Here is a 135608-nt window from a genome sequence, read left to right on the forward strand (position 1 = left end):
GTTTTTAGGACTGTTTTTTTTTTGTTTTTTTTTTTTTGGGGGGGGGGTCCAGTCGTGGGGCCTGAACTCTGGGCCTGGGCGCTGTCCCTCAGCTCTTCAGCTCAAGGCTAGCACTCTACCACTTTTCTTTTTGCTTATGTGGTGCTGAGGAATTGAGCCCAGGGCCACATGCATGCAAGGCAAGCGCTCTACCACTGAACCACCTTTCCAGCCCTAAGACTTATCACTAAATAATTACCCAAAAAAGCCAGAAATGGAGCTGTGGTTCAGGTGACACAGACTAAACTTGACTGAAAAAAAGCTCATAGATAGTCCCCAGGCCCTGAGTTCAAGCCTCAAGACCAGCACAAAGCAAAACAAAAAATAATCATCATAGCTCTGAGAAAACTGCCCATGCTTGGTGAATATGAAGAAAGTGGAAATTTAATCTCCCATTCTGCCAAGTACATTACACTTCCTTGCTTCCCTCTCTCTCTCTTTCCCTTCCTTCCTTCCTTCCTTCCTTCTTACATCGTGGGGCTTGAACACAGGGCCTGGGCGCTGACTCTGAGCTCTTTCAAGGCTGGAGCTCTACCATTTGAGCTGCACTCCACTTCCTGTTTTCTGGTGATTAATTGCATATAAGAGTCTTTGAACCGCGATCGTCAGGCGAGAGACACCCTCAGTCTGCCAGATGTTGTTATTGACAGATATCGGCTCAGTCAGAAGTTCCTGTCTCAGCCCAGAACAGCTAGGGAACTGGACCTGTCCTCTCTAGAAGTGGTAGGTGATGATGGAAAGGTTAGCAGGGAAGTTAAGTCAGAGAGCAAAGTCTTAGAGCTTTCCTGCAATCGCGGAAATGTGAGTGTTCGGAAACTGAGGAGCAGGCAAGATCAAACGAACGAAGCCAATTTCCCTGAAGAATATGCTTCCTAAATGTATGCCAAATCACGCAACACCTGCTCGCAAAACTAGCAAGAGCTGTCGCTTTAAGAAGTGCCAATCATCCCCTCACGTGATCACCTGCGCCCTGGGGTCGTTCACAGCACGTTCACAACGACCAATCACGTGGCGTGAAGCCTCCTGTTGGGCGGGAAGTTTGTAAGGCGACCGCCTATTGGCTGTGCTCCAGGAGGGCGGGGCCTAGACCCTGAGAGAGGGAATTAGTGTGAGCGGGGTGAGTGAATCCGCCGCCGCCGCCGCCGCCTCCGCCGCCTTCGCCTGAGTAGCTTCCCTCGCCGCGCCGGAGCCCTCAGGTGAGCAGACCGTACCCGGCTCCAAGGACTCCCAGTCCCGCAATAGACTGCTCACTTACCGGCCTCGAAGCCTGCTCCGCCGGGGCCCGCCCCCTTCGCCGACCACGTGACCCAAGTTCTGTGACCCCTGACCTCTCGTACCCTACCCCACGCCCTCAGGATCGGGGATGGGCCACGCCGGGTCAGGGAGGCGGTGCCTGTCCCCGTGGCCCGCGGAGGTGGGTTCCCACGCCTCCTTCCCGGAGCGACTCGAGGCTGAGGGTGCTCGGGGAGAAGGCAGAGGAACCGGGACCTGACACAGCGCAGACTTTCTGAGGTCCTCGGCGGGGCGCATCCCAGGGACTCCCGCCCCGCGCCCCCGCGCGACGGCCAGACTCAGTGCTCCCACTTTACAGATGGGAAACTGAAGCTTCCTGATGAGCCACTAGAGAGCCTAGGGTCACCTGGGGGTGAGTTTGCAACTCCCGATCTTTGGGCTGGGAATCCAGGCCTTGTTCTGCACACCAGCCTCTGATATGTGTGTGTGTGTGTATACATATGTGTATATGTACATATTATATAGAGAAATGTGTGTATTCACGTACATATATAGATACACATTTGTATACACCTGTGAGCTTTGATATCCTTGGCTATAAAGTAGAGAAAAATAAATATCTTCTTGGTAATCAGGATGCAGTGAGGTCATAGAAAGCAGTTCAATGCCTCAGGCTTTTTTGTGTCAGTTGTGGGGCTTGAACTCTGGGCTTGGGCGCTGTCCTTGCACTCTTCCGCTCAAGGCGAGCGCTCTATTGCTTGAGCCACAGCGCCACTTCCAGTTTTCTAGTGGTTTATTGGAGATAAGAGTCTTACAGGGACTGGGAAAGTGGCTCAGTGGTAGAGCGCTTGCCTTGCATGCCTGAGGCCCTGGGTTCAATTCCTCAGCACCCCATAAGCAAAAAGAAAAAAGCCGGAAGTGGTGCTATGGCTCAAATGGTAGAGTGCTAGCCTTGAGCTGAGGAGCTGAGGGACAGTGCCCAGGCCCAGAGTTCAGGCCCACGACCGGACCCAAAAAAAAAAAAAAAAAGAGTCTTACAGACTTTTCTGCCTGGGCTGGCTTTGAACCATGATCCTCAGATCTCAGCCTCCTGAGTAGCTAACTCTGGGCCTGGGCTCTGTCCCTCAGCTCTTCAGGGCCACTTCTGGCTTTTTCTGTTTATATAGTGCTGAGGAATCAAACCCAGGTCCTCATGCATGCGAGACAAGCACTCTACCACTGAGCCACCTTCCCAGCCTGAGGATCATATTTCAAAGCCAGCTTGAGCAGAAAAGTCTATGAGACTCTTTTTTTTTTTTTTTGGTCCGGTCGTGGGGCCTGAACTCTGGGCCTGGGCGCTGTCCCTCAGCTCTTCAGCTCAAGGCTAGCACTCTACCACTTGAGCCACAGCGCCACTTCCGGCTTTTTTTTTCTTTTTGCTTATGTGGTGCTGAGGAGTCGAACCCAGGGCCTCAGTCATGCAAGGCAAGCGCTCTACCACTGAGCCACCTTCCCAGCCCCAGTCTATGAGACTCTTTATCTTCAACTAACTACCAAAAAGCCAGTGGAGTTATGATTCAAGTGGTAGAGCACCAGCCTTGAGCAGAAAGGCCAAAGCAAAAGTGTGAGGCCCTGGTATCAGGTCATAGTACTGTCGCACGCGCACGCACACACACACACACACACACACACACACAGAGTTAACAGAAATGTATAATTACAAACGTTTATAACAGAATACAGGACAGAGAGGGGAAAGTTCTAAGCAGAAGAAGCAACAAAGGTCCTGAAATAATGATGAGAATGAATGTAGAATACATGGGAGAAAGCACTAACAGGTTTTGCAGACAAAGGTGGCACCTGCACAGCTTTTGGGATTCAGTTTTGTTCTTTATTTCAGAGACAACAGGGAGCTAATGCTGTGGACATCAGGTAGGATGTCCATTGGGTAAAGAGCAGTGAACTCTGCTAGCCTGGGTGGGTCACCTTGGAACTGGGCCTGACTGCCTGCAATGTGTAGCCTCAAGCTTAAGTGGACCTACCTTCCATTTAGGTGCTGTGTGCATTGCTGGAGTCAGATATTAGCTGCTGTTTTTGTTGGGTTCATATTTTATCATATCTTGTGAACAGAAGAATAGCTTCCTGCATGTAGGCCTTGTAGCCAAATTGGAGAAGACCGGACATGTGGGCAAAAAGCCCAATCTCTAAAAGCCTGACAGGTCTAGATGGCATAGGGGCCAGAAGATCTTAGAGACTGGATTTAGAAGGGGAAGGAATGTAGAATAGGACAGGAAACCAGGCTGAACAAAGACTTGATGGACATTAAGATGATGAGACAGGTAGGTAGGAAGGTCTTCCTGGGAAGAGGGTCATGTTGAACAGCTATGACAATTTGATAAACTGAGGAGTTTGAATATCGATTTTACAAGGTGTGGATCGGTATTGATTTTTTTTTTTTTTTGGTGATGCTGGCATTGGGGCTTGAACTCAGGGCCTAACTGCTGTCCCTTAGTTTTTTTTTTGTTCCAGGTTGCTGCTTTACACTTCTGTCATAGCTCCATTTCTTGCTTTTTTTGGTGGGTAATTGGAGTTAAGAGTCTTTCCTTCCCCGGCTGGCTTTGAAATGTGATCTTCAGTAGCTAGGATTATAGGCGTGAGCCACAGGCGCGCCCAGCTCAATGCTGATTTTTGAACAAAGCAGTATCTGGATAAAAGTAGTCTTTTGTTAGAATTTAGTTGATGGCTTAGCATTGTTGGCTGAAGCCTGTAATTGTAGTTACTCAAGAGGCTGAGGTCTGAGGATCATGGTTCAAAGCCAAGCTGGGTAGGAAAGTCTGTGAGACTCATATCCAATAAATTAGCCCTCCCTCCCCAAAGAAAAAGCCAGAAGTGGTGCTGTGGCTCAAATGATAGAGCACTAGCCTTGAGCAAATGAAACTCAGGGAAAGAATCCAGGCCCTGAGTTCAAGCCCTTGGACCAGCAAAAACAACCCCTCCCCCCCAAAAAAAACAAAAAACAAAAATCAGTTTGTGGTGGGTGTAGTAAGACTAGGAAGAGGACATGAATTTATTTGCCATTTAAGATTGGTAATCAGCGGGGCGAGGTGGCTTGTGCCTGTAAGCCTAGCTATTAGGAGGCTGAGATCTGAGGATTGCGGTTCAAAGCCAGCCTGGGCAAGAAAGTCCCTGAGACTCTTTTCTCCAATAAACCACTAGAAAACTGGAAGTGGCGCTGTGGCTCAAGTGGTAGAGTGCTCGCCTTGAGCTGAAGAGCTGAGGGACAGCGCCCAGGCCCAGAGTTCAAGCCCCATGACCGACAAAAAAAAAAAAAAAAAAAGATAATCATTAATGAATTCCTGGACTTTTTCTTCATGAACTGAGGATGGGTGGCCTAATGCATGCTAGGCAAATACTCCCCTGCTGGCCTGTGCCAGCAGTGCTGGAATAGCGTTCCAGTCTCTGATGTCCTGTTGTGTTATCCTTATAGCCACCCTGGAAGGTAGAGTAGGGTAAATCATTGTCCCCATTTTGCCTTTTGGAGCACCAGGTTTCAGGTTGAGCCTGGTCAAGTTCACACGCAGTGAGGGGGCATAGCTAGCCACAAGTCGTGTGAGCCCCAAGCTTTTCTACTCTCTTCCCATTGGTTAGTTTGCTTTTCTTCTCTGAGCCCCAGTTTCCTTGTCTGGGTCCTCTGAGCACCCTATTTGATGATAGTGGAGTGAGAGCAGCAAGTCTAGTTGAGAGGATCTTCATCTGCGCTGCGCTCTCTACCCCTAGCTCCACTGGGGCCATGGCGGAGCGAGAAGAGCGGCGGTTTGTGGAGATCCCACGGGAGTCGGTGCGGCTCATGGCCGAGAGCACAGGCCTGGAGCTGAGCGATGAAGTGGCAGCTTTGCTTGCGGAGGATGTGTGCTACCGTCTCCGAGAGGCTACCCAGGTGAGCCCCCCTCTTTTTTTTTTTTTTGTCAGTTGTGAGGCTTGAACTCTGGGCCTAGGCGCTGTCCCTGCGCTCTTTAGCTCAAGGCCAGCGCTCTACCACTTGAGCCACAGCGCCACTTCTACTTTTCTGGTGGTTTATTGGAGATAAGAGTCTCATGGACTTTTTCTGCCTGGACTGACTTTGAACTGTGATCCTCAGCTCTCTGCCTCCTGAGTAGTTAGGATTACAGGCATGAGCCACCGGCACTCCACACATCTCCCCTTCCCACCCCCCCACCCCCTTTACTCACTTCCTTCCACATTTCCTTGGTAAGTCTATGTTGGTCCCTGCCTGTGCTTCAAGGGTATGGAAGTAGTCCATGCCCTTTTCCAAGATCCCTTCAAACCTGCCAGGCTTGCCGTAAGTCCAGGTCTTGCCAGGCACTTTCTCACATGCTCTTCTCAATAGTGCTGGCTTCCCTGGCCAGGTGGGTGGGATAGTCACATGCTCCACTTAGGAAACTGAGGCACAGTGGGGACATGACCCAGGAGAGGTTGTGTTAAGAAATGAGTGGGAGGGCTGGGAAGGTGGCTCAGTGGTAGAGCGCTTGCCTTGCATGCATGAAGCCCTGGGTTCCATTCCTCAGCATCACATAGCAGAAAAAAAAAAAGCTGGAAATGGCGCTGTGGCTCAAGTGGTAGAGCGCTAGCCTTGAGCTGAAGAGCTGAGGGACAGCGCCCAGGCCCAGAGTTCAGGCCCCATGACCGGACCCCCCCCCCCAAAAAAAAAGGAAAAAAAGAAGTGAGTGGGAATCCAAGCTTTCTGATTCTCTGTCGGACCCACTTTATTTTGGGGGTCACCACACCTGCTGTTCCTTGACCCCTGACTGTGGCTTCTGTCCTCTCAGAATAGCTCTCAGTTCATGAAGCACACCAAACGGCGCAAGCTGACAGTAGAGGACTTCAACAGGGCCCTCAGGTGGAGCAGTGTGGAGGTGAGTGGTCAGCTTGGGGCTGGCATTGTGGTGAAGAGCAAACATCCAGCAATGGCAGGCAAGGGGTTGGGTTGGGCCCAGGCTACGGGAACATGAGTTCCCAGAGTGGAGGCTCGTGGAACTCCTGAGGTTCAGGGGGCTTAGAGGTAGACTATAAACAGGTTCCTAAAGAGTACTGAAGTATTTGAGCTTGTCCTTAAAGTAATCCAGGAGGACAAGAGGGTATGCTGGGTAAAAGGAGGAGCCTGAGTTAAATCAATGGGTATTAGCATAGCCTAGTATAATTGTTCCAGAGCAGTAAGTTGAGGAAGGAAGGTTATGAACAGGAGAGAATGGTAAGTTTCCAGAGTTTGGTGAGTGTGCGTGGGGAGAACTAAAACCTCAGGGGAAAATTCATTGAAGATGAGTCTCAAACTTCCCTGCCTGGGCTGGCTTTGAACCATGACCCTCAGATCTCAGCTTCTTGAGTAGCGAGGATTACAGGTGTGAGCTGCCGGTGCCAGGCTTCACACTGCTTTGTAATTCTCCCTTTCCCCAGGCTGTGTGTGGATATGGGTCCCAGGAGGTGCTTCCCATGCGCCCTGCCAGGGAGGGTGAGCTCTATTTTCCTGAAGACCGAGAGGTGAACCTGGTGGAGCTGGCACTGGCCACCAACATTCCCAAAGGCTGTGCTGAGACGGCTGTCAGAGGTGGCTGCTAGGGTCCTTCCTGGGGTGGTGACGGGCTGGGTGGTTAGAGTGCATGGGGACAGGTGCACATGGGGTAGAATTTGGAGGGGTGTGTGGTGCTGTGAGGTGATATCAACCCAGGCTGACATCTGTCCACCCTGGTTTTAGTTCATGTCTCCTACCTGGATGGCAAAGGAAACCTAGCGCCTCAAGGATCAGGTAAGCCTGAGGGGGCATCGCACTCTGGGAGGATTTTGCTCCATTAGGTGTGAGCATCGGTCCTCTGTGCCTCTTCGTGTGCATTTTACCGAGGCCTGACTTATTTAGGGGCTCTGAGCAGGAATTAGTCGCTGCTCTGGGATCTTAAGATAAAGCCCCTGCCTATAATCACCATCATGATGCAATGTGTTGAAGGCCAAAAGTCTAGGCTTTGAGCTAGGAGGTGTCTCACTTCCAGAGTAGTTTGTTTGCTTGTTTGTTTTTTGGGTCCGGTTGTAGGGCCTGAACTCTGGGCCTGGGCGCTGTCCCTCAGCTCCTCAGCTCAAGGCTAGCACTCTACCACTTGAGCCACAGCGCCACTTCCGGCTTTTTTCTTTTTGCTTATGTGTTGCTGAGGAATCGAACCCAGGCCCTCATGCATGCAAGGCAAGCACTCTACCACTGAGCCACCTTCCCAGCCCTTCCAGGGTATTTTGTTGTTGGTGGTGGTGGTGGACATGGGGCTGGAACACAGGGCCTGGGTGTCTCTGAGCTCTTTGACTCAAGGCTAGCACTCTACCATTTTGAGCCACAGCTCCACTCCTGGTTTTCTGGTAGTTAATTGGAGATAAGAGTCTCATGGACTTTTTTTCCTGCCTAGGCTGGCTTTGATCCTCAGAGCTCAGCCTCCTGAGTAAGCTCCTAGCTACTTTCAGAGTATTCTGAACAGAGCTTCCCAGAGTCTGAGGCTTGGGTATAATTTTTTTTTTCTTGGTGCCTATCCTGGGGCTTGAACTCAGGGTGTGGGTATTGTGCATGAACTTTTTTTTTTTTTTTTTTTTGGTCCGGTCGTGGGGCCTGAACTCTGGGCCTGGGCGCTGTCCCTCAGCTCTTCAGCTCAAGACTAGCGCTCTACCACTTGAGCCACAGCACTACTTCCGGCTTTTTCTACTTATGTGGTGCTGAGGAATCGAACCCAGGGCCTCATGCATGCAAGGCAAGCACTCTACCACTGAGCCACCTTCCCAGCCCCTGTGCATGAACTTTTTTACTCAAGGCTAGCTCTATCACTTGAACCACAGCTCCACTTCCATCTTTTTGGTGGTTAATTGGAGATACAAGACTCACGGGCTTCCTCCTTCAGCTGGCTTTGAACTGTGAGCCTTCTGAGTAGTTAGGATTTTTAGGTGTGAGCCACGGGTGACTGGTGAGGTTTGGAAACTTGGGGTTTGAGGACTGAGCAGGAATCTGCTGGCAGACAGAAGAGAGTAATGAGGCATGTACTACTTGCCTGGTCAGGGCATAGCAGCCCCTGATTGCAACTGGAGCCTCTATGCTCTGGTTTCCCTGTCTAAATAAACTTCTTGTGGGGTTGTGCAGAGTTGGGTATTGGGGAGTGGGCTGGGGAGACCTTTCCCACCTCTGACCACTTCGTGCCCAACCTCCCACAGTACCCAATGCAGTGTCTTCACTGACAGATGACCTGCTCAAGTACTATCAGCAAGTAACACGGGCTGTGCTAGGGGATGACCCACAGCTGATGAAGGTGAGTGAGTGGCCTGAGCTGAGGCACATTTGACTTTTGTTGGGCGGAGTTTTGCTTTGTATCCTGGGCTAGCTTTGATCACACAAGCATCCTGCGACATGTACCGTGTTGGGGTAAAGGCAAACTTTTATTGTTGTGTGTGTGTGTGTGTGTGTGTGTGTGTGTGTGTGTGTGTGTGTGTGTGTGTGTGTGTGTGTGTGTGTGTGTGCGCGCGTGCGTGCACTGAGGCTTGAATTTGGGGCCTTGTGCTTTCCATTGGCTTTTTCAGTCACAGCTGGTGCTCTACCACTTGACCCCATGCTTCCACTTCTGTTCCTTTGTTCCTTAATTGGAGAAGGAGGACTTATCTGTCTGGATTGACTTCTCACACGTCAGCTTCCTGTGTAGCTAGGATTGTAAGTGGGAACCACTGACACCCAGGCTTTTGTTATTAAAAAATGATCATAAATCAATTGTATAGATGGGGTTTCATTGTGATACTTACAACATGCATATAATGCACTTTGAACAAATTCACCCCAAAGTCAAACTTAAACCACATGAAATTCTGTTTTTGGCTGGTTGTAGGCCTTGAGCTCTGGACCTGAGTGCTGTCCTTGAACTCTTCAGCTCAAGGCTAGTACTCTACCACTTGAGCCACAGTGCCACTTTCACCACTTTTCTGGTGGTTAATTGGAGATAAGAGTCTCATGGACTTTCCTGTCTGGGCTGGCTTTGAACTGTGATGCTCAGCTCTCAGCTTCCTGAGTAGCTAGGATTACAGGCGTGAGCTCCTAGCACCTGGCTTAAGAATTATTTTTTAACTTTGACTGGTATTGTAGCTTGGTAGCAGGGTTTTGTGCTCTTTTTTTTTGTTTTGTTTTTTGAGTCCGCTCGTGGGGCCAGAACTCTGGGCCTGGGCGCTGTCCCTCAGCTCTTCAGCTCAAGGCTAACGCTCTACCACTTGAGCCACAGAGCCACTTCCGGCTTTTTTCTTTTTGCTTATATGGTGCTGAGGAATCGAACCCAGGCCCTCATGCATGCAAGGCAAGCGCTCTACCACTGAGCCACCTTCCCAGCCCTCTTGCTTAGTTTTCTTGCTCATATTATGCACTTCCATTGAGCCAAGTCTCCTGTCCGGTATTTTGCTCGTTAATTCCTAGACTTTTCTGCTCCAGCTGGCTTCGAACTGAGATCCTGCAAGTCTCTCATTCTCTTTAGTAGCTAGGTAGGATTACAGGCATGAGCCACTGGCCCTGAGCTACATTTACTTTACTAACAGACGTGCTGTGTGTATATGGGTTTGTATAGGTTAAACTGATAGAACTGTGGAGACAGTGTGAACACTCAAGATATTTCATGCTTGTAGATGCTTGTAGTGCTAAACTGTCCTCCAGAACAGTCAGTTTCCTCTGGGGTAGGTGGTTCCAAGCCTTCTGACCTTTCTTTTCAGGTGGCTCTGCAGGACCTTCAGACAAACTCCAAGATCGCCGCGCTCCTGCCTTACTTTGTTTATGTGGTCAGTGGGGTGAGTGATCATTCTGAGATGGGGAGTTTTGTGGGGAGATGACCCAGCAACAGTGGGTCACGCTCATGGCAGGTGCTAGCAGAATGGCAGCTCCTTCCTGTTCCCCATGTTTCCCTAAACCATCTCGTTCTACCCACAGGTGAAGTCTGTAAGCCATGACCTAGAGCAGCTGCACAGGCTGCTGCAGGTGGCACGTAGCCTGGTTCGGAACCCACACCTCTGCCTGGGGCCCTACGTCCGCTCCCTAGTGGGCAGTGTCCTCTACTGTGTCCTTGAGCCATTAGCTGCCTCCATCAATCCCCTGAATGACCACTGGACTCTGAGGGATGGAGCTGCCCTCCTACTCAGCCATATCTTCTGGTAGCTACTTAAGAGTCTTGGGTGGATTGGGGTGGGATGTGGGTATTGAGAACAGGGAAACACTTTCCTTTTTTTTTTGTGGAGGGGGTCAGTTGTGGGGTTTGAACTCAGGGCCTGGGCACTGTCTCTGAGCTCTTTTGCTCAAGGCTAGCATTCTACCACTTTGAGCCACAACACCACTTCTGGTTTTTGAGTGGTTAATTGGAGAAAAGTCTCACAGGGACTTTTCTGCCTGGGCTGGCTTTGAACCACAATCCTTAGCTCTCAGCCTCCTGAGTAGCTAGGAGTACAGGTATGAGCCACTGGCGCCTGGCTTGGATTTCAAACATACCAAGATTGCTGTGCATGTTGGAACACACCAGTAATTCCAATACTTGGGCGTGTGAGGCAGGAGTGTCACAAGTTCACATTCAATCTGGGCAATAAACACAGCAAGGTGAGCTCCATAAGGATCTTGTCTCACAACAAAAACAAGTCCAAAATACTAAGGCCTGGATCCTTCAGTTCTGTCTCCTGGGTCAACCAACCTGGTAGCTTTGTCCACCTAGCCCATACTGCCATACAAGTGCTAGTCTCTGTGTGTGGGCAGCATTATGCCTCATCTTTTCCCCTGACTCTTACTTCCACAGGACTCATGGGGACTTGGTGAGTGGCCTCTATCAGCAGATCCTGCTTTCCCTGCAGAAGGTCCTGGCAGACCCTGTGCGGCCTCTCTGCTCTCACTATGGTGCTGTGGTTGGGTTGCATGCTCTTGGCTGGAAGGTAAGCACCTTAACTTTATTTCTGTGTTGGTACTGAGGCTTGAACTCGTCATGCTCTTGCTTACCTTTTGTGCTCAAGGCTGGATCCTTAGAGCCACAACTGCACTTCTGGCTTTTTGCTAGTTAATTGGAGATAAAAGTCTCTTGAGGGCTGGGCGTTGGTGGCTCACACCTATAATCATAGCTACTTAGGAGGCTGAGATCTGAGGATCATGGTTCAAAGCCAGTTTGGGCAGGAAAAGCCATGAGACTCAGAAAACCAAAAGTGGTGCTGTGGCTCAAATGGTAGAGTGCTAGCCTTAAGCCGAAGAGCTGAGGAATAGTGCCCAGGCCCAGAGTTCAAGGAAGTTTCTTGAATTTATCTGCCATGGCAGGCTTCAAACCTTGAGCCTTAGATGTATGTCCTGAGTAGCTAGGATTACAGTGTAAGCCACTGGTGCTGAGCTCCAGTCTGACTTTTCTTGAGAATCATGAGTTGACATGTGTTGGAAATACAATATTGTCTTTTACTGTACAAGTGGCATAAGCCTGTGCTGCAGTGTCATGTACTGAGTTGCTGTTTTAGGCTAGGCTTAGTAATGTCTTCTGTTTGTAAAGTGTTAATTCAAAAGTCCTGCTTGGTAGATGTTGATCTAAACCCATTTTATAAATTCTTGGGCTGGGAAGGTGGCTTAGTGGTAGAGCGCTTGCCTTGCATACATGAGGCCCTGGGTTCGATTCCTCAGCACCACATAAGCAAAAAGAAAAAAAAGCCGGAAGTGGCGCTGTGGCTCAAGTGGTAGAGCGCTAGCCTTGAGCTGAAGAGCTGAGGAACAGCACCCAGGCCCAGAGTTCAGGCCCCACGACCGGATCCAAAAATAAGTAATAAATAAATAAATTCTTGCTCATTTCATGTTAGGAAATAACTTTATCCCTCTTACATGCATTATTTAATGCTGGTTTTGTGGTTTGAACTCAGGGTCTTGCTCTCGAGGCCAGCTTGGGCTGGCCTCTGATCTCCATCCTCCAGATTTTTTTTTTTTTTGTCAGTTATGGGTCTTGAACTCTGGGCCTGGGCACTGTCCCTTAGCAATTCAGCTCAAGGGGAGTGCTCTTCCACTGAAGCCACAGTGCCACTTCCGATTTTCTGGTGTTTATTGGAGATAAGTCTCATGGGGCCAGGCACCGGTGGCTTACACCTGTAATCCTAGCTATTCAGGAGGCTGAAATCTGAGGATCACGGTTCAAAGCCAGCCCAGGCAGGAAAGTTTGTGAGACTCTTATCTCCAATAAACCACTAGAAAACAGGAAGTGAGTGGCGCTGTGGCTCAAGTGGTAGAGTGCTCGTCTTGAGCTGAAGAGCTAGGGGTAGCGCCCAAGCCCAGAGTTCAAGCCCCAGGACCGACAAAATCATGGGGGTTTCCTTGCCCGGGCTGGCTTTGAAACCGAGATTCTCAGATCTCTGCCTCCTGAGTCACTAGGATTACAGGTGCACCAATGCCTGGCATCCTCCAGATCTTTTTGTCCTGAATTATTCCCAGGTACCCATGCACTACTATACCTGGCTTTCTATTAGATTTTCTAATAATAAACTGCCTTTGTTAATTCCAATAAGCAGTATTTTTGTTTAGTCTTAAGTATACTAAACTTTAAATCATTAGTCTAGATCCATAAATGAAATCATGTTTCCTATTCATGTATTGTTCTTGTCCAAGCTATTAGGATTATACTGGCCTCACTGAATGAGGAATTTTTATTTATTTATTTATTTCTGGTGTGGGGCCTGAAAGCTGGTCCTGGGCGCTGTCCCTCAGCTCTTCAGCTCAAGGCTAGCACTCTATCACTTGAGCCACAGCATCACTTCTGGCTTTTTCTGCTTATGTTGTGCTGAGGAATCGAACCCAGGGCTTCATGCATGCCAGGCAAGCACTGTAAGCCACATTCCCAGCCCCGTAATATAACAATTCAAGAATGCTTTTATGTTTCCTTTTTTTTGGGGGGGGGGGGACAGCTGTGGGGCCTGACCATTGTCCCTGAGCTCTTCAGCTCAAGGCTAGCTCTACCACTTAAGATACAGAACCACTTCTGGCTTTTTCTGCTTATGTGGTGCTGAGGAATCAAACCCAGGCCTTGTGCATGCAAGGCAAGCACTCTACCACTGAGCCACCTTCCCAGCCCACTTTTATATCTCTTTTGAGAGCCAATCACATACTTTTCTAGGAGTTGAACAATTTTGTCAACATTTTCTATTACTCATTCTAGTCTATTATTTGTCAGAACCTATCCCAGCGAGGCACCAGTGGCTCACGCCTGTAATCCTAGCTGCTCAGGAGGCTGAGATCTGAGGATTGTGGTTCACAAGCCAGTCCAGGCAGGAAGGGTTGGTGAGACTCTTACCTCCAATTAACCACCAGAAAACTGGAAGTTGCATTGTGGCTGAAGTGGTAGAGTGCTTGCCTTGAGCTGAAGAGCACAGAATTTAAGCCCCATGACCAACTAAAAAAACAAAACCTATCACAAAATGTCATCTCCTGTGAAATCTAAGTTGTTTTTTTTTAAACATGAATTACAGGATTTTAATTAGTCAAGAGTGCTAGGCTCTGATTGTGTATTTAGTTTGAAATGAGTTCCAGGTCACATCTAAGTAAAAACAGTAGTTCCTTACTAATTGTATTCAGTAGCAGTTTGCATACTGTAACTATGTTGTTAGCCATGACTATTACTTATGCCCTATACCCCGTGGGAAATATGGCAGGGATTTAGTAGGTCTGATCTTTGTACTTATCCCCAGTGCTTAGCACAAGCTTGGACATTTGGTGGTTCCCAAAGATACGGTGGTTGAATATCCTAATGAAGGAATTTACGATTGAGCTCTATGATCAGAAGTGAAAGCCTTTCACGGGAAAGGGTACTTGACCTGGCAGTAAGCAATACAGGTGCTTATTGAACCTTCTCTCTCTCCTTCCAGGCAGTAGAACGAGTACTGTACCCACATCTGTCCACTTACTGGACAAACTTGCAGGCAGTGCTGGATGATTATTCGGTGTCTAATGCCCAGGTCAAGGCAGATGGCCACAAAGTGTATGGGGCCATTCTGGTGAGTGCTTGTTGCTTCCAGCTTCTCTGGCCTGCGTGAATTTAGGCTTATGTAGGGCGCTTGCTGGGCCAGGTTCCTCCCGGTTTTTGTCCAAACGAGTCCCTTGCTCTTCCAGGTGGCCGTAGAGCGACTGCTTAAGATGAAGGCCCAGGCAGCTGAGCCCAGCCGCGGCGGCCCTGGGGTCAGGGGCTGCCGGCGACCGGACGAGCTGCCGTGGGACAGCCTTCTCCTGCAGGAGTCGCCGTCGGGGGGCGGCGCAGAACCAGGCTTTGGGCCCGGCCTTCCGCTGCCGCCGGGAGGCGCGGGCCCGGAAGACCCGACTCCCTCCGTGACCCTGGCGGACACCTACCGGGAGCTCTACGCCTTCTTCGGCGACAGCTTGGCCACCCGCTTCGGCACCGGCCAACCCGCGCCCGCGGCCCCGCGGCCGCCCGGGGACAAGAAGGAGCCGGCTGCCGCCCCAGACTCGGTGCGCAAAATGCCGCAGCTGACGGCCAGCGCCATGGTCAGCCCGCAGGGTGACGAGAGTCCCCGGGGCGGCGGCCCGTCGGCCTCGGCGCTGGCGTCCGAGGGCAGGCCGCTGCCTCGCGTGCACCGGGCTCGGGGAGCGCCGCGCCAGCAGGGCCCCGGCGCCGGCACCCGCGACGTCTTTCAGAAGAGCCGTTTCGCCCCGCGCGGCGCCCCCCACTTCCGCTTCATCATCGCGGGGCGGCAGGCCGGGCGGCGCTGCCGCGGGCGCCTCTTCCAGACTGCGTTCCCCGCCCCGTACGGGCCCAGCCCGGCGTCCCGCTACGTGCAGAAGCTGCCCATGATCGGCCGCACGGGCCGCCCGGCCCGCCGCTGGGCGCTCTCGGACTACTCGCTGTACCTGCCGCTGTGAGGCCGGGCCCCGCCGCGGCGGCCTCGAAACCGACTTCGCGCCCGGATGCGGCGTCTCGCCTCGGGCCGCCTACATCTCTGTAAATAGGCCCCACCCTCGGAAGTGACGTCGGGCGCGCCAATCGCCGGACGCGCCGGCGCCGCTCGCTGCAGCTACGCTGGTTTCTGGTGCCTCGGGCCCCATGGCGTGCCTGTTTGCGTTTTGTCGAGTTCGTGCTCTTCGCTGCCTGCTCCGTCTGCGGGGCCGTGGCGGCCGTGTCGATGGCCTGGACCCAGGTGTGGCTACGGGGCGTGGGTCAGCCTTCGGGTCACGGGAGGTGAGGGTTTCTGGCTGAGTTCTGGTCCCGGTAAGCACTGTTCCGAAATACGGCTAACCGGGCTGTGGACCCCGGCCAGGCCGTGTCAGATCTTGGTTCACTCGCCCAACGGATCAGACCTCTGGTAGCGTTACATCGAGCCATTTTCCCACCGCACAACCTTAGGCCCGATCTGAACCGTCAGCTTAGGCCCTGCGACCGTAAGGTAGAAGCCATTTGTGGTGACATACCAAGAAATAAAGCTGTGTGGTATATATATGATCAGGATACCATTTATTTTTTTAGTGACAAAAACTAATAAACTTGTGTTTATTACTGCCATGGCTGCATCTAATCATTGAAGTTATCACTAGTGATGTTGGCTCACGTCCTAGCTGTTGGGAAACCTTAAAGGAGATCATAAGTTCAAGGACAGTTTGAGCTACATAGATGAGACTTTCAAAAGATGAATACACTTTAAAAGTAAGTACTGGGCTGGGAATGTGGCTCAGTGGTAGAGTGCTCGCCTAGCATGCATGAAACCCTGTGTTCTATTCCTCAGTACCATATAAACAGAAAAAGCTGGAAGTGGTGCTGTAGCTCAAGTGGTAGAGCACTAGCTTTGAGCAAAAGAAGCTCGGGGGACCGGGAAGGTGGCTTAGTGGTAGAGTGCTTGCCTAGCATGCATGAGGTCGTGGGTTCAATTCCTGTCTCCCCTCCCCCCCCCCACCAAAAAAAAAAAAGTGCCTGTAATTAGTGCCTAGTTGCTGAGCATGGCAGGTTTCACTTTCCAATAGGCCATCCAAATTCATCCCTCTGTCCCAGCAATAGAAACTGAAACTGGGGCTGGGAAGGTGGCTTAGTGGTAGAGCACTTGCCTTGCATGCTCGAGGCCCTGGGTTCGATTCCTCAGCACCACATAAGCAAAAAGAAAAAAAAGCCGGAAGTGGCGCTGTGGCTCAAGTGGTAGAGCGCTAGCCTTGAGCTGAAGAGCTGAGGGACAGCGCCCAGGCCCAGAGTACAGGCCCCACGACCGGACCCAAAAAAAAAAAAAAAAGTCTCACAGATTTGCCGGGCGCTGGTGGCTCCCGCCTGTAATCCTAGCTACTCAGGAGGCTGAGATCTGAGGATCGCGGTTCAAAGCCAGCCAGGGCAAGAGAAACCGTGAGACTCCTATCTCCAATAAACCACCAGAAAACTGGAAGTGGCACTGTAGCTCAAGTGGTAGAGCACTCGCCTTGAGCTGAAGATCTGAGGGACAGCACCCAGGCCCAGAGTTCAAGCCCCACGGCCGACCAAAAAAAAAAAAACAAACTGAAACTGACAGTACACACTTAGGAGTGTCTCTGGCTCAAGTTATCCCTGACATTTCAGAAGTCTACATTCTGAGGTAATGGTTTAAGGTGTTGGATTCAACTTCTTTCCACAGGACTTCTTCAGTGGTAGCTGTCCCTTGTATGGGGGGGTGGCTTTTGTGAATGGCACCTCCCTGGCTTTATCCTGCCCCTCAGCTCCATCCCTCTGCTACTTTGTGAGTGGGACTTCCGGCTTCCTGGCTCTCTATTGCCTCCTGCTTCTGATCTGGATCTCCTGCAGCTGCATCAAGAATTTCAACAGGTGATTGCCCCACTCTTTGAGGATCAGGGGCTGAGGTAGGATGAATCACATCTTGAACAAGGCTTGTCTCCTCTTCCTCAGCTGTCCAATAGGGGTCTACATTGGATTGCCCATCTCGGCTATTGCAGCCTTCCTGGTTTTAGTGACTGCCTGTGTCCTTCGATATGGTACCAGCTCTCTCTGTGATTCCATCATCTCCCAGAAGCATACAGTTAGGTAAAGGGAGAGGCAGTTGACTGCATTCCTTCTGCAGGGGGAAATGATGTAACTTCCCATTTACCAATCTAAGCACAAGAGTGCTTAGGGTTTGCTCCCTTTTGCTCACAACTGTCTTTTTTGACCTCACAGCTGTTCTGAAGCCCAGAAAATCCCGTGGACACCCCCTGGAACGGCTCTGCCGTTTTATTCCAACCTACATAATGCTGAAGTGAGACTCAGATTTGTTTAAGTACCTGTAGCTGCATGAGTACTGCTGAGAGGAGTTGAAGTGTCATTTTGACACAACAGACAAAAGCTGGTGTGTGGGGGAAGAAAGACTAGATCTGAGTTCCACGCCTCACACTTCGCTTCTCTCTTACAGACCTCTTCTTGGGTGAATCTGGTATTGTGGTGTGTGGTCCTAGTGCTCCAGATCATACAGTGCAATCTCAAATCCAGCCAATATGAGCCTTTAGAGAATAATGGCCCTCAAGGAACTGCGAGAGAGATTTTCATTGAGCCACACACATCGACCTGGATGACTGAAGACTGGCCTGAATGGACCTTGAATTTCTGATCACCTATGTGCCTTTTGCAGCCAGACTACCGCCCAAGTGCCAACAATCCTTGTCTATGCTGGGAGCCCGTTTTTCCCTCATCAGAGAAATGTGACAGACACCCCCTACTTCCAATAGCTGTTTTGTACCGAAATATGACATTACCTTTTTGTTGTTGTTGTTGTCAGTCTGACAACAGACTGGGGCCTGAACTCTGGACCTGGGCACTGTCTCTCAGCTCTTCAGCTCAAGATGAGTGCTCTACCACTTGAGCCACAGCACTACTTCTGGCTTTTTTGCTTATGTGGTGCTGAGGAATCAAACCCAGGGCCTCAGGCATGCAGGGCAAGCACTCTACCACTGAGCCATGTTCCCAGCCACACATTGCCTTCTTCATCCTGATATTCATTGGTATTAAATAAGTTGGAAGAAGGAATAAATGCTAAACCAAGCATGGATGCATCAAGCAGTTACCCTTTGGAAGACTCCTTTATTTGTTGTTAATGAATCCTGGGCCCTCTTTTGTGACCCTTGTAAAATCCTTAAGTTTTCATCCCCCGCAAGGTGGTTTTTTCACAAGTTCCGATAGGCACCCACAGTGCCGTCAAAGAGCTGAGCATTGGGAAAGTGTCCAGCTTTGTCCAAGAGGAAGTAGAAGCACCGGCCTTTGACTTTCAGAGGTAACATAGCAGGGACTTCCCCTCGGTGAGCCATGCAAGATACCTGGTTCAGCGGAACAGTGAGGTGAGTCCTCAAGCCAAAAAGACCATGAGTGGTCAAAGTCACCTGCTGCCCTCCAGCTCGAAGCATCACTGAACGCACAGATCGGAGGGAGAAGAGAAAGCCACCACCAAGTATCAAGGTTCCTGTAACAACAACAAAAAAAAGAGTTGAGTTTTCACTGTAGGGTTGAGTTACTTCCAGTCTTTCTGTGATGACAGTAGTTTTGAGCTCTTACAACCCCAGTCTTGTGTAGTTCATCATCAACTATTTACGTGTCCGACCCCATTTTATAAAAATAACCTTACAACCACAAAAGGAACAGCCCTACCGTAGCTATTCCGCATTCCTACCGAGGCAGGTCCCTATTACCCTGCTCATCAGGGAGGGCACAAGTCCCTCTCTCCCTTTACTTGAATGAAGTTTTTATACCCACCATCCCACGAGCGGTGGGGAAGCGAGTTCATGCCTTACCAATGGTACCGCAGCCCACAGCCAGTGCGTACCGCCAGAGCGCGGAGCGCGGGTCGAAGCGGCCTTGTCTGGGGGCCCCAGCGTCTTGAGGTGGTGCAGAGACTGGAGGTGGGGATAAGGCTGCCACGGTCAGGGAGGCCCAAAAGACACCCTGGCCCGCGCAGAACAGCCCAAGGATGGTGAAAAATCGGCCCCGCTCGTGCTCAAAGAGCAGCAGGTCTCGTGATGGGGCCTTGTCGTGCAGAGGTCGGCGCGCGGGCAGCAGCCGCAGAGGGACTCTCAGCCTGGGCAGCCGCCATATCCAGGACGCAGCCATGGCCTGTGCAGGGTCGCTTCCGGGGCGGAACTTCCTCTCGCGAGGGCCCACCTCCCCCCCAGCCCAGTGAGGGCCTCCTCGCCCCTCCTCCCGCCCCGCCGCGGCCCTCCTCCCGCCCCGCCCCTCCTCCCGCCCCGCCGCGGCCCTCCTCCCGCCGCGGCCCTCCTCCCGCCCGCCGCCCCGCCCCTCCTCCCGCCCGCCGCCCCGCCCCTCCTCCCGCCCCGCCGCGGCCCTCCTCCCGCCCCGCCCCTTCCCCCCCCCCGCCTCCCGCCCCGCCCCTCCTCGCGCCCGCCGCCCCGCCCCTCCTCCCGCCCCGCCCCGCCCCTTCTCCCGCCCGCCGCCCCGCCCCTCCTCCCGCCCCGCCGCGGCCGTCCCAGGAACTGACACAGACAGTGTCAGGAGACAAAATACAATATCACTCTTTATCTTAAAAAGGAAGGGGAATCCTGGGGCTAAGTACACAAAGCACCTAAGTCCTTCGGGTAGTTTAGTGTCAGTTCTACAAAGTAAGCTTTGGCTTCCTGGCACCATGAGGCTCAATCTTCCGGAAGTCTCCACGCAGTCTTCCAGAAGGCAGGTGAGGAGAGGTGCTCTGCGGAGCTCCACCCTCGGTCACAGTCACAGGTGGCCTCGGGCCAGACAGGAGACAACAGATGGCAACCATATGATCATATCCACGGGCTATTTACACGGGGGCTTCTTGTGGGCTGATGTGGATCACTTCATGAATGCCACTTCTGGGATCTTACCCTTGGCCTGGAGGAAAAGGAAAGGTCACTGGAGCCAGGTGTGCCCTTTCCTGAATGCTCATGATAGCTCTCTGCACCAGACCCTCCAGAAGGGCCAGAGATTCCTGTCTGGTATTCGCAGCCCTACCTTGAGATGAGTGAAGGCCTGGGCAGATCTAGTATAGTCCCAGTTGTTGTCCTGAAGGCACCTGGAGGGTGGCGCGGGGAGGGGGGGGGCAGTGAACAGGGGAAAGGAGAAGATAGCACAGCATGAGAACCCTTACTCTCCACTAAATGTCCCTTCAGAATCTAGCCTACATTCTACTACACGTGCACACACACACGCACACACACACACACACACACACAGTACTGTTATTTACAGGAAGAAAACAACAGAAAATAGCTGGGTGCCAGTGGCACACACCTATAATCTTAGTTACTTCACAAGGCTGAGATGTGAGGATTGAGGTTCAAAGCCAGCCCAGGCAGGAAAGTCCATGAGACTTCAGTAAATTAACAAAAAAGCTGGAGGTGGAGCTGTGGCTCAAGTGGTAGAGGACCAGCTCTGAGCAAAAGCAGCAGCTCAGGGACAGAGCCCAGGCCCTGAGTTCAACCCCAGGACTGTCCCCTCCCCTCACCCAAAAAAATAGTAAAAATCAAAATGTCTACCTATTGGTAGGCATCAAATATTAAGAAATATTGAGGGGCTGGGAAGGTGGCTCAGTGGTAGAGCGCTTGCCTTGCATGCCTGAGGCCCTGGGTTCGATTCCTCAGCACACATAAGCAAAAAGAAAAAAAGCCGGAAGTGGCGCTGCGGCTCAAGTGGTAGAGCGCTAGCCTTGAGCTGAAGAGCTGAGGGACAGTGCCCAGGCCCAGAGTTCAGGCCCCACGACCGGACCCAAAAAAAAAAAAATATTGATTTTCAAGCGTTTTTCATTGATAAAGAGTTAACATGGTTTAGAAACTAGGTCTCAGCAGTACAAAGAAAAAGACTAGAGCCAGGCATAGTGGCATGCACTTGTGGTCCCCATCTCTGGGGGCGAGGAAGGAAGGTCACTTGACCCCAAGAGTTCAAAACTACCCTGAGTACATAGCAGGAATCTATCTGGAAAAACTTTCCAAAAGGGACTTCATTTTGATTTTAGAAAAATTTGTTATATTGAGGTCCTCTTTGAGCCTTATCAGCAAAAAAAAGCAGAACTTATTCCAAACCATTATTTCTCTCTGCCAGTCCTGGGGCTTTTACTGGAAGTGGTACTGAGGAATGGAACCCATGCTAGGCAAACACTCTACCACCAAGCTACATTCCCAGCCCTCAAACCATTATTTCTTTTCAAAACAATGACTTAATTTCCTTCCATTTAATCTCTCCTTAGGAATGTACCTATGTATTTCAAGGGGATAATAAAAACACACTAAAAAAAAAAAGTTCTCCTCCCCCGCTTAGCCCTTATCTGTTTACTATTCCCCCTTTTTTTCTGCCAGTCCTGGGGCTTGAACTCAGGGCCAAGGCACTGTCCCTGAGCTGCTTTTTTTTTGGTCAATTGTGGGGTGTGAACTCTGGGCTTCGGTGCTGTCCTTCAGCTCTTCAGCTGAAGACAAGCGATCTACCACTTGAGCCACAGTGCCACTTCTGGTTTTCTAGTGGTTTATTAGAGATAAGAGTCTCAGATTTTCCTGTGGGAGCTGGCTTTGAACTGTGATCCTCAGATCTCAGCCTCCTGAGTAGCTAGGATTACAGATGTGAGCCACCGGCGCTGTCCCTGAGCTTCTTTTGCTCAAGGCTAGTACTCTACCACTTGAGCCACAGTGCCATTTTCACTACCACATACTGTATGTGGTAGTCAAGAATCGAACCCAGAGCTTCATGCATGCTAGGCAAGCCTCTATCACTAAGCCACATTCCCAGCCCTCTCAGTTTGCCCTTAGCACTCACTTCTGGGACCACTCCAGGTTCATGCCAGACTGTGTAGAGAATGCTTGCAGCATTTCCTGCTGTTCCGGGGACAGGGTGGGCACTGGGCTGGAGGAAGGTGTGGGTGCAGGCATGGCGAAGGCTCTTTGGATCTCTTCAGGGCTGGCATTCCGCACAAACAGCTCGTCGTTTACAATACATAGCCTTGAGGACAAAGAGCGCCTTAAACAGTTGGACAAACCACCTCTCATCCCTTCCCTGCATATGTGTGTGTGCAGGCGCGCACGTGCGTGTGTGTGTGCGTGCGTGTGTGAGTGTGTATGTGTACACCTCAACGTCTCTGCTCCAGGCTAGTACTCTACCACTAAAGCCACAGTGCCACTTCCAGCTTTTCTCTTTGGTAGTTAACTGGAGACAAGAGTCTTACCACTTTCCTGCCTGGGTTGGTTTTGAACCATGATCCTCAGAACTCAGCCTCCTGAGTAGATATGATTCCAGGCATGAGGCACTAGCACCCATCCATTCTTCCAAGTTTTTAAGACACTTGACATACACACTCTTCTTAATATAACCACATGGTGCCCCTTCTCAACTTTTAGCTGTTCCTTTTTATGGGTAACTCCCCTCCCTGGACTCTATATTTAGAAGGACTAATTCAGACATCAAGACTTAGATAATCTCTCTCAACCCACTGACAATTATTACATTGTGTGTGTATGTGTGTGTGTGTATGGAATGGCTAGCCTGGTACTTACTATAACTTACTGTATTGCCCAGGTTGGCCTCAAATTCAGTCTTCCTGCCTCAGTTCCCAAGTACTGAAATTTTATGATGTATACCACCATGCTCTTTTAGTTATTATCTTTTTCATTTTCTAATTTTCACAAGAAACTCAGGATGTGGATATTGTTACACACATCTTCAGATGAGAAGCTAAGAATGAATGGTGGCATACATACTGGCACCTGATGGTCAGGGAGGACTCCTGGCTGTTAAGGTGAAAGGCCAGTCTAGCCCAGGAAAAAAACACCAAGCAGAAATAAAATACAGATAATGAAACTGGCCTAAAGCTAAAAGTGCTGGAAGAATACACAAGTGCAAACAGGATGCCCAAAAATCCAATACAGCGTCAAGCTTTTAACCACTACTGTAAGCCTTTGCTGTGATTTGTTGCCTTTCTGCAATTCTGAAAACTCCCCAAGAATGGACTCTGTCTTCCAATCACTACACTGCTGGCTGTGGCCAATGTACAACACTTACCCTGAATTGCTGGCAGGAACAGCGATGAAGGTCCTGGTAAAAGCTCGCAGAGAATCCCTAGATTTCCCATCCACTGCAATGAGAAGAGCAGCAAGGACCTCTTATAGTTATTAAGGCTTTACATTTACAAACAGGTTCTTGTTTTTTTTTTTGCGGGTTGTGGGGCCTGAACTCTGGGCCTGGGTGCTGTCCCTCAGCTCTTCAGCTCAAGGCTAGCGCTCTACCACTTGAGCCACAGAGCCACTTCCGGCTTTTTCTGCTTATGTGGTGCTGAGGAATCGAACCCAGGGCCTCATGCATGCAAGGCAAGCGCTCTACCGCAGAGCCACCTTCCCAGCCCCACAAACAGGTACTTATACCCTGGTCTTATATAAAGAACCCTAAGTAGACCAACCAGGAATGATTATGTAAATACTGGGGAACAGATGTGGGGAAAGTGTCATGCCGGAGAGAACTACAGTTTACTAAGCTAGTGAGTGTCTCAGGTCATTTCACTGACTTCCATTGTAGCATACTATGGTAAGGCATTACTAACCCTAATTTACAAATAAAACAATAGGAGGGCCTGACTTATGCCTGACATCCTAGTTACTCAGGAGGCTGAGATCTGAGGACTACTGTTTGAAGCCAGCTGGGGCAGGAAAGCCCATAGAACTCTTTTATTTTTATTTTTGTTGGTGGTGGGGCCTGAACTCTGGGCCTGGGCACTGTCCCTCAGCTCTTCAGCTCAAGGTTAGCACTCTACCACCTGAGCCACAGCGCCACTTCCAGCTTTATCTGCTGGAAGCACACTAACACTGAGCTACCTTCCCAGCCCACCCCCAGCTGCCCCCCAATAGAACTCTTATCTCCAATTAATCACCAGAAAGCCAGTTTGGAGCTGTAGCTCAAGTGGTGGAGCGCTAGCCTTGAGCAGAAAAGCTCCCTCTATAGCACCAAGGCCCTGAGTTCAAGCCCCAGGTCTGGCACAAGCAAAACAAAACAAAAAACTATCAATATGAGTGATACAACTTGCTCACAGACGCACAGAAACAAAGCACAAAAAGAAATTGCTCCACTCCAAAGTCTGTCTGTGTGTCATTTCCAGGCCTTTGTTTCTTAGCAGATAGGACAGGTGGATCACGGGTCAATTTAAGATGAGTTGGGGCAAAGCACAAAAGGGATGAGGAAATGGCTGGGATGCTAAGAATCCCCAAAAAGATCTTTATTGGGGGAGGGACTACACAGTAAACTCAAGATTCAAAAGATTCTCACCTTCTTTGAAGACCCCATTGACAGAAAAACACAGCAATGTACTCTGAAAGAGAAGTACCAGGTACATTATAGGCTTCCCAGCCAGAGTCTAAGCAACCCCCTCAATAAATGCTGTCTCCCACCCCCACCCTCGATTCCAAACATCTGTTGGCTCAGAAATAGGTGCTTACTGTCTGGGCACTTATGTCTACCACAAAGGAATTGATGTCATGCTGAGTTTTGGGCAACTCATTAAGGAAGGCAACAACGTTGAGACGTGTATGCTTCAGTAGACGGAACCGCAGGGCTGTGGGCGAGAGAGAAGAAAGTGAGGCTGGGGAGCCTGGCACCCCTGTGCTGAGGCCTCCCCATCCTTTCCCATATTATTTTGCTCCCATCCCACTTACTGGGGTCTTTTAGCTTCTTCACATTTCTGCTGTCCTTGAAGTACTCTGCCAAGTTGCTTCTGGAAGGGTAAGAGGAAAAGCAGGTGGTAGTCAGAACAGGGTACTAGGTAGCCTGTATGTGCTGGGCAGCCTGGGGTCCTGGGCAGGCTCTGGGACGTGACACTCACCGGGCAGGATTCTGGGGGATGAAAGGAATGCTCAGTGAGCAGCAGGCCCCATCATGGTAGGCATCCAAGAGCCCCTGCCGGTCTCCAGAGTCATAAATTGCATAGTACCTGTGGGATGCAAAAAACAAATGCCTGAGCCCTGTGGTCTGAATCCGTGAAGGCACACAGCAAGCTCCCCAGAGTGAGCTCTGCTCAGGGGCCCTGGGATACTTACTGCTGCAGGAAGTGCAGGACCAGACTCTTCAGGTTTTCTGTTCCGAAATAGCTTCCCTGGGGGTGAGATTACCCAAGAAGAATTGTGCTTGTTACCTTACTTATGGAATTGTAACCCCTCTGTGCAGCTCCTTAATACTAACAACAACAACAAATCCGCTCCCAGTGTCTGCGGCTCATGCCAACAACCCCAGCAACTCAGGAGGCTGATTTGAGGATTGCAGTTTGAAGATGGCCTGGGCAGGAAGGTTTGTAAGACTCTGAACTCTAATCAACTACTTAGGATAGTCACAAAACAGTAATAGCAGGAATAATAATTCTGTAAACACACACACACAAAGCTTCCCTGGAGCCACACAGCCATCAGGAACACAGGAACAGTACTCCTCTCGCAAAAAGCTGCAAGTCCTCCCCCACTTCTCACCTTGCAGGGCGGTAACATCGTGGGGGCTTCAACATCAAAGGCAATTGGTGGGGGTAACTCATGGCCATCCTGCCAAGTGAAAATTATGTTGTAGGGAAGAGCAAAGGGTCAGAAGTCAACTGTTAAAGAGGTTAAGCAAAGTGTCCAGCAGTCTGATAATGCCAACTTTTGCCTACAGGCATTTTTCCTGGAAGATGATTATTATCTTTATTGGATTCTCAAAGAGATACAGGTTTCCAAGTTAAGGGTCATCATTTAAAAACATGTAATACTGGGAAGTAGAAGATGCTATAGATACTTAATACAACAGAATGAAACAAGTTCTTAAAAAGAAAAGGGGCTAGGAAGTTGGCTCAGTGGTAGAGTGCTTGCCTCACATGCATGAGGCCCTGGGTTCCATTCCTCAGACCATGTAAACAGAAAAAAGCTGAAAGTGGCGCTGTGGCTCAAGTGGTAGGGCACTAGCCTTGAGTTGAAGAGCTGAGGGACAGCGCCCAGGCCCAGAGTTCAGGCCCCACGACTGACAAAAAAGAGGGAAAAAATATCTGGACTTACTTACCAGGCGTAATAGCTTGGGAAATCGTTCGCGAATGGCGCTGTCAAGAACGGGACACGAGTGAGTGATGCTTCAGAGCCACCATGCCTCCTGGGCTGCTCTAGGAGCAAATATACCAACACCCGAGGGACAGCCCATTCCATCCTGCTCATCACCCCGCTCCTCCCCAAAGTGTCCCCATTCCCCACCTCACTCGGGGCACCCTGTCTGGACTGCCTTGAAGGCGGTTTGTCTCTTCTCTTCTCTGCCTGACCCCAAATGCCACAAAAGAGCAGCACTCCCGGCCTAGGCTTTAAGCCCAGGATCTCCTTCCCCTCCTGGCCCCCCTTACCTTCCACCTACTCACCTGAGCAGCCCCGGGAGGAGGGAATGGGGTGGGAGCCCAGGGGCTCCGCTGCCTCACCAGGTATCCATCAGTTCTGCGAGGTCTGGCCTTGGCCAAGACCAGAACACACCACAAGGATGGCACAGGATGATGGGGCAGGGAGATGAGCAAGACGGGGCTCAGGAGGAAAAAAGGCAAAGGACGAGAGGAAAGGGCAGAGCAGAGAAAGGCAGAGGCCAGGGACGGAGTGGAGAGTAAAGTTGAAAAGGAAGAAAGGACAAAGCAAAGCAAAAAGTGAAGAGCCATAGGCAAAGAAGAATTTAGAAAAAAAGGAGGGGAAACGACAAGAAATATGCCCCGGACACAGCCTTTTCCTTCGGCTTCCACTTGCCCCGTGGTCCAAGGTAGATAATGACAGAAAGAACCCCTGCTGCAGTTCCGAGTTGCTGTTGGCCAGGTCTCTGTCTGCTACCTGGGTCCCACTCTGAGCTGGGCGTGGGAAGCAAACAGCCATGGGGGCAGGAGACCTCCCTCCGAAGGGGTGAGGGTTCAGGCCCCTGCAAAGTTGGGGGGGTGAGGGTCTGTGCCCCACCTCTGTTGGCCCCCGAGCTCTCTCCTGCTGGCCCCTATGCGACTGTGCCTGTCTTAGGTTGTTCCTTCCCTGAGGAATCTTACCCGTCTCTGGCTAACCAGCCATCCTCCGGGGCCAAGCAGGGTGACGTGAAGTGTGCGAGTGAGGAAGGGGCAGAGCCCCCAAGAGGCTCAGTTCTCGTCTCCTTGGCAGCGTATGCCCCCGTGGCCTCCACGCCCAGCACCTGCCTGGGGAGCCTCTCGCCTGCTGGCAGGGCCCCGGCTTTGGTCACAGGTCATGGGGAACCCAGGTTTCTTTTCCAGGGAGGGCCCAGTTCACAGCACTGGGTCAGAGACAGATGGCATTGTACCAGCCTTTAATGAGACCGCAACCTCAGCATGGGGAGGAAGGCCCAGGCCGTGGCCTTGGGCAAGTACATTTTGAGAAGAGGGTCCCTCTTGCTACAAAGGCAAGAGGGGCCAGTACAGGGCAAAGAGGGAAGGTCCATCTCAGCAGGAAGCCCCAGTCACAGAGGGCTTTCTTAGCCCAAGGACACAAGGTACTGAGCTAAAGGCAACCCCACACACGGGGCATGTATGACACTCCCCCGGTTAGATTAGAAAAAGGGGAAGTGTCCTTCCTGGAACAATAGGGTAGGGAGATTCTAGAAAAGGCTGTGTTCAGGAAGGAAGGCGAAAGACCATAGACCAAAGACAATACTCTGGTGAGAAGAAAGAAAAGAGAGTTTGGGACAAAGCTAGGAGACACAGACAGAGGAAAGGAAAGAACACGTGGTCCTCCCAAAGTTTAGGTGGTTCCAGCTCAGGGTTGCATGGTCTCCTGCAGACGGGCACTGGTCAGGGTGCATTAGCTCAGCCTCCCAGGGGTGAAGGTCCCCAGGAGGGGAGTCAGAACCTACAACTGACCTGATGTAAGTGGATTGGTCTCGGAATGTGTCACACAGGGCATTTCCATCAAGCCACAACTCTTCTAGCTTCAGCCCTTTTATCTTGTCCAACTCCCGCTCACACTTCAACTGCAAAGGACAGGGGGAAGGGGAAGAAAGAAGACCTTGTAAGTAGATGGATCCGCATGCCAAACCACCCTCATCTCTCAGTTCACCTCCCACGTGGCCAGCCATGCTCCTCCCCATCCACTGTCTACCCCATCAAAAACACTGCCAGAACATCAATTCTCACTTCATTTCCGGAGAGATTTAGGATCTTCAGGTTGGGTGCCTTCTGTACAATGCTGGACATGTCATCCAGTCTATATAGCCTGTTGTTGCTCAAGTTCAAAGACAATAGCTGTGGGTAGAGGAGAGTTCAGAGGAAATCTCATCAGTGAAGTGGGTCAGGGACAGATCTGACCGCTCATCCCGTCCTGTCTGTCCCACTCCACCTCCTTAAGCCACTGATGGGCCACAGCCTCACCTCGGGGATGTTCTCTTCAATGATTCGTAGGGTAGCTGCCATGCAGCTTCTCCGATTCAGGACAACGTCAATATTTTGGGCCACCAAATCTTCAAGAAGTATAAAGAAAGGAAAATCTGAGAAGGCTTGTCTAGGCAGTGTGAAAACCAAACCATCCTCAAACTTGCTCTGCCCAAGAGTCCCTTTCTCCATCTAGTGGAAAATCACTGCTGCCAGCCATACCTGGGTCTGAACGGAGACCCTTGAGGTCAAGAGCTTGCTGGGAACCATCATATCGTTTGCTCATAATCAGCTGCAGAGAAGACAAAGGGTTCAGTGGTCACTGGACGTGTGTGTGTGTGTGTGTGTGTGTGTGTGTGTGTGTGTGTGTGTGTGTGTGTGTGTGTGTGTGTGTGTGTGTGTGTGTGTGTGTGTGTGTGTGTGTGTGTGTGTGTGTGTGTGTGTGTGTGTGAGGTTGGTGAGGGGGAGAAGTTACTTTAACCTGTTTTACCTTGAGTTGCTCTACTTGCTCAGGCTTCAATTCATTCTGAACAGTAAGGGGTGGAGCAGAGGAATTGATGATGATAGATATCTGGAGAGAAGACATAAAGGGCAGAGTAGAGCCCAGTGAAGCCAAAGCTCTAGAACCAAGCTCCTGTCCTATCTCTACCTCCAGCCACACCAGGCCCTTTATACATACCCTTCGGTTCTCTCGATCCTGGATCTTATAGTTGACAGCCTTTAAAGCAGAAGCAGTACTGGCGTCCTCCACAAAGAACTGGGCCCGTGTGTTCTCATAATGGAACTGTAAGTGGAGGAAACAAGAGCCTTAGACTTGGAGGAGCCCACAGTCTGTCCCAGCGGCTTCCCACTGCCCTGCCCTTCCTGGTATAAAGCCAGCCAACCCACTCAGATCTTGCCTTACCTCAATGGGGGTAAAAGGGACACTGCATTTGCTCTGAATCATGCTCAGGAGCCATGCCTTGTCATACTTTCTGCCGTAAGGAATCTAGACACAGAGAGAAGAAGGGAACACTATGTAAATAACCTTGCACAGCCCACACAATCTTGCACCCTCTTTAAAAATTAGATTTTCTAGTTGAGTGCTGGTGGCTCATGCCTGTAATGTTAGCTACTCAAGAGGCTGAGATCTAAGCATCACAGTTTGAAACTAGCTGGGTGGGAAAGGTCCCTGAGACTCTTACCTACAATAAGAAGCAGAAATGTGGCTAAAGTGGTAAAGCATTAGCCTTGAGAGAAAAAAAAACACCTCAGGAAGAGTGCCCAGGCCCTGAGTTCAAGCCCCAGGACAAGCAACAAAAAATAAAATAAAATGAAATGCCTAATTCTATAAATTCTAACGTATTATCTATACCTTGCCTGTCCCTTAGAGAACTCTAGAGAACTCCTAGATCTACACTCAGCTTAATCAAATAGAGTCATCCAGAGAAGTTACCTCCTGACCACATTATCCTACTTTTCTTCCTATCTCCTCCATTCCCTTCCTTGAACTGGTTCTTTGGTGTTCCTTTTCTTCTTTTTTTTTTTTGGGTCCGGTTGTGGGGCCTGAACTCTGGGCCTGGGCACTGTCCCTCAGCTCTTCAGCTCAAGGCTAGTGCTTGAGCCACAGCGCCACTTCCAGCTTTTTTCTTTTTGCTTATGTGGTGCTGAGGAATCAAACCCAGGGCCTCATGCATGCAAGGCAAGCGCTCTACCACTGAGCCACCTTCCCAGCCCTTTTTCTTCTTCTTTTTTGTTTGTGTGTACACAGGTACTGGTGCTTGAACACAGGGCCTTGCACTATGCTTGGCTTTTTTGCTCAAAGTTGGCCCTCTACCATTTGAGCCACATTTCCACTTCAGGCTTTTCTGTGGGGTTAACTAGAGATTAAAAAAAACAAAACAAAACAAAACAAAACAAAACCCAGTTACAGCTGGGCGGTCCTGGCTCCTGCTTATAATTGTAGCTACTCAGGAGGTTGAGATCTGAAGATCGCTGTTCAAAGCTAACCTGAGTTAGAAAAGTTCCCCTGAGACTCTTAATGCCAATAAACTATTCAGAAAAGCTGGAAGGTGTGCTAGCCTGGAGTATAAAGAGGATCAGGGACAGTGCCCGGGCCCTGAGTTCAACCCCTAGGACTAACAAAAGAAAAAGAAAACAAAAGGCAAACACCTTCACTTAAGGCCAGCCCAGGTTCCCCAATCCTTTTGCTCTTGCTTTCCAAGATACTCACTGTAATCTTGAACCAGTTTTTTGAAGTCCCATCTTGGCTGGTGCCCGCCCCTCCTCTCTCTGGAGGAGCTCTGTCCCTTCGTACAGTAACATGAATTCGATCCCGATCATGCCAAGTATCACCCCGACGGTTAGGTCGGGTGGCATAGGGGTTGCTGAGGAAAAGCAGAGAAGTAAATGTCTGTCAACTCTAGGAAAGACTGTCCTGAACAGTTAGTGAAACTACAACTGAGACTGCACAATTACTAAGCTGGTTATCATGTCTTAGTCTTGCAGGTGGGGAAAGAAATTGATAAATTCAAAGCAGACCAATTAATCACTTACTATCGAACTCGAGGACCATCCTGGGCATCACTCATTGCCACGTCTCCATCATCCTCCTCAAGTCGGGAAGTTCGAATACCAGAACCGCCTCTTCCAGATCGACGGTTCCCTCCTTCACCATACTTCCAACGGAAAGGACCCCGGCCCTTCTTTCTTCTCTGAGGGAAACTAACACGGTCATCATGCTCTGGAGTAGCAAACAGACATCATAAATTAGTCAATAAATCATTGTCCCAGCTGCTTTGGTGTGGCAATTACAAGCTTCTAGCACCCTGAATTTCTTGGAGGCCATCCATACTAAATCTTTACAAGCTACCTCCATGTAAGCTGCTTTGCCTGTCCAGAGGAATGAGCCTGCTCTGTGATGGCTTTTTTTTTTCTTTTTGCCAATTGTGGGGCCTGAACTCTGGGCCTGGGCACTGTCCCTCAACTCTTCAGCTCAAGGCTAGCGCTCTACCACTTGAGCCACAACACCACTTCTGGCTTTTTCTGCTTATATGGTGCTGAGGAATCGAATCCATGGCCTCATGCATGTAAGGCAAGCACTCTGCCACTGAGCCACATTCCCAGCCCCAAGCTTCCCGCCCCCTCACCCCCCACCACCAAATCCTGGGGTTTGTACACAGGGCCTGGGCACTGTCCCTGAGCTTCATTTGCTCACTCTACCATTTGAACCAGCCACAGCGCCCCTTCTGCCTTTTTCTGCTTATGTGATACTGAGGAATCGAACCCAGGGCTTCATGCATGAAAATTATGCAGAAACAATAACTACAAAGAGAAGCAGAAAGTAGAAGTGAGAACAACCCCAAAATGTAACTGGCCACAAATCAGAACCCTAAAAGCCATCTGGAATCTGCAATTTCTGCCTCATTGTACAAATGTCAGTGCCAAGTACGAATCTAAGGGTCTCCTAAAAATAAATAAATAAATAAAATCTTAGCTGGGGGCCAATGGCTCCTGCCTGTAATCCTAGCTACTCAGGAGGCTGAGATCTGAGGATTGCGGTTCAAAGCCAGCCTGGGCAGGAAAGTCCGTGAGATTCTTATCTCCAATAAACCACTAGAAAACCGGAAGTGGTGCAGTGGCACAAGTGGTAGAGCACTAGCTTTGAGCTGAAGAGCTCAGGGACAGCGCCCAGGCCCAGAGTTCAAGCTCCATGACTGACAAAAGTAAGTAAATAAGTAAATAAATATCTTGCTGTTCTTAAACTAAGCCACTTAGAAGTTTGTGAAATGTTCTGTTTCTTTGAACAGAAATTCTCTTTAATGTTGGAGACACTAGACTCAGGCTCAATATTAGTGTGCCTAGAATGTTCCCCAAGAGCCAGGTGCCAGTGGTTCACGCCTATAAACTTAGGTACTCAGTAGGCTGAGATCTGAGGATCACAGTTCAAAGCCAACTCTCGGAAGAAAAGTCCATGAGACTCATCTCCAATTAACCACCAGAAAACTGGAAGTGAAGCCGGGCGCTGGTGGCTCACGCCTGCAATCCTAGCTACTCAGGAGGCTGAGATCTGAGGATCACGGTTCAAAGCCATCCCGGGCAGGAAAGTCCGTGAGACTCTTATCTCCAATAAACCACTAGAAAACTGGAAGTGGCATTGTGGCTCAAGCAGTAGAGCGCTCACCTTGAGCTGAAGAGCACAGGGGCAGTGCCCAAGCCCAGAGTTCAAGCGCCACGACCAACAAAAAAACAAAACAAAACAAAAAAACAACTGGAAGTACTATGGCTCAAGTGGTAGAGTGCTTGCCTTGAGCTGAAGAAGAGTTCAGGGAAAGTGCCCAGGCCAAGTTTAAGCCCCATGACCAACCAAAAAAAAAAAAAAAAAAAAAGCAAGTTTGAGAGCCAACCCTGGCTTGTCTCCAATTCACACACACACACATACACACAGCAAGAAGTGAAGGTGTGGTTCAAGTGGTGTAACCCTAGCCTTGAGCAAAAAAGGCTAAGGGACAGGATCAAGGCCTTGAGTTCAAGTCCCAGTACGGGAACACACACAAACACAAGGAAAGTATGAGATAAGCCTGGGCTACATTGCCAGGAAAACCCTGTCTCAACATCAAATATGTATGTGCATATAGCACATATTTACACATACATGTATATTGGAATAGAAGGGGGCTGGGGAGGGAAGAGCATCTGCTAGGTTACGTGGCTTCCTGGAAGCTGGACTCAAAGATTTGATTCAAGAAGAGGATAATGTCAGGCTCCTATGGCTCACACATGTAATTCTAGCTACTCAAGATACTAAGATCTGCAAATATGGGTTTGAAGCCAGCCCTCACAGGAAATTCTGTAAGATCCTTATCACAAAAGCCGGAAGTAGAGCTGTGGCTCAAGTGGTGGAGTACAAGCCTTGAACACAAAGGCTCAGGGACAGCAACCAGACCCTGAGTTCAAGCCTCAGAACCAACATACCCAAAAAAGCAAGGTGGGAGGTGTGACTCAAATAGCAGAGGGCCAGCTTATAGAGCTAGAGCCAGCTTGAGTTTAAAAGTTATAGGCCTGGGAATGTGGCAATGTGCTTGCCTAGTATGCATGAAGTCCTGGGTTCCATTCCTCAGTACCACATAAACAGAAAAAGCCAGAAGTGGTGTTGTGGCTCAAGTGCTAGCCTTGAACAAAGGCGCTCAGGGGCAGTGCCCAGGCCCTGAGTTCAAGCCCCAGGACTGGCAGACCAAAAAAAAAAAAAAAAAAAAGGCTTAGTTATGGGGTTGAGGTCTGTAGCTTAGTGATAGAATACCTGCCTAGCATTTGCTAGGGTCTGGGTCGATCCCAGTACTATAGACACACACGACCAGACGTCCAAAATAGTCTAATTTCTAGTACATTGTAAATACCGACCCTAAGGAAAAAAAATAGATGAGTAGAAGGGGCAAGCTAATGGTCACAGAGAGTTCTAGCTACTATGCTGGAGGCATCTGATTGGAACCATCTCATCTTATCACAGTCAGAAACAAATTTAGGAGTCAGATATTGTTACAACCCACACGAAGAGGGTAGAAGGTGGAGCCTCAAAGTTTTAACTCCCTCAAGTTTGGCGTAACCAACTCAGGATTCAAATCTCAACTAGCACACAACGCTCCCATTCCCTACGATGAACGACGAAGCCAGCGTAGTACAAAAGTTGGTGTGTAGGGTTCAAATCTTAAGCCAAACCTTCGCGGTGGGGGGGGGCGGGGAGACCTACTGAACGCGGTTTAAGAGAAAATTAAAAAATAGGGCACCAGGGCAGCCCACGAACGAGGGGCTGACTCACATTAAAGGAAGAGTCAGGCCGCCAAACTGAACTGACAAGCATCCACCACCCTCAAAGTTCAAAGGAATCTTGTCACCCCACCCCCAGGCCACCCGCTCCGAGCCACAGGTCCTCCAACGCCAGGGTTCTCCGAGTCAACAACTCGGGCGCCCACCTCGCGTCCTGCGGGTGCCCGAGGCTCCCTCGCCTCCAGCCCGGCCTGGCCCGCGCCGTCACCGCTGCCCACGGAAGCCGGGCCTCTCGTGGCCTCCCGTCCCGGTGCTGCGGCCTAGGCCGGTGCCGCCCACCCGGACCCAGATCGCCGGCGCTCTCCGACCCAAGAACCAGCACTGACCGTTGTACGACTTCCCCTCGTCCGCCATGGCACAGCGAAGAACAGGGGCGGGCTCAGGCGCGGGCCCCGACGCCACCAGACGCCCGAACGCCCAGGCGCTCAGGACCGAAGCTCTCCACGGCCCCGGCGCCACCGCATTTATCCGGCGAAGCACGTCGCGCGCAGTAGACGTCCTGGGGCAGCGGGCGGGGCAGCTGGGCTGGGGCACGCCCTCCACGCCTGCGCACTGGCACGGCGGCGGCGGCGGGACCGCCCCCAAGCCCCGCCCCCAGGCTGAGCTCGCGGCGCGGTGGCGCGAAGGCGCTCCGCCGGCTCGCCCCGCCTCTCGTTTATCCGCTGTGCCGGGCCGACGCGGTCCCCGCCCGCCCGCCCGCCGGAGTTCCGGCTGGAGCCGAGCAAGCTGCTGTGGCTCCCAACTCAGGAGCAGGAACGAGTACTGCCCGCCGGCTCCGAGGAGATCGCTCACGGTCCCCTGCGGGGCCCAGCCAGAGCTCAGCTATCTGCTCCGCCCCTCGGCGGTCGCCGATCTGTACGTTGTTTTCCTCGGCTAGAAGACAGATTATGACGAAATAGAAAACGAGCGTACGGCTCTTGGGAGCAGGAACCTTGGCCAGTTCGGAACTTTTTCTCCTCTAGTGCCCGGCACACAGTAGAAAGGCAACACACACTTGCAAAATACAGTAGAAAGGCAACACACACTTGCAAAATAAACCGATTTCTTCTGCAGCCTGCGCCTCCCTCCAGGTGCCAATTCAAACTAGACCACTGTCGGGCATGGCGAGCATGGCTCCGTCTCTGGCTTGCTCACTTCGACCTCAGCACGTCAGTTAGGCAGACGGGGAAGTAATGGTACTTTTTGGTGGGGAAGGAGCTCTGGGCGTGAGCTCAGGGCCTGGGTGCTGTCCCCGGGCGTTTTTGGTTAAGGCTAGGGCTCTACCACTGGCACCACGGCTTCATTTTTGGTTCGTTGGTGTTAAGTCTTGGGACTTTTCTGCCCCAGCAGGTTTCACACTGAAATCCTCAGATCTCAGCCTCTTAAGTGGCTGGGATTACACACGTGAGCCACCGGTGCCTGGCTGAAAATAGTTTAAATTGGTAGCACCATGGACTCTCCTACACCTCCCAATACAGAAGGAATTGCCCCTCAGGGTGATTGCGAGGCTGTGTAGTTCCCATAGGGCAATCCTAGTGATCTCTGAATGGTGTGGTTGTGGGTCCCGATCGGGAGGGAACACATTAGCCTCCCTGGATGGAGGTAGCCTTCCTGGAAAGGTCTTCAGGCAGGTCTCCTCCATTCTCTTGTGAATGGCTTGGATTTGGTGAGGGGGTTGAGAGAAGGAACCAAAGCTCTCAGCTGGAATGGGGAACAAATTCACTTTTCTGCCCATGGCAGCAGGCCAGCTCCTGCCTCTCAGGCAGGGAAGAACTGGGGCCAACGGGTTAGAGGATGTACATGAATTCTGGTTCAAACATGGCTTGAAATATTCTGGAAGTTAACATTCATCAAGGACCCAATGTGGGATTGATTTTTTTTTTTTTTTTTGGTGCCAGACCCGGGGTTTGAATGCAGAGCCTGGGCACTGTCCCTGAGCTGCTTTTGCTCAAGACTAGCACTCTACCACTTGAGCCACAGCACTGCTTTTTTTATGTAGCTTATTAGAGGTAAGTCTCACAAGTTTCCTGCTCAGGCTGGCTTCAAACTCCAGTCCTCAGATCTCAGCCTCCTGAGTAGCTAGGAATACAGGGTGTGAGCTACTAGTCCCTAGCTCAGTCTCTTTTTTTTGGGGGGGAGGGGTGGTCATGGGGCTTGAACTCTGGGGCCTGGGTGCTGTTTCTCAGCTCTTCAGCTCAAGGCTAGCACTCTACCAGTTGAGCCACTTCCGGTTTTCTGGTGTTTTACTGGACTTTCCTGCCTGGGCTGGCTTTGAACCGTGATCCTCGGATCTCAGACTCCTGAGTAGCTAGGCCACCTGTGCCTGGCTTCAGGCTCTTCTTTCAGAAAGGAAATTTCATGCTAATGTAGTGCCGTTGCATTTTTCCCCCAGCTTGGAAGCCTCTGTGGCCAGTTCATCAGCGGGGCCCTCAGAGCACTAACCCGGCTCTTTCACTTCTCATCCTGGGCAATGGCGCCTTTGACCCTCCCACCCACAAATGACAACATGGCTAGTGAGGCTGACAGTCTCTCTGTAATTGGAGGGATATAGGCTGCACACATTTGGCAGATTGAAAGTCACCAGCAGCCAAAGTTAGGGGTCACGGAGGCAGCTAAAGGGCTCAGAGACCCCTGCCTCACATGGTGAAGAGAGAAAGATGGTCAAGTTATAACCCAGATGGGGAAGTTGGTCCCTTGGGGCACTTTCGCTTCCTCTCCTCACTCACAAAGGCAGGGAGGGGCGTCATCATCCCTTGCTGAGGGTTTCTTTGGGGAGAGGTTGACCGGGGCTTATTAAAAAAATCTCCTGGTAGCAACAACCTCCCCCACTGGCCCCTAGCTGGCTTTTGCTCCCTTCTAGCCACTTCATGGTAGAGTCCAAATCCAGAACCATGTGGTTTTCATGGGCCTGAGGGTGTGAGGGGAGGACAAGATGGCCAGAGGCAAGAGTAGGGCTTCAGGGGCATTGGCCATTCTTAGCAGTTCCAGGAAAATGGCCTTTCTCCCAAGCACCCTGCACAGGCGCAGTGGCAACTGTGGCCACTTTCCCTCCCAGGAGGGTCCCAAACCCTCATGGAGTGCCTCAGAATGCAGTGGGCTCACGCGAGGAAGACCACAAAGATGATGAAGAAGACAATGAGGATGAGGAAGATTTTGACCATGAGCCACCGGTTGGAGGTGACTGACTGGAAGTACTTTAGGATCTCTGAGTGGGCGGCCTCCACATCCAGCTGGGCTCCAAGCACATTCTCGTCGATCCTGGGACAGGGCCAGGAACAGAAACAGAAGGGCACGGGTTAACACGAATGCTATAGAAATCTATTTGATATAGAGAGACGATCATAATAGGCAGTTTGTAAAAATATCAATCTATAATTTGATACCATATGTGTATGCTATCATTTTTGTGTTCATATATTTGTATATAAAAAGACTCCTGGGCCGGGTGCCGGTGGCACACACCTGTAATCCTAGCTACTCAGGAGACTGAGATCTGAAGATCACGGTTCAAAGCCAGCCCGGGCAGGAGAGACCGTGAGACTCCTATCTCCAATAAACCACTAGAAAACTGGAAGTGGCGCTGTAGCTCAAGTGGTAGAGCGCTGGCCTTGAGCTGAAGAGCTGAGGGACAGCGCCCAGGCCCAGAGTTCAAGCCCCACAACCGCCAAAAAAATAAAATAAAATAAATAAATAAAAATAAAAATACTCCTGAAGTTGGGTGCTGGTGGTTTATACCTGTAATCCTAGCTACTCAGGAGGCTGAGATCTGAGGATTGTGGTTTGAAGCCAGCCCCAGCAAGAAAGTCTGTAAGATGAGCTGGGAATGTGGCTTAGTGGTAAAGAATGCTTGGCTAGTATGCATGAAGTCCTAGGTTCAATTCTTCAGTACCACATAAGCAGAAAAAGCCAGCAGTGGTGCTGTGTGTGGTTCAAGTGGTAGAGCCTTGAGCACAGAGGCTCAGGGACAGAGCCTAGGCCCTGAGTTCAAGACCCAGACTGGCATGCATGCATGCACACACACAGAGAAGTTACAGTTGGGCACTGATGGCTCACACCTGTAATTCTCAGAAGGCAAAGATCTGAGGATTGCAGTTCAAAGCCAGCTAGGCAGAAAAGTCACTGAGACTGTCTCTAATTTGCCACTCCCAAACTGGAAGTGGCGCTATAGCTCAAAGTGATAAAGCCCTAGCCTTAAGCAAAAGAGCTCAAGGACAGCACCCAAAAATCCCCATGTCTGACCAAAAAAAAAACAAAAACAAAAACCAGAAAACAAAAAGTTGATTAAAAATATGCTCTAATAATAAACAACTTTCAGCTTTGTATAACCAATGTAAGCTAATAAAAAAAATGTCATATGCACCACATATAGATAGTGCTGGAGAACAGTGAAGTTTTCTTAGATATAATAATGCTGTAATTGCTGTTTAGAATGCTTTACTCTTAGCAGAGGCAGCTAAACACTGAGGGATAAAATGGTCATGTTTGTACCTACTTTTGGGAGGCTGGGAAAATATGATAAAATGTTAACAACTGATGACTAAGTGAAGGGATTATGGCTGCAAAAACTACCCTCCCGAGATGGGGAAAAAACCAGTTGTTTAAGGATACAGGTGGACCTGTTGCAACAATAAGAAGTACAAGTTGTCATGTCCAAAACGAGCTTTACAACGTTGGTGCGGGGGGGGGGGGGGGGGGGGGGGGGGGGGGGGAGGAAGGAGAAAGATTGGGATTAGGGGGGGAGGGGGGAGGCTGGGAAGGGATGTGAAGGGTAAACAAAGGAGGCGGCTGCAATGCTTGGTAAGAAATGTATGCATTATCCTGCCCATGTAACTGTAACTCCTCTGTACAGTATGTTCACAAATAAAATTAAATTAAATTTAAAAAAAAAACAACAACAAAAACTACCCTCCCAACTTTTGGGTAGTTTTTTTTGTCGATCATGAGGCTTAAACTCCGAACCTGGGCCCTGTCCCTGAGCTCTTCAGCTCAAGGCTACCACTCTAACACTTTGAGCCACAGCTCCACTCCCAGTTTTCTGAATGGTTTATTGAGTCTCTGGGAGTCTCATGGGCTGGCTTTGAACCACAATCCTCAGATCTCAGCTTCCTGAGTAGTTAGGATTACAGGCATGACCCACTGGCGGCCCCCCCCCCCCCTTCCACTTCTGGTTTTCGGTGGTTAATTGGAGATAAGAGTCTCACGAACTTTCTTGCCTGGGTTGGCTTCAAACTATGTCCATTACATCTTAGACTCCTGAGTAGCTAGGATTACAGCACCCAGCTTCCCTGCACTTCTTTTGTGCAAGACTAGCACTTTACCACTTGAGCCACAGCGCCACTATCAGCTTCTTCTGGTTATGCGGTACTGAGGAATTGAACCCAGGGCTTCATGAATACTAGGCAAGCACCCTTCCACTGAGCCATATTCCCAGCCCTAAACTATTTTTTTTTTTTTTTGACTGGTTGTGGGCCTTGAAATCTGGGCCTGGGCACTGTCCCTGAGCTCCTCAGCTAAAGGCTAGCTCTACCACCTGAGCCACAGTGCCACTTCCAGTTTTCTGGGTGTGAATTGGAGATAAGAATCTCATGGCGATTCCTGCCCAGGCTGGTTTTGAACCCTCATCCTCAGATCTCAGCCTTCTGAGTAGCCAGAGCCACTGGTGCCCAGCTCCATGAGACTCTTATCTCCAATTAACCATTGGTGGCTAAACCTAGCATCAGGAGTCTGAGATCTACAGATGGTGGTTCAAAGTCAGCCTGGGCAGTAAAATCCATGAGATTTTTTTTTTCTTTTTTTGTTGGTCATGGGGCTTGAACTCTGGGCCTGAGCACTGCCCCTCACTCAGCTCTTCAGCTCAAAGCTAGCACTCTACCACTTGAGTTGAGTTACAGCGCCACTTCTGGTTTTCTTCATAGACTTTCCTACCCGGGCTGGCTTTGAACTGCAATCCTCAGATCTCAGCCTGCTGGATAACTAGGATTGCAGGCATGAACCACCAGCACCCGGCTCATGAGAATCTTATCTCTGATAAATTCCTCAGCAAATACTGAAAGTAACACTGTGGCTCATGTGGTAGAATGCTAGCCTTGAGCATAAAAAGGCTGAGGGACAGTGCCTAGGCCCTGAGTTCAAACCCTAAGACCAGCAAAAAAAAGGAATCTAGACTTTTTTTGTAGGCACTGTCCCTGAGTTTTGCCCTCAAGGCTAGTACCTTACTACTCGAGCCACAGCTCCACTTTTGGCTTTTTGTTGGTTAATTGGAGATAACAGTCTCATGGACTTCACTGTCCAGGCTGGATTTGAGTTGTGATCCTCAGATCTTAGCCTCCTTAGTTGCTAGGATTACAAGTGTGAGCCATCAGTGCCCAGCTGAAGAATCTAGATATACAGACAGACAGACAGACAGACAGACACACACACACACACACACACACACACACACACACACACACACCCCTATACACATATAGTACACACTATATACTTATATCAGTATTATAATGTATACTTGTATACATATATTTTATGTAAATTATTTTATACAAACATTGTATGTAAATATGTATCTATTTACACATAACTTGATTATAAGTATGGGACTATTTGGAGAGAGAAGCCAGAGGGAGTAAAGAAAGAGAATAATGGATGATGAATTGTATCAAACTTACACTTTATGCATATATAAACTTAAAAACTTTTGTTTAAGGCAAGCCTAGGCTGAAAAGTTTGTGAGACTCATCTCCAGTTAACCACCAAAAAAGCCAAAAGTGGAGGTAGGCTCAAGTGCCAGAATACTGGCCTTGGGAACACAAAGTTCAACAGGACTGGCACACACACACACACACACACAAAAATTTGAGCCAGGCTCTGGTGGCTCATGCCTATGATCCTAGCTACTCAGGAGGCTGAGATCTGAGGATTGCAGTTCAAAGCCACTCTGGGCAGGAAAGTCCATGAAACTCTTATTTCCAATTAACTACCAGAAAACCAGAAGTGGCACTGTGGCCAAGTGGTAGAGCACTAGCCTTGAGCTGAAGAGCTGAGGGCCTGGGCACAGTCCCTCAGCTCTTCAGCTCAAGGATAGCATTCTACCACTTGAACCACAGCGCCACTTCTGGGTTTTTTCTTTTTGCTTATGTGGTGCTGAGAAATCGAACCCAGGGCCTCATGTATGCAAGGCAAATGCTCTACCACTGAGCCACCTTCCCAGCCCAAATAAATAAAATTTTGAGGGCTGAAGGCAAAGATCAAGTGGTTGGTCACCAGATACATAGGCATGAAGCTGAGTTCAAACCTCAGTAAGAACAACAAAAAATCACAATTCTCCAACCTCAGCCTTCTACAGGATTACAACAAGCTACTGAGCCTGTCTTACTTTTTTTTTTTTTTTGGTGCTTTCATTGGGGCTTAAACTCAGAAGGTGGGTACTATCCCTTAGTTTGTTCGCTCAAGGCTGGTGCTCTATCATTTTAGCCAGAGCTCCACCTCTAGCTTTTTGTTGGTTAATTGCTCAGGCTGACTTGAAACCAACATCCTCAGATTTCAACCTCCTTAGCCCTAGCTAGGATTACAGGAGGAAGTTGGCACCTGGCTTCTTTATTCTGAAGCAAAACTCCTGGAAGTAGTTATCCGTTCTTTTTCTTACTGCTCTCACACATACCTGTATTTCTTTTCCCTACTTCACTGTGTCCTTCCCCCCTCCTCCTCCCTTGCCTCTACCTCCGTGTGTCTGTGGTTCTGGGGATAGAACCCAGGGTCTCATGCATGTTAGTACACGATGACTGAGGTAGGTCTCCAAGCTCTCCCTCCACTAAGCCTGAATCTAGGTCACCTACAACCATCAATATTGCTGATCCAATGAGGACTACTCAGTCCTGGATGTCTGTTTCTAGTAATGAATGGCTGGGTAGCTCCCATTCAAGTAGCCATATCATAAGTAAATAAATAACACATCATAATCAGAATAACACAATTATCAAGTTCAACCTTGCTGAGACAAATGTCACTTTTCTTTGGAGACACAGAATCCAGACTCTCTATAATGCCATCAGTCATAACACATAAAGAATAGACCCAAATCAGTAGAAACACTAGCTGGCTGGCTTCGAACCCTAATCCTCAGATCTCAGCTCTTGAGTAGCAAGGATTACAAGCGGGAGCCATTAGTGTAAGGCACAAATTGTTTGTTTTTTTTTTTTGGGACCGGTCATGGGGCCTGAACTCTGGGCCTGGGCGCTGTCCCTCAGCTCTTCAGCTCAAGGCTAGCGCTCTACCACTTGAGCCACAGCGCCACTTCCGGCTTTTTTTTTCTTTTTTGCTTATGTGGTGCTGAGGAATCGAACCCAGGGCCTCAGGCATGCAAGGCAAGCACTCTACCACTGAGCCATCTTCCCAGCCCCTGTGTTTTTTTGTTTTTTTTTTTTTTAAATACTGGACCTTTTCTTTTTTTTGGATCCAGTCGTGGGGCCTGAACTCTGGGCCTGGGCGCTGTCCCTCAGCTCTTCAGCTCAAGGCTAGCCCTCTACCACTTGAGCCATAGTGCCACTTCTGGCTTTTTTCTTTTTGCTTATGTGGTGCTGAGGAATCGAACCCAGGGCCTCATGTATGCAAGGCAAGCACTCTACCACTAAGCCACCTTCCCAGCCCTTACTTTTTTTTTTTTGGTTGGTCCTGGGGCTTGAACTCTGGGCCTGGGTGCTGTCCTTGCACTCTTCAGCTCAAGGCGAGTACTCTACGGCTTGAACCTCAGCGCCACTTCCGGTTTTCTAGTGGCTTATTGGAGATAAGTCTCATGGACTTTCCTGCCCAGGCTGTCTTTGAATTGCGATCCTCAGATCTCAGCCTCCTGAGTAGCGAGGATTACAAAAGTAAGCCACCAGCGCCCAGCTTTTATTGTACTTTTGAGACAACGTTACTGTGTAGGCTAGGCTGGCCTGGAGCCCTCCATCCTCCTACCTCGGTTTCCTAGGTGTATGTGACACTACAGCATGCTTTGAATATTTACATAGTTTTCTCCCTCATCATCTTTCTCCCAATTTTGTGCCCTTTTTTCCACTGCTGCATATATCTCCATAACTGACTAGATAAACACTAAGTGCTACAGAAAAGGAGCCAATAAAATGCCTCTGTCAGTAGCAAGTGGCTCCAGAGAACAGAGGTTACGTTGGTGGGCCTCCATCTTCCTGTAGTACTCACTATCTCTTTTAGCCACACTGGGCTTGATCCTTGAATGGAGCAAGACAGATTCATCTTAAGGTCTTTGCTCCAGCTGTCCCCACTGTCTAAAGCATTTTCTCTCTTCTTTAGGTGACTGGATAAACTCCTGTTATTCAGCTGTTTAAGTATTTTTTTCTTCAGAGTAGTCTTCTCTGCTTTTCTCTCAATCTGATTAGCTACTCACATTTTTTCCTCACTTTATTTATTTTTCTGCCAGTACTCAGGGCCTGTGTGCTGTCCCTGAGCTTTCTGGCTCAAGGCTAGTACTCTAGCATTAGAGCCACAGTTCAACTTCTGGCTTTTTTGTGGTTAATTGGAGATAAAGAGTCTTTCCTGACTGGGATGGCTTTGAATCACTACCCTTAGATCTCAGCCTCCTGAGTAGCTAGGAATACAGGGTGAGCCACTCACACCTGACCCATTTTATTTCATTTATATTTTATTCTTTGTGTTTTATTTGTATTTTTTAACAGTCCTGGGCATAGAAACTATGGCCTTGAAAAAGCTAGACAAGTATTCCACTGAGAGATATACCCAGCTCTTTACTTATTTTCTGAGACAAAATCTTACTATGTTATTAAAGTTAGCCTCAAACTCCTAAGCTCAAGTAGTTCTCCTGCCTCAGCTTCCTGGGTAGCTGGAAATACAGGCACACACCACCATGCCAGGCTCTTAGTCACTTTTTTCTTTTCGGTCAGTTGTGGGGCCTGGACTCTGGGCCTGGGTGCTGTCCCTCAGCTCTTCAGCTCAAGGCTAGCGCTCTACCACTTGAGCCACAGTGCCACTTCTGGCTTTTTCTGCTTATGTGGTGCTGAGGAATCGAACTCAGGGCCTCATGCATACAAGGCAAGCGCTCTACCATTGAGCCACCTTCCCAGCCCAGTCACTTTTTTCTTAGCTCTCCTTCCCAGTGAGATACTAGGGATTGAGTTTAGGTTGAGACCCTAGATATGCTGGCAAGGTTCTACTGTACTAATCACTCTCAACTACTCAGTCATTTTCTTAACACATTGTCTTACTTAATTCTCTATATAGTTGTTTTATTAGGGCTTGGAATTTACTTAGTGTTCTTGGAACGGGTGCTAAATGGGTGGAAGCAAGATTCATTCTACTCTTCTGAAGACATCAAGCTGCCTGTCCTTGGCTTCTCTCAGTGGAGAGAGAGAGAAGGCATCTCACCTCTGAATGGTTTCCTCCTGTTCTTTAACCATGTGTGCCAACTGCTGAAAGATAGAGCCCAGCTCAACAATTGTAGATTCAATGTTCTGCATGGTATCTGCCCGACTTTGGATGTAGGAATCCTTCAGGAGAGGGAGAAAACACAAGTTCATCATGAGCTTCTTCAGGATAGGTAAGAGCCTGAGCTTTAAGACTCTCTCAGCTTGCAAGTCCACCATCGTACACCCCAAATACTCTAGGCAGAAGGGTGGGGAGACAACAGAGGAGCTCATCCTTCTCAGTTCAGAGCCTCCCTACCTGCTCGTCAATGAGCTGTAATTGCTGGCTGGTCCGAGAGTCCACCATGTCAATGGCCACATCCCTGGAGGCACAGGACTCAGCCCCCAAAACGGCAGGACCACCTCCTGAGGAAGAGAGAGGACATGCCACATCTTAAGGGTTAAAAGAATGGTCAAGCCAGTGCTGCTGGCTCATTCCTGTAATCCTAGCTACTCAGAAGGCTGAGATTTGAAGCCAGCCTGGGGCAAGAAAGTTCATGAGATTCTATCTCCAATTAAACACACACACACACACACACACACACACACACACACACACACACACGCACGCACACACGTGCGCGCGCACACACACACACACACACACACACACACACACGCGAGAAATAGAGCAGAGTGCAAGCCTTGAGCAAAAAACCTCATGGAGGGGCTGGGAAGGTGGCTCAGTGGTAGAGCGCTTGCCTTGCATGCATGAGGCCCTGTTCGATTCCTCAGCACCACATAAGCAAAAAGAAAAAAGCCGGAAGTGGCGCTATGGCTCAAGTGGTAGAGCGCTAGCCTTGAGCTGAAGAGCTGAGGGACAGTGCCCAGGCCCAGAGTTCAGGCCCCATGACCAGATCCCAAAAACAAAAAACAAAAAAACCCCTCAGGAACAGAGCCCGGACCATGATTTCAATACTAAGACTGGCGCATGTGTGCAACACCCCGCCCTTTGGCAAAAGAATCCTCGTAACCAGGTTTGACCTCTGACAGGTACTATCTATCAATTTCATGGGCCCTCCATTCCCTTACACCAAATCTGCCGTCAGAGGATGCCATCAGCTCCAGAAGTAAGCCTTAGCCACCACCTGCCCCTGTCTCCTGGGCCTCCCATACTGTCTGTGACTCACCTAAGTGGTTGGGGGCAAGGGGCAGGGCTGACACAGGTGCCCGTGAAAATTGCTCCCTCCGGCTCTTCTGCTGTTTCAGATTCTGGGGTTGGGGAAGAAATGCAAAGGTCCTGAGGCCTCTGGAAAGCAGATAGGTTAAGGAGATCCCTCTTATTGGCCCCATAAACCTATGAAACTTCCTCCTTTCCTCTTTCCTACTGCATACCCTCCCACACACCCCAATTCAATTCCCACCACCATCCACAGACTCCTCTTACCTCTGTCCTCACTTCTAAAACTGATTTGAAGTCGTTGGACATGGACGCCAGTTTTGACTAGAAGGAAAGGAGAAAAGGTCAAATATGACACGTAAGTCAGGAAACCCATGGCTCATACCTATAATCTCAGCTACTCAAGAAGCTGAGACCTGGAGCAAAAAGATCCAAGAGACTCTATCTTTGATTAAACAGTAAAGTGTTAGACTGGAAGCATAGTTCAAGTGGTAGAGGGCCAGCCATGAGTAAGAAATCAGAGCAAAACTAACAATGAGGTTCACCAGGCACAAGTGGCTCATCATCCTAGCTACTCAGGAGGCTGAGATCTGAGGATGGAGGTTTGAAGCTAGCCTGAGGAGGCAAGTCCATGAAACTCTTTTCTTTTTCCTTTTTGTCAGTCATGGGGCTTGAACTCTGGGCCTGGGCACTGTCCTTTAGCTATTAAGCTCAAGGTGAGGGCTCTACTACTTGAGCCACAATGCCACTTCTGGTTTTCTGGTGGTTTATTGGAGATAAGAGTCTCACGGAGTTTCTTGCCCAGGCTGGCTTTGAATGGTGATCCTCAGACCTCAGCCTCCTGAGTAGCTAGGATTACAGGTGTTCTTATCTTCAATTAAGAACCAAAATAGCCTGGAGTGGAGTTGTGGCTCAAGTGGTACAGCACTAGACTTGAGCACAAAAGCTCAGACTTTGAGGGGCTGGGAAGGTGGCTCAGTGGTAGAGCGCTTGCCTTGCATGCCTGAGGCCCTGGGTTCGATTCCTCAGCACCACATAAGCAAAAAGAAAAAAGCTGGAAGTGGGGCTGTGGCTCAAGTGGTAGAGCGCTAGCCTTGAGCTGAAGAGCTGAGGGACAGCGCCCAGGCCCAGAGTTCAGGCCCCACGACCGGACCCAAAAAAAAAAAAAAAAAAAAAAATTCAAGCCTCAGTACTGGCGTGCCCACCTGCACTCATGTGCGCGTGCGCACACACACGTATGCACACGCGCACACACACACACACTGCACTCATGTGCGCGTGCGCACACACACGTATGCGCGCACACACACACACACACACACACACACACACACACACACACACACACACCACACACCTGTGAAGTTCAAGCCTTTGTGCCAGCAAAAAAATAAAGGAAGCTGGGTGCTCTCAGGAGATTGAGATCTGAGGACCATGGTTCAAAGCCAGCCTTGGGCAGGAAAGTCCATGAAACTCTTATCTTCAATAAAAACCACCAGAAAACCAGAAGTGGTGTTATAGCTCAAGTGTTAGAGCACTTGCTTTGAGATGAAGAGCTGAGGGACAGTGCCTAGGCCCAGAGTTCAAGCCCCACGACCGACAGAAAAAGAAATAAAATAAAGGGGGGGGGTTGGGGGAGGAGAGGAAAGACATTTTGGCTATGCATGGTGGCATACACCTATAGTATTAATATCCAGGAAGTGTAGTATTAATATCCAGGAAGTGTGGAGGTAGGAGAACCAAAACTAGCCTGAGCTTCATAGGGAGACTCTGTCCAGCACTCAGGAGGCTGGGGACAGAGGATTGCAAGTTCCAGCCAATACGGCCTGGGCTACATTGTGAGACTTTGTCTTAAAAAAAAAAAATAGGGGCTGGGAAGGTGGCTCAGTGGTAGAGCGCTTGCCTTGCAATGCATGAGGCCCTGGGTTCGATTCCCCAGCACCACATAAGCAAAAAGAAAAAAGCCAGAAGTGGCGCTGTGGCTCAAGTGGTAGAGCGCTAGCCTTGAGCTGAAGAGCTGAGGGACAGCACTCAGGCCCAGAGTTCAGGCCCCACAACCGGACCCCCAAAAAAAAAAAAAAAAATAAATAAATAAATAAATAAATAAAAACAAGATAGGCACTAGTGGCTCACACCTGTAATACTAGCTACTCAGGGGCTGGGAAGGTGGCTCAGTGGTAGAGGCTTGCCTTGCACGCATGAGGCCCTGGGTTCCATTCCTCAGCACCACATAAGCAGAAAAAAGCCAGATGTGGCACTGTGGCTCAAGAGGTAGGACATTGGCCTTGAGCTGAAGAGCTGAGGAACTGCACCCAGGCCCAGAGTTCAGCCCCCATGACTGGAAAAACAAACAAACAAACAATACTAGCTACTCAGGAGGCTGAGATCCAAGTCAGCCCAGGCAAAAAAATCTGCGAGTCTTACCTATCTCCAATTAACCAACAAAAAGCTGGAAATGGAGCTGTGGCTCAAGTGGTAAGCACCAGCCTTGAGTGAAAAAGCTAAGGCATAGCACTTAGGGTCTGTGTTCAAGACCCAGGATGAGAACCAAAAAAAAAAAAAAAAAAAAAAAGAAAAAGAAAAAGAGAAAGAGGAAGGAAGGAAGAAAGGAAAGAAGGAAATGAACAGTGCCTAGACCATGAGTTCAAGCCCCAGGGCTGGCACAAAAAAAGAAAAAAAGCTGAGGGTATATGGCACATGGCCTAGAGTTCAAACTCTAATATCATTAAAGGAAAAAAAAATAAAAATAATTTGCTGGTAATGTGGGTGCATCTGTAATCCTAGCCACTCAGGAGGTGGAGACTAGATAGGTCTAGATAGGTCACAGTTCCTAGACAGCCTTGACAGCTAGCGAGACCATATCGTAAATGAGCTGCGTGTGTAGTGCACACATTGGTCATCCAAGCTTCAAGGAGGAAATAAACAGGAGTATCATGCTCTAGGACAGTCCATGCAAAAACATGGCAGAGTATCTGAGAAATACATAAAGTAAAATGAGATGAGAGGTGTGACTTAAGTTGCAGATTATCTGTCAAACAACTGAGCAGTTTTCAATCAGTTCAAACCCAAGGATCACTATAAAAATGAGTAAAACAATAATAGTACTTATTATCATTTAACATTTAAAAAATAAAAAACATACTTTGCTCCCTTCCTTTCCTCCATCCCCCAAATCCTACCTGCAAAGAGACCACAATGGTGTTGGAATGGGTCTGTAGATGCCGGCCACTCTGGCTGCCCTTGGCTCTTACGAAATCTTGAAGCTGAGCAATTTGTTTGTTGAGGCTATTGATGTCCTGGAAAAAAGAGCCCACAGAAACAGTATTAACCAAGGAGTCTTCAGCCAGTAGTCATCCTCCGGCAGGGAGAGCAAGATGAAAACTATTACCTACTACAGTGGGTAGTACTCACTGTAATCCTAGCTTATTTAGGAGATTGAGATCTGAGGATTCAAGTTCAAAGCCAACCCAGGGAGGAAAGTCAGGGAGACACTTAACCACAAAAAGCCAGAAGCAGAACTGAGTTCAAGCTCCAGTACCAGTTTAAAAACAAAAAAAGTTAGTATCCTAGACAGTCAGATGAGAAGGGCCTGCTAGGATTTTCCAAACTCTGGTGTTTGCTCTTACTCACTTCCACCAGAGAAGAGCCAGAAAAGTAAAAGTAAATGAATGACTTGTTACCCCCTCTACCTTTTTGCTCTATTGAACTCTGTTGAGGCCACAGAACCCTTTTAACAGTCAAAGACTTGGAGCAGACTAATCAAACCACTGTGCCTGGACAATCTCAGGAAAGAAGAGTGAAAGTAATCAATTTCCTAAAGACATCATCAACAAGCTTTTTTGGGGGGGGTGGGAAGAGGGGGATGAGGAAGTGGTGCCAGTCCTGGGTTTGATACATAGCCTGGAAACTGTCCTTGAGTTTTTCTTTCTTTTTCTCAAGGCTAGAGCTCTAACACTTGAGCCACAATTCTACTTCCAGCTTTTTGGTCATTAAGTGGATATAAGAGTCTCACAGAAACAAAAAAAAAAAAAGTCTGGGCACTGGTGGCTCACCCCTGTAATCCTAGATACTAAAGAAACTGAGATCTGAGGATTGCGGTTCAAAGCTAGCCTGGGCAGGAAAAGTCTGTGAGACTCTTAGCTCTAATAAACCACTAGAAAACCAGAAGTGGCTCATGTGGCAGAGTGCTAGCCTTGAGCTGAAGAGCTGAGGGACAGCGCCCAAGCCCAGAGTTCAAGCCCCACAATCGCCAAAAAAAATATAAAGAATTCTTTGTATAAAAATCATTTTGTGCTGGGTGCCAGTGGCTCGCGCCTGTAATTCTAGCTACTCAGGAGGCTGAGATCAGAGGATTGAGGTTCAAAGCCATCCCGGGCAGGAAAGTCCGTGAAAGTCCGTGAAACTCTTATCTCCAATAAACCACCAGAAAACTGGAAGTGGCACTGTAGCTCAAGTGGTAGTGCGCTAGCATTGAGCTGAAGAGTTGAAGGACAGTGCTCAGGCAGAGTTCAAGGCCCACGACCAACACACAATAAACAATAAAAAATAAATCATTTTGTTACCAGGTGCCAGAGGCTCATGCTTGTAGTCTTAGCTACTTAGGAGACTGAATTCTAAGGATCTTGGTTCAAAGTTAGCCCAGGCAAGAAAGTCTGCGAATTTTTTTTTTTTTTTTTGTCGGTCATAGGGCTTGAACTCTGGGCCTCGGCACTGTCCCTCAGCTCTTCAGCTCAAGGCTACTTCTCTACCCCACAGTGCCACTTCCAGTTTTCCAGTGGTTTATTGGAAATAAGAGTCTCATGGACTTTCCTGCCTGGGCTGGCTTTGAACCTCAATTCTCAGATCTCAGCTTCCTGAGTAGCTAGGATTATAGGTGTGAGCCACCAGCACCAGGCTACAAAGAATTCTATTATGACTAAAGAGTAATTTCTTACTCAAGGTCACACATAGTACTTCACCAGCACAGTCAAGCTTTCTACACCAGACCAGTATGTCATCTGGTCCCTAATTCAGTCTGCCAAGGGACAAATAAGACAAGGAAGAGGAAGGAGGTGGCTAAGGAGGTGGCATAAAAAGCCTATCCCAGAACCAGGAAGGGACCAGAAGAGGAGGCATCAAGAATTAGGAGTAGAGGCTGGGAAGGTGGCTCAGTGGTAGAGTGGTTGACTTGCATGCATGAGGCCCTGGGTTAGATTCCTCAGCACGACATAAGCAGAAAAAGCCAGAAGTGGGGCTGTGGCTCAAGTGGTAGAGAGGGCTAGCCTTGAGCTGAAGAGCTGAGGGACAGTGCCCAGGTCCTGAGTTCAAGCCTCAGGACTTGCAAAAAAAAAAAAAAAAAAAAAGAATTTGGAATGTGGAAGAGGGCAAATAATAAGAAATAAAGGGAGTGAATTTTAGCACATAATTTTGCATGTATGGAAATATTAGAAAACCCTTTTGTATAAGCAATATACACTAATAAAAAACAATTTGAAAAAAAAAAAAAAAAAAGCCAGGTGCCAGTGGTTCATACCTGTAATCCTAGCTACTCAGAAGGCTGAAATCTTGAGGATCCTGATTTGAAATCAGCCCAGGCAGGAAAATCTTTTTTTTTTTTTTTTTTGGGGTCAGGTCATGGGGCCTGAACTCTGGGCTTGGGCGCTGTTCCTCAGCTCTTCAGCTCAAGGCAAGCGCTCTATCACTGAGCCACCTTCCCAGCCCCAGGCAGGAAAATCTTTAAGACTCTTATTTCCAATTAATCACCAGAAAGGCAGAAGTGGAACTGTGGCACCAGCCTAGAGCATAAAAGCTAAAAAATAGCACCCTGAGTTCAAGCCTCACTACTGGCACAAAAATAAATAAATAACATTCAGATCTGTCTGAATCTGTGGGCCAGCTATTTAACAAAGCCAAGCAACAAAACCACAATAGATAATAGAACTCTATTTTTCCAGCACAGCATCTCTTGAATGGGTCTGCCACTTTGGCCTCTGTCATCATCTTTGTACTAAGCAGTAGCAGCTTCCTCCCGAAACTGGGTAGACTGAATGTGTTGCCCAAAATACTTAGGATAATACTGAACTCATTAGCCAGGTCCACAATGCGCTTCATGCCCAGAGAGTAACTTACATTGCAAGCTTCCTGCCAATCATTCATTAATTTAATTCACCAATAGCCAAGTGCCAGACAATGTTATACTTAGGATACATTTATTTATTTATTTATTTTTTGTTGGTTGTGGGGAGCTTGAACTCAGGGCCTAGGCACTGTCCCTGAGTTCTTTTGCTCAAGGCTAGTGTTCTACCACTGGTACTACTGCACCACTTTCCGTTTTTGAGTGGTTAATTGGAGAGAATTCTCTCCTGTGCACTTTTCTGCCTGGGCTGGCTTTGAACCACGACCCTGAGATTTCAGTAGCTAGGATTACAGGTGAGAACCACCTGTGCTTGGTTTAGGATAGATTTATGAAGATATAGGAGAAAACAAACAAACAAACATCTTGAAGCCAGGCACCAGTGGCTCATACCTGGAATCCTAACTACTGGGGAAGCTGAGATCTGAGGATCAAAATTCAATGCCAGGGGCTGGGAAGGTGGCTCAGTGGTAGAGCGCTTGCCTTGCATGCCTGAGGCCCTGGGTTCAATTCCTCAGCACCACATAAGCAAAAAGAAAAAAGCCAGAAGTGGCGCTGTGGCTCAAGTGGTAGAGCGCTAGCCTTGAGCTGAAGAGCTGAGGAACAGCATCCAGGCCCAGAGCCCCATGACCGGACCCAAAAAAAAAAAAAAAAAAATTAATGCCAGCCCAGACAGGAAAGTATGTGAGACTCTTATCTCCAATTAACCACCAGAAAATTGGAAGTAGTGGCTTACGTGGTAGAGCACTAGCCTTGAGTGGAGCTGAGGAACAGAGTCCAGGCCCATAGTTCAAGCCCCATGACCGACAAAAAAAAACAAACAAACATCTTGGCCAGGTACAGTGGTAGACATGTGTAATCTAGCACCAAGAGGACTGAGACAGGAGAACTGTGACTTCTAGAGCATTGCGGGCTGCCAGAGGCTCTTGTGGTAGTGTTCATCTCTTTTGATTTGAGGGGAGGGATGAGAAGGAACACATAGAAATAACAAACATAAATAAACTAATTATAGAGAATGTTATAAAGTTCAAATGCTACACAAAAATAGAACAGAATAAGGAAGATCAAAGTTTGGGTGATAAGAGTATTAAACATCATGAGCAGGGTAAGCTGCCCTGAGCAGGTGATATCTGAGCAAACAGGCACATTTTCCCTTTTACAAGTCATCTTTACAGTTCCTCTGCCTGGAATGCTCTTCCGCTGCTCCTAAACAAGATATGAATCTAGCTTAGATTTTATTCCCTTCAGAGTGTGTGTGTGTGTGTGTGTGTGTGTGTGTGTGTCTCTCTCTCTCTCTCTCTCTCTCTCTCTCTCTCTTCTGGGACTTAAACTCAGGGTCTAGGTGCTGTCCCTGAGCTTTTGTGTTCAAGGCTAGTGCTGTACTACTTGAACCACATTTCCACTTCCAGCCTTTTGGTGGCTAATTGTAGATAAGAGTCTCAGGAGGGCTGGGAAGGTTGGCTCTGGGTGAGTGCTTGCCTGGTATGCATGAGGCCCTGGGTTCGATTGCTTAGCACCAGAAGTGGCGCTGTGGCTCAAGTGGTAGAGCGCTAGCCTTGAGCAAAAGCAGCTCAGGGACAGTGCCCAGGCCCTGAGTTCAAGCCCCAGGACCGGCAAAAAAAAAAGTCTCAGGGACTTTACTACCTGGACTGGCTTTGAACCATGATCCTCAGAATCCAGCCTTCTGAGTAGCTAGGATTATAGGCGTAAGCCACCAGGGCTCGGCCTATTCATCTTTTCTATACCACTCACTTCCTAGTAACTGCTAAGTATGGGCTTGTGGCATCAGATGTCTCTTCCAGAAAAGAAGCCCTTGAAAGGCAAGAAAGAATCTTGCCGCATGTTTGTATCAACAGCACCCCAGGCAGGGCTTTGTATATGATAGATAATCAGACTTGGACATTTGGGGATATGTCTAGACACTTGCTCTAGAACTCCAAACAAAATGATGGACATAGCAGGGATCTAGGGGCTGATGGCTATAATACTAGCTACTTGAGAAGCTGAGATCTGACAATTATGGTTCGAGGCTAACTTGGGAAGACAAATCCAAGAACCTTGAGCCTCAAGTCTCTGCCTCCTGAGTAGCTACAATTACAGACAGACATGAGGCACCAGCACTGGGCCAAATCTGAGAGACACTTATTTCTAATTAACCAACAAAAAGAATGGAAACATGGCTTACGTGGCAGAGTCTAAGCCTTGAATGCAGAAGCTAAATAAAATCTTGGTATTTCCTGGCAGGTAACAGCTCACCTGTTTGATGATATATGTTAGCTCCTCAATTTCTACTGCTTTATCATCAAAGAGGGACTTGCGCTTTGCCACTGTGAAGACAAATAAGAAGTTATAACAGGCTGGGCACTGGTGGCTCACTCCTGTAATCCTAGCTACTCAGGAGGCTGAGATCTGAGGATCAGGATTCAAAGCCAGCCTAGGCAGAAAAGTCCGTGAGACTCTCATCTACAATAAACCACTCAGAAAACCAGAAGTGGCGCCGTGGCTCAAGTGGTAGAGTCCTAGCCTGGAACTGAAGAGCTCAGTGATAGTGCCCAGGCCCAGAGTTCAAGCCCCACAACCAACCCCCGCCCCCCCAATTAAAAAAAAAAAGTTATAACAGGTTAAAGGCATTCCTCAAGGAGCTATGGGTGTAGCTCAGGGGTAGAGCACTTGCCTAGTATGTCCAAGGCCCTGGGTTCCATCCCTGGCATCTCTTACATCCCCCAAAAGTTGAAGCTCAAGAAATGCATGTTCCTCAGTCCTCTGTTTCACTGCTATATGAGAGAGAAATCCCAAGAACACTCACAGATTGTCAGCTTCTCCAGCTTGGCAAACGTATTGCTGAGGTCCTTCCCAATGCGCCTGCAAACAATTAGAGAACACTGGAAAAGGGAAGAAGAAGGACTGTTCCCACATTAGCTCTAATACCACCAATCTCAGCCTTCATAACCAAGTCACCAGGGCTGGGAATGTGGCCTAATGGTAGAGTGCTTGCCTAGCATGTATGAAGCTCTTGGTTTGATTCCCCAGTACCACATACACTGAAAAAGCTGGAAGTGGCACTATGGCTCAAGTGGTAGAATACTAGCCTTGAGCTAAAGAGCTTAGGAACAGCACCCAGACCCAGAGTTCAAGCCCCATGACCAACAAAAATAAAATAATAAAAAAAATAATCAAGCCACCAGAGGCAAGCCTACTTCTCTTTGGACACTCATTGTATATCACATCACAAAGCTCTCCAACTCACTTGGCCATGAGAGTAAATTCACTGCGCTGTCGGGCAGCACGAAGAGCAGGCTTATTAGTCTGGATTCCATTCTGAAAAGTAATACCAAGAAGTCATGATTTGAGCTCCCCCTACAATCATTTCCATCTTTGTTGCTTCTCATCTGTCCATAAAACTTTCTTTCTCTGTACTGGTGACAAACTGACAGGCATCAGGCAATTTAAATTTATCAGTAACTTGTAGCCAAGTAGAAAACTAGAGCTAGGTTCAAACCTTGACTCCAACACTTTAGAAACTGGAGGAACTGAGCGAGTTGAACTATTTTGAAATTTTTTAAATTTTTGGTTGGTTGTGAGGCTCAGGGCTTGAGTGCTGCCCCTGAGCATTTGTACTCAAAGCTAGTGCTTCACCACTTTGAGCTACAGTACCACTTTTGGTTTTCTGGTGGTTAACAGGAGGTAAGAGACTCACAGATTTTCCTGCCTGGGATAACTCTGGGATTATAGGTTGGAGCCACTGGGACCTGACTATTTTTTTTTTTTTTGGCTGTGGAGCTTGAACTCAGGACCTGGTCACTGTCTCTGAGCTTTTGTGCTCAAGGCTTGCACTCTACCACTTTGAGCAACAATGCCTCTTCCAGTTTTCTGGTGGTTAACAGGGGATAAGTATCACAAACTCTCCTGTCCTGGCTGTCTTTGAACTGTGATCTTCAGAGCTCAGCCTCCTGAGTATCTAGAATTACAGGAGTGAGCCACCGGCACCTGGTCATCATTTTGAATTTCATAAGCTCTTTTATAAACTAAAGACAATCCTCTCACCAAAACTTGCTATCACTATGGCTTCATAGAAGAGAAAAGAGTGAGCCTGATCAAGATGCACTATGTATATATGGACATATCAAAATGAAATCCCCTTGTACAACAAATTGATCCTAGCCGGGCGCTGGTGGCTCACACCTGTAATCCTAGCTACTCAGGAGGCTGAGATCTGAGGATCACGGCTCAAAGCCAGCCCGGGCAGGAGAGACCGTGAAACTCTTATCTCCAATAAACCACCAGAAAACCGGAAGTGGCGCTGTAGCTCAAGTGGTAGAGTGCTTGCCTTGAGCTGAAGAGCTGAGGGACAGCGCCCAGGCCCAGAGTTCAAGCCCCACGACCGACAAAAAAAACAAAAAAACAAAAATAAAAATTGATCCTAGTAAAAATATTTTTAGCTGGCAAAATGAAATCCCCTTGTACAACAAATTGATCCTAATAAAAAATATTTTTAGCTGGGCACCAGTGGCTCAGTCCTATAATCCTAGCTACTCAGAAGACTGAGATCTGAGGATTGTGGTTCAACACCAGCCCAGGCAGGAAAGCCTGTGAGACTCTAATCTCTAATTAACCACCAGTAAAACAAAGTGGTGCTGTGGCTCAACTGGTAGAGCAATAGCCTTGAGCTAAAGAGCTGAGGACAGTGACCAGACCCAGAGTTCAAGCCCCATGACTGGCAAAAGAAAAAGCCAGCCTAGACAGGAAAATCTGTTGAGACTCTTATGTCTAATTAACCACTAAAAACCTGAAAGTGGAGCAGTGGCTCAAGTGGTATGTTAGCCTTGAGCAAAAAAGCTCAGGGAGAGTGCCTAGATCCTGAGTTTAAACCCCAGCCCCAGGACTGCATTTAAAAAAAAAGGAGAAGTAGTCAAAGTTTTTTTATTAGAAAGTTACTAATCCACCTATTCTTCATCTGTCCCATACTCTATTGTAAGTATAGAAAAACTGAGGTTCAACTAGCTTCATTGTTGTCACAGAGAAAACTTGTGGTGGGACTAGAATTTAAGGTGTCTATCTTTCAGCTGAAGGCTACAGAAGTTGTTTTTTTTTTTGTTGGTCGTGGGGCTTGAACTCTGGGCCTGGGCGCTGTCCCTCAGCTCTTCAGCTCAAGGCAAGCACTCTACCACTTGAGCTACAGCGCCACTTCCGGTTTTCTGGTGGTTTATTGGAGATAAGAGTCTCACAGTCTCTCCTGCCAGGGCTGGCTTTGAACCACGATCCTCAGATCTCAGCCTCCTGAGTAGCTAGGATTACAGGCATGAACCACCAGCGCCCGGCTCAGAAGTTGTTTCTTATACAATCTAAATACCTTATAAACAAACATTGCTGGCCTTAAAACATTCCTACAAGAATAGCAATCCAAGGGCTGAGCACTGGTTGCTCACTCCTGAAATCCTAGCTACTTGGGAGGCTGAGATCTGAGGATGGCTGTCAAAGCCAGGAGGGATGAGAAAGTCCATAAAACTCTTACCTCCAATTAACCACCAGAAAACCGAAAGTGGAGCTGTGCTTCAAAGTGATAGAGAGCTAGCCTTGAGCAAAAAAGCTCAGGGACAGTGCCCAGACCCTGAGGTTCAAGCCCATGAATAGAAATCTGATGGGTGGTGGCAGCTCATATAGCTACTTAGGAGGATGAGATCAGAGGATCACAGTTGGAAGCCAGCTCAAGCAAAAAAGTGTGAGATTCTCATCTCCAATTAACCACTAAAGAGCTTGAAAGAGAAGCTGTGCTTCTAGTGGTAGAGCATCAGTCTTGAGTGAAAAAGCTAAGGGAGAATGCCAGGCTCCAAATTCAAGTCAGAGTATCCATGTACACAGCATACCTGAGTGTAAGGCATACATACACAAAATAGCAATCCTACTCTCTGGGGAATCGCGCGCACGGGCTAGGACTTTGCCTCCTAGCAAGCTCATTCATTCTCTGTGACTTAGTAGGTCCTACTAAGCTCTTCATCAAGTTCATCTAAACTACCAGCTGTCCATCAAGTTTCCCCAGAGATTACTTCATTTAGCAGTACTCGGTCACAACTCTGCCCAGACTCAAGCTTTTCCCACTCCAAGTGGTCCTTACCTGACGGCTTTGCAGGGACTTGCAGGCAGACAGGAACTCCTGGGTCCGATCCCGGCAGGACATGGTGTCGGGAGGGGGAGGGATCAGGACCACTGGAGGGGGCAGAGGGGTGATGTCGCCGCTGCTACTGCCAGCAGTTGCAGGCAGGACCTGTGTCTTTGAGAGACCCAGGTAGACACCCTGATCCGTGTTCTTAGACCCGTAGCGTTTCCGCGGGATCATTGAGTCGCATAACCTCGCACTGTGGTGGAGGGGAGAGTGTCATTCCCCAGGTGGCCTCCTTCCCGACAAATTCCCTCCTCAACCATCAAGTCCTTGGGCCCTTCTTGCACTCAACAGACTTTGGCGCCCAAGGCAACTAGCAGATCCTGAGTGCCGTTCGCCGCAGGAAGGGGCCGATTTCTTCCGGGCCCAACGAGAAGTCTCCTCAGACTTTTCTTCCAAGTTGGCTCTGGCGGCCAAATCGTGGGCCGGTGGGCCCTGAAGTCAAGCAGAACCAGAACGAGGTTCCGGGGCCCGGAAGCTCCAGCTCGCCCTAACTAACTGTCCCAGACCCTAACCGTGCCCTCTTCCTACCCGTAATTTCCTTCAAGCCCTCACAGAGAAACCGTGACGAACATCCCGGGTGGGGAAGATACTTCGGTGGGCGGAGGGGGAAAAACCTCTAAGGTGTTTATTTGAAACAGGAAGTCCCGCCCAGCCAAAGTTCTGACTTCTGGAAGACGGGCACCACTGATTAGCTAGCGGCGATGTCTGTCTCAACATGGGCTTTCCTGATTGGATGGCGCGGTATTCGCTCACCCGGAGCCGGAGGGGCAGGACTTGCCTCCTCACCCCTGTTCCCTTCCCCTCCCCCGCCCGTCGCCGCCCGTGAACATCCTGACACGACGGCCGGGCGCCACTCTTACAGCGGATCCTACCTCCTCTCTGTCGCCTATCGCTGCGCCACAGCCACAATCTCCAAAGCTGTCACCGCCTCCTCCCTAGAGGCTTAAAGTCGCCGAAACCCGAGTGAGACCCTGAGCCGCCACGTCACCTACACGTAACCCCACCCCCGTGACGCGTTGGCTGCGCCACGCCTTTTCTAGCTCAGGGACCCAAGACACGCCCCCTCCCCCAACGTCAGCGCGATTCCACCTTTCTATTGGCTAAGATACCGCTGTGACCCCGCCCCCGAGGAGCCGACCCGGGCCTGGGACGGAGCAAGCCTCAGAGGAGGAGCCTTAAAGAGCCCGTGGCGCCTGGGCCGGCTGGGCCAGCGGCATTGAGTGCTGAGGACAAACCCACATTAGAAATTTTATTGTCTGGCCTTTGAGGCGGACTGAGATCAGGTCACCCCTTCTCCGGCTCCTCCTAAGCCTCATTTTAGCCCTCACGGATGGCTTCCTCCTGCTTTTGTATCTGATCCGATTGCCTCTTGGTTGACCGCGACGAGCCCCGACGGCTGAACATGGATATCCGGCGCCACAGCACAGTGATCAGAAGACTTTCGTTGGACCTGCGGCCGGAGGGGCCTTTAGCGCCCACGCCCATTCCTCCAGCGCCTGTGAGGGTTAGGAGGCTGCTGAACTCAGCCTTACCCTCCCAGGTCCAACCTCCAGGGCAGTCCCTTCAGGGGACCCTCCTCTCCCGATCCAGAGGCCCACCTTCCTCTGACAAGCCCTTGGCCCGCCCATCTTTAGTCTCAAAGTCCTTGTCTTGGCAGCAGCCCATGGCCCCGCGGCCAGGACTCCGCCCCCGCCAGCCAGCCTGCTGACCTTGGGTCGGCTTTTGTGACGTCAGATATCCCACCTCCTTAGCTCAGAGAGCCCCTACCAGCTACCCCCTTTTCTTTCCGCGCATCACAGAAGGTTCAGAGTCCTGGTAGGTGTTAGCTGTTTATTTACATAGTGGGCACAGGGTCTTCAAGAGCTGGTGGACCCAGGCCGTTTCTTTTTCCTCCTGGTTTGATGAGCCCCATGAGTCGGGTCCAAACCAGGAAGCTTCCGCTTGGCTGCTGCCTCCAAGGAGGCCCAAAGTTCATCGGTCTCTGTGTCTTCTATGGGTGTCTTATCGGGCTCTTGTTCTTGTGGCTCATCCTGATGAGTGGGAAGGGTCAGAAATAGGAAGGAGATACTTGGAAAATAATCCCTCTGGGAACCACCACCACCTTCATCTAGTAACCACTGCCACAACGCCTGTCACTGCAGGCGACAATTCTGCTTTTTTAGCACCACTCAGACAGTTTAAGTGACACCGCAGGTAAATGGACAGCCCTGGTTCTGTTCCAGCTTTTTTCCACAGGAAAATCACCTGCCCTTAGCTCCCACATTCCCAGACCTGACAGCTCACCTCCCAGTTATCTCTGCCTGACAGGAGGAGGCAGTTCAGTCGAGACTTGAGATAAATCTGAAAAAGAGAAGGGGCATTAAGGAGCCTTAGAAAGCTGAGATTAAAAACAAAACAAGGGCTGGGAAGGTGGCTCAGTGGTTGAGTGCTTGCCTTGCATGCATAAGGCCCTGGGTTCGATTCCTCAGCACCACATAAGCAGAAAAAGCTGGAAGTGGAGCTGTGGCTCATGTGGTAGGGTGCTAGCCTTGAGCTGAGGAGCCAAGGGACAGTGCCCAGGCCCAAAGTTCAGGCCCCACCTCCGACAAAAAACAAAACAAAAAACAGGGGCACAAAAAATGGGGGCTTCAGAAAACCATTAAGTAGGTAGAGGGGATGACAGCATGAGGGCTGGACTCATACCTTATGCTCCAAGCCACGTGGATTTCGGATCCTATGTATCCTCAAGACTCTGTCTAAGCCACAGGAGGCTAGTAAGGGCTTTGAAGGGTGGCACTGCAGCCCTCTGACACTGCCTGCCAGCCCCTTCAGACAGCCCAGTAGGCGCCCTGGAGAAGAGAGGGAGGCACCAGTGTCCGCTGGTCAGCCAACAACTTTTTTTTGAATGTTGAATGCTTGCTGTTCAGACCACTTTACATTCCAAAACTTTATCCTTCAAAGAACCCCAAGACAGGGGTTGCCTATTTCCATTTTACAGATGAAGAAACTAAAGCACAGGGGGTTAGCTAGCTTTTGGAAAAACAAACATGAATTCAAAGCATCCTGTCCTTGCCTGAGGCCTGAACAGCTCCCAATTCCAATGCAGAGGGAAATGACTTCACACCCAAAGCACTCCCTAAGCCACTCACCTTGCCGAAAATCAATTTCCGCCAGCTGCCCATGAGTGTTTCCAACAATGACAGAACTGAAGAGACCAAAGTGGGTTGGGATAAGCAGGAACCTCCTAGAGTCCCTCCTGAGCCCCATCCTTCCCCTTTAAATACTCACTTGCCCTCAGGAGTGAGGGTCATGGCAGTCAGCGGATACTCCCCATAGGTGCTCTCCAGGACTGGCCTGCGCTGGGGGGAAGCTGGATCATATACACGGACCTAGAGGAACACAGAGGCATCACTAGCGCCTCCTCATCCGACACTGCTTCCTTGTCATTCTTCTGATCACTGCTTCCTATGACCTGTCCCCTTCCCCAGAGCAACTTTTTAAGATATGTACCTCATCTCTGAAAACTGGGAATGGAAGGGTAGGAGTGGGCAGACTTGTTCTGGAGCATGAATGGACAGCAAAAGGAAAAAGTCTATGTTGGGTGGTTGGGGGCAGAAGGTGAACATACTGTCCTTCCATTTGGGGCAACAGACAGATAGAAAAGCAAGGTGGTCCAATAGGACTGGCAAAAGCCAAAAAAAAATAAAAGGGGGGGGGGGGCTGGGAAATGTGGCTTAGTGGTAAGAGTGCTTGCCTAGCATGCATGAAGCTCTGGGTTCAATCCCCCAGTACCATATAAACAGAAAGACATAAAAGTTGAGCTGTGGCTTGTGGAAATGTGCTAGCCTCAAGCAAAAAAAGCAGCTCAGAGACAGAGCCCAGGCCCTGAGTTCAAGCCCCAGGACTGGCAAAATAAAATTACCTTCTTTGTAAAAAAAAGTCCTATGTTTTTTGTTATGGTGTAAGCACCAGTACTCACTGCCTGGGCATTGTCCCTTAGCTGTTCTGCTCAAGGCTAGCTCCATTTTCAGCTTTTTGCTGGTTAAGTGGTGTTACATTCCTGCCCAGACTGGCTTGGAACAGAAATCCTCAGATTTCACCCACTGGTGCCTGGCTCTCACATTTTGAGCAGAATTTAATCATCACAACCAGACCACCAAGATCAGCACACTGAAATGTTCTGAAGCCAAAGAGAGGAGCGTCTTACCTGTATAGCAAGGCAAATCAGTGGCTATATATCAGGACCATGATAGCTTTATGACACCTAGTCTGAGGTCCACAAGACCACTGTGAAGAAAGCACTTCCCTTTCTTCCTAACCTTAGAGATATGAGTTATAATTAGCCAGACACCATAGGCTCATGCCTATAATCCTAGCTACTTAGCTGAGATAGGAGGGCTGGTACAAAGCCAGCTCAGGAAGGAAAGTCCATGAGACTTCCCCACCCCCTTGGACCCCCAGGCTTGAACTCAAGGCCTAGGTGTTGTCCCTGAGCTTCTTTACTCAAGTTTAGTGTGCTATAGCTCCACTTCCAGCATTTTGGTGGCTAATTGGAGATGATTCTTGCAGACTTTCCTGCATTGATTGTTTTGGAACCAGTACTCTCAGATCTCAGCCTCCCCAGTAGCTAGAATTCTAGGTATGAGCCACTGGTATCCATGAGTATCTTATCTCCAGGTAAACGCCAAAAGTAAGCCGGGCACCAGTGGCTCACGCCTGTAACCCTAGCTACTAGGGGAGGCTGAGGTCTGAGGTCAGATCTGAGATCTGATCAGTTCAAAGCCATCCCAGGCAGGAAAGTCCATGAGACTTTTGTCTCCAATAAACCAACAGAAAACTGGAAGTGGTACTGTGGCTCATGTGTAGAGCACTGGCCTTGAGATGAAGAGCCCAGGGACAGCGCTCAAGCCCAGAGTTCAAGCCTCATGACCGACAAAAAAAAAAAAAAACACCAAAAGTAGAGTTGTGGCTCAAGTGGTAGAGCACTAACCTTGATCAAAAAAGTGCAAGGGCAGTGCCCAGGCCCTGAGTTTAAGCCCCAGGACGACAAGCACAAACATAAAACCACCACCAAGGCCCTGACAACAATAATTTAGGAAAGTCCATCCTAGACTATAGTAAGGGAATGCCACAGGTTCAGTACCAAGGCTAGTCTAGATGAGGAAGCTCAGGAGAAGACAGTGCAAAGGTGGCTGTGTCATACTACAAAGTCTATTCTGTTCAGGAAGCTGCTTCAACCCAGCAGCAGGCAGCAATGAGATGCTGCCTCACCTGCTGGTATCCTGTGCATGTGACAAGCTTCTGTGAACCAGGGAGGAACTGTATATCTTGTTCCCAAATGGGAACCCGCAGATTGAGCCAGTCATTCCGCACCTGGGGGGAGGAAGTAAGGTAGGAAGATGAGGTTAGACAGGATTAGAGTGCGGCTTCCTTAAGTCCCTCATTACACCCGTAAGCCCATCTAGACTCAGGTTAGTCAGTGACCTCAGCCTCCCCTGACCTCAGCCACAGTCTCTCCTTGCCCATCACTCACATTCTTGGCTTTGAACACAGGTTCCTTGGATCCCTGCAGGTCCCACACTTTCAAAGCATTCTCCTTCCCCCCAGTAGCAACCACGTGGGGGTGTGCTGGGTCTTGGCGCATCCTACATACCTCAGGACCTACCCTCAGTTCCAAGAGCTGTAAAGAATGACAGATGGGTCAGCGCAGAATCCTTAATCCTCCCTCTCCCAAAGCCTCCATGAGCCCTCGCTGACTTCCACCCTCCTCAGCTATTAAGTCTAGAATCTCACGGGGTCAGATGATGTCTCTTTCTCATCGTCATGCCAGACTCTGAGGATCCCGGAATCCATACATGTGATGAGGTTGCTGCAAGCAGGGAAGGAAATAAGGATTTTAAAACATGAAGCCCGGTACAGGTGATGTGAACCTGTAGTCCCACCACTAAAAAGGCTCAGATGAGAGGACCACATGAACCCCTAAGTTCAGGACTGGCCAACATAGTGACACTCTATCTCAAAAAAACGTGAGGCTGGGTACCAATGGCTCATGCCTGTGATCCTAGCTACTCAAAGAGGTTGAGATCTGAGGATGGAGGTTAGAAACCAGCCCAGGCAGAAAAGTCCCCATGAGATTCTGTATCTCCAATGAACCACTCAAAACAAACTAGCCAGAAGTGGTGCTGTGGCTTAAGTGGTAGAACACTAGCCTTGAACACACAAAGAGGCTCAGGGACAGTGCCCAGACCCTGAGTTCAAGCCCCACAACCCACCAAAAAAAAAAAAAAGTGAGGCTGGGTGCTGGTGGCTCATGTCTGTAATCCCAGCTAAGGAGGCTGAGAGTGGGGGATTGTAGTTTGAATCCAACCAGGACAGAAAAGTCCATGAGACTCTAATGTCCAATTAATCAACAAAAAGCCAGAAGTGGAGCTGTGGCTCAAGAGTATAGACTTAGCTTTGGACAAAAACAAAACAAAATCTCAAGGACAGTACCCAGGTCCTGAGTTCAAGTCCCAGGACCCTGCCCCCCCCCAGTATGTTTTATTACATGAATACTACAGGGACTATTACATGTTTTCCAGTGCTACCTCAAACATTATAATGGAACCAGAAGAAAATTCTAGAGGATGCAAGCTTTATGAAGGAATACAGTTTGTCTGCTCATTGCAGGTGAAAACTACACTCAGTATTCAATAAATGTGTAAAGATAGAAATGAACCACGGAAGGCAGGAACCCTGGTCCCTGTCACCCATCCAAGGGCAGTGTGACCTAAGGATGTAACACCTTTATTCAGTTATCCTTAGAGGGGGGACTTCAAAGCTCTCCCTACGAGGTAAACCTTCAGCCAGGCGACCAGTCTTACCCATCGGCCTGGGCGAGACCTCGGAAGGTGCCCTCCCCGCCGGGGCAGTGTCTCTGGCCTTGGAAAATGCCCTCCTCAGTATCGAAGCGCTTCACCGTCCCATCCGCGCAGCCCACCAGAATCTGCAAGGGGAGACAAGAGGGTAAGATGGCAAGGGCGAGGCTGCCGCGGGCGCCCCGATCCAGGGCACCCCGGGCCCCAGCACTCGGCCTGCGGCCACTCACCCGGGCCTCGCCGCCCGCGCCCAGGCTCAGGGCGCCCCGGGCCCCAGCACCCGGCCCGGCCTGCGGCCACTCACCCGGGCCTCGCCGCCCGCGCCCCAGCACAGGGCGCCCCGGGCCCCAGCTCCGGCCCGGCCTGCGGCCACTCACCCGGGCCTCGCCGCCCGCGCCCCAGCACAGGGCGCCCCGGGCCCCAGCTCCGGCCCGGCCTGCGGCCACTCACCCGGGCCTCGCCGCCCGCGCCCCAGCACAGGGCGCCCCGGCCCCCAGCTCCGGCCTGCGGCCACTCACCCGGGCCTCGCCGCCCGCGCCCCAGCACAGGGCGCCCCGGCCCCCAGCTCCGGCCCGGCCTGCGGCCACTCACCCGGGCCTCGCCGCCCGCGCCCCAGCACAGGGCGCCCCGGGGCCCCAGCTCCGGCCTGCGGCCACTCACCCGGGCCTCGCCGCCCGCGCCCCAGCACAGGGCGCTCACCGCCTCCTCCCGCCGCGGCTGTCCGGCCGCCGTGAAGTTCGCTGCCTGTTTCCGCTGAAGGTTCACCCCTGCAGGATGAGGGCGTCAGTCGCGCAAGCGTCCAGCACCGACCCCTGCACGTCCACACGCCCGCCCCAGCCCCCACCTTTGAGGATGCCGGTCTCGGTGCCGACCCACACATGGTTCCAACGCGCCGTGGCAGCCGCCATGACGGAGCCCGAAGCCCGGGCCCGCACTTCCGGCGCGCCTCGAGCGTCACCGGCGAGCGACGGCCCGCGTCCCCCCCCCCCCCCCCCCCCGCCCCCTGCGCGCCGCCGGCGGCGAGCTTGAAAGAGCCCGGGGGTTCAGGAAGGCGCTTCTGCCCGATCCATCCGGTTTTGCTTTAGGAAAAGGAAATCCGGAGACGCTTGCTCCCGAAGAGCTGAAGAGTCGCGAGCCCGTCCTGTGGTTGCCGTGAAAGGCACCTGTGCTGAGCGGCCTGTGCCTGGAACGGGCTGACAGCGCGGCCTTTCCCCACCCTGCTTCTGTAACGCCAGATTCACTGAGTAATCATTCTCAGTTTCATTTAGTTTAGTTCACCCACCACGTACTAATTTCACCGGCCAGGCGGAGTCGTTGGCAACCACAGGTTCTTTTAATCCTGATCTTAGTCACTGTGATCACCCGAGAGGTGAGATGCCCGGGTTACAGAATGCCGGGAGTTCAGAGACCTTCGGAGAATAACAGCAAGAGCGGAGAGCTGACTCGTCCAGAGTCGCTGCAGGTGGTTAGGATTCGACGGCCAGCGGTCACAGATTGTTTCTGGTACGACAGTGTCAAAACTCAAAGCTAGTTCAAGGCAGCAGCGCTGGTTGAAAGCGTTCTCGGGTCCTGTTTGATTTTTCCTTTGGTCGGTCGTGGGGCTTGAACTCTGGGCCTGGGCGCTGTCCCTGAGCTCTTCAGCTCAAGGCGAGCACTCTACCACTTGAGCCACAGCGCCACTTCCGGTTTTCTGGTGGTTTATTGGAGATAGGAGTCTCAGGGTCTCTCCTGCCTGGGCTGGCTTTGAACCTTGATCCTCAGATCTCAGCCTCCTGAGTAGTTAGGATTACAGGCGTGAGCCACCGGCGCCCTGCTCCATTTCCTTTTTGACAGTTGGTCTGGTGTATTAAGGACAATTAGCTCATTTGCCTAGCTTTTTCTACTATAGTTTATTATGTAGTTGTTTTTATGCTTGCTAGGCAGGTGTTAAACCTGTTTTACCTCCCTCAGCTTCAGCCCTGTGCGGCCATGACTTAATTTGATAAACAATTTTAGTATTGCCTCATGGCTTTGTGATGGACTGATGGCTTGCACAACAAATAAAACGTAGCCATTTTGTGGTAGTGTCTTCACTCAAAGCAGAATCCAATCACTCAGGACAAGGCTTCTTTATCTCCACAGCACCCTTACTTGACCACAAGACTCGTCAAATTTGTGAAGAAAGGGCTCACAAGGCTCATGCTTAGTAAGTCTCTTCTGATGGCTAAGGAAGTTTACTGGGAGAGAGCGAGGGAAAGGGAGAAACTGCCCGAAAAGAAATAAACTCTATACCTGAGCAATGCAACTGTGGCCCGAGTGTGCGTCATTTTTATAACGACTGAAAAAAATTGAAAGTGGTAACTTACGGAACAGGACCGGTACTGTGCACCTCAGCAGTCAAGAGACCCAGAACCCACTCCATAGAGGAAAGGGGGAATCGCAAATCTGAATGCTTAATAAAGGAAAACATCTTCATCTACGTACTCCAATGGAGACAAGTCTAAAGACAGCACCGACTCACTGAAAAAAAGAAACTTCTAGCTAGACAGCTGGGAGCCGGTGGCTCACGTATTCAGGAGGCTAAAATCCGAGGATAATACTTGGAAGCCCTTGAAACTCTGACCTTCACTAAAACACCGTAATAATGCTGCGGCTCAAGCAGCATATAGCACTCCCGCCGGCCTTGTGTTAAAGAGCGCCAGAACAGCGCTTTACCTCCAAGACTAGCCGAACATAAATCTTGTCTAATTCACACCAACGAGCCCTATCAATTATTATCAAGCTTTGCTGTAAAGAGACAGCAAGACAGCAGCCAACACTTAGAAACCACACATTCTTTTAAACTAAATGTAACTAAGCATAGCAGTCTACTTTTGAACGAGTCATATTTCCCCAAAAGGGGAGTGCACCGTTCCTGGAAGTACTGCAATACCAGGTCGATGCGTGGAGTGGACGGAGCAAGCTCCTATTCCAACTCCTAGTACCAAAAATCCATTTAATATATTGTCCTCGGATAGAGGACGTATCAGATATTAAACTGATAAGAACAGATACTACACTTGATCTTAGCCAAAAGGCCGAGAAGCGATAGTTGCAGGCTGTTGTTCCCGAAGGCCTTATCATTGCTACCCATTTTACAATTGTGGTGACTTACATGCGCCAGAAGTCAAATTATTCTCCAATCCTATATGTTCCTTACAGTCATATAAGAATTATCTTTTCTTTGTAATAAAGCTTTCTTTATAGAGAAATCATGGAATATAGCCCTTTTCTATTTGGTGTGCCTGATCAGGGCTTATGTATTTTGCATAATCCCGCCCCCTTCCCGGCTATTTGGAATCCTGTGGTTGGTTGCGCTTACTACCGCGATCTCAGTGCCCACAAGCCTCGTTTTCTCGCTGCTTGTGGCGTTAGTATCCCATCCTGGAGGGTTTAGCGTTGGGGGAAGAGGGAGATGTAGTACTGTGCTGCCCTGTGGGTTGGTCTCAGAGAGTGGCCTTTAAGATTCTCTCCCCTCTGCATGGGGGGGGGGGGGCTCGGAGGACCCCATAGCCTGGCAGCCACTACCTCACCCCCATACACACACAGACCACACTTGCTGTCTGTGCCACCCCGCACCACAGGAGGGAAATAACCTGAGAAAAATATTTCTGGGTTTCTGGGTCCCTTGAGTAGGGACCAGTGCTGCCAGGAGCGAAGCTTCACCTAACGTTCCATTAACCAGGGACAGGTTTCGCTGGACAGCTCCACACCCCAATGCCCTTCTGAGCCACAGCTTCACGCTTTTTGATAAAAGAATCTGACGAGGCTGGGAATGTGGTTTAGTGGTACAGTGCTTGCCTCACTTGCATGAAGCCCTGGGTTCGATTCCTTAGTACCACATAAACAAGCTGGGAGTGGCTCTGTGGCTCAAGTGGTAGTGCTAGCCTTGGGCAAGAGGTCAGGGACAGTGCCCAGGCAGCACTCAAGCCCAAGTACTGGCAAACTTGAAAACAAACCTCAAAATAGCTGGGGCGACGCTCCCGCCGGGCCAGCCACATCCCCCGATCTTCAGGCCGCGGCCCCGGGTGGGGACCCACAGTCTTCTTCATGACTGTCGGCACCCGCAGCCCTGTCCTGCAGGGAGATCCACTGCGACATGGCTGCCACTGGAGCCCAGGCCGGGAGCAGCCGCGTGGGGCCCAGCGGGCTGCGGGGTGGCTTGTCACTGACAATTCAAGAGTCCTGTGGTTTACTTAGTGGGCTCAGCAATGTTCTACATCGACACGTGGAAAAGATAATGAATGAATGCTGGCTGCGGCCTCTCTGAGAAGACCTGTGTGGATACACAGCCTGATCCATCCTGGAATAGCCTGGGCTCGGTGGACACAGGCAAGACGCCATGACCAGCTGGAACAGCCTCTTCACAAACCTTCCTGAGTCACTTTCCCCACTGAGTTTTCAAGGGACGTCTTGGCTGTTCCAAGCACAGGTGACCCAAGCGCTAGGATCCTGCAATCCAGCATCAGCAGCATAGAGGCTCACCAGCTTCAGAACGTCATATCTCTGTTTCATGTCCTAATTTCCCCACTGGTCCCAGGAGGTGGAGAGCTGAAGCTGAGGATGCCAGACAGACGCAAGTGACCACCTGGCCATGGCTACCGCTTGTGAAGGGCCCTACTTCCCATAAAACCCTTTGCGTGAACTTGGGGGAGGCACTGTGGTCTGGAGAGCATGTGGAAAGAGTGGAACACTTGTGTGATATTTCTGTAGTGTGCCTCTGATACATCACCGCAGACTGGGTGGTTTAGAGATCTGTGTTCACAGCTCTGAAGTCCAGCAACATGGAATCAGTGTCTTCTGGGCCACATTCCCTCAGGAGGTACAAGGCACGGTGAGTTCTAGGTCTTCTCTCAGCTTCTAAACCTGTGAGAGCAGAGTGAAGTCTCTACAGAGGATCATCCCTTGGTGCATTTCCGGGACCCAATTTCCCCCTTTTAGGGGCACAATAACAACTGGAATTGGCGTTGATCTCCTGCCAAGAGCCCATTTCCATGTAAGGTCACATTCACAGATACTGGGTGATGAGAGCGTCCATATATGAAATTTGGGAACACAACCCATTACAATATTCCTGCCTCTGGGCTGGGAAGGTGGCTCAGTGGTAGAGCGCTTGCCTTGCATGCATGAGGCCCTGGGTTCAATTCCTCAGCACCACATAAGGAAAAAGCAAAAAGCTAGAAGTGGCGCTGTGGCTCAAGTGGTACAGTGCTTGCCTTGAGCTGAAGAGCTGAGGGACAGCGTACAGGCCGAGTTCAGGCCCCACGACCAGAACAAAAAACAATGTTCCTGCCTCTGCCCACAGCCTCTACCTCCCTATTGGTCTTGTGGCTCCTCTGGGCCCTATCTCCTTCCTGGCACCAGCAGATCACTGCTGGCCCTGACTGCTGGGCCTGAGCTAACACTGAGAATTCAGTGAGAGCTGGTGTAGGGGTGAAGGGTCTCCTAGACTGTTATGGTCCCAGACTGTGTGAGGAAAATTAAGCCGAGAAAGTGATCCTTTACTAAAAACAAAGAGAGGCCATAGAGACTTTAAAACATTTCACATGGACTTCAGCCCTATCTCATTCCCTGCCCAATTAGAATGGCGCCTGCTGTGTGATGTTGTGCATCCCACCCTGTGATCGATTGCCTCCTGCTTCAAGGGAGTCGATGCCTCACTGTGCACATTGTGTATCCTCCTGTAGCTATCTTTGTAATAAAGCTTCTGTAGCTGTCTTTATTTTTTATTTTTTTGGGGGGCCTGGGCACTGCCCCTCAGCTCTTCAACTCAAGGCTAGCGCTCTACCACTTGAGCCACAGCGCCACTTCCAGCTTTTTTTTTTTTTTTTTTGGCTTATGCTGTGCTGAGGAATGGAACCCAGGGCATCAGGCATGCAAGGAAAGCGCTCTACCACTGAGCCACCTTCCCAGCCCCCTGTAGCTATCTTTGTAACAACCCATAGTTTCAAGGATGCAGGGGCATATGACATTGTTTCTGGAATATACAAACCCCAAGAATAGGAATATCCAGCTGTGTAGAGCACATGGACAGCAAATACGGCGCTGAGGGAGTTGAGTGGGCAGAGCCCAATTTGCTTAACGTTCAGTGTGTAACCAGCCCATGGAAGCTTAGATGCATGATAGGATGTGACCTTGACAGTGATTCGCTCCTCTTCCTTCCCTGCCATGCTACCCGATCTTTTTTGCTTTAAAAAGGGCTGCTCTGGGGCTGGGAAGGTGGCTCAGTGGTAGATTGCTTGCCTTGCATGCCTGAGGCTCTGGGTTCAATTCCTCAGCACCACAAGCAAGCAAGAAAGAAAAAGCCGGAAGTGGCGCTGTGGCTCAAGTGGTAAAGTGCTAGCCTTGAGCTGAGGGACAGCGCCCAGGCCCAGAGTTCAGGCCCCACGACCGGACCCCCAAAACAAAAGCTGGAGCTGTGACTCAAGCGGTAGTGTGAAAGGAAAACAGCACCAAGCCCCCAGACCTTAATTTGGCTGGCTTTTATTTTGGGGGGTCCGGTTGTGGGGCTTGGGCACTGTCCCTCAGCTCTTCAGCTCAAGGCTAGCACTCTACCACTTGAGCCACAGCGCCACTTCCGGCTTTTTTTACTTATGTGCTGAGGCATCGACCCCAGGGCCTCATGCATACAAGGCAAGCACTCTACCACTGAGCCACCTTCCCAGCCCCTTGGCTGGCTTTTAAAGTAATTTTTCACCTGGGATGCACCTTTACCAGCCTTTGCACATGTCAACCATTAAGCCTGAGGTTGTCATTCCCCCATTGTTTACATTTCGATGTAGAAAACCTATTTCCTTCAATCGTTGCTAATCTACCTGCCAGTCATAGATCTTGAACTCTCAGCCTGGGCACTGAGCATTTCGGCTCAAGGGAAGCACTCTACCACTTGAGCAGGTGCCACTTCATTTTCTGGTTTATTTATTGAAGATCAGTCTGACTTTGCTACCCAGGCTGGCTTTAAACTAGTCTTCAGATCTCAGTCTCCTGAGTAGTAGCTAGCCTTATTTGTGTGTCTAAACTTGTGTGTCTAAAGGTCAAGTTCCTAACAGACTCTGGACCATGTGAAACAGAACCACATGTAAGCAAATCACAATAGAAATGCAACTTTATTAAGGAAATGAGAATGAAGCAAGTTGAAACTGCATTGGAAAACAGTCTGAAATCTTCCTTTAGTATTCTCCAAAGCTTGAGGCTCCTGCAGAGAAAAGTTAAGTGTTAGAAGAGCATTCTGTTCTAAACATTGAGACCAAATAAACCCAAACAGTAAAAATTTACCTATTCACATGGTCTCATCCTTCAGATCTGGGGAAAAAAAAAAACAAAAACATGTCTTAGTACCATTTTGTTTTATTACCCCCTCTTGTAGGAGTCTTGATATCCCTCAGACAGTTCCTTCTGGAACAATTTTCCTCTTTTCCCCCAGCCAGCCCCAGTGGGTTCACCTTTACAGGCTCTGAGGCGAGGACAGGAAGTAAGACACGTGCGTATTTCTTCATTGGGAAATCTTAATTGTCAAACTTCATAGAAGTAAATTTACTTACCAATGATAGCAACCTACAGTTGAGCAGGCAACATGTTTAACTCCCCTGCAAAGGCAGATATTGGAAGCTTATTTTTGTGGTTGAGGAGGGAAAGGGCAATTTGCTTAGGATGCTTCAACATATTTTTCTAGTCATGAGGCTTGAACTCTGGGTCTGGGTGCTGTCCCTCAGGTCTTCAGCTCAAGGCAAGCACTCTAGTACTTGAGCCAGAGCTACTACTTATGGTTTCTTGCATGGGCTGCTTTAAACCAAGATCCTCAGCCTGAGTAGCTAGGATTGTAGGTGTGAACTATTGACACCCAGCTTCAACAATCGAGCCTGTTTTTTTTACTCGAATCGCAAAGATAAGCTCACAACTCAGAATATACCTTTCAGTCACAGTGATCAGACTGGGGCGGTATTCAACTCATCACTGTGAGCAGGAACCTATCAGCATTTGCTGAGCATGTGGCTCTTCACAATCACAGGCATGGTAACTATAAATACTCTAAAGACATACCTCATCATTCCCAGCCTCTGCGTAAATCCGGTTCTGAAACAAAAAGACTTAAATCAATAAATACAGAACATATTCAATTGCATACTTACAACCCTCCCCAGAATATCAGATTTCCAAGTCTCAACAGCAAGGCATCAGCCGAACGAGATTCCATTAAGGAAGTCATCATGCACAGGCCTGAAAAGGCCCTATTCTGCCTAATGAGGCAAATGTACACATACTGACAGTCACTCACCTTGAAATCAGCAGTCATCTCTGGTAAACAACCTGGAAAAAGACAAACTCATGTATAAAAGTCCTTTTGTACATGGCTCCCCTGTCTCATCTTTTGTTTCTCAGGTGTTCATGTGTTTTCATTAGCAGTCATAGTGAGCTAGTTTGATTCATCATAGAAACTAGGTAATTTACTTGATGAGGAAAAAGAACCAAACTTACCTCTATTACCAGAGGCATCTGGATTGTTCTATTTTATACAGGAACAAGATGAAGCTCCTAAATAAAAGAAAAAAAAAATCAGCAAGCCCTACCTCAAACAAAACCTTTCTTAGCTACCACTGGAAATAGATTGGGAAAGTATGCAGGGTCTTTGCTGTGTTTCAGTTTTAACAGCTGCCAGGGATTTGCTAACATCCAGTTACTCCCTGCATAAAGGGCCCATATAAATTTTCACAGCACAACATACCTTAAGATGGAGAAAATTATCACAAAGACCTGGAAAAAGAGAAACAGGTTGCTTCCATGTTTGAGACTGAATAAATTTCTTCATCAGTAACCACTGCCATCAGAACTCTAACATGCTATTTAATTGTTGTGCCTCACTGAGGATCAGCCTGTTAATTCAAATCATCTGACAGTTATGTGGACCAAGCAGATTCTCTAAGAACTGAACCATACTTAGGGTTTCCATTTCCCCCAGTCTTCATTCAAGGGAGTAAGAAGCAAAAAGGAAACTGCTTCTACTGTTCTCTCCCCTCATGATGTCTGTAAAGATAACCCAGGGCCATTTCTTGAGAATTACCTGTATTCATCCTGGAAGATACAGGAACACTTCAGGATAGGTAACCAGATGCTGCAGACAGATAAGGGAGCCAAGGTTGGTAATTGGTAGCCTTTTAAATAACACCTATGTACCACTGAGCCCTTTTTCTCAGTAGTAAGATGACATCACTTAAAACTCAGCCATATGCTTGTCATTTTACATTCATCACAGAATGGCCATCCAGAAAACGCCCCCCTCCCCACCCTATCTACTACTCACCTGAAGCATTACTGCACTGATGGGACTGTATGGCGGCCCTTGTCTCATCCTAGCCAGCTCCTTTAAGCAGGACCACAGCTGAAAAATACAAACCGCATTCCGTTACCCTGTTGGGTCAATTAAATCAGCCTTCACAGATGACGTTTTCGGTCAATAGTGCTACTCAGGATCTTTGTCCTTTCTCCACTAAGCCATCAGAAAGAGAGAGTTCAACTAAAAGAAATCATCAATGTAGCACATGCCCTAGGAAACTCTACAGAAATTCTGCATTCAACGAAAAAACGTTCAGCATATCGACAGGTACTTACTACGAGAACACTGCCCGGTTCCTTGTGCGCTCAGATGCCTCAACCCTGCAAAAGACACTTTATCTTAGCACCATTTTCAAGTCTCAACGAGGCAGTGAGGGGCACGTGTTGGGTAGGGCCGTCTCCTCAGAGTTCAGTTTCCTCACGGAGCTCAGCACAGGTCTGTGAAGTGTTTTCATCACAGAGAGGCCCCATGCGCGGCCCGCCGCCGCCGTGGTGTTCTCATCTCCCACCGCCCCCCCGAGGCTGCCGGTTTAATGCCCCGGCCTCGCCCCGGCCACCTAGCAGGTACTAAAGACCGGCGCGGGCGACTCGCGCCTGTAACCCTAGCTGTTCAGGAAGGCGAGGTCTGAGGATCGTTGATCGATGTCAGCCTAGGCATGAGGCCTCAGACACTAACCTCCAACTGACCATCCAAAAGCCAATAGCGGGGCTGTGGTTCAGGCAGGACTGTGCCAGCCCTGGGCGGAAAACCAAGAGTGCTGGGCCCAGGTCCCGAGAACAAGCTCCAGGACCAGCGCACAGACACAAGAAAAAGCACCAGCGAGCGCCAGCTCACGCGGTCTTCTAAAAACGAGAAAATCTCACGCAGAAAACAAAGGCCAACGAGGAAAACCCAGTTACCGAGAGCAAGCTACCAGCCACACTCACCGAGATCAGCGACAAACGAGACCGAGGGCCGCGAAGGGAGAACCTTAAATAGTGTCCCGCAGAGGCTGACGGGACTTGAGGGCGGGACTGTGGCGGGCGCACGCGCATCTGGACTTGACTGAGGCAGCCGCGGGAATTGTGGGTCAGCAATTCCAGCCAGGACCGGTGTGGGGAGCTCCGCCCCTTCACTTGCGGCGCCAAAGTGGCGTGCTTGCGTCTTAGGGAGTGCGCAGGCGCGCTGCCCAGGGCGATGCGGCAGGACGTCGTCCACCCGGTGCAGTGAACACGGCCGCCCTGCGCCTCCGGGTTCGCGCTCGCCCAGAGCCCACCGCCACGTTTGCCAATCCTTGATCCCGTCCCGGTCTCCCCTTGCCCTTAACTGATCCACACTCCGCCTGTGCGCTATGGATCCCCAGCCGCCGGAAGCCTCGGCCGGCGTCGTCTCGGTTCCACACCTGCCGCCTGGCGCACATTCGGGGCCTGATGCGCAGGCTCTCAACGCAGGGGGCGACTCAGGTACGGGGGCCCCGGGCCGAGCTCGGGGGGAGGTCCCCTCTGCATGGAGTCCCGCGGGGAACGTAAAATACTCCCCGTAATCCGCGAAGCCGTCCCGTGTTTTCCTGTCTGGCCACCCGCGTCTTGCTGTCGGGTCCCATTTTTCTAGGCCTGTAGTAAGGCCCACGTCACTTGACACTTATAAAGCCTGTATGTTACTGTGCTCCACTACTGAGATAGGCCCCCTAACCAGGAGCACCATTTTAAACCACAGTTCATTTGCTTTAATCCTCAGAAATCTTGCCCAAGAAGTAGGGACAGTGACATCTCTATAGATGAGAGTTTAGGAATAAAGAACTCCCTGGGGACTGGGAATGTGGCTTAGTGGTAGAATGCAAGCCTGGCATACATGAAGCCCTGGGTTCGATTCCTCAGTACCACATAAACAGAAGAAAAAAAAAGCCGAAAGTGGGTGCTGTGGCTCAACTGATAGAGTGCTAAGCTTGAGCAAAAGAACCTCAGGGACAGTACCCAGGCTCTGAGTTCAAGCCCCAGAACGGGCAAAAAAATAAAGAACTCCCTGAGTGGTTCAGTGGTAGAGTGCCTGCCTACCATGCATGAAGCACTAGGTTCCATTCCTCAGTACCACATAAACAGCAAAAGCCGAAGTGGTGCTGTGGCTCAAGTAGTAGAGCATGAGCCTTGAGCACTGAAAGGCACAGGGACAGAGCCCAGGCCCTGAGTTCAAGCCACAGGACCAGCAAAAAACAAAACAACTTCCCCCCCCCAAAAAAAAAAATTCCCTTAGAGCTTTTTACTGTTCTTTAGGTGATTGGCTGAGGTTACAGCTACTGAAAAACCTTTTAATCAGCCAGGCACCTATGGCTTGCACTTGTAATCCTAGATATTCAGGAGTCTGCGATCTGAGGATCTCTGTTCAAAGCTAGCCAGAGCAGGAAAGTCTGGGAGACTCTTATCTCCAATTAACCACCAGAAAACCAGAAGTAGCGCTGTGGCTCAAGTGGTAGAGCACTAGCCTTGAGCTGAAGAGCTGAGGGACAGCACCCGGGCCCAGAGTTCAAGCCTCGTGATGGACAAAATAGAACAACAACAAAAACATCTCCACCTGCAGGGTCTAATGGTACTGCTTACCCTAGGAGGAAGGTTTTAAGGTGGTTATGTGTTCAGAGAGGAATCTGGGGACGTTAAGTAATTTGCTGTTACCTATATATAGCTGATTCCAGGTTTGGAGCCCAACCAGGCAAATTGGGAGCATATACAAATTTGGGAGTTTGTACTGACAGCCACTATACTGCTTCTCTTCAGGTTGCTGGGGAGCAAGCAAGTATACGGGAAACAAATGAAACAGTCTTAATCCTTGCATGCTGTTTCTCAATTTTTTTCATTGGCACTGTCTTGTGCACCAAGTTAAAAAGGACATTTCCTTACAGTGCCTCTACAATAGTGTGTGTGTGTGTGTGTGTGTGTGTGTGTGTGTGTGTGTGTGTGTGTGTGTGTGTGTGTTGGGGCTTCAATTCAGGGTTTGGGCATTGTCCCTTAGCTTTTTTTTTTTTTTTTTTTTTGTCGGTCGTGGGACTTGAACTCTGGGCTTGGGCGCTGTCCCTCAGCTCTACCACTTCAGCCACAGTGCCACTTCCGGTTTTCTAGTGGTTTATTGGAGATAAGAGTTTCATGGATATTTCTGCCCGGGCTGTCTTTGAACCTCAATCCTCAAATCTCAGCCTCCTGAGTAGCTAGGATTACAGGCATGAGCCACTGGCGCTCGGCTTGTCCCTTAGCTTTTTAACTCAAAGTTGGCACTCTACCAATTGATCCACAGCTCCACTTCTGGCTTTTTGGTGGTAATTGGAGATAAGAAGCTCATAGATTTTCCTGCCTGGGCTGGCTTGGAGCCCTGATCCACAGTTCTTCCCCTGAACTAAATCCCATGTTTTCATTGTAACATTTATATATATACATACACACACAATGTACCCTATCAACCTCACTCCCTCTATCACTCTCCCTTTCTCCTTAAAACAATTTCAACAGATTTAATTTTTCTTTTTTTTCAGATTTAATTTTTCTATTTTCATACAAACACACAAAGTACTTGAACCATGTTCACCATCACCCATGAAATTTTAATGCTAATATGCCATATATCTATGTATGCAATTGGCCAGAAACCTTTTTGGTATTCCTTAGCTAGTTTTCACTCCTTTGGAGCCAGTAATGTTCCCAAACATGCCCCAGGATAGCTTAATAAGTAACGCTGTACACAAATACCGAGAAATTTTCAGTTTGAATTAAGTTATGGAGTAGAATAAATACATTTATTCAATATCTATGAAGTGTTTATTCTGTGCATGATGCAACCTGGGGGAGGGGAGAGATGAGTCACTCTGTTCTCAAGGGAATTTTGGTCTGGTAAGAGAACTAAAATGTGCAAATATGTATCCAAATAGCCTAAGTAAGCATGTGATTGAAAAGTTGTAGTCGCTGGGGCACTGGTGTCTCATGCCTGCAGTCCTAGCCAACCAGGAGGCTGAGATCTGATGATCATGGTTTCAAGGCCAGCAGAAATCACTAAAAGCCAGAAATGGAGATGTGGCTCAAGTAGTAGAGTGGTAGCTAAACTTGACACAAAAGCTCAGGACAGTACCTAGGCCCTGAGTTCAAGCCCTAGGACTGGCACCCACAAAAAAAAAAAACTAGGGGAAGGCCAGATTGGTTGGCATGGGAGGTGGAGCTCAAATATACAACCTAATTTGAATTGTAGAGGTGAGAAAGAAGTCAGTAGCCAGCTCAGGCAGGAAAGTCCATGAGACTTATCTCCACCAGAAAACTAGAAGTGGCACTGTGGCTCAAAGTGGCAGAGTGCTAACCTTGAGCAAAAGAAGCTCAGGAACAGCTCCCAGACCCTCAATTCAAGCCCCATGATTATCTGGGGGAAAAAAAAGTGAAAAATTTTGTTTTTGTTTTGGGGCTTGAATTCAGGGCCTAGGTGATATTCCTAAGCTTTAAGTAGTTCATTGGAGAGGAGTCTCATGGACTTTCCTGCCTGGGCTGGCTTTGAACCACTATCCTCAGATCTCAGCTTCCTGAATAGCTAGGATTATAGGTATGAGCCACCAGCACCTGGCAACAATTTTAAATGTTTTTACTTTCTTCATTGTAAGTTGAATAAAGTCACTGACATGTGTTTGTTTTGTATTTGTATTAGTCATGTCTCATCTTTTAAAATTACATTTTAACAACCTCATTTGGACACTACTATTCATTGAGTCATTTATTCATTCAGACAATGTTAGGATTTAAACTCAAGAAGTCTTGACTCCAGGGGCTGGGAAGGTGGCTCAGTGGTAGAGTGCTTGCCTTGCATGCATGAAGCCCTGGGTTCAGTTCCTCAGCACCACGTAAGCAGAAAGAAAAAAGCTGGAAGTGGCACTGTGGCTCAAGTGGTAGAGCGCTAGCCTTGAGCTGAAGAGCTGAGGAACAGCGCCCAGGCCCAGAGTTCAGGCCCCATGACTGGACTCAAAAAAAAAGAGGGGGGGGGGCTGGGAAGGTGGCTCAGTGGTAGAGCGCATGCCTTGCATGCCAGAGGCCCTAGGTTCGATTCCTCAGTACCACATAAGCAGAAAAAAAAAGCCGGAAGTGGCGCTGTGGCTTAAGTGGTAGAGTGCTAGCCTTTAGTTGAAGAGCTGAGGGACAGCGCCCAGGCCCAGAGTTCAGGCCCCAAGACCGGACCCCTCCCCCACCCCCCAAAAAAAAAAGAATCTCAGGGACTTTCCTGCTTGGGCTGGCTTTGAACCTCATTCCTCACCTCTCAGCCTACTGAGTAGTTAGGATCACAAGCATGAGCCACCAGTATAAAGCACCAAAGCCGGGTGCTGGTGGCTCACGCCTGTAATCCTAGCTACTCAGGAGGCTGAGATCTGAGGATCGCGGTTCAAAGCCATCCCGGGCAGGAGAGACTGTGAGACTCCTATCTCCAGTAAACCACCAGAAAACCGGAAGTGGCGCTGTAGCTCAAGTGGTAGAGTGCTTGCCTTGAGCTGAAGAGCTGAGGGACAGCGCCTAGGCCCAAGAGTTCAAGCCCCACGGCCGACCAAAAAAAAAAAAAGCACCAAAATCTTTATTAAATCCCAGTTCACTTTTGGCCCAGTTCACATTTTTGGGGGTGTGGAGCTTTTAATGGAATGTTATGCTCCTTGTGGCAGGTGCTGTACATGCCATTGGTCCTATTGGCTTTTTTTTTTTTTTTTAATTTTATTTTATTTGTGAACATACTGTACAGAGGGGTTACAATTACATGGGCAGGATAATGAGTACATTTCTTACCAAGCATTGCAGCCTCCTCCTTTGGTTTACCCTTCACATCCCTTCCCAGCCTCCCCCCTCCCCCCCAATCCCAATCCTTCTCCCCCCCCCCCCCTGCACCGACGTTGTAAAGCTCGTTTTGGACATGACAACTTGTACTTTTCATTGTTGCAACAGGACCACCTGAATCCTTAAACAACTGGTTTTTCCCCATCTCCTCCACAAGTTATATGGACATCAAATATAGTGAAAGCAGGGGTTATACTGTGGGGGAGGGACATACATCCTATTGGGTTTTGTGATTTCTCAAATAGGGTTTCCTCACCACCACTTCCTGGACTGGTCTGAACCACTATCCTCCTATTTTCACTTCCTGTGTCGCTGGATGTTAAATGTACCACTTCTTTTTATTAGTTGAGATGGGGTTTGGCAAACTTGTTACCACAGTTGGCCGCAGTCCTGATTGCAGCCTCCCAAGTAGTTAGAACAGGTGTGATTCACTGTGTCTCCTGCCTACTGCCTCCCTCCCCCACCCCCACCCCCGTCTGTCTGTCTCTCTAGCTTTCTGTTGAGGTAACTGGGTTTGAATTCATGGCTTCACATTGTTAGGCAGGTGCTTCACCATAGGCACACCTCCATTTTCTTTTTTTTCTTTTTTTTTTGGGGGGGGTCCGGTTGTGGGGCCTGAATTCTGGGCCTGGGCACTGTCCCTCAGCTCTTCAGCTCAAGGCTAGCACTCTACCACTTGAGCCACAGCACCACTTCCAGCTTTTTTTCTTTTTGCTTATGTGGTGCTGAGGAATCGAACCCAGGGCCTCATGCATGCAAGGCAAGCACTCTACCACTGAGCCACCGTCCCAGCCCTATTTTCTTTTTTGTTCGTCGTGCAGCATGAACTCTGGGCCTGAGCGCTGTTCCTCAGCTCTTCATCTTAAGGTTAGCACTCTACCACTTAAGCCACAGTGCCACTTCTGCCTTTTTCTGCTTATGTGGTGCTGAGGAATGGAACCCAGGGCCTCATACATGCAAGGCAAACAGTCTACCACTGAGCCACCTTCCCAGCCCTTTTTTTTTTTTTTTGCACTGGTTATTTATTTTGTGTGTGTTGATACTGGAACTTGAACTCAGGGCTCTACTTAACTCTTTTGCTGACCTTCCACCATTGGAGCCACACTTCCACTTCTGGCTTTTTGCTCAGTAATTGTTATTAGAGTCTCACTGACCTTCCTGCCTGGACTGGTTTTGAACCTTGATCCTTAGATCTCAGCCTCCTAAATAGCCGTGATTACAGGCATGAGCCACTGGAGGCCAGCTTGAAGTGGTTATTTTTCAGATGAGATGTCTTGATTCCTGCTTGGGTATGTGCCTGGTCTGCAGATGACCTATTTTAGGAATCCTGTCATAGTGAATGACAGACCTGTGACACCACACTAAGCTTCTTTTTCATTGAGATTGGCACCTTGTGGACTTTTCTGCCTGAACTGCAATCCTCTCAATTTCAACCTACACTGCATTTGTGATGACAGGCATGTTCTACCAGCCCTTAGTTAAAGAGAGGTCTTGTGTGTGTTTGTGCTGGCCTGGAACCATGATCCTCCAGATCTGGATCTCCCAAGTAGCTGTTAATACAGGCCGAAGCCACTGGCACCTGGGTGTTTTTGTTTTTGTTGTTTTTTTAAGACAGACCCTTACTATGTAGTCAAGGCTGGTCTTGAGTTCAAGATCAGTTCAGTCTTTCTACCTCAGCCTCTGAGCGCTGAGATCACTCAACTTTATATTTTTCTCTCGTCTGGTTAATTGACTTTCTATGCTAGCCCCTCCTTGCTGGTCAATTGACTTTTCTTGTTTGTTTGTTTTTTTTGGTCCGTCATGGGGCCTGAACTCTGGGCCTGGGTGCTGTCCCTCAGATCTTCAGCTGAAGGCTAGTACTCTACCACTTGAGCGTCAGCCCCACTTCCAGCTTTTTCTGCTTATGTGGTGCTAAGGAATCGAACACAGGGCCTCATGCATGCAAGGCAAGCGCTCTTACCACTGAGCCACCTTCCCAGCCCTCAATTGACTTTTCTTTTTTTTTTTTTTGGGTCTGGTCGTGGGGCCTGAACTCTGGGCCTAGTTGCTGTCCCTCAGCTCTTCAGCTCAAGGCTAGCACTCTACCACTTGAGCCACAGCGCCATTTCTGGCTTTTTTCTTTTTGCTTATGTGGTGCTGAGGAATCGAACCCAGGGCCTTGAGCATGCAAGGAAAGCGCTCTACCTCTGAGCCACCTTCTCAGCCCCCTCAATTGACTTTTCTATCTGTGCTGTCTATGAACCTTGATCCTCTGTATCTTAGCCTTGTAAATAGCTAGAATTCAGGTGTATGGGCCATTGGCAGCAGGTTTCTATATTTTTGAATGGCCTTTTTTTCCAGCTTCATTTGACAGATTGTCCTAGGTTAACTAATGAGCTTTCTCAAGGGCTAGAATGTTTGTTTAAAGAGCAACTCTGCCCCCACATGGCAACAAGAGGAACTACCTCTAGGTGAAGGAGGATGGTGTCTGCAAACGTCCAGTGCTTGACAGAGAGGGAACTGTGAGACTGTAGAAAAGGCCCAATATATGTATGTTTTCTTTTTCTATTACATATGTGTAATTTGGTGCTGAGATTACAACACATACTCTACATACGTCATCCCCTAAATATTTTTCATTCTATTTATTTTTGTGCCAATCCTGGGGCTTGCATTCAGGGCCTCGGCACAATTTCTGATCTTTTTTTTGCTCAAGGTTAGTAGTGCTCTACCACTTGAGACACAGCTCTACTTTTTTTTTTTTTGGTGGTGGTGGTTAATTGGAGGTAGGCTGGTTTCATGAAGATCATATCCTCAGATCTCAGCTTCCTGAGTAGCTAGGATTACAGGCATGAGCTACCAGACACCTCGCTATTATTGTTGTTATTATTATTATTGCCAGTCGTGGGGCTTGAACTCTGGTGCTGTCCCTGATCTCTTCAGCTCAAGGCGAGCACTCTACTACTTGAGCTGCAATGCCACTTCCGGTTTTCTGGTGGTTAATTGGAGGTAAGAGTCTCACAGACTTTCCTGCCGGGCTGGCTTTGAACTGCAATCTTCAGATTTAAGCCTCCTGAGTAGCCTGGCTGGCACTGGGCCCTGGCTATTGTTTTAAATTTCTATTTACTTTTTTTTTGGTCTGATCGTGGGGCCTGAACTCTGGGCCTGGGCGCTGTCCCTCAGCTCTTCAGCTCAAGGCTAGCGCTCTACCACTTGAGCCACAGTGCCACTTCCAGCTTTTTTTTTTTTTTTTCTGCTTATGTGGTGCTGAGGAATCGAACTCAGGGCCTCATGCATGCAAGGTAAGCGCTCTACCACTGAGCCACCTTCCCAGCCCTCTATTTACTTTTTTTTGCAACACTGAGGTTGTTTTGTTTTTTTTTGTCAGTCATGGGGCTTGAACTTAAGGTCTATATGTTGTCCCTGAGCTTTTCTGCTCAAGGCTAGTGTCCTACCACTTTGAGCCATAGTGCCACTTCGGTTTTTGTTTGTTGTTTGTTGTTATTGATCATAAGGCTAAACTCTGGGCCTTGGCGCTGTCCCTCAGCTCTTCAGCTCAAGGCTAGCGCTCTGCCACTGGAGCCACAGCACAACTTCCGGTTTTCTGGTAGCTTATTGGAGATAAGAGTCTCACAGACTTTCCTGCCTGGGCTGGCTTTGAACCTCAATCTTCAGATCTCAGCCTCCTGAGTAGCTATGAGTACAGGCATGAGCCACTGGTGCCAGGTTAACAGTTTTTTTGTTGTTGGTGGGGGAGGGGGGCTTGAACTCAGAACCTGGGTGCTGTCCCTGATCTCCTCCACTTTGAGCTACAGCTCCACTTCTGGTTCTTGGTGGTTAATTGGAGATAAGAGTCTCATAGCTGCCAGGCACCGGTGGCTCACGCCTGTAACCCTAGCTACTGAGGAAGCTGAGATCTGAGGATCACGGTTCAAAGCCAGCCTGGGCAAGGAAAGTCTGTGAGACTCTTCTCTCCAATAAACCACTAGAAAAACCGGAAGTGGCACTATGGCTCAAGCGGTAGAGCGTTTGCTTTGAGCTGAAGAGCTGAGGGACAGTGCCCAAGCCCAGAGTTCAAGCCCCACGACCGACCAAAAGGAAAAGAGTCTCATAGCCTTCCCTGTTCAGGCTGGCTTTGAACCACAATTTTCAGATCTTAGCCTCCTGAGTAGCTAGGATTACAGGTGTGAACCACAAGCACCAACACTAAACTTACCTCAAAAGCTTGACAAATTATATACTTTGCATTCTTTTGTGTGTGTGTGTGTGTGTGTGTGTGCGTGTGTGCCAGTATGCCAATACTGAGGCTTGAACTCAGCATTGTCTGAACTTTTTTGGCTCAAGACTAGTTCTCTACCACTTTATACACAGCTCCACTTCTGGCTGGCTAATTGAAGAGTCTCATGGACTTCGCTACCTGGACTGGCTTTGAATCATGATCCTCAGATCTCAGCCTCCTACATAGCCAGGAGCTACCAAGGCCTATTTTATATTTTGCATTTTTTAAAATATTTTAAACTTTTTTTTTGTCTTTTCCTTTTGGGGACTAGGGTTTGAACCTAGGGCATTGTATTTGATAGGCAAACATTTTGCCACTGAGCTGCATCCCAGCCTTCTTTTTGTTTTTTGTTTTTGTGCTAGTCCTGGAGCTTGAAGTAAGGGCCTAGATGCTGTCCCTTAATTTTTATGCTCAAAGCTAGTGCAGTAACCACTTTCAGCCACAGGGCCATTTCTAATTTTTTGGTAGTTATTGGAGATGAGAGTCTCATGGATTTTTCTGCCTGCCTGGCTTTGAACCATGGTCCTCAGATCTCAGCTTCCTGAATAGCTAGGATTACAGATATGAGCTACTAGTGTCCAGCTTAGGGCACTTTTAAGGCACTTAAAGTGGGTTGTCTTTACAGTGAGAACAGCAGAATTAGCCCTGGTGGGCTGAATACTTGAGAGTGACAGTGAGAAATTCCTATTCCTAGGTCCAGTCTAAAACCAAGGTTTGAGATTCCAGGCCCAAACTCCTGAAGTCTCCTGCCAGGTCCTGCCACTGGTCCTCAGTGGCCGAATAAACATGGCATAGACTGCCAAAGGAGACTTATCACATAGCAGCCATGGAAAGACAGCTCCTCAGGACATCTTCAGCTGTCTTGGATGGGGGTACAGACATTGGTCTCAGTTAAATAGGGAGAATTGGGGGAAGGATCTGAGAAAAATTCGCATAGCTAAAGCAGTCTCAAATCACCCCTGTGGCTTGGGCAGCCCTTATCTCTGTGGAGTTCCTGAGTCTGTCATTCCTTTACACTAGGAATAAGTAGCCCCACTTTGAGTGGTCTTGTCTTGAGTTTCTTGTCTGTTTTCTTTCTTCCTTTTTTTTTTTTTTTGGGGGTCCGGTCATGGGGCCTGAACTCAGGGCCTGGGCGCTGTCCCTCAGCTCTTCAGCTCAAGGCTAGCACTCTACCACTTGAGCCACAGCGCCACTTACGGCTTTTTTCTTATGTGGTGCTGAGGAATCAAACCCAGGGCCTCAGGCATGCAAGGCAAGCGCTCTATCACTGAGCCAACTTCCCAGCCCAGTCTGTTTTCTTTCTTTGTTCTAGTTTTGCCTTTTGCCACAGGCAAAAGATCTTTGCTATAGATCCAAGGATCTATAGCTAAGAATAGTTTAGGTCAAAGTGCACAGAAGTGCGGAGGCTGCCTGCCCAGCTCGTATCCTGCTACCAGCTTTTCGATTGATTGCTCCTTACAAACTACAGAGCTGAGGTGGCCTGTAAGTCAGAAAGTTGGGTTGTAATATTTCATTCCTGAGACCTTGTTATGTCATCCCACTTTTTTAGGTTTGCTTTTCTTTTCCCCAACGCTCCTGGCCAGCTGCTTACTAATAAGTGGAGAGGGGCAGGTGTTTGAAGGCTGATGTGGCTTAAAGGCAGTGCCTGTGCAGGGTGTGGTGGGTGATAAGATGAGGAAGGTAATTTAGCTTCTCTATGGCTTGCAGAAGGAATTGGCTTCAGCCATCTGGAGCCCTGGGGACTGAGAGATACTGTTTCTAGGTGTTTATGTGGAACCATCTCCAGGACAGCTCACCTCACTGTCCTTTTCCTCCCCCCCCCCCCTCCCTCCCTCTCTCTCTCTCTGTATGTGTATATGCATGTAGGTATGTACATGCACGCACCACTCACACGCACCAGTACTAGGGTTTGAACTCAGGACCTGGGTTCCCCTGGATGCACGAGGCTGATACTCTACACTCCAGACACAGCTCCATGTCTGGCTTTTTGCTTGTTTTTTTTTTTTTTTTTGTCGGTCGTGGGGCTTGAACTCTGGGCCTGGGCGCTGTCCCTCAGCTCTTCAGCTCAAGGCAAGCGCTCTACCACTTGAGCTACAGCACCACTTCCGGTTTTCTGGTGGTTTATTGGAGATAGGAGTCTCACGGTCTTTCTTGCCCGGGCTGGCTTTGAACCGCGATCCTCAGATCTCAGCCTCCTGAGTAGCTAGGATTACAGGCATGAGCCACCAGCGCCCGGCTGGCTTTTTGCTTGTTAATTGGAGAGAAGAGTCATGGACTTTCCTGCTCAGGCTGGCTTTGAACTACAATCCTCAGATCTCAGCCTCCCTGAGTAGCTAGGATTATGGATGTGAGTCACCAGTGCTTCTTGGCTCCATAGTTGTCATGCTGTGAGATTAGTCTCACCTGCTGAATGACACTTATCTGGTATGCGTAAGACATTGTGGATCTCTTATGTTTTAACACTGAGGTGAAGCACAACCTGTCTGCCTCCTCCTAGGAACTAGTGTCAGCTTTACTAGGACAGTGTGGGAAAGGATTATGTATCGTGCTAGTGCTCGAATTCTCTTCCTACGTGCTGTCCCTTAGTTTTCCCACTTAAGGCCAGTGCTCTGCCACTTAAGCCACAACTCCACTTGGGCCCTTTTTGGAGGTTAATTGCAGATAACAATCTTTTGGACTGTTGGGGCAGGGTAGGGCTGGTCTGAAACCTAGCTCACCCAGAGAAGATCCTTTAGAATGCAGAATGGAATGGTAGAGAGGGTGAGCCTTTTCACACCCTTTTCTCCCTACCATTCAGATCTTAGTTTCTGCATTCTCCAAATGCACAGCAATCCTGGCATCCAGCCTAGGTGGGAGAGGGAGAAAGGACTGATTTCCTTAAGCTTCACTCTGAAAATAACCCAGCTGGCTCTGCTCAGGAACAAGGAGTTCCTGAGAGTGTTGGCACCTGGTAGTGTTGATGTCCAGTTGTCCCATTGGAACTGTGTCTCCCTCCCACTTCCCTTTCTCTACCCAAGAATCCGTGAAGGGAATTCCACTGGGGGGGGGAGGGGACTCTGGCCCCCTGGGGGGTTGGGAGGTCCTGGATGGTGGAAAAGTCTATCTGTAATCTTTCTGATCCATTCTAGAAAAAGGTTGTCTTGGAGGCTTAGCATTGGAATGTTTAGTACAAGTCTAGGCCTAGTATCTTCTGGATGCCTGATTCCTAGCTCCCCGACATCCTGGCGCCAGCAACAGGGGATGGGGGCGGGGGCGTCCACCTCAACCCTCCTGTCCAAACAGATCCATCCTAAATCACAGAGAAGAGTGAGTTAGAGTAAGTCAGCAAAATTAATGAAGCGAAGGACTGAAGGATTGTAGCCGGTGCTGCGTGAGGAATTAACAGAAAGAAACTCAAGATGAGTCTTGAAAGACCAGTGGTTAAGCCCCGAGAGGGAGTGAAGGATGGCACCAAGGAGGCTGGGGGCCGAGGGAGGGGGCAGAAGCTGGACCTCGGACACAGGACGCTCGGACTGCAAGTGGCGGTGTCCTGAGCTGTGCCAGGGGCCAGCGAATGGCCGTGTGGGGGTAGCCGCCGGCTGGAGTGAGCTGATGAGGCCAGCACCTGCTCGCTCAGCCCTCCCGGCGTCCAGCCCTAAGGGGGCCTCAGGGGCAGACCTCTTTCCAGCCTGGAAGGACCCCGTAGAGACGGTGCTAGACTTGGTTGCTCTGAAGGGGGAGCTCCGGGTTCCGCCCCTCGGGGCGGGCCGGGGCGGAGCTCCGCGCCACTTCCCCGCGGCCGCGCCCGTCTGGCGGCAGTCAGCGGCGGAAGCGCGCGGAGCCGCCCAGTCCCGGACGCCGGCGAGTGGCGAGGTCCAGGCGCGGTCCAGCTGCCACCGATCGATCCTTTGCCGCCTGCTTCGTTCTCCCGTCCCGCAGGCACCATGAGCCAGGACGCCGAGGTGGACCTGAAGGAGGTGGAGCTGAACGAGCTGGAGCCCGAGAAGCAGCCCATGAACGCGGCGGCGGGCACGGCCGTGGCCGTGCCGGGCGGCGGGGAGAAGAACGGCCTGGTGAAGATCAAGGTGGCCGAGGACGACGCGGAGGCGGCGGCCAAGTTCACGGGCCTGTCCAAGGAGGAGCTGCTGAAGGTGGCCAGCAGCCCCGGCTGGGTGCGCACGCGCTGGGCGCTGCTGGTGCTCTTCTGGGTCGGCTGGCTGGGCATGCTGGCGGGCGCCGTGGTCATCATCGTGCGGGCGCCGCGCTGCCGCGAGCTGCCGGCGCAGCGCTGGTGGCACAAGGGCCCCCTCTACCGGGTGGGCAACCTGCAGGCCTTCGAGGCCGGCCAGACGGGCAGCCTGGAGGGTGAGTGTCCCGCGCCCACCCCCTGTCCCGTCCCTCTCCCCGTCCTCCCAGTACCTCGCCCTTCCTGCATGCTCGATCTCCTAGCACTCAGTTCCTCCGGACCACTCCTCCCCAGTGCTCGCTCCTTTCTTTGAAGGAGATCAACCCCACCCCTATTCTTCCACCCAGACCGCTGACTCAGCATTCTTCCGCCCCTTCCCCCCCCCCCCCCCCAGCCAGTCACAACTGGTTTTTGAAGTAACCAGCCAGGCTCCTTGCATCAGCTACTCGGTCTTGTGATCCACCCCTCCCCCCTTACACCCTCAGTTGGGGGAAGGTGGAGGAAAGAATGGCGGTGGTGGGAACCCCTCCGAGTAGCCTCCCTAGAGTATCCCCTCCCCCCCATTTCAGGTCTGAAAAAGCATCTCGACTACCTGAGCACTCTGAAGGTGAAGGGCCTCGTGTTGGGCCCGATTCACAAGAACCAGAAGGATGATCTGGCTGGGACCAACTTGAAACAGATCAACCCGGCCCTGGGCTCCCAGGAAGACTTTAACAGCCTGCTACAATCTGCCAAGAAAAAGAGTGGGTGTCCTCGCCCAGACCAAGGGAACAATGGGAAAAAGGGGTTGGCCTTCTGACCAGAAGAAAAGCAGGATAGATTTCCCCCCACCCCTCAGCTCCCAACTGGCTTAGAATTTCCCCAGGGCAGGAATTTAGATTTTCATGCTAGAACAGATTTGTTAAGTAGGCTCAAGAGCTTTTTAACTTGCCTGGACAATCTTGAGCTGATCATTTAATTTCTTGGTTTTACTGCTTCTATTTGCAAAATGTCCATATTTATTTATTTTTGCTTAATCTGTGGATTTCCCACCATCCCTTCTTAGCCTACTACCCAGTGGGGTTGAAACTCGTAAAACCACTGTGTATCCTTTGGGGGCTGGGGGGGGGGGGGGGGAGACACCAATACTGTGTTATAACTCCAGAATCATGTTTGAAAGTGTTGGGTTTGGGGCTAGAAGCCCAGGGCCCATAGCTTACCTTCTCTGCTGTGCTATAACCACTTTGGCAAGGTTCTTTCAGATCCAACACTTAGCAGATTTATGTGTTCAAATCTCGCTTTTCCATCATTTTAGGCATTCACATCATTCTGGACCTCACTCCCAACTATGGGGGCCAGAACTCATGGTTCCTCCCCAGTCAGGTTGACACCGTGGCCAGCAAGGTGAAGGTGAGTATGTTGGAGGTAATGTCTGATGGTGACCACATGCCAGAATTGTGTTTGCCCTTTCACATCAAGCTCTGTACACCCTACCTGGTTCTGAAAAGCAAAACCAACTGCTAGTGTAGCCAGGTTAGGATAGGAACTGTGTATCTTGTGGCTTTCTTTTCTTGATTGTAAGACAGTTCCAGGAAGGGAATTTCTCAGATGTCAGTCTGAAGTTTGATTCTTTTATTCTTTCTGGGATAGGAAGTCCTTTTATTCTTTCTGGGATAGGAAGTCCTTTCTTTCTCTGTGGGTTGTTTGATGTGGTTGGAATGGAGCCCAGTCTGAGATGGTAAGCACTGGGGTCTTACTCTGTGTCTAGAACTATGCCAAGTATTTTATAGATGTTTTCTAATTCTCTGCATAACCATAGCAAGCATCTTTTATTCCTAATCTGAGGGTTGGGAACTTCTTGTGCCTAAGATTTGAAGTTCCAAGTAGTCCTACCTCTCTAATTTGCCTTTCTCAAAGTAGTGGGTTAAACTGGGTGTTGGTGGCTCATGCCTGTAATCCTAGCTACTCAGGAGACTGAAATCTGAGGATTGTGGTTTTTTTTTGGTCTGGTTGTGGGGCCTGAACTCTGGGCCTGGGCGCTGTCCCTCAGCTCTTCAGCTCAAGGCTAGTGCTCTACCACTTGAGCCACAGCGCCACTTCCGACTTTTTTTTTCCTTTTTGCTTATGTGGTGCTGAGGAATCGAACCCAGGGCCTCAGGCATGCAAGGCGAGCGCTCTACCACTGAGCCACCTTCCCAGCCCCATTGTAGATTACTTTTATTAGCTATTGTCCTGTTTTGTGGAACTTAGTGATTGGCTCTTTGTCTGTCTGTCTGTCTCTTACTTTCTTTTTTTTTGGTCAGTTGTGGGGCTTGAACTCTGGGCCTGGGTGCTATCCCTCAGCTCTTCATCTCAAGGCGAGCAGTCTACCGTGTGAGTCACAGCGCCACTTCCAGTTTTCTGAGTGGTTTATTGGAGATTAGTCTTATGGACTTTCCAGCCCAGGCTGGCTTTGAACCATGATCCTCAGATCTCAGCCTCCTTGAGTAGCATGTCTCTTTCTTGCATCATGACTAAAATTTTCTGTGAGTGAAGTGAGCCACTGGTTTCATACCTAAGTTCCATCTGGCCTATTACCAGTCATGACTGGCTTCCTCATTCCACCTGGACCTTGGTATTTCTTTGTTCTGTTACCTTAACTGGGGCCTTGTCCACAGACTTGTCAAAATGAAAATCCCCTTATACAACTAATTGATACTAATAAAAAAAAAATGGGGAAAGAATGAGGGGCCTCTGTAATGCCTCCTCTCTTCAGCTTATACTCACTAATCAGTGGAAAATTAATGTGTCAGTATGAAAAGAAAATGTAGATGTTGGCCACAGGAGGTCAAAGTTCAAAGTCCAGATTGTGAAGAAGAGGCAGAAGTCTGCTCTGGAGAAAAAGCTCCTACCCAGCACTCCCACATAATCTCCTTTGCACTCCTGACCTCTTAGAAGATAGAATAGTCCAGCTGGGTGCCAGTGGCTCACACCTATAATCCCAGGCTGAGATCTGAGGATCTCGGTTCAAAGCCAGCCCAGGCAGAAAAAGTCCATGAGACTTATCTCCAATGAACCACTGGAAAACTGGTAGCAGCGCTGTGGTTCAAGTGGTAGAGTGTTTGCCTTGAGCTGAAGAGTTCAGGGACAATGCTCAGGCTCAGACAGTTCAAGCCCCATGACCGACCAAAGGAAAAAAAAAAGATGTACGGGGGCTAGGAAGGTAGCTCAGTGGTAGAGCGTTTGCCTTGCATGCCTGAGGCCCGGGGTTCGATTCCTCAGCACCACATAAGTAAAATGAAAAAAGCTGGAAGTGGTGCTGTGGCTCAAGTGGTAGAGCACTAGCCTTGAGCTGAAGAGCTGAGGGACAGTGCCCAGGCCCAGAGTTCAGGCCCCACGACTGGACCCCCCCCCCCCCCAAAAAAAAAAAAAAAAAGATGTACGGAGGGACTTCAGTTTCTTAAGTCAGGTAATGACTACATTCCTTCTTGGACAATGTCACCCCTTCCTTTGCACTTTTAGTTTTTCCCTCCTGTCTCACCCCCTTTTGTGTGTTTGTTGTGTCCTGAGGCTGGAACTCAGGACTTGCATGCTGTTCCTGAGTTTTGTTGCTCAAGGCTAGCACTCGGCCAGTTGTGCCACAGCTACATTCCCAGCTGTTTTGGTGCTTAATTGGAGATAAGAATCTTGGGCTTTCTTGGCTTGAGTTGACTTTGAACCTTGACCCTTAGGTCTCAGCCTCCTGAATAGTTAGGATTACAGGCATTAGCCACTGGTGCCTGTTAGGAGTAGAGCTTCTAATGTCCCTCACCTCAGCTCTTGTAGCCAGAGTTCTACAGATTCATAAAGGGCAGAACAAAAGTGAGAGGCAGATCCTGACCTTTGCTTGGTAGCTGTCTCTATCTGAGGCAAATCTTGAACCTGTTGCATTTAGATAGGATAGGACTCCTTAGTCCTTTGGCCCTTGCTAATTGCTAGGAAACCTTTTTTGTTGTTATTGTTGGTTGCGGGGCCTTGAACTCTGGGCCTGGGCGCTGTCCTTCAGCTCTTTAGCTCAAGGTGAGCCCTCTACATTTTGAGCCACAGCGCTACTTCTGGTTTTCAAGTTACTAGTGGGGAGAGGAATGACTGGGGGAAAAAATAGGGCTATTCTGATCAAAGTATAATACATGCACATCTCAAATTCCATGAAGAAGCCCCTTGGTACAACTGATACACAGTGGGAAAAAATCCAACCAAAAATAGAATGTAAACCAAGCTCTGGGAGTGAGGGTGAAATGAGGGTAAATGCAGTCTAAGGAGGTTATTTGCGTGTATGAAAATGCAACAGTGAAACCTGTTGAAATTGGTTCAGGAAGGAAGAGAAGGTGATAAAGGAGAGTGAGGGAAGGAGAGAGTTGATCAGGATACATTGTTTGCATGTATGGACATGTTAGGAAACTGAGTAAGGAGGGTATTAGAATAAAGAAAGCAGAAAATAATCTCAACAGACCATCTCAGCTTTACTGGAGAATTGAAGAGGGACTCCAGGGTGACCTGAGGAGAGTTGGGAAACATGAGGCATGGGGTAATGGCACCAGGGGTGGAGGGGCTTAAGTAGGGTAATGGTTAGGGGCAGGGTCACAGGGAACTGAGGATTCAGAGTTTGGCAGGGTCACAGGCAGCTGAGGATTTAAAGAGTTTGTGGGGGAGATCTGGCAGGTCTGGCTATCTGTTGTTTGAGCAAGTCTCCTGCCCTGTTTTCTGAGAGTTCAGGTGCCTGTCACCTGAGGCTAGGGTATAGGAATGGGAGAAGTGTGGGGAAAATCCCCTAGGGGGAAGGGAATCAGTGGGCCAAGCAGTGAGAGCAATACTGAGTTATGAAAACAAAGCAGATTCCCACCCCACATCGGAATGAGCCTCAGATGGAAAGGGAAGCCAAAGGAGAGGGTCAGATAGAACCGAGAAAGGGAAGAAAAGGTAGGGGGAGTTTTATAGTATATGTTGAAGAACCCAGAGCTTCAGTCTGGGGACTTTTCTACGGAGCCAGACTCTTTTCAAATCTGATGCTGTGCTTTGAATTTCAATCTTCCCTTCTTGGCCTTGTTCCTACAAGCTTTTGTACTCCCGCTCTCGCCAGGCCTCAAGAAGCTAGCAGGAGAGCAAGTACATTTGTCTTGAGGTCTTCATTGGCTGTCGTTCAGGTCCTGTCTCTGCTGCTCACTTATTATGATCTTAAATGTGTCTCCTTGCTTCTCTGAGGAGCATTCCTCTTTTCCAAAATAGAGGTTACTGATATTCTGCATGCTAAGTGTTAAATGTCATTATATCCATGGACACGTACTTTTAAGCCTTTACTGTGCTATTAGAGATGAAACTGTGATTGGCCAGGGGCAGAAATAGAAAAGTAAAATGCTACAACATACTAGGAAGGTTGACTGGAGGTTAGAGCTAGAGGGACTGGAGGGATTACTGAGCCTTTGTGACTTTGGGAGAGAGAGACCTAGACAAGGCTAGCTGTTCCTAGATGGGGGGACTGAGTGGATGGTGGGTGATGATGATCGCCTGAGTATTGATCTTTCTTTGTTCTCATGCCACTTCCAGGAAGCTCTGAAATTTTGGCTGAAGGAAGGTGTGGATGGGTTCCAGGTTCTTGATGTAGGGAATCTGACGGTGAGTACACCTTCTACTTGACAGGCAAAGCTTGAGTGATAACAGAGGGGGTTTTGGTCAGATGGTATAATGTTATAATGTTCTTGTCTAATGCTTTCTTCTGCCCCCTCTTCTCTCTCTCTCCCTCTCCTCTCCTCTCCCTCCCTCCCTCTCTCCCTTCCTCCCTCCTAGGATGCATCCTCATACTTGACTGAATGGCATAATATCACCAAGAGCTTCAGTGAAGACAAGTAAGTGCCAGGCCTCCTCTCCCAGACACAGCTTCCATTGTGGGACCCCTCCATAGAGTGCTAGTACCTGAGAAAGGGAGTTTTATTTCATTCAGAGAACTTGACACCTCTGCCCCTGTGCTGTGCAGGCTGTTGATTGCAGGAACCGAGTCCTCAGACCTGCAACAGATCATGAGCCTGCTGGACGCCACCAAGGACCATCTGCTGCTGACTAGCTCATATCTGTCACAGCCCAATGGTATAGTGTTGAACACCAAATTCCTAGTCACCCAGTTCCTGAATGCCACCGACAATCACTGGTGTAGTTGGAGCGTAAGTACTGTGCTGGCCAGGGGCGGGAGTTCTCTGCAAGGAAAGGGTTGGTGGACTCTGGAGGCAGAGGTGGCTTCTGGGGTCACACGAGTTTGTCGTCTTTGCAGTTGTCCCAGGCAGGACTCATGACTACCTTCATACCGGCTCAGCTCCTCCGACTCTACCAGCTGCTGTTCTTCACCCTGCCTGGGACCCCTGTTTTCAGTTATGGAGATGAGATTGGCCTGCAAGCAGCTCCTGGACAGGTACCGCTTACCCTTTGTCCAGTGCAGGGGGGGGATGGTGTCTATCTGTGGATGGCAGCAGATATCAGGCTTTTGGTAGAAATACCATTAGTTCTTTTTTTTTTTTTTTTTTTTGTCTGTTGTGGGCTTGAACTCTGTGCCTGGGCGCTGTCCCTGCACTCTTCAGCTCAGGGTGAGTGCTCTACCACTGGAGCTACAGTGCCACTTCCGGTTTTCTAGTGGTTTATTGGAGATAAGAGTCTCATGGACTTTCCTGCCTGGGCTGGCTTTGAACCGTGATCCTCATATCTCAACCTCCTGAGTAGCTAGGATTACAGGTGTGAGCCACCAGTGCCTGGCTCATTAATTCTTCGTCAATCTCCTTATCATTATCTGAATGCCCTTGACCTAGATTAATTATGCATATACATGTGTGCTGGTCCAGGGCTGGGCACTCTCCCTGAGCTTTGTGCTAAGGCTAGTGCTCTACCACTTGAGTCACAGCGCCACTTGAGTAGTTTATTGGAGTCTTACACTTCTTGTCCTGGCTGGCTTTGAACTGCCATCCTCAGTTCTTAGCCCCCCTGAGTAGCTAAGATTACAGGCATGAGCCGCTAGCACCCGACTATTCCTGAGGTTTTGTGCTGGGGTCTAGCACTCTAACCATTTGAGCCATAGCTCCATTTCCTGCTTTTTGTTGGATCATTGGAGATAAGAGTCTCACGGACTTTCCTGCACAACTTGGCTTTGAACCATGATACTCAGATCTCAGCTTCCTGACTAGCTAACATTGTAGACCTGAGCCACTAGTGCCTGGCTTTGAACCTGATTTTTTTTTTTTTTGCCAGTCTTGGGGCCTGAACCTAGGGCCTGGACACTGTCTCTGAGCTACTTTTGCTTAAGGCTATCACTCTACTACTTGAGCCATAGTGCTACTTCTGACATTTTCTGTTTATGTGGTACTGAGGAATTGAACCCAGGGCTTAATGCATGCTAGGCAAGCACTCTACCACTAAGCCACATTCCCAGCCCTAAACCTAGTTTTTAAAAATTCTTATTCTTTCTGTTCTCCAGCCTTTGGAGGCCCCGATCATGCTGTGGAATGAGTCCAGTCTCCCTAACAACATAGGATTTGTGACTGCTAACATGACTGTGAAGGTAAGGGTAGTTTAGATGACCTGGAGGGGGTGCACAGGAGAGGAGGCTTGTAGAAGTCTGCGCCCAGGACAGCCCCTCAACTGTTCCTCCTGTGTTTCTATCATTCTCAGGGCCAGAGTGAAGACCCTGGCTCCCTCCTTTCCCTGTTCCGGAGGCTGAGTGACCTGCGGGGTAAGGAACGCTCCCTGCTGCATGGGGACTTCCACGTAATCTCCTCAGGGTCTGGCCTTTTCTCCTACGTTCGCCACTGGGATCAGAACGAGCGCTTCCTGGTGGTACTCAACTTTGGCAGTGTGGGCCAGCCAGCCAAGCTAAGAGCTTACAACCTGCCAGCTAGCACCAGCCTGCCAGCTACGGCCAACCTGTTGCTTAGTACCCAGCCAAGCCGTGAGGAGGGCATCACCCTGGAGCTGGCAAACTTGAACCTGGATCCTCACGAGGGGCTACTGTTGCGCTTCCCTTATGTAGCCTAATCCCACTTAGCCAGGACCTGTCACCCTCCCTGTCCCTTCCCAGGCCTTTTTGAGTTCTGGTTTTCCTTCTCTTTTTACAAACTTCGCAGATTACAGATGAACTCCCCAGTAGGTTGTTTTCTGCCATGAAATAAATGTACCCCTGCCTGGTGAAGTCTCATTTCCCCTGTCACAGCAGGAATTTCTCTTCTCTCCTGGGTCTTTCCCATACTGATCTCAGCCAGAGAGTGTCATACATATGCTTCAAGTCCTACATTGGTCACTTAGGGAACATCATGGCCCAGAGAAGAACAGCCCTGCCAAGGTCAATATCAAGGTGTCAAGGGCTAGGACCAGCATGAGTGGTTCCACACTCAGGCTGGAGTTCTGGAGGTCTTAGGTTTTACCTCACTGGCTCTTAAACATCTCCTCAGAGAAGATGACCAGCCAGGTGTGTTCAGATTCTCTTGTTTTTTGGACTTGGCATTTCATGGAGAAAGAATGGAGAGAGGGGATGTCTTGGTTTCCTAAAGGTTCACCTAAAGTGCACTAGTGATCAGATCCTTCATGAACAACAGTACAGGGAACCAAGAACAGATGTCCCTGCCCTGAGGTCAAGCCCCGGGACTGGGGTGGGGGGGAATAAAAACATATATCCTGTCTCCTTGGGCTCATATTCTTGAGGAAGTTTATTGGAGCCTTTGGAGTTTATCACACCACCTGTAGAGCTGACCTCTGGTCCCTCCCAGAGGTGGAAAAGAGGTAATAGAAATAAGATTTATAAGCTGGGCACTGGTGGCTCATGCCTATAATCCTAGCTTCTCAGGAGACTGAGATACGAAGATTGTGGTTGGAAGTCTGGCCCAAGCAGAAAGTCTGTGAGATTATTATTTCTAGCTAAGCCACAAAAACCTAGAGCTGGGTACCAATGGCTCATGCCTGTAATCCTAGCTGCTTAGGAGGCTGAAATTTAGGGATTGCTGTTCATAGTCAGCCTAGGCAGAAAGCTCCTCTTGAGACTCTTATCTCCAATTTACCACTTAAAAACTGGAAGTGGCATTGTGGCTCAAGTGGTAGAGTGCTAGTCTTAAGCACAGAGAGGCTCAGAGACAGCACCTAGTCCCTGAGTTAAAGCCCTACAACTGACAACAAAAAAAATGTATAAGTGGAGCTGTGGCTTGTGTGTTAGAGCACCAGCCTTGAATAAAATAAGAATGGGAGGCCCAGGAGAGCCAGGATCTGGTGGCTCACAACTGTAATCCTAGCTACTCAGGAGGCTGAGATTTAGGGATTGCGGTTCATAGCATGCCCTGGCAGAAAACTCCCCTTGAGACTCTTATCTCCAATTAACCACCAGAAAACTGGAAGTAGAGCTGTGGCTCAAAGTGGTAGAGTGCGAGCCTTTAGTGAAAAAGCAAAGGGACAAGACACATGACTGGCTGACAAACAATGGAAGGCTGTAAATTCAACTCAGTACTGGCACAGAAGAGACATTCGAGTATGAGGAGGATGGTGAGCAATGTTTTAGGAGGAAAAGTAAAAGTAGAAACATGTTTGGGGGCAGAGTGATCTAGAAGCTTAGAGAAGGTTTTGTGTGGAGTGGACCTGAATAAAAGACCTAAGGTGAGTGAGGGGTCTGCATAGGTGCCCTGCAGTGGGAGGTGCTGGGTTTTTCTTGAGGGAGGGTGGGTAGTCTGAACAGTAGACTGGCAGGTCCTGGAGGGCATGGTAAGTTAGGCACAGAACACAGATTTGGACGAACTACAGGGTTGCCAGGCACCAGTGGCTCACACCAGCAATTTTAGCTACCCAGGAAGCTGAGGATGGAGGTTGGAAGCCAGCCTGGGTAGAAAAGTCCATGAGACTCTTCAACTACCACCAACCTGGAAATGGAGGTATGGCTCAAGTGGTAAAGCACCAGCCTTGAGCAAAAAAAGCTAAGTAAGGGACAGTGCCCAAGGCCTTGAGTTTCAGCTCCCGTACTGGACAAATAAATGAACTACAGAATTAGGAGGCACAATTCCCAAGAGATTGCCCTTCAGATGTGCACTATAAGCTCATGCTCCCTAGGAGCACCCTCAGGTGAGCAATGGAGAATGACTGCTACATGGCCAGCAAAGGGCAGAATAGTAGGGTCCAAGGGTGAGTCCCATTGTCCTCTGCTAAGGGGCATCCAGAACACAGCACCTTCTCTGGGCTGTAATAACTAACAAGGATAAGAAGCTTAGCGGAGCTTACTGTATCTGTTTAGTTGACCTCTAGTCCCTCTCAGGAGCAAATACTGGAGGAATCCATTTCTTAAGATGGCTTCTTGCCTAGACACTCTCAGGGACCATAATGATTGGCTGTTGTGAGTGGAGGATGACTCAAGTCCAGACCAAGGCAGGTATTAGCACATTCCTGGGGCTTAGAGATTACCTGGCAGCTGAGGAGAAAGGCCAGACTCACTGGGTGAAAGTCAATTTTGAATGCAGATAGGTTCATAAGGAATAAAGTGGAACTTGCAAAGTGCTCTCTCTTTTTCTCTCTCCCTCTCCCTTCCTCCCCCCCCCCCCCCAGCTCAAGGCTAGCACTGTATCACTTGGCTTACTTGAACCACAGCTCTACTTCAGAACGACCACAGGCTGGGAGCCACCAGCACCTGGCTTTTATTTATTTATTTTTAAATGCTGGTAACTGGGGCTTGGATTCAGGGCCTCCGTGCTGCCCTTCAGTTCAGCTCAAGGTTAGCATCACTGAACCACTGTTCAGGGCCTGGGCACTGTCCTTGAGCTTCTTTTGCTCAAGGCTAGCACTCTACCACTTGAGCCACATCACCACATCCAGCTTTTTCTGTTTATGTGGTACTGAGGAATTGAACCCAGGGCTTCATGCATGGTAGGCAAGCTCTCTATACTGAGCCACATTCCCAGCTCATTTGGTGATTAATTGGAGCTAAGAGTCACATCACATACTTTGGTAGTGTGATCTTCAGGTCTTGGCCTCCTGAGTAGCTAGGATCATAGGCATGAGTCACTGATTCCAGGCTCATTATTATTATTATTGTACAAATTGCAGTGGGCTCACTGCAGTATTAAGTGCATGACTGTATTATACTTCTAAGATGTTAAGGAGAGCTGTGTGGTGACACGAGTGTGTAGCATAGGTAGCTGCAAGCTGAGTGGGGGAGGCAGGAAGAGGAGCTGGCAGGAAGGTGACCCGCTTCTTAGCATGTGCTGGACTTAGGTGTCTTGGGCTTGCAGGTAGAGGTTCCCAGCAGGGGAGAGTCAAGCTCAGCAGAGGGTAAGATCTAGGAGCCCTTGGGGTAAAGACAGGACATGTGCTGAAATTAATTATGTCCTGAGGATCGAGGGAGGTGAGAAAGCTAGAAGAGTGAGGCTGGACTCCTGGGGAACCTGCCGGATCTCTAGGATAGACAGGAGAAGGGGACCCAGACCCACAAGGAAGAGCAGAAACAAGCGGAGCCCGGGGGGCAGGGATGGGAAGGCAAGAAGAGCCAGCACACTGTCAGAGAAGAACAGTCCCAGGTGACTCAAGTTTGTTGACTGGATATCATTGGTAGTTCCCCCCACCCTCACATCGCTCCCCCAGTGGTGGGGCTTGAACTCTGGGCTTGGGTGCTGTGCTCTTCAGCTCAAGGCAAGTGCTCTACCGCTTGAGCCACAGCGCCACTTCCGGTTTTCTAGTGGTTTATTGGAGATAAGAGTCTCATGGACTTTCCTACCCTGGCTGGCTTTGAACCATGATCCTCAGATCTCAGCCTCCTGAGTAGCTAGGATTACAGGCGTGAGCCACCGGCGCCCAGTTCATTGGTAGTCTTTTACAAGTCTCTTCTAGAACACTAGCGGAGGATGGAAAATGGTTTTTCCTAATTTTAAGTGTGAGTGCTGCTGAGTGCCGGAGGCTCATTTCTATAATCCTAGCTACTCAGGAGGCTGAGCTCTGAAGATCACGGTTGGAAGCCAACCCTGGCAGGAAAGTGTGAGACTCTGACCTCCAATTAAACACAGAAAATGCTGGAACTGATGCTGTGGCTCAAGTGGTAGAGGGCTAGCCCTGAGCAAAAGAGCTGAGGGACAGCGCTCAGGCCCAAAATTCAAGAGCCAGGATGGACACACACACACACACACACACACACACACACACACACACACACACACACACACACACACACACACACACACACACGGTGAGAGGGATCTGTGCATATTACTAGATGGTATCAGTTGGATAACCTGGCTTTCTTAAGCAATGAAGGAATTTACTGGAAGGCCATCAGGAACTGCCAGGAAGAAGCAGGACTACATTTGGAATGGGCAGGAAGCAGGCGCCAAGTAGTAGGAAGTGCAATTGTGTTCTAGTTGGAACAGCCTGGGATGCTGCCACAGGGGCCAGGCTGCCAACATGTATGTGGCTGGGCACAAAGGCATCGGCTGCCCTGGGTGGGTGTGGATGGTGCTGGGATTCAGAACATGCTCTGCTTGTAACCATCCTGGTGCATCCTGAGTCTCAGGACTCAGGGCATTCCTTTTCTTCTGCCAAGTCATGCGCCCGTGCAGAGGGGCACCCTGTTCCAACTCACACAATGGTAGGGGTGAGGTTAGCTTACCCTAGAAATGGAAGAATCAGAAGTGATTTTTAAGGACTTTTGGTTGGACCAAAAAAAAAAAATCCAATAGAATAAAAGTCCAAAAGAAGATTGGACTTGCCATTTAAGATGATGGCATAACTTCAGGAGTGGCATTAAAGAGAAACCACGGCCTGGAAATGTGGCTCAGTGGTAGAGTGCTTGCCTAGCATGCATGAAGCCCTGGGTTCCATTCCTCAGTACCACATACACAGAAATAGCTGGAAGTGGTGATGTGGCTCAAGTAATAGAGTGCTAGCCCTGAGCAATGAGCAAAAGAAGCTCAAGGACAGTGCCCTGAGTTCAAGCCCCAGGACTGTAAAAAAAAAAAAAAAAAAAAAAAAAGAACAGTTTAGGCTCAGATGCCTTGGAGAACTTAGGTGGGAATGGCAAGATGTTTGTTGGCTGTGCTAGTATGGCGTGGGTAGGGAGATGTGAGTTGGAGATGTGGATCTGGAGTCTGGTGTGTAGCTGGTATTGATGGCCACAGAAACGAATAGAAGAGGACCAAGTGGCAAGCTCTGCCTGGAGACTGAGAAGGGGGAGCTATGACATACATAAGAAGGTGTGGGTGGGGACCAGAGGGTCAGGAAGTGGTTAACCTGATGAGGGGTTAGGTGAGGGCATAGCCATTGGTCCTTTACTTGTCAAGGCCTTAGGTGAACTTGACAAAAGCAGATTGTGTGTGGGGGGGTGGGGGTGTGGGGGTGTGTATACACACACTAATAGTGTCTGGGTGCTGTCCCAGAGCTTTGTTTTTTGGCTCAAGACTGATGGCTTACTACTTTAGCCATAGCTCCAGTTCTGTCTTTTTGGTGGTTAATTGGAGATGAGTCTTACAGACTTTCCTGCTTAGGCTGGTTTTGAACTTGCTCTCACAGGTTCTGAATCCTTAGGTCTCAGCCTCCTGAGTAACTAGGATTGCGGGTGTGAGCTACCAGCACCTGGCTAAATTTAATGTGTGCGTGTTGGGGGGGGGAGGTCCTGGGGCTTGAACTCAAGGCCTAGGTGCTGTCCCTGAGCTGTTTTTGTTCAAGGCTAGTGCTCCACGACTTTAGCTACAGCACCACTTCTTGCTCTTAATGTAGTTTATTAGAGATAAGGATCTAAGTAAGAGATTTTCCTACCCTTGCTGGCTTCAAGCTATCTTCAGATCTCAGCCTCCTGAGTAGCTAGGATCACAGCCATGAGTCATGGACACTGGGCTTTTTAAAATCGATAACTAATAACTGTATGTTTGCTGGGTACAAATATTCTCTCTCTCTCTCTCTCTCTCTCTCTTTCTCTCTCTCTCTCTCATCTATCTTTCATACGTGTTTCAGGTTGTTTTTATTTTCCCCATGAAATAGGAGACAAGGTTTTGTCAGCTGAGAGTGAGGATTCATGCCTTCCAAGTGTTGGAGGTTTATGGAGAAAGGATGGATTATCAATAAACACCCAAGGTTTTCCTAGTCCAGTATTTGTGTAAAACCTTGGTAACAACTTACTTATGGGGAATGCAGAATCTCAGGTCTGCCCTAGGTCTGTTGAATCAGAATCTGCACTTTACCCATATCCCAGTGGATGTGCACTGAGTTTGATGAGCCCTGATGTGAGAGGGTGGAGAGCCACTGTTTGAGAGATGTGTAAATTGATTGCCAGGCAATTCCTTCCTTCCTTCCTTCCTTCCTTCCTTCCTTCCTTCCTTCCTTCCTTCCTTCCTTCCTTCCTTCCTTCCTTCCTTCCTTCCTTCTTTCCTTCCTTCCTTCCTTTCCTTTCTTCCTTCCTTCCTCCTTCCCTCCCTTTCCTCCCTTCCTCTTTCCTCTCCTTCCTCTTTTCTCCTCTCCTTCCCTTCCTTCCCAATCTTCTCATTTGTTCCTTGTCAGTGCTGGGATTGAAGAGACTGCACCCTGGGCCTTCTCTGGTGCTATCTTGAGAGCTACGGGTTCTTCAACCTAGTGCTGACAGAGGAGGAAAAAAATCTTGGTATGATCCAAAATGTTTCTTTACCTTCTACAGTAGCAGAATCAAAGCAGATTCTTTCTGTATCATAAAAACATCCTTGCAAATGTTATTTCCGACAAGAGACTTGTCAGACTATCAGATTTAAAAGGCTGTTGCTTTGTCCTGGGAACATAACCTTTAACTTAAAAAGCTTGTGAGTTCTGATTGCTTGTCTTTCTTAACAATGTGTTGCCCTGGCAATCTCTCTTATCTAAAGAGTATAAATGCCTGTGAAATTTCCCCATTAAGTCACAGGGGAAAATGATGGTACGTCTCTCCTCACCCACATGCATGAGATTAAAAACATGAAACTCTTACAGGCTGCAAGATTTCTTAATCAAACAAAGATTCTGAGTATTTCACCCTACCTTTCTCTCTGTCTCTTCTGGGTAAGATGGTTCCAAACCCCATGGCTGGGTTCAAGTGGTTTTCCTGCCTCAGTTTCCTGAGCAGACATGGCCATGGTGTGCCTATCACCACACTTGGGCTCCTGAGGAGACAGGTAGAAGTCAAGAACAAACACTGATGGCACACGACTGTCATCCTAGCTGCGATCTGAGGATTGTGGTTCAAAGCCATCCTAGGCGCCCCCACTCCCCAAGCACTAAAGTGGAGCTGTGGCTCAAGTGGTAGAGAGCTAGCCTTGAGCAAAACAGATCAGGAACTTCACTCAAGCCCTGAGTTCCAGCCCTAGTACTAGCATTGAATACGTAAAGTAAAAAACAGGCAAACCCCGGGGCTGGGAAGGTGGCTCAGTGGTAGAGTGCTTGCCTTGCATGCATGAGGCCCTGGGTTCGATTCCTCAGCACCACATAAGCAAAAAGTAAAAAAAGCCAGAAGTGGCGCTGTGGCTCAGGTGGTAGAGCGCTAGCCTTGAGCTGAAGAGCTGAGGGACAGCGCCCAGGCCCAGAGTTCAGGCCCCATGACCGGACCCTCCCCCCAAAAAAAACCCCCAAAAATACAGACAAACCCCACATATGATAACAAGACAGAACTGACTGAGACACATGCAATGGTGGTGAGGTAGGCCATGAGGCCATGAGTGAGGTCAGAAACCTTGTGTTGCTTGACACTACTTCCTCGACAGCTGGACAGCCTATGTGGAAGATGGATAATGGGACTGGCTTAGTGTGGTGTCAGCAAGAGTACTGTGGTAGTCCAGGAAGCTGAGAGAAGGAAGGCAAAGGTTAAAGGAGCAGAGTGATTAGCCTGGAGGAGGATATGAGCAATACCGTGCAGTAGTGACTCTGACAGAGGTCAGTTGGCTTGAGGGGGAGGGGTTTAGATCTCTCTCTCTCCCTTCCTCCTTCCTTCCTTCCTTCCCTCCCTCCCTCCCTCCCTCCCTCCTTTCTTCCTTCCTTTCTTTCTTTCTTTCTTTCTTTCTTTCTTTCTTTCTTTCTTTCTTTCTTTCTTTCTTTCTTTCTTTCTTTCTTTCTTTCTTTCCTTCTGTCTTTCTTCCTTTCTTTCTTTTTCCTCTGTCAGTCAAGGGATTTGAACTCAGGGCCTGGGCTGTCCCTGAGCTTTTTTGCTCAAAACTACTGCTCTACCACCTTGAGCCACAGTTCCCCTTCTGATTTTCAGGTAGTTAATTGAAGATAAGAGTCATGCATTTTCCTGCCTGGGCTTGGCTTTGAACTGTGGTCCTCAGATCTCAGCCTCCTGAATAGCTAGGATTACAGGTATGAGTTACCAGCACTTGACTTTTCTCTTTCTCTCTCTTCCTTTCCTTTCCCTTCTTCTCTCCCTTCCTCCCTTCTTCCCTCCCTCCCTTTCTCTCTCTTTCCTTCCTTTCTTTCTTTCTTTTCTTTTCTTTCATTTCCTCCCTGTTCTGGGGCTTGAATTTAGGATCTGGGTGCTATCTTTTAGTTTTTTATTAAAGGCTGATGCTCTACCACTTGAGCTACAGCTCTACTTCTCTGGTAGTTAGTTGGAGATAGGAGTCTCACAGACTTTCCTGCCCAGGCTGTCTTCAAATATGACCCTCAGAACTCAGCCTCCTGTGTAGCCAGGATTACAGGTGTGTGCCACCTGTGCTCAGCATGTCTTTTAGCTTGTTTTGCTTAAGGCTGGTGTTCTACCACTTGAGCCATACCTCATTTCCAGCTTTTTGCTGCTTAGTTGGAAGTAAGAGTTTCTAGATTTTTTTCTGCCTGAGTTAGGTCTGAGATCCTCAGATCTCAGCCTCTTGAGTAGCTGGGATTATAGGCATGAACCACTAGTGCCTGGCTCTTGCCACTGACTTTTTTTTTGTTGGTCGTGGGGCTTGAACTCTGGGCTTGGGCACTGTTCTTGTGCTCTTCAGCTCAAGGCGAGGGCTCTACCACTTGAGCCACAGTGCCACTTCCGGTTTTCTAGTGGTTTATTGGAGATAAGAGTCTCATGGACTTTCCTGCCCGGGCTGGCTTTGAACTGTGATCCTCATATCTCAACCTCCTAAGTTGCTAGGATTACAGGCGTGAGCCACCGGCGCCTGGCTCTGCCACTGACTTTTATTTCTAACACTAGGAGCAGAGAGGAAGAAGAGAGGGAGCCAGTATCAGGGAGGTTTGACATAAATGCATATATTGCAAGAGAGCCTCATGGTCTGATACGCTCTTTGAGAGACATCATGACACAAGTACTTGTGCCTAGTGAGAATTCTGCAATGGGTGATCAGAAGAGGAAACTAGAGGTCCTGGTGCTTTAAGATGTCCCTGCTGGAGACACCCAGACTAGAAACCCTGGAGTGCCCTCCATCTTCTCTTCCAGGTGGCTTCCTGCAGAGACAGTCCTAAAGAACTTCCTGGAAGCCTGGCCTGATACTGGGCATTGAGCTATACTCTTTTTTTTGGGGGGGGGGGAGGGGGTCCTGTTGTGGGGCCTGAACTCTGGGCCTGGGCGCTGTCCCTCAGCTCTTCAGCTCAAGGCTAGCGCTCTACCACTTGAGCCATAGCTCCACTTCCGGCATTTTTCTTTTTGCTTATGTGGTGCTGAGGAATCGAACCCAGGGCCTCTGGCATGCAAGGCAAGTGCTCTACCACTGAGCCACCTTCCCAGCCCTTGAGCTATACTCTTATGAACTATGTCCTCGTCCCACCCCAAATTAAAAAAAAAAAACACAACATAGGAGAGCCCTAACCCACAGGGCCACAGAGGGCAGACATAACTGGGGCGGGGGTGGGAGTGGGGGTGGGGTGTCATACTGGAGGAGGGCGGTCTTGAATCCAGGATGACTGGTGTCCTTGTGAGAAAGGGATTAGGCAGAGGCAGGTGCAGGAGGGGAGAAGGCCAGGGAAGGACAGCCGTCAGCAGAGCTACAGCTTCAGGACAACGAATGCCTGAGGCCACCAGAAGCTGGAAAAAAACAAGGAAGGATTCTTCTCTATAGGCCTTGAGGGAGGTGGACCCTGCCAACCCTTTAAGTTTAGACTTCTGGCCTCCAGATCTGTGAGACAATCAACTCCTGTTGTTCTAAGACACCCTATGTGTGTAGTACTTTGTTACAGCAGTCCTAGGGGAAGTGAGCTGTGACTCTGTTTCTTTGCCAAGTGTTTTTTTTTTTTTTAATTTCCTTTTCTTTTTTTTTTTTTTTCTTCTTCTTTTTTTTTTTTTTTGGTCAGTCATGGGTCTTGAACTCTGGCCCTGGGTACTGTTCCTGAGCTCAAGGCGAGCACTCATTGAGCCACAGCGCCACTTCCAGTTTTCTGGTGGTTAATTGGAGATAATAATCTTACAGATGTTCCTGCCCGGGCTGGCTTTGAACCATGATCCTCAGATCTCAGCCTCCTGAGTAGCTAGGATTACAAGTGTGAGCCACTGGAGCCTGGCTTGGGATTTCTTTCTTTCTTCCTTCCTTCCTTCCTTCCTTCCTTCCTTCCTTCCTTCCTTCCTTCCTTCCTTTCTTTCTTTCTTCCTTTCTTCCTTTCTTTTTCTTTTCTGTTTATATGGTACTCAGGAATTGAACCTAGGGCTTCATGCATGCTAGGTCAAACACTACCACCAAGCCCCTGCCAGGGATTTTCAGAACTCCTTGTGTTGTATGCCACCATTCAAAGTACTTTACAGCTGAAGGCTGGGGTCTCATGCCCATAATCCTAACTCTTCAGGATGTTGAGATCTGAGGATCACTGTTCCAAGCCAGACCAGGCAGGACAGTCTGTGAGACACTTATCTCTAATTAACCAGCAAAAAATCAGAAGTAGCTTTTTGTTCACTTTGGCTCAAGTGGACTAAGTGCCATTCTTGAGCAAAAAACAAACAAGCAAACAAAAACAACATAAAACCAAAACCAATAAACAAGCAAAAGTGCAAGGCCCTGAATTCAAGCTCTAAAAAAAGAAAAGAATGAAAGAAAGGAAAGAAGGAAGAAGGAAAGAAACTTAGAGGATGGCTGATCTAGGGTAAAGCTCCTTCCCCATCTACTTCTGCGTCTCTTCCAGCTTCTGAAACAGAGTAGTGAGTGACTCAGCCAATGTGTAAATGTAATTGAACTTCCAGCCAGGTAGGTAAGTAGCTCTACTTTCCTAATAAGGAAATGAAAGTTCAGAGATGTTTATTAAGGTACACAAAAATCACCTAGCTCCTAAGTAAAGGGTCAGTGCTGAGATAAAATTTCAGTTTGAAGCCGGACGCCAGTGGCTCATGCCTGTAATCCTAGCTACTCAAGAGGCTGAGATCTGAGGATCACGGTTCAAAGCCAGTGTGGGCAGGAAAAGTCTGTGAGATCTCTAATAAACCACCAAAAAACAGGGAGTGGCATTGTGGCTCAAGTGGTAGAGTGCTAGCTCTGAGTTGAGGAGCTGAGGGACAGCATCCAGGCTGAGAGTTAAAGCGCATGACCAACAAAACAAAACAAAAAACCCTTCAGTTTGGAGGGGCAGGGAATGTGGCTTGGTAGGCAAGTACTTGCCTAGCAGGCATGAGGTTCTGAGTTCAATTCCTTAGTGTCACATAAACATAAAACATAAATATAAAAATCAATCAAATAAAAAGGAAAAATAACTGTTAAAGATTATTAAAACAAACAAACTTCAGTTTGGCTCTAACCTCCAGGCTTAGTCCTGCCATGACCAGCCTGGTTCCAAGATGGCACTGCTGCTGTCTAGCGGTGGACATCTCTATCCGTGGTAGAGATTCCCCACTATCCAGGGGTGGATGCCTGTGGGGACTCCCTTAGCAGGTTTCCCTCTAGGTAACTAGACTCCTTCAGTGTTCAGAGACAGCCTGAATAAATGTGGCAGAATGGCCCTGGGAGGGAGGGGGAAGTAGAGGCAGAGAGCCATGAGAAGACAAGTTCCACAGTTTCCATGACCTAGGAGGTGGTCCGACATACCAAAGTCCTTCAGGACAGCCCTTCAAGGAGGACCAGTGGAGGAGGAGGGGTTCTGTGAACCCATCTTCCTACGCACCTCACACATCACCTCTCTACTCTGTCCTGCCCTTCCTCTTGAACCTCTCCACAGTCTCCTCTCCGTTCAGTGGTTCTTCAGTGCCCCCCCCCCCCCAGCCTCCCATCATAGTGCCTCTTTGACCATTTCCTCTATCTCTGGCTCCAGCTATCTATGGAGGTGTCCTGTAGCCCTAATGTATGTGTTGGTGCTCTTTTTCTCTCTCTCTGTGTATCTTTTTTTTTTTTTTGGTCAGTCATGGGGCTTGAACTCTGGGCTTGGGTGCTGTCCCTGTGCTCTTCAGCTCAAGGCAAGGGCTCTATGGCTTGGGCCACAGCGCCACTTCTGGTTTCCTAGTGGTTTATTGGCGATAAGAGTCTCATGGACTTTCCTGCCCTGGCTGGCTTTGAACCGTGATCCTCAGATCTCAGCCTCCTGAGTACTAGGATTACAGGCGTGAGCCACCAGTGCCTGGCTGTTTTTTTTTTTTTTTTTAAATTTTTAATGGAGTTTTTGATGCCAATATTTAGGGCTTGAACTCATGGTCTTGTACTATCACTTGGATTTTTCACTCAAGGCTGATGTTCTACCAATTGAACCACACTGTTATTTCTAGCTTCTAGCTTGTGTGTGTGTGTGTGTGTGTGTGTGTGTGTGTGTGTGTGTGTAGTTAATTGGAAGTAAGAGTCTCATGGACTCTTCTGCCTAGGCTGGCTATAAACCAAGATTCTCAGATTTCAGCATCCTGAGTAACTAGGATTCCAGGCCTGAGTCACTGATGTGGCTTTCCCTGGATCTTGTGTTTTCTTTTCTTTTCTTTCTTTCTTTTTCTTTTTTGGTACTGGAGATCGAACCCAGGACATTGCACTTGCTAGGCCACTGAGCTACATCCCAGCCCTTTCCCTGGATCTTGAAGGAATCAAATGAATCCATGCAAAGTGAGACTAGAATATTCCAGAGGAGGGCTGGGAAGGTGGCTCAGTGGTAGAGCGCTTGCTTTGCATGCATGAGGCCCTGGGGTCGATTCCTCAGCATCACATAAGCAAAAAGAAAAAAGCCGGAAGTGGCACTGTGGCTCAAGTGGTGGAGCACTAGCCTTGAACTGAAGAGCTGAGGGATAGCGCCCAGGCCCAGAGTTCAGGCCCTACGACTGATAGGAAAAAAAAAAGAAAAGAATATTCCAGAGGAACTGGAAAAGTATGGAGTGAGCTGGGCATGCATGAGGACCAAGAGAATTTTAAAGTCCTTGGAGGGAAATATTACTGAGGAGGTTGAGTGTGAAGGTTTTTAGCTTAAGACTGTACATCAAACCCAGAGTTTCATCCATGCTAGGACTGCAAATACCCTACCACTGAACTACACCCCTCAACAAGATCGCCTTGAAAACATTTTAAGTATTACTATTATCATTATTATCTCAATCAAAGAGCTAATTTTAAATAAGAAACTGAAAGCATCAGATCTATGTGTTGCCAAGTCACTTTGGCTGGAGCTTGGAGAAGGAATGAGAATGAGGATGATTAATGCAGAAGTTGGCTAGTTATGGCTGCTGGGCCTGTTTCTGCATCAGTTGTGAGCTAAAATGGGTTTTACATTTATTTTTTTTTTTTTTTGAGATATGAATGTCACTAGGTAGCCAGGCTGGCTTCCAATTTATCATGTCTCAGCATCCCAAGTGGCTAAGATTACAGGCCTATGCCACTATACCCAGCTGATTGTGAGTGTGTGTGTGTGTGTGTGTGTGTGTGTGTGTGTGTGTGTGTGTGTGTGTGTCAGTACTGAGGCTTGAATTCAGGGCCTAGACACTGTCTCTTAACTTTTTTGCTCAAGACTGACCACTTGAGCTACAGCTCTACTTCAGGCCTTTTGGTGGTTAATTGGAGACAAGAGTCTCATGGACTTTTCTGCCCAGGTTGGCTTTGAACCAAAATCCTCAGATCTTAGGTTCTTGAGTAGCTAGTATTATAGGCAGGGCTTTGTATTTATTTATTCATTTATTTTATGTATGCACTTATTTATTTTTGAGTTCTGACCTCAGGGCATTATTGCCATAATGATCCCAAAACAAAAGAAATTGGAGGAAGAGGGATTGAAAAATAAACCAAAAGGATAATGTTGGGTTACCCATGAAAATCATGTGAAATTCATATGAAATCATTGATTGCAACACAGCTATGCTCATTCACTTATATATAGTCTATGATCTCCCCCCCATTCCCTTTAAGTTTCTAGGGACTGGGTGACAGTGCCTCACGCCTCTAATCATAGCTACTCATAAGGCTCTGATCTGAGAATTGTGGCTTGAAGCCAATCTAGACAAGAAAGTCCATGAGACTTGTTTCCAGTTAACCATCAAAAATTCCAGAATTAGAGCTGTGGCTCAAATGGTAGAGTGCTAGTCTTGAGTGAACAAAGCCCTGATTTCAAGCCCCAATGCTGGTGTGCATGCACACACACACACACACACACACACACACACACACACACACACACACACACACACACACACAGTTTGAGCAAAAATGGAGAGAGACATTTCCTGCTTCCCACTCAGGCTATGGGAGAGAAGACTCAAAATGGCAGCTTCTGTATGTAGCCTTTATACTCTCTGAGCTGGGTGAATACACATAGTCCTGTTAGGTCAGGGACTCCTAATCTTTAGACAATGATTTGATTGGTGAGGCCATCTAATTCTCAGGTAACCTTTAGGACTTCCTTCTGCCAGATAGGCCTTTCCTGACTTCTGCTTTGACTGCAATGGCAGACCATACACTGTGTATATTGTATGGGTTCTTACGTAATGGCCTTTATTTCTGTCTTGGCTTGCACAATCTAAACTATTCGCCCTTAAAGAAGGGATTGTTTTAGCACTTGCAGCATGGGGTCTGCTGGGGGATAGCAGCCGTGTGGGCTGGAGCAAACTGTATGAATTTGGGAATTGTTCGGAGGTAGACTGAGGATAGGGAGGACAAAAGAGTCTAGGCAGATTCCCAGCTCGTTGGTATGAGCAACTGTGTGAATCTGGTGCCAGGCAGGCCAGGAACAACAAGAGGGAGAGTGGAATCCAGGAGCTGGAGGAAGGCAAGGCCTGGGGTGGGGGGTGGGGGGTGGGGAAGAAAGCAAGCAGTATTTTCAAAATGGAGCTGTCTTGAGGTGCTGGGGCCCCTTAAACGTTGCTTAGTTGGTGAGATTGGCCTACTGTCTCTTCATATTTAGAACAAGAGCCAACTAAACAAGGCAATTCTGGGCTTTAGGTTCCTGATGAAGTTTGGGGGAGGGGGGCAGGAGCTGGAGTGGCCAAGAGCCTCATCAGTTTTCTCTTGTCCAATTGCCTTGGGAAGCAGGCCCACAGAAGACCCAGCCAGCATTAGGTTTCTTGGCAAGATTATGCCATTAGTTGTCAGCAGGTGGCGCTAAAGTGACATGGTGGGAGTAGAAGCAGGGGCTGAGTTAGGGATGAAGGAGGTGAGAAGCTCCTTAGGGGTCCCCATCTCCCAGGCCTGTTCCAACCAGGTGGTAGGAACAGGAAGGGGGTTGGCACTCACATCTTTCTATTTCCTGTTCAGGGACTAAAAGGCCTTTGTTTCTGGGGCAAAGAAAGACTCCCTTGAGGCAGGGGTGACAGTTGTGTCTGGGGTGGAAGGATGCCCGTGCAGCCCAGCTCCCTTTCAGGGCTTGTCATTTCCTCCATTCTCTGGCCTCTGGGTCTGTAGAAATCCTACTTCAGAGGCCTTCAGGGCATAGACCCCAATTCTTGGAAGCCTCTTTGTATACCCTCTCCTGTCCAGGGCAGTGTTCCCTGATATTCCTTTAAGTAAGTCATGTCAGGATTCAAGTTTCTTTCCAAAGCCAGGATGGAGGAAAGAGCTGGGCCTGGTCCATACCTGTGGTGATACCAGAGAGACGCCAAATACCTCCCCCCTGCAGTCCATGTCACCCTCCTGGCTCTTCAGCAAGGGACCATGCCTCTTTCAGAGGCTAGGAGATGGGCCTAAGGTTGCTGGGTGTGGGATAGGGTGGGCACCTCGTTATGAGAAGTCCTCAGGACAAGTGTGAGCTGCTAGCCCCTTTCCTGATGCCAGTACCAGCTTGGATCCCTCCACTACTAGTCTTCAGGAGAGATCAAGCCAGTAGATGCTCTAGCTTCCATTCTCCCGATGCTGCTCAGCTCTCTCAGGCTCTCTGCTTCCCAGGACCTCAGTTCTGCTGCCTTTGATGCTGGGCAGAGCATTCATCCCTAAAGGGGGCTCAGGACCATGAAGGCGCAGGAAGAAGGGAGGGGCCCTCTGGAAGTGTTGTGCTGGTGATCTAGGGAGTTGTGCTAGGGGAGGGGGAGGGGACAGGAACAGGGTTTGTCTTTGAGCCACTTCCTGCTGCCTCTGGCTAGTCTCTCCTGTCCACCTCTTCAATTGACTTCCCTTGCCTGTAGTATTGGAAGAATCCTTTGCAAAGGCTTCTGGGAATCTTGACAGCTGTGTGTGGGATGAATCATTGCCACTCTTCCTGAAAGGGTGAAGCCCCACCCAGGATCTCATCCCTCTAAGGTAGGTTTTTCTCAAACTTTATCTGACATTAGAATCACCTGGAGTGTGACTATTAAAAGATAAGGTTGAGGCCAAGTGTGGCAGTTTATCCCTATATTCCCAGCTATTAGTAAGACCTTGTCTCAATCAATAAGCAGGGTAGATTCCTAGCTATGCTGGTGACCATAGATAGGTAGAATCCAACTCTGGGCAAACACACAAGACACAAGCTGGGTGCTGATGGCTCACGCCTGTAATCCTAGCTACTCAGGAGGCTGAAATCTGAGGATCAGGGTTCAAAGCCAGCCCAGGCAGGAAAGTCTGTGAGGAGATTCTTATCTCCAATTAACCACCAAGAAATGGGAGGTGGAGCCTTGGCTTAAGTGGTAGAATGCTAATCTTGAGCACAAACGCTCAGGGACAGTACCCAGGCTCTGAATTGAAGTCCCAGGACTGGCATACAAAAAAAACCCAAAAAACAAACAACAACAAGAACAACAACAACAAAACCCAAAAGGCAAGTCTCTACTTGTAAATTAACTAAAGGGGGCTGGGAAGGTGGCTCAGTGGTAGAGCACTTGCCTTGCATGCATGAGGCCCTGGGTTCGATTCCTCAGCACCACATAAGCAAGAAGAAAAAAGCCGGAAGTGGCGCTGTGGCTCAAGTGGTAGAGTGCTAGCCTTGAGCTGAAGAGCTGAGGGACAGTGCCCAGGCCCAGAGTTCAGGCCCCACGACCGGACCCCCCTCCCCCCCCCAAAAAAAAAGAAAATTAAATAAAGGGCTGACAATGTGGCTTTGTGGTAGAGTGTTTGCCCAGCATACACGAAGCCCCGGGTTCCATTCCTCATTACCACATAAACAGAAAAAGTCACAAGTGTTGCTGTGGCTCAAGTGGTAGAGGGCCAGCCTTGAGCAAAAGAAGCTCAGGGACAATGTCTAGGCTCTGAGTTCAAGCTCCAGGACTGCAAAAAAAAAAAAAAAAAAAAAGCAAAAAGGGCTTGGGGGTGTGGCTCTAGTGGTAGAGCACCTACCTGCTTGATGATCACGTGGATTTGCATCTAAAACCAACAACAACAAAAGACAAAAATAAAAATGGATGACTAGTTTCCATATTAGTCAATCTGATTAGCTTTCAGGTGACAGCAGTCCTGCTGATCTGGCCCACTGTTCACTCAGCAGGTCTGAGTTGTTCAAGCCCTGAATATTTCAAAGAAGAGTTGGGCCTTATCTGGCCAGCAGACTGATAATGCCAGGATCGCCAGCCTGGAAAGACGGCCTTCGCTTACTGTGCATCCTGGAGCACATCCAGGTCATCTATGCTAAAAAATGTGATTCCTAGGGGAAGGCTGGGGTTGTACTATGTTCCTTTAAGCTTTGGAGGTTGCTGGAGACCAGAGGTAATCTGGAAAATCTCTAGTATTCTTTTTTTGGTCAGTCATGGGCTTGAACTCTAGGTCTGGGTGCTGTCCCTCAGCTCTTCATCTCAAGGCTTGAGCCAGAGCATCACTTCCAGTTTTCTGAGTGGTTTACTGGAGATAAGAGTCTCCTGGCCTTTCCTGCCCAGACTGGTTTTGAACCACCATCCTCAGATCTCAACCTCTTGGGTAGCTAGGATTACAGCTGTGAGCCACCACACCTGGCTTTCCTCTACTGTTCTTAACCTTGGGCACAGAGGCTGGGTGAGCTTTCCTGGCTGCCGGCACATCCTGTGTTTATCACATCCTGTGTTTATCACACCTCATTGCCGGGAGAAGGGAGCCCTGCCTAAGTGCTCCACCTGGACAGGGCAGCGGCAGCTTCCCCTTGCTCTCTCCTGGACTCTGCCCTGTGCGCTTTTCTCCCGTTGCTCTTTTGCTTTGAGTTCCTTCACTCTAATCAACTGTAACTGTAACTTTTTGCTGAGTTCTGTGTTTTCCTTTAGCAGCTTAAGGGTAATCTTGGGGATACCCTCCCCACCCCCCATCCATTGACTTACTACTTTAACAAGCCCCTGCTCTAGGCTGTGTGATTAACTTCTCTAGATTCCTTTATATCAGGCCTTGGGGGCCTCTCACCAATGAAGCTCCTGTAACCTGACCCAAGAGGACCCACTGAGGGAGCACTTTGGTCTAGGGTACCCCAGGCCTGTTGTCTTCATAGACTAGGGGTCAGGAAGCTGTGAACTGGCTGGAAGCCCGAGGTGTTGTTTGGTGGGGTTAGGTCTGAACAATTCTTCTTGGTCTGTGGGCCTCACTTTCCTCATCTTCTTCCCTTCCTAGCCCCTCCCCTTACCCCACTGCTGGGTCTGGGGCTTGAACTCAGAAACTTGCTACCTTGCATGGTTTTTTCACTCAAGGCTGATGCCCTACCACCTGAACCACAGCTCTACTTCCGGCTCTTTGCTGGTTAACTGGAGATAAGAGCATCAGCTGACTTTTCTGCCCAGGTTGGCCCCGAACCACAATCCTCAGATCTCAGTCTCTTGAGTAAGTAGGGTTATAGGCGTGCACTACGAGCACCCAGCTGTTTCCTCATATGACAAGGCCCCAGAGAACCACTTCTGGCAGCACCATCAGAGACTATGCAGGGACCTGAGCCTGAGCAGTTCATTTCACCTGGCTGCCCGCTTTCCAGAGGCCAGGTGTCCCTGGTGCAGCCTCCTCACCTGAGCCAGGGACCCTAGGATTCTGGATAGCACAGGTTTTGGTAATCTTAGCCGTTCCGTGTTCCCTCTCTAGGAACCACCTCAGGGCAGCAGCCCACATTCCACAATACGTGGGCCCTCCCTGCCGGATCCTGTCCTGGCCTTGAAGTCAAGGCCTTGAGCCAACACAGGGAGGAAGGTTGCTTAGTGCCTGCTGGTTATGTGGTTTATTCACAGACTCAGCACACGCTGAGGATGGAAGGAAAGAACATTTGGGGCGAGGCTGGGCCTGGAGTGCAGGGTGGCTAGGAGGCCATGCAGAGGATGGACGAGGGGGAGCTCACAGGAGGAGAAGCTGCTGGCTGGGCCAGGCCTGTGTGGGGGCAGGGCTGGAGGCAGGCAGCATGCAGGAGGCCCTGACTAGATCTGCACAGAGCAGATCCATCCAGGTGAGGGCTGTGAGCCAGGAGGGAGGGCTGAGGTTATTCTGGAGGAGAGGGAGCAGGGTGGATGGGTGTGGAACTAGATAGCAGGCACCCCTTTCTCTCCCCCCTCCCCCCAGGGAAATGACAGTTAGGACACCTGGTGTCTGGTCCTGCTGCTGCCTTGCTTTGGGACTTGATGTGCAACCAGCTAAGTTGACCGGGTTTGGTACCTTTCTCTGGTTGATGTACAGTCAATTGCTTTGGAAGTGTTCTGGGGGACATTTGTAAGGGGGGAGCTGGACACTTCTGGAGCAGGTGTCTAGGTCCTCGCTAGACATGTAGAGCCTTTGCGGGGGGCGGGGGGGAGTCTCCAGCGAGGGATCCCCCTAGCTCTTTGCTTTCTTGGTGATGGGTGTCAGTACCCTACTGGAGCCCTCGATGAGGGGACAGCCTCTCTCCTTGCACTCCGGGCTCCCTGCTGGGCCAAGGAAGATTGTGGCTTTAAACTCCTGGCCCGTCTTGCTGGCTCCTGACTTCCTGCCTAAACTCAAACAGCAAACAAGGAGTGCAAAGCCCGGATCCTCCTCCCAGGCCTTCTTCCTGGTGAAGAGTCTATTCCCACACCACAGGGAACAGGAAAAAAAGCCAGTTCCCCGGGTCACACTCCCTGCCTGGGAATAGAGCAAAGTTCTGACAAGTTGGCAGGTCTGTCCCAGGAAGGTGCCCCAGGGGAAGCAAGGGAGCTGGGTGGGACCTGAGCAGGGGCCCTGGGTCTGAGGACACCGCCACCTGCCCACTTGCCACTGGCCTCTCCCTGGGGCTGGGGTGGAAGGATGCCAGGAGAGTGGTGGTGGGTGGATCTCCCTCTCTCCCCGCTCCCCATCAGCATTGGCGGGAGGGGGTGCGGTGCACAGAGCCGGGGCGTTTGGGGATCTTGCGCCAGCGTCGCTTGTCCCAGCGGCAGAGCAGCAGCAGGCGGAAGGTGTCCCGGAAGGCTTTGTTACAGAGTGCGTAGCACATGGGGTTGATGGTGCTGTTGACGTAGCACAGCCAGTAGCCCAGCTCCCACAGGGTCTCAGGGACGCAGTCCTTGCAGAACGTGGACACCAGCACCATGATGTTGTAGGGTGTCCAGGTGAGGATGAAGGCCAGCAGGATGGCACTCAGGGTCCGAGCCGCCTTCTTCTCCTTGACCAGGGAGAAAGTCTTCCGCTTGCTCAGCTGCTCCTTCCCACGGGGCTTCTGGCTTTTGCTGGATCGATCCCTCCCTTTCCGGGTGGGCCTCTTGACTGTATTCGGGGAGGTCTTGGGGAGCTGTTTGGTGGGAGCCTGGGCTTCGGGGTCCACCATGGGCATCTTGATCACTACTTCAGAGCCAGGCTCCTCTCCCTCGGAGGAGGTGAGGGACTCCATGGAGCCTTCGTCCTCTTCCTCTTCCTCTTTCCAGCTGTAGGCCTGCAGCAGCCTGGGGGTCCGGCAGCATGGACAGCAGCGGCCCGGAGGGGTGTCTGGGGAGCCCTCAGCCCCTGGCTGAGATCTCTCGGAGCTGCTGCTGCTGCCACCCCCTTTGCCTGGGGTCTCAGAGCCCTGCAGGGCCGCCAGCTCCCGGGCCCGGTTCTCCGTCTCCCGGTAAATGCGCCAGTAGAGCGTGCACATGACTGTGACGGGGAGGTAGAAGGCGGCCATGGCTGTGCCGAAGGTGATGATGGGTTGGGAGAGAAACTGGATGTAGCACTCCCCGGCCAGTACTGTCCGCTTCCCTACCAGGTACTGCCAGAAGAGGATAGCCGGGGCCCAGAGGACAAAGGAAACCAGCCAGGCCAGGCTGATCATCAGAGCTGCCCGGCGAGGGGTGCGCTTGGCACGGTAGCTCAAAGGCCGGGTCACGGAGAAATAGCGATCAAAGCTGATGAGCAGCAGATTCATGACGGAGGCATTGCTGGCCACATAGTCCAAGGCCAGCCAGAGGTCACAGGCCAGTGTGCCCAGGGCCCAGTGGCCCATGAGCAGGTATGTGGTGTAGAGGTTCATGGAGAAGGTGCCAATGATGAGGTCTGCGCAGGCCAGGCTGAGCAGGAAGTAATTATTGACCGTCTTGAGCTCGGTGTTGACCTTGAAGGAGATGAGAACCAGCAGGTTGCCTGTCACTGTGGCCAAAGACAGGAGGCCCGTGGTGATCCCAATAAAGGCTACTTGCCAGGGACCTTTTCCTGGTGCCAGGACGGTGATGTTGGGGCTGACGGCAGGGGGCGCTGAGGTGTTCATGATGGCTGGGTGGGATGAGAGCCAGAGCCCCTTCCTCCAGTCACAGTGAGCGTTTCCTCAGAGAAGGGGCTTCACCTGCAGACAGAGAACATGAACTTCCATTGAGCCACTGGGCACCTCTGGTAGACCCGAGTGGAAGTACAGCCCTTCAGCCCTGTCAGAGCCCCAGGGCAGACACCATCGCCCTCCCTTATCTCTGGTGCCGACACACAGGTCATTTCCAGTGCACTTTGCCAGCCAGCCATGCTTTGCTAGCAGCATGGAATAGGTTGGAGATCCTTCTATCTGAGTCCTCATTCCAGCATCACCATTCATACGCTCTGCCTCACTTTTCTCCTAGGTCCCGTCTTGCTTAATTCATCTGGGCAGGAAGTGGGAGACTCAATTTTATTTTTGTGCCAGTCCTGGGGCTTGAACTCAGGGCCCGAGTGCTGACCTTGAGCTTCTTTTTGCTCCAGGCTACTACTCTACCACTTGAGCCACAGCTCCACTTCCAGTTAGAGACTCACTGTATTTACACAGTCCTGCCAAATTGCCAAAGAATTTAACTTAACCTTATTAAAACCTTTGCTGACTGAGTAGATGCTACATGCCAGACACACTGCTAAAGCACCTAATTGAATCACCTAATTTAATGGGGGTGCATTACTGGGAGGAGGGTCTTTCTTATGTTCATTTCATGGGAGGAGGTAGTAGCTCTAAGCCTTGGATACCATGACAAGGTGGTGAATAGGATCAGAACTTAGTTTTTGCTTATACTGTGCTTGGAAAGCTCTGAGAGAGAGAGAGAGAGAAGCTCAGGGACAGTCCAAGGCCCTGAGTTCTGAGTTCAATCCAGTGAGATTCTTCCATCAAATATAGAGAGATGGGCTGGGGATGTGGCTTCGTGGTAGAGTGCTTGCCTAGCATGCATGAAGCCCTGGGATCCATTCCTCAGTACCACATACACAGAAAAAGCCAGAAGTGGCACCGTGGGGTCAAATGGTAGAGTGCTAGCCTTGAGTAAAAAGAAGCTCAGGAACTGTGTCCAGGCCCTGAGTTCAAGCCTCAGGACTGTGGCTTAGTGGTAGTGCTTACCTAACATACATGAAACCCTGGGTTTGATTCCTCTAGTACCCATAAACAGAGAAAGCCAGAAGTGGTGCTGTGGTTCAAGTGGTAGAGCACTAGCCTTGAGGTCAGAAAGGCTCAGGGACAGTGCCCAGGCCCTGAGTTCAAGCCCCATTACCAGCAAAAAATAAAATAAAATAAAAAACATAGAGAGCTGGGAGGAAAAGCCAGAACTGCAGAGTAAGGGGAAGAGAAGGAAGAGGGGAACGAATGTGTGTATATTTACACCTGCACCTTCTTTCTGTGTGTGTCTACAGGAACTTTTCTCTGGCAGCAGGGGGCAGGGAGGGAGGGAGTTGGGGGGGAGGAGGGGGGAGGTCTGCTGAGCCCTCATCCGTTTGGCGGTGCAAGCTGAAGGAGAAGCAGGCAACAGGGATGAAGGCCTCAGCTCCTAAGCTAAGTGTGTGGGAGGGGTTGGCCCCAGATGGGACGTGGGTGGCCCTCTTTCTCTCTCCCAGCTTTGTCCCAGCTGAGGAGGGGGTAGAAGGGGAACGGGAAGGTCCCCCAGACTTTTGTGGGATCTGGCATCTGGCCCAGAAACTAAGGCTGCAGGAAAGGAACAACTAGGGCAGCAATCTCCTGAGCGGGCGGAGGGTCCCATGGCCAGGCCAAGGCAGAGCCATAGTGAAGAGTGACGTTCCATCCGAGCCATGGCCTGGCTGCTTTGTGATCTAGGGGGTTGCTTCCTTTTCTGGGCTTCAGATACCCATCCACTGTAGAGGTTGGGGTCCTCCTAACCCACACGTATGGCCTTCAGGGTTTTCTTTTTCTTTTCTTTTTTGCCAGTCCTGGGGCTTGAACTCAGGGCCTGGGCACTGTCCCCAAGCTTCTTTGGCTCAAGGCTAGTACTCTATCACTTGAGGCATGGCACCACTTCTAGCTTTTTCTATTTATATGATACTGAGGAATCGAACCCAGGGCTTCATGTACGCTAGACAAGCACTCTACCATGAAGCTACATCTCCAGCTCCTCAAGGCTGATTTTTGTTTTGTTTTGAACTTGGAGCCCAGGAGCTGTCTCTGAGTCCCCTCCCCCTCCCCAACGCTAGTGCGCTTACCATCTGAGCCACAGCTCCACTTCCAGCTTTTTGGTGTTTAATTAGAGATAAGAGTCTCATGGACTTTCATGCCCAGGTTGGCTTTGAACCATGATCCTCAGGTTGAGCTCTAGCCTTGAGCTGAAGAGCTGAGGGACAGTACCCAGGCCGAGTTCAGGGCCCATGACTGACCAAAAATAAATAAAAAATAAATAAACATGATCCTCAGATCTCAGCCTCCTAAGTAGCTAGGGTGATGGGTGTGAGCCACCTGTACCTGGCAGGGTTGTATTTTTAGAATAATTTCAAGGAAGAGATTTTGAGTAAGGGCCTACCAAGTCCTGGTGTTCCTTGAGGAACGGGACCATCTAGTGGTCCCGGTCACAGAGGGTGTGGGTGGTGTGTGGCTGATGGTGATCTGCAGTGTGGTGAGCTGTCAGCAGTTCACCAAGAGAGATGAGCTCTCAGTGGAAGGAATAAGCACGTGACAGCATGAGCAAGGACCGTGGTTGTCAGTGTGTGCTGCTATGTCTGGACAGTTTCCTTGGGAGGAGACACGTGTAACATCCCAGTGGAAGGACCCAAGTTGGGGGCCTGGCTCAAGCAGTAGAGCACTTGCCTAGTAAGCCTAAGGGCCTGAGTCTAAACTCCAGTACTGGAAAAAAAAAAAAAAAGTGTTCAGCTTTGGTGGGGAACCAGTGGCTCACACCTAAGGCTGAGACCTGGAGGATTGTGGTTTGAAGCCAGCCAGGGCAGAAAAGTCTGAGAGACCCCACTGCCAATTAACTAGCAAAAAGTTGGCCTAGTGGTATTGCTCCAGGAGTAGAGTACCAGTTGTGAGTAAGCAAACCTAGTGAGTGCAAGACCCCTTGAATTCAAGCCTTGATTCTGTCCAAACCAAACCAACCAAAAACCTCCAACAAAACGAAACATTCCAAACAACTACAACCCCCTGCCCCCGGAAAAAAAAAACAACAACCAAAAAAACAAAAAGGCAACTCAGATTCTGAAGCCAGACTGGATTTGAATTCAGGCTTCACTACTTACTGGATATGTGATTATTGCTAGTGATATAACTTTTTTTTTTTATGCCAGTCCTGGGGCTTGAACTCAGGGCGTAGGCACTGTTCCTGAGCTGCTTTTGCTCAAGGCTAGTATTTTACCACTTGAGCCACTTCCCACTTTTTCTGTGTAGGTGGTACTGGAATCCAACCCAGGGCTTCATGCATGCTAGGCAAGCACTCTACCAGTAAGCCACATTCCCAGCTCCTGATGTAACATCTTTATGTCTCAGTCTTCTTAATTGTAAAGTGATAATGCCCATTAGCTTGTAGCTAATATCTTAAGAAATCGTTGGGAGGATTAAATGAGTGAATAAATGTCAAATACTTATAATAGTCTCTGACGCCCATTAATTCTTAGTACATGTAGGGATAAACAAGGTTCTCTACTGCAATGTTTACTTTTATTAAAAAGAAATCTATGGTTGGTGCTGGTGGCTCATGCCTATAATCTTAGCTACTTAAGAGACTGGACTGTGATCTGAGGATTAAGGCTCAAAGCCAGCCTGGGAAAGAAAGTCCACTTAACCGCCAAAAAGCTGGAAGTAGGGTTGTGGTTCAAGTGGTAGAGAGCCCAGCCTTGAACAAAAAAGTTCAAGGATAGTGCCCAGCTGCTAAATTCAAGCCCCAGGCCCAGCAAAACACATGAGTGCGTGCATGCGGGAGACAGACAGACAGACAGACAGACAGACAGACAGACACACACACACACACACACACACACACACACACACACACACACACACACATTTGTGGCCAGGTGCTGGTGGCTCAGGTCTAAATGTTAGCTACTCAGGAGGCTGATATGGAGGGATCAATGTGTGAAGCCACCATAGGCAGGAAAGTCTGTGAGACTTTTTATCTTCAGTTAACCAGAACAACAGCAACAAAACCCCAGGAAGTGGAGGTATGGCTCAAACGGTAGAGCACCAGCTTCAAAAACAAAAAGCAGAACAAGAGCATGAGGCCTTGAGTTCAAGCCCCAGTACTGGCACAAACCAAAGGAAAGGGCTGTGGCTATGGACACAGCACTTCCCTAGCATCAGACAGTCCTGTGTTTAGTACCTAGAGTGGGGCAGGTTGAGTCTGTGGTAGGGGGCTGTACCTTAACAGTGGAGCACTTTCCTAACATCTGTAAGACACTGGATTTGATCTCTAGCACTCCTTTTCCCAAACCTGAAAGTACAGTAGTAATGACTCTAGCTGACATTTAATGTTAATAGGGACTATGCCCCAGGCTTTACTGTTATCTCTGTTTTATAGACAAGGAAGCAGAGGGTAAGTGAAAGCAAGAGAATGTGCCCAGGATCCAACACGGAAGGGAGGGGCCAGGCTGAGAGCCCAAGTAGCAGTCCCAGTAAAACTTCATTTATAAGAACTGATGAGGGGCTGGGAAGGTGGCTCAGTGGTAAGAGTGCTTGCCTTGCATACATGAGGCCCTGAGTTCGATTCCTTAGCACCACATAAGCAGAAAAAGCCAGGAGTAGCGCTGTGGTTCAAATGGTAGAATGCTAGCCTTGAGCTGAAGAGATGAGGGACAGCGCCCAGGCCCAGAGATTAGACCCCAGGACCGACAACAACAACAACAAAAAACTCCAAGAACTGATGACTGACTGGTGGCCAGGCTGGAGTTTGCCAATTTGCATTTTTTAAAAAAGCCACATTGAATTAAAATGTAATTTATCTTGAAAACTGAATGTTGTTGCATTGTCCCTTAACTAAAAGTCAGACCCTGAGCTAGGGGCTGTGACTAGGCCGACGCTGTCCCCTGGGAGGCTGCTGGGAGAACTCCCCTTGAACATTTGTTCTGCCCACCTGTTGTCCCTTTAATTTTCTGAGCTGAAGGCTGTTTAATACCCATTGTACAAAAGGAGTAACTGAGGCCCAGGGAAAAGGAGGTAAGAAGGTCTCATCTTTTTTTTTTTTTTTCCTTCTCTTTTTTTTTTTGCCAGTCCTGGGGCTTGAACTGAGGGCCTGGGCACACTGTCCCTAAGATTCTTTTGCTCAAGGCTAGCACTCTACCACTTGAGCTACAATGCCACTTCCAGCTTTTTCTGTGTATGTCCTTCTGAGGACTTGAACCGAGGGCTTCATGCATGCGAGGGAAGTACTCTACCACTAAGCCACATTCCCAGCCAGAAGGTCTTATCTAGTCCAAAGTTTCCTGGCTCCTGGACTGCTGACCCCATGTCATACCTCCTTCCCTGGTGCCACGGAGCAGCTGCTCCATGGGCCCTGGGCAAAAGCAAAGCCAGATCAGGGGAGCTCTGTGGATGGAGAGGCTGCATCTCTGAGCTTCAGGGGCCTCTGTCTGCCTGGACACATATAGGCTTCAAAGCTTGGACCCTTCATCCATCCCAGGTTAGGACTTAGGGTGTGGGTGAATCAGTCAGGCATTCATCTTGGGTACAGAATTTCAGGGGTGCCTCACCACTCAATAATCAAGAAACTAACATTAAAAAATAGGAATGAATGCAAAAAATTAATGATTACCAAAATGTCCAAGACAGGACCCGGCACTGTCTCACTTTTTTACCTTTGTACATTTAGTTCTTGTCACCATGGAACTGTATTTATAAAAACAGTCAGCCAGCCTGCGGGTCATAATTTGTTATTTGATGATAAGTATTATTATTATTTTTTCCTTCTTTTTGTGTGTTGGTACATGGGCTTGAACTCAGAGCTTCTGTCTCTCACTTGGCTTTTTCACTCAAGGCTGGTGCTCTACCACTTGAGCCATAGCTCCACTTCTGGCTTTTCCTAGTTAATTGGAGATAAAGAATCTATAATGGGCTGGTTTTGAACCTTGATAATTAGATCTCAGCCTCCCGAGTAGCTAGAACTACAAGCATAGCTACTAGCACCTGGCTTAATAATAAATATTACTACTACTAATAATATTTTTTCTGAGAAAAGGCCTCACTATGTAGCCCAGGCTGGTCTTGAAGTCACCATCTTCCTGCTTTAGCCTCCCAAGTGCTGGGATTGCAGGCATGTGTCACCGTGTAGCTTGTTATTTAATTTAAAAATGATATAATGTTATTTCTTTAGGTAAGTCCTTCCTTCTTTCCTTCTTTCCTTCCTTCCTTCCTTCTTTCTTTCTTTCCTTCCTTCCTCCCTCCGTCCCTTCTTTCTTTCTCTCTCTTTCTTTCTCTCTCTCTCTCTCTTTCTTTCTTTCTGGTGCTGAAGATGAAACCCAGGCCTGGGATTATATTCTACCACTGAGCTACACCTCTAGTCTCTGTGACCCACTCTTACATTTTGCTTCCTGGTATGTATGCCCCTCACTAACTTTCGTAGTATTGGTGCCGAAGCTCAGTGCTGTTCCTTCCTAACCACGTGCTCAGGAGTAATCACCTAACCTTTCATTTCCGGGTTGTGTGCCACTCTGCCCTCCCAATCTGGTCCCAGCTATTGTGCATGAGGTTCTGAAGCAGACATGTGCAGTTAAAGGCCTCTGCTGTTTTTCTGATCCACTTCCCATGGTCCCTCTAGCCTCCAGCCCCAGCCTTAGCCCCTCCCTGGCTCTCCATCTGCTTCTTCATATAATGGAGGAGTTAGAGCTGCTCTAACTCCTCCATTTATATGAAGTCTACACAGGACCACAGTGGCCTCTGCTGACCACAAGCTCTTGTTGGGCATTAGCTATGGCTGTGATGTATTAAACAAATGCTTTCAGGGCAGGAGGGCCTATGAGAAGAAGTAACCAGAGATCCTTAGAAGTGAAGCAGCTGGCCGTCTTTTGCCTTGCTGGCTAGAAAGACCTTCCAACTCTCTTAATTAATATCAGTCTTGGGGTTTAAACTCAGGGCCCTTGTCCTTGCCAGACAGGTGTTCTAATACTTAAGCCGTGCTCTCAGTCCTTTTTGCTTTAGTTATTTTTAACATAAGGTCTTGCTTGCCTGAGCTGTGATTTCCCCCTATTTAAGCTTCCCATGAAGTTGGGACAACAGACATACATCATCTCACCCAGCTTTTATTTCCTTTTTTTCTTTTGCCAGGCGTAGGGCCTGAACTCTGGGCCGGGGCACTGTCCCTCAGCTCTTCAAAGCAAGGCGAGTGATCTACCACTTAATTCACAGCACCACTTCTGGCTTTTTCTGCTTATGTGGTGCTGTGGAATTGAACCCAGGGCCTCATGCATGCAAAGCAAGCGCTCTACCACTGAGCCACCTTCCCAGCCCCCTCAGCTTTTATTTCTTGAGCTGAGGGGTCTTATGAACTTTTTGCCTGGACTGGCCTCAAACTGTAATCTTTCTAAGATCTAGCTTCTGAGTAGCTAGGATTATAGGCATAGCCACCAGCCTTGGGCTAACTTTATTTTTGAATGGGGGTAGTAGAACCTATTGCACAGAGTGCCAGTTTTGAATGAAAAAGCCAAGCAATAGTGCCCTAATACTGAGTTCAAGTCCCAGTACTGGCACACACACACAAGAAAGCCTCAACAAACCCTGCATGGGTGTGAGGGGTACTGGTTCAAGAGGAGCGCAGTGGGTTGGGGGAAGACTCCCCAAAGTACGTATGTATATATGATCTTGTGGGCTGATCTTGGACAAATCACTCTGACCTGGGAACCCCTTGGAATGGATACTGCAGACTCCTAGCACTTAGTGTTTGTATGTGAGGGTGTGTCTGTTGCTGAGCAAGACTAGGGAATGGTGGGGGCGATTCCATGGCTCTGTCAGGAGAGGATGAACCTCAGTTCTTGGAGGATGTCATGTCTGGGGTCACAGGAAGTTGTGAAGGAAGCAGGAAGAAGCTTTTCTGCCCAGGACTGTGGCCTCCTGATGAAGACTACTGGGAGCTTTTTAATAACATTACTAATATTATCATAGCAACTGCTATTTACTGACTGCCTGAATATACCAGACATGGCTCTATGCATTATGTACATGATTTAATTTACCTGTGACATCTCCTTGTGCAATACGTTCTATTACTCCCAATTTGGAAAAGAGGCGACTGAAGCTCTAGACCTTGAGACCTTATAGTACAGCAGCAATGACAGCAGGATTTGGACCTCATCGGTCTGTGCCTGAGACCCTTCCCTGCTAAAGCTGTTCGTGAGAGCATAGAGGAAGGGCTCTTTATCTATCTTGATGACTTGGTTAAATCTTAGTTTGAATCAGTCAACAATGAGGAATGAGTCTTCCCTTTAGAATCAGGCCTATGTGTATAGTGTGTGTGTGTGTGTGTGTGTGTGTGTGTGTGTGTGTGTATGTGTGTGATCTATCCCTGTGATGTAAGATGACAGCACTGGGCATGGGGGAGGACTAGCCATAGCTCTGAGAGAGAGAGAGAGAGAGAGAGAGAGAGACAGACAGACAGACAGACAGACAGAAACAGAGAGACAGAGAGAGGCAGGGTAGGGGCTCGGTTTGCCTCATTTGCTCCTTTCTTGCAGGGCTCAGATAATAGATGCTCAATAAGTATTTGTGGACTAACTATATAAATGTGTACATGGAATCTTCCTTATTGACTTCAGGCTCCAGAGCATGACAATGAGCCTGTGGGGTGTCAGGATCAGCTCCATAGCAGGGTCTAGGGGCTCCCCCTAGGTTCCGACAGTCCCTCATCTGCCATGGCTCTATGTTTTCTCTGTGCATTGATGAGACCAGGCTGGGCCTCATCACAGGAGAAAAACAACCAAGGGAATCCTTATCTGTAAAAATGGACCAAGGAAACTTTGTCTTACCTGACATGCAGGGGAGCCAGGAGAGGTCTAGGATGTGTATGGATGTAGGATGGAGCCTGTCCTGTCGTGTGTGTGTGTGTGTGTGTGTGTGTGTGTGTGTGTGTGTGTGTGTGTGTGCTTGGGCTCAAAGAGTTAAGGGATGAAGTCAGAGTCCATACCACCAGGCTGTTGACCACAGCGCCCTGGACCAGTCCCTCGGGGCCGGGATCTGGCTGGTGAGAGGAAGGGGGAGGGAAGAGGAGGACTAGGGGAGGCAGGAGAGATCCGCCTTCCTGTGCCTTAGTACTGGTGGAGGAGTAGAGAGGGCAGATCGGGAGGATGGCGGTATGCTAGGGAAGAGATTGAGGAGAGCGGCATGGAGCCATCTTGTCACTCTAAGCCTGGGTGCTGGCAGAAAACCCTGACTGGGGCACAGGGACGGTATTGGGAGGGCACTCCTGGCCACACCTCACTGGTCCTTTTGTTTTTGTTGTTGTTGTTTTGGTACCATTACTGGAGCTTGAACTCAGGGCCCAGATGAGCTTTTTCTTTTCTTTTCTTTTTTTTCTCAAGGCTTGCCTTCTGTCACTTGAACCACAGTTCCACTTCTGGCTTTTTGGTGGTCAGTTGGTCATATGAGTCTCATGAACTTCCCTGCCTGGGTTGGCTTCAAACCTGAATTCTCAGAGCTCAGTCTCCTGAGTAGCTAGAAACAAAGCTTCTCACTGGGCTTTGTTGCTGGTGCCTTAGCCCAGAAACCAGCTTCCCTCTCTCCCTCCCTGGGTTAAGTTTTCTCTGATCCATGAAAGGTGCACACAACTTCTAGCCCTGATATCTGGCTTTGGGAAGGAAGGAAGAGACAAATAGAATGAATCCTGTTTTGAGGGCCAACTCACCAGTAGGGGTGCCAGGCTGCCCTGTGGTGGGCAGCAGGTGTCATCTGTTAAATGCTTCGGAAATACACTGCTGGACTAGAAGAGGTTCTTTGTCCTAGAACCATTGCCAAATCTTTTGCACCCAGGATGGACCTTCACCAATGGGCTATCTTTAGCCAGACCATGGCGAAGCCTGGTCCTGGGCAGGCTGGATCCTGGATTTCTCTAGGCCTGTGTGACACCCTCATCCTCTTCTCTATGTACCCCAGATCCTCACTCCTTGTTCTCCCCTCCCTTTTCCCTTTCTTCTCTCTCCCTCCTCCCCCATTCTCCTAGGCATCACCATGGCATCACAGCAGAAACCCAGGGAGATTCACCCACCTCTTTCCCACCCGCCCGCCCGCCCGCCCGCCCGCCTGCCTGCCTGCCTGCCTGCCTGCCTGGAGCCCAGGCTTCTGCCTCGCAAAGCTTGCTGCACCCCCTTCTCCACCATTCCATCATCTTGCTCATGGAGGTGGTAGCGCAGTGTTGTGCTGAGAATGAAGAGAATAGAGACCAAGCCCCAGGTGGATCCCTAGGTCTCCTGTCCGTGACCGTGAACATGTCTGTTCCCCTTCTCAGCCTCACTTTCTTCACCCACGCAATGGGCAGGCTCTACCTAGCCCCCTTCCTTGACCCTGAATGTCTCATTGCATCCAGGATCCAGTTCTCAGATTTCCAGCCACCACCCAGCCCAGTGAGGGAGCCAAGAATCACACCTGCTCTTACCCCCATTGTACCATCTCCTCCCCTTTCCTAACTCAGCTCTGATCATTCTTTGCCTAAGTCGCTGAGGTCAAGAGGCAGAGCACTCTCATCCGAGAGACGGTCTCACTGCCAGAGACTCCCAACTCCCTCCAGCCAGTGGAGGAGGGGGCTCCGGGTCCGTCTGGGGAGGGTTGCAGGTGTGTTTTGTGGGAAGTGAAGCACCCTTAGATTTAGTGGGTGCTGACAGCCCCCTCCCACCTGGGCAGCTATCTGCTCAGGAGCTGGCAATAGAATCAGAGCGCCCGGCCCCCCCACATCCCCACATAGTAGCGTCCATCTATTGCCTGGTCCTGGGCCCTGTGTGTCTGTGACATACTAAAATCATAGGGAGGGGCCTCTGCGCCAGGCACATGTCAGGGCCACACACATTCCCTGGCTGGCATGGCTGTCCATGTGCTTATTGTCCCCAAGGAGCCTAGGGGCTCTCTGCCTGGTCTCTTCCTGGCTTCTGGCCCAACACCCACCTTGGCATCCAGCTCATCCATCTGGTCAGCAGCTTGCTTCAGTCCATCCTGGGGGGGGCTGAAGGTGGATTGGGGTGGTGGGATTTGGAGCACCCTGTGGAGAGAAGGAGGTACTGGGACTGGTCCCCCCCCCCCCCCCCGCTCATAAAAGGGGGGAGGTCAACCTTCCACAGGATGCTAGAGCTGAGGGCTGCCTCCTGCCTTTTCCACTCTGCTCTTGGGGTACTGGGTGCTCTGTGCCCACTCCATCGTAACCTAATCCCCTCTGGGCTCCAGGTCCAGTTTCCTAACGGGAGGGGGGGTGCTCTCCTCTGCCAGCTGAAGCCCAGAAAAACATCAGATGCATCCACTCAAAACCAAGAGATGGAGGGTTTGGAATGGCAAATGTCCAGTCCTACCGAGCCCTCATGGCCTCCAGACTTCGCCCACTGCATCCTTTCTCCAGGGTGCACCCCACTTCTATCTTAACCTGGTCTCTGCTCTTGGGGACCCTGCTTCTCCTGCACCCCCCCACCCCATTCCCTCCGGGCTCAGCAAAGCCCCTCCCAAGCCCTGGAAAATGTACTCACCATGGGGTTGGAGAAGGGTCTGTAGGGTCTTCAGCTCATCTGCGTCTCGGGGGCCGGTGGTGTCTTCTGGGACCCAAACACCTGGCTCCCCGGGGGGAGCTGCGCCCTGTGCTGGCAGCGGGAGAGGCACAGCCAGTGATTGGCATGTCCCACCCCCTGGCACGCCAGCCTTGAGGGGGGGGAGGAGGAAGGGAAAGAGAGGGAGGGAGGGAGGAAAAGAGAGGAAAGGAAGGGAGGGGGAGCTGTAGGGAAGCCTCAGGCAGCATCTGGGGTTGGAATAGGTCCTGGAGTGTGTCCCTCTCATCCGCCAGGGCACCCACTTTGAACCCCGTGAGGGAGGAGGCAAGACATGAGGAGAGGTGAGCCCGGAAGGCTAAAAGTCCAGGATGGGAGAGAAGGCGTATACAGGGAGACAAACACCCACACCCACTGCGCGCGCGCGCGCGCGCACACACACACACACACACACACACACACACACACACACACACCCAGCACAAAGGCACACTCTGTTTCTCTGGGCTCTTTCCCCTACTCAACCTTAGAGCCCCTCCCTTCCTCCTCTCCCCCCCAACCGTGTGCACCAGGTCCCAACACCCATGCCCTGGTATTCACATGCCGGCTTCATTCGCCCGCACACATGCTTTCTCCACGCGCCCACGCACCCACCCACCCACCCAGCCACACACCCTGCTCTTCCTCCCCGCTGCAAGGAAGCTAGATTCCTTCTGTTTGGAAATGACACATTGGGTCTCACGTGAGAGGCTCTAACTTGGAACAGCCCCAGAGGGCTGACGCGCCTGCCCTAGGGCTGGACGTGCTCTAGCGGCTGTCTAGGTCTGCAAAGCCCTGGGACCAGGGTATCTGGGTATCTGGTTGGAGGGTGGGGGATGAGTCTGGGTGTGCGCTCCTTGTGCTGTGGCGATCTGGGCATGTGTGTGTCCCTGTGGACTCAGGTCACTCTGCAGCTGGCTTGCATAAATGCAGGTGGGACCCTGTGGATCTGAAGGCAGGGTGCGTGCATGCGCACCTTGCATGTCTATTTAATGTATGTCTGAGTGTTGCCCAACGGTGGAATTTGTTCTTTCTGATAAGTGAAACAGCCTCTGTCTCCCTGCCTGCTCCACCCCCAGCTTCCCCTTGGAAGACAGACAGACAGACAAGCTCTCCTCCCAGCTTGTCAAACTCTTGTCTCCCTGGACTCCCACTCAAAGCTCACAGGTGTGCATACCTGGGAAGGAAAGGGCCACTCCTCCTTTCCTCTCCCCTCCCCTCCCCTCTTTCCCGCCTTCCTCCCCCCCCCCCCCGCCCCCCCCCCCCCCGCAGGTTTGGATTTCTGTGTTGAGTTTCCGGGGAGATGGAGCCCCTGGGGAGCCATTTGCCATAGTGACCTGGATCCCCCATGATCTTAACAGGTCCTAGAGACCTCCTGGGGAGCAGATCCTGAGGCAGAATTGGCGGGGGGGGGGGGGGGGGGGGGGGCTATTAGGCTACCTACTGGTTGTGAGGTGTTGTTCTTTGCCCCTTGGACTAGGGCTGAAGCTTTGAGAGGGACTTAAGAAAGCTGAGGGCAGAAGTGTGAAGTAAACTCGTGCTGGGCGACTGTTTGGACTCAGGTCTGCAGTGCTAAACCCAGAGTTCTGGAGTTTGGGGTCCAGGCCCTGTCTCCCTGCCATTTCTCTTCTCCCATCTAATACCCCTCTTAACGCTGATGCCTGAGTCCCAGGTGCTGGGTCCCCCAGGGATGGGCGCAGGTGCCAGGGAACTTTTGAGAAGTTGGGGCTCAAGCACGCACCCAGGACACCCCCTTTCTGAAGCTGGACAGACAACTGTAGCTTGGGGAGGGCTCCGAGCGGCTCCCGCTTCCATCCCAGGGCCAGGCCAGGGGTCAGGGTGGGATCAGCCCTCAGGCTGTCCCCAGGATGGGCTGTCCCCCCCCCTGCGCCCGGTTTTCCACCGGTGGTGAGTGTTCCCGCGCGCCCCCGTCGGACCGCGCGTCCCCGCGGCCGAGCGTGGGGGTTTCAGGCCTCCCCGCTCCGCACCCATTTCCGAGTCTGAATCAGGCTCCCTCGTGGCCCCTTCCCCCCACCCCCCTCCATCGCCTTGGTCTCCCTCTTCTTTTCTCCCACCGCCTCTGCACACGTCCCTTTAGAAATAAAAACACTTATTTGGTGGGCGGGGGGGGGGGAGGGTGTTCAGCTTTCCCGGCCCCCCCCCCGTCCGCGGGGGCTGGGGGGCCACGCGCCCCTCCCCCAGTCTCGTTATTGTTTTATTCTTTTCTTTATCCTCCCCTGTTCCTCCTTTCCTAGACTTGGCTAGGTCCCCCTTACCAGATGGGGAAACTGAGGCCGGAGGAAGGCAGGGAGGGGGCGCGGGGAGGAGCGCTGCCGCCCCGCGCGCTCGCCACCCCCGCACCCGCGCCCGATTTAGCCGCGGGGAGGCTGGGAACATTGTCTTTATTTTAAGCCGCCGAGTGCGGCACGAACGCGGCTGCTGGCGACAAAGGGCTTCGCTGCGCCCAGGCAGGCGGCGCACGTGGGGGTCCGGCCCCGCCCCCGGGCCCAGCCCGGCCGCCCTGACCTCCACCCCCCTCCGCGACCTCCACCCCCTCCCCGACCCCCCCAGCCGCCCTGACCTCCACCCCCCTCCGCGACCTCCACCCCCCCTCCGCGACCTCCACCCCCTCCCCGACCTCCACCCCCCCTTCCGCGACCTTCACCCCCCCTCCGCGACCTCCACCCCCCCACCGACCTCCACCCCCTCCCCGACCCCCCCAGCCACCCTGACCTCCACCCCCTCCCCGACCTCCACCCCCTTCCCCGACCCCCCCCTCCCCGACACCCCCCCCCAGCTCTGGGTCTCCCTCTGGGGCTGGGCTCTCTCCGGCTGCTATGTTTAATTCTGTCCTCCAGGCCACTAAGGGGACTTGGGGTTCGCCACGTTGGGGCGGCTTGATTTAAGCTTGTCCCTCTCGGGGTGCAGGGGAGAGGTCGTTGCTGCTGCTCTGGGTGCGAATCGAGATTTACTTTTGCTCAGTTGAACCCGCTCTAGGCCAGGGAGTGCTCAGCCTCTCAGTGGCCGCGGTGGGGGTGCTGTAGAGCAGCACCCTTTGGAAAAGAGCCAGGTGGAAACAGCGGCCACTGGGCGGCTCCAGCCTGTCATCCTAGCTGCTCAGGAGGCTGAGATCTGAGGATCACCGTTGGAAGCCAGCCCAGGCAGAAAAGTCTGTGAGACTCTCATCTTCAGTTAACCACCAAAAAGCTGGAAGTGGTGCTGTGGCTCAAGTGGTAGAGCCCTAGTTGTGTGCTGGGGGAGGGAGAGGAGGGGAGAAACTGAGGGACAGAACCCAGGCCCTGTGCCACTATGGAGACACACACACACACACACACACACACACACACACACACACACACACACACACATGAGCCATGCATGGCTGAAGGCCTGACTCAGCAGTACAGTACCTGCCTAGCAAGTTGAAAGCCCTGAATTCAAACTTTAGTACTGTTGGGTGGGGGGGTGAGGTAGGGCACAATGGCCCCTTCCTTTGTTCTCCCTCCCTGCACAAGAAGTACGTGCCCAGCACCTGTGTAACCCAGGTACTGGAGTACCTGGGGGCAGTGGATGGTCCCTTAGGCCCTGAGGTCTTTGCTGAAGCCACACCTCCTTCCCCCACCCTTAACTTTGGCCACACCTATTTCCCCTCCCTTCTTCCTATATAGACAATCTCCGTCATTAGTTCCACCCTTCCCCTTGGCCTCTGCATCCCTTACACCCCCTACTCCTTCCATCTCCCGCAGGCAGGCAGTATGCTCTCCCCTCCCCCCTCCCCATAAACTCTTTCCTACCTAAACCACGTGGTGATCTTTCAGTGAACAAGTGCCACTATTGTTGTGATGGACATCATGGAGATTCGTGTGCCTGAACCATCCTGTTCCTGCAGTCCCAAGAAAAGGGAGGGATCTATCCGATAGTAATTTTCAAAGGCAGGTAGGGGCTGAGGGCATCAGAGCTGGGAGGAGGAAATGAGCCGCTCATGTGGGCTCTCTCAGTCCTTGTAACCCGTGCCTTGGCTTGAACCCAAGTTAGGAACTCAAACCAGCTAACATGGATATTTCACAGTTCTGCTTCCACTGTCCTAGGACATGGAGCCAGAGGGGGAGATCAGTCCTGCTTGCTCTACCAAGACTTGAGGAGCCCAGCATGTTGATTGGGATGGGAGTCGGGAGGCTCTGGGAAAGGGGAGCTCACTCTGGGGTGCTGGTTGCTCACACCTATAATCCCAGCTATGCAGGAGGCTGTTTTATTGTTGTTGGTCGTGGGGCTTGAACTCTGGGTTTGGGTGCTGTCCCTCAGCTCTTCAGCTCAAGGCAAGTGCTCTACCACTTGAGCCACAGCACCACTTCTGGTTTTCTAGTGGTTTATTAGAGATAAAGAGTCTCATGGACTTTACTGCCCAGGCTGGCTTTGAACCTCGATCCTCAGATCTCAGCCTTCTGAGTAGCTAGGACTATGGGCGTGAGCCACCGGCACCTGGCTAAAGCCCTCCTCTTGAGACAGGAAATTGAGGCTTTCCAGTCTGGTTGCTGGGGGCTGGGGGCTAGGCAGACACAATTCATTTTCACTTGTGCTCTTTACCTCTTCATGGGGGCCTGGAGGTCTTGCACAGGGGGGTTTGGGACTGGGGGATGACCACAAGGCAGCAGAGATCCCTGAGCATCCTGGTCATTTAAGTCCCTGGTGAGTTGATGAAGTACTTGGGATCTAGGATCCAGTTGTGTGTATGTGTGTGTTGTGTGTGTGTTGGGGGGGGAGGTCCTGTCCTCTGAGGACAGGACTTTAGAATTCAGGTCATTTTGCTTGCCCAGTGGACATTGGGTTTCCACACAGGGTGGTCATGGTCTGGCTCGGGTCCAGTCACACGTGGGATTGCTGGATAAGAGTCCTTGGCACTTCAGGAGTAGGAATTTTCATTTGAGCCTCAATCTGTGCCCCAGAGCTTCCTCTTTGACCCAGTGCACAACGAGTCCTGGCATCCAGGACACCCTGTGTGGCTTATGGGGTTAGTTCCTGGGCCATCTGCCCTGCCTCCCACCACGTTTGCTTCCTTTCCTCACACTCCCCTCCTGCCGATTCTGTGGATGTTTTGCTCTTGGATCCCACCAAAGTGGAGGTTGGCGTGTGGAGGTCCACCAGGCAAAACAGAGCAGGAGTTAGGGGACGGAGCATGCTCCTCAAGCTACTTTTGTTGTTTGGGAATTCAGTCAGGAGAAACAGGGAAGTCACATTTTGAGAGGTGGAATTGGGAGTCTTTATTAGAAAGCTGGTGCCTGCAGGTGGACTCCTGCCTCCAAGACCTGCAGCCCCTTGAATACGCAACACAGCTAGAAAACTGAGAGTAGGAGAGGAAAGAAAGAGCAGAAAACTAATACTGAGAAACCAGATCACCTCCAATGGAGAGATGAGTGGGATACAACGGTGACAGGAAGAGAGCCAGGAGACATGAGACATGGCGTCCTGGTGCCTGAGCTGGTCACTAAATAGGGTCCTGGTCAGGAGGCAGAGTCACTGGGAGCTTAAGAGTTCATGACCTAAGATTGGCAGGTCCAGTAA

The 135608-nt window shown here is 49.8% G+C and overlaps 8 protein-coding genes, 1 long non-coding RNA gene, 8 other non-coding genes and 1 pseudogene across 25 annotated transcripts; 3 read left to right on the forward strand and 15 right to left on the reverse strand.

The window, feature by feature from the left end:
* Positions 1 to 1126: 1126 nt before the first annotated feature.
* Positions 1127 to 15276, forward strand: Taf6l (TATA-box binding protein associated factor 6 like). 2 transcript variants are annotated; one of them, XM_042676505.1, is made up of 11 exons: positions 1127 to 1235; positions 5029 to 5188; positions 6078 to 6164; positions 6703 to 6853; positions 7001 to 7051; positions 8482 to 8576; positions 10009 to 10083; positions 10223 to 10443; positions 11073 to 11205; positions 14152 to 14280; positions 14396 to 15276. In XM_042676505.1, the coding sequence occupies exons 2-11, from the start codon at positions 5042 to 5044 to the stop codon at positions 15158 to 15160; spliced, it is 1854 nt and encodes a 617-aa protein (XP_042532439.1). In that variant the 5' UTR covers positions 1127 to 1235; positions 5029 to 5041; the 3' UTR covers positions 15161 to 15276. The 2 variants fall into 2 exon arrangements, with proteins under 2 accessions (XP_042532439.1, XP_042532440.1); XM_042676506.1 differs by lacking the exon at positions 1127 to 1235 and adding an exon at positions 1434 to 1684.
* Tmem179b (transmembrane protein 179B) lies at positions 15206 to 18060 on the forward strand. The gene is made up of 6 exons (XM_042675794.1): positions 15206 to 15212; positions 15248 to 15435; positions 16885 to 17072; positions 17154 to 17288; positions 17421 to 17499; positions 17653 to 18060. Exons 1-6 carry the CDS (start codon positions 15206 to 15208, stop codon positions 17845 to 17847), a joined length of 792 nt encoding a protein of 263 aa, XP_042531728.1. The 3' UTR covers positions 17848 to 18060.
* Positions 18061 to 18300: 240 nt separating this feature from the next.
* Tmem223 (transmembrane protein 223) lies at positions 18301 to 19354 on the reverse strand. Its single transcript, XM_042676072.1, has 2 exons — positions 19022 to 19354; positions 18301 to 18693 (listed from the first exon to the last, which is right to left on the reverse strand). Exons 1-2 carry the CDS (start codon positions 19335 to 19337, stop codon positions 18401 to 18403), a joined length of 609 nt encoding a protein of 202 aa, XP_042532006.1. The 5' UTR covers positions 19338 to 19354; the 3' UTR covers positions 18301 to 18400.
* Positions 19355 to 19732: 378 nt separating this feature from the next.
* Nxf1 (nuclear RNA export factor 1) lies at positions 19733 to 34859 on the reverse strand. Its single transcript, XM_042675899.1, has 21 exons — positions 34701 to 34859; positions 31108 to 31294; positions 30785 to 30938; positions 29477 to 29560; positions 29252 to 29356; positions 29063 to 29143; positions 28795 to 28864; positions 28573 to 28661; positions 28339 to 28446; positions 28066 to 28175; positions 26247 to 26283; positions 25688 to 25756; positions 25265 to 25320; positions 25051 to 25158; positions 24884 to 24942; positions 24668 to 24783; positions 24498 to 24540; positions 23244 to 23316; positions 22005 to 22187; positions 20214 to 20274; positions 19733 to 20093 (listed from the first exon to the last, which is right to left on the reverse strand). The coding sequence occupies exons 1-21, from the start codon at positions 34726 to 34728 to the stop codon at positions 20055 to 20057; spliced, it is 1860 nt and encodes a 619-aa protein (XP_042531833.1). The 5' UTR covers positions 34729 to 34859; the 3' UTR covers positions 19733 to 20054.
* A 2008-nt stretch (positions 34860 to 36867) lies between these two features.
* Stx5 (syntaxin 5) lies at positions 36868 to 59187 on the reverse strand. 4 transcript variants are annotated; one of them, XM_042676340.1, is made up of 11 exons: positions 59069 to 59187; positions 58131 to 58371; positions 55266 to 55336; positions 54825 to 54880; positions 54275 to 54345; positions 49086 to 49202; positions 46174 to 46230; positions 45917 to 45998; positions 45046 to 45152; positions 44749 to 44870; positions 36868 to 37611 (listed from the first exon to the last, which is right to left on the reverse strand). In XM_042676340.1, the coding sequence occupies exons 2-11, from the start codon at positions 58350 to 58352 to the stop codon at positions 37452 to 37454; spliced, it is 1065 nt and encodes a 354-aa protein (XP_042532274.1). In that variant the 5' UTR covers positions 58353 to 58371; positions 59069 to 59187; the 3' UTR covers positions 36868 to 37451. The 4 variants fall into 4 exon arrangements, with proteins under 4 accessions (XP_042532274.1, XP_042532272.1, XP_042532273.1 ...); XM_042676338.1 differs by having other exon boundaries at positions 59051 to 59187; XM_042676339.1 differs by lacking the exon at positions 59069 to 59187 and adding an exon at positions 58707 to 58887.
* Positions 59188 to 59462: 275 nt separating this feature from the next.
* LOC122104680 lies at positions 59463 to 59843 on the reverse strand (annotated as a pseudogene).
* A 151-nt stretch (positions 59844 to 59994) lies between these two features.
* On the reverse strand, positions 59995 to 65954 carry Wdr74 (WD repeat domain 74). 4 transcript variants are annotated; one of them, XM_042675953.1, is made up of 11 exons: positions 65859 to 65954; positions 65675 to 65781; positions 65021 to 65142; positions 63951 to 64026; positions 63691 to 63837; positions 63429 to 63530; positions 61446 to 61546; positions 61307 to 61362; positions 60861 to 61006; positions 60462 to 60518; positions 59995 to 60208 (listed from the first exon to the last, which is right to left on the reverse strand). In XM_042675953.1, the coding sequence occupies exons 1-11, from the start codon at positions 65920 to 65922 to the stop codon at positions 60035 to 60037; spliced, it is 1152 nt and encodes a 383-aa protein (XP_042531887.1). In that variant the 5' UTR covers positions 65923 to 65954; the 3' UTR covers positions 59995 to 60034. The 4 variants fall into 4 exon arrangements, with proteins under 4 accessions (XP_042531887.1, XP_042531889.1, XP_042531888.1 ...); XM_042675955.1 differs by lacking the exons at positions 65675 to 65781; positions 65859 to 65954 and adding an exon at positions 65533 to 65539; XM_042675954.1 differs by lacking the exons at positions 65675 to 65781; positions 65859 to 65954 and adding an exon at positions 65319 to 65347.
* Positions 65955 to 67891: 1937 nt separating this feature from the next.
* Positions 67892 to 68082, reverse strand: LOC122105393. The gene has a single exon (XR_006147022.1). It is a non-coding gene; the product is annotated as a U2 spliceosomal RNA (small nuclear RNA).
* A 4037-nt stretch (positions 68083 to 72119) lies between these two features.
* LOC122104967 lies at positions 72120 to 75334 on the reverse strand. 2 transcript variants are annotated; one of them, XR_006146994.1, is made up of 11 exons: positions 75290 to 75334; positions 74639 to 74683; positions 74331 to 74408; positions 74091 to 74141; positions 73755 to 73783; positions 73508 to 73564; positions 73308 to 73339; positions 73073 to 73105; positions 72574 to 72618; positions 72308 to 72334; positions 72120 to 72227 (listed from the first exon to the last, which is right to left on the reverse strand). It is a non-coding gene; the product is annotated as an uncharacterized LOC122104967 (long non-coding RNA). The 2 variants fall into 2 exon arrangements; XR_006146995.1 differs by lacking the exon at positions 75290 to 75334 and adding an exon at positions 75039 to 75283.
* Positions 72409 to 72533, reverse strand: LOC122105403. Its single transcript, XR_006147032.1, has one exon. It is a non-coding gene; the product is annotated as a small nucleolar RNA SNORD22 (small nucleolar RNA).
* On the reverse strand, positions 72925 to 72992 carry LOC122105402. Its single transcript, XR_006147031.1, has one exon. It is a non-coding gene; the product is annotated as a small nucleolar RNA SNORD31 (small nucleolar RNA).
* Positions 73173 to 73245, reverse strand: LOC122105401. Its single transcript, XR_006147030.1, has one exon. It is a non-coding gene; the product is annotated as a small nucleolar RNA SNORD30 (small nucleolar RNA).
* LOC122105397 lies at positions 73403 to 73467 on the reverse strand. Its single transcript, XR_006147026.1, has one exon. It is a non-coding gene; the product is annotated as a small nucleolar RNA SNORD29 (small nucleolar RNA).
* Positions 73849 to 73924, reverse strand: LOC122105398. Its single transcript, XR_006147027.1, has one exon. It is a non-coding gene; the product is annotated as a small nucleolar RNA SNORD28 (small nucleolar RNA).
* LOC122105399 lies at positions 74216 to 74285 on the reverse strand. The gene has a single exon (XR_006147028.1). It is a non-coding gene; the product is annotated as a small nucleolar RNA SNORD27 (small nucleolar RNA).
* Positions 74489 to 74565, reverse strand: LOC122105400. Its single transcript, XR_006147029.1, has one exon. It is a non-coding gene; the product is annotated as a small nucleolar RNA SNORD26 (small nucleolar RNA).
* A 275-nt stretch (positions 75335 to 75609) lies between the features above and the next one.
* On the forward strand, positions 75610 to 96760 carry Slc3a2 (solute carrier family 3 member 2). Its single transcript, XM_042676044.1, has 10 exons — positions 75610 to 75805; positions 88353 to 88778; positions 89169 to 89342; positions 89894 to 89988; positions 94141 to 94209; positions 94381 to 94439; positions 94568 to 94751; positions 94859 to 94996; positions 96050 to 96133; positions 96244 to 96760. The coding sequence occupies exons 1-10, from the start codon at positions 75694 to 75696 to the stop codon at positions 96604 to 96606; spliced, it is 1704 nt and encodes a 567-aa protein (XP_042531978.1). The 5' UTR covers positions 75610 to 75693; the 3' UTR covers positions 96607 to 96760.
* A 20252-nt stretch (positions 96761 to 117012) lies between these two features.
* Positions 117013 to 130456, reverse strand: Chrm1 (cholinergic receptor muscarinic 1). The gene is made up of 2 exons (XM_042676371.1): positions 129996 to 130456; positions 117013 to 118473 (listed from the first exon to the last, which is right to left on the reverse strand). The coding sequence occupies exon 2, from the start codon at positions 118396 to 118398 to the stop codon at positions 117016 to 117018; it is 1383 nt and encodes a 460-aa protein (XP_042532305.1). The 5' UTR covers positions 118399 to 118473; positions 129996 to 130456; the 3' UTR covers positions 117013 to 117015.
* Positions 130457 to 135608: the final 5152 nt, after the last annotated feature.

The sequence above is a fragment of the Dipodomys spectabilis genome, unplaced genomic scaffold (genome assembly GCF_019054845.1).
Source record: "Dipodomys spectabilis isolate Male_0828 unplaced genomic scaffold, ASM1905484v1 ptg000030l, whole genome shotgun sequence".
In the NCBI taxonomy this organism is placed as follows: domain Eukaryota; kingdom Metazoa; phylum Chordata; class Mammalia; order Rodentia; family Heteromyidae; genus Dipodomys; species Dipodomys spectabilis.

Excerpts from the sequence above, each read along its gene's own strand:
- Taf6l (XM_042676505.1), top strand. The coding sequence starts at position 5,042 with ATGGCGGAGCGAGAAGAGCGGCGGTTTGTGGAGATCCCACGGGAGTCG. Across the intron at positions 6,165-6,702 it reads TCAGGTGGAGCAGTGTGGAG|GCTGTGTGTGGATATGGGTC; the intron begins GTGAGTGGTCAG and ends CCCTTTCCCCAG. Across the intron at positions 14,281-14,395 it reads AAGTGTATGGGGCCATTCTG|GTGGCCGTAGAGCGACTGCT; the intron begins GTGAGTGCTTGT and ends TTGCTCTTCCAG.
- Tmem179b (XM_042675794.1), top strand. Across the intron at positions 15,436-16,884 it reads TGTCGATGGCCTGGACCCAG|GACTTCTTCAGTGGTAGCTG; the intron begins GTGTGGCTACGG and ends TTCTTTCCACAG. Across the intron at positions 17,289-17,420 it reads TCCCAGAAGCATACAGTTAG|CTGTTCTGAAGCCCAGAAAA; the intron begins GTAAAGGGAGAG and ends TTGACCTCACAG.
- Tmem223 (XM_042676072.1), bottom strand. The coding sequence starts at position 19,337 with ATGGCTGCGTCCTGGATATGGCGGCTGCCCAGGCTGAGAGTCCCTCTG. Across the intron at positions 18,694-19,021 it reads TGTGGGCTGCGGTACCATTG|GAACCTTGATACTTGGTGGT; the intron begins GTAAGGCATGAA and ends TTGTTGTTACAG.
- Nxf1 (XM_042675899.1), bottom strand. The coding sequence starts at position 34,728 with ATGGCGGACGAGGGGAAGTCGTACAACG. Across the intron at positions 29,357-29,476 it reads TCCCTTTTACCCCCATTGAG|TTCCATTATGAGAACACACG; the intron begins GTAAGGCAAGAT and ends CTCCACTTACAG. Across the intron at positions 28,865-29,062 it reads AGCAAGTAGAGCAACTCAAG|CTGATTATGAGCAAACGATA; the intron begins GTAAAACAGGTT and ends TCTTCTCTGCAG.
- Stx5 (XM_042676340.1), bottom strand. The coding sequence starts at position 58,352 with ATGATCCCGCGGAAACGCTACGGGTCTAAGAACACGGATCAGGGTGTC. Across the intron at positions 54,881-55,265 it reads GAATTTACTCTCATGGCCAA|GCGCATTGGGAAGGACCTCA; the intron begins GTGAGTTGGAGA and ends AATTGTTTGCAG. Across the intron at positions 49,203-54,274 it reads TAACATATATCATCAAACAG|GACATCAATAGCCTCAACAA; the intron begins GTGAGCTGTTAC and ends TCTTTTTTCCAG.
- Wdr74 (XM_042675953.1), bottom strand. The coding sequence starts at position 65,922 with ATGGCGGCTGCCACGGCGCGTTGGAACCATGTGTGGGTCGGCACCGAG. Across the intron at positions 63,531-63,690 it reads CTGTGTTCAAAGCCAAGAAT|GTGCGGAATGACTGGCTCAA; the intron begins GTGAGTGATGGG and ends TCCTCCCCCCAG. Across the intron at positions 61,547-63,428 it reads CATGCACAGGATACCAGCAG|GTCCGTGTATATGATCCAGC; the intron begins GTGAGGCAGCAT and ends GTGTTCCTCTAG.
- Slc3a2 (XM_042676044.1), top strand. The coding sequence starts at position 75,694 with ATGGATCCCCAGCCGCCGGAAGCCTCGGCCGGCGTCGTCTCGGTTCCA. Across the intron at positions 94,752-94,858 it reads ATCACTGGTGTAGTTGGAGC|TTGTCCCAGGCAGGACTCAT; the intron begins GTAAGTACTGTG and ends TCGTCTTTGCAG. Across the intron at positions 96,134-96,243 it reads CTGCTAACATGACTGTGAAG|GGCCAGAGTGAAGACCCTGG; the intron begins GTAAGGGTAGTT and ends TATCATTCTCAG.
- Chrm1 (XM_042676371.1), bottom strand. The coding sequence starts at position 118,398 with ATGAACACCTCAGCGCCCCCTGCCGTCAGCCCCAACATCACCGTCCTG.